Source organism: Artibeus jamaicensis, unplaced genomic scaffold, assembly GCF_021234435.1.
Source record: "Artibeus jamaicensis isolate MK-2021 breed Jamaican fruit bat unplaced genomic scaffold, CSHL_Jam_final contig_332, whole genome shotgun sequence".
Lineage (NCBI taxonomy): Eukaryota > Metazoa > Chordata > Mammalia > Chiroptera > Phyllostomidae > Artibeus > Artibeus jamaicensis.
The window spans coordinates 130601-233510 of NW_026521788.1; the positions used below are offsets into that span (position 1 = coordinate 130601).

At 37.8% G+C, this 102910-nt stretch overlaps 1 protein-coding gene across 3 annotated transcripts; it reads right to left on the reverse strand.

Moving 5' to 3' along the window:
* Positions 1–15087: 15087 nt before the first annotated feature.
* TBC1D12 (TBC1 domain family member 12) lies at positions 15088–101693 on the reverse strand. 3 transcript variants are annotated; one of them, XM_037143009.2, is made up of 13 exons: positions 100590–101693; positions 73195–73318; positions 47094–47209; positions 38376–38458; positions 36052–36169; positions 34676–34782; positions 31273–31353; positions 28112–28200; positions 23850–23921; positions 21502–21630; positions 21133–21242; positions 18599–18857; positions 15088–17450 (listed from the first exon to the last, which is right to left on the reverse strand). In XM_037143009.2, the coding sequence occupies exons 1-13, from the start codon at positions 101531–101533 to the stop codon at positions 17382–17384; spliced, it is 2301 nt and encodes a 766-aa protein (XP_036998904.2). In that variant the 5' UTR covers positions 101534–101693; the 3' UTR covers positions 15088–17381. The 3 variants fall into 3 exon arrangements, with proteins under 3 accessions (XP_036998904.2, XP_036998906.1, XP_036998907.1); XM_037143011.2 differs by lacking the exon at positions 100590–101693 and adding an exon at positions 69608–69644 and having other exon boundaries at positions 73195–73302; XM_037143012.2 differs by lacking the exons at positions 73195–73318; positions 100590–101693 and adding an exon at positions 71358–71411.
* Positions 101694–102910: the final 1217 nt, after the last annotated feature.

Sequence of the window (102910 nt, forward strand, 5' to 3'; positions counted from 1 at the left end):
GAGATGATTGGCTCCACGCCAGGGGGCCTTGCCTGCCCAGACTCACTGTGGCAGCCCAGTACAGCTGGGAGGATGTGGGAGTCCTGGCAGGTGTAGCCAATTGTGGGAGGAGTGGGAAATGGGACTGCAGAGGAAGTGTGTGTGTGTGTGTGTGTGTGTGTGTGTGTGTGTGTGTGTGTGTGTGTGTGTTGGGGGGGTGGGTATTTAAAGGCAGGCGCAGCAGCCATTGAAGAGAGAACAAGTGTTTTGGGGCAGAATGGGGACTCTCGCAGCCATGTGAGAGATAATCACCATGTAGCTTTATCAAAGAGAACCATGTGGCTTTGGCCAGAGTTGGGGGGGACCCCCCCATACACAGCCATGAGAAGAATCATCATGCAGCTTTAGCGGAGAACCACCATGTGGCTTTCTATTTCTTTTCCTGAGATACGATACCTTGGACTGGGCAAAGGGTGAAAGGACTGTATGTGTTTGTGGGTGTTTTAAGGGACTTTGGGATTTTGATGAAGACATTAAGTCATTACTCTTAAGTCTGAATAATTTGAATAAATAATTCCTTTCCTTTTTACCAGTTTCTAAGGGAAAGATGAACCTAGTACAGGGGGACCCCAGGAGAAGGAGGGGTCAACTAGGTAACATTGTGGGACCCCCTTCCCTGGCGGCCAATCTGGGAAAACCATGGGAGACCACATGTACAGTAGCTTTGCTACTACTTGTCACAGTAAAAGTCTGCCAAAACTACCCAGGAAGGATCCGCCCTATAAGAATAGAGTCCCTTCAGCCCATGAGGTCAATCTCTGCTTGAAGTAGGCCTGCTCCCATGTTCTCTGCTATAAAGTCTGGGTGTTCGGTTCAAGTCTTTGTGCCAATCACCAAGAACCTGGTTACATGTGCCCACCTGTGACACTTTGAACAAGTTCTTGTTTTCCCCTTTCCCCTACCTCAGAATTTATGGTATCCTGCCACGTAACTACCTGTTTCCTTCATTTCTGACTCCCAGAACTTTAATAATTGAATTTGTACAAAATCTATGGAGTTACAATGCACATCTGTCATAACCCTCTTCAGCAACCTTCATCACAGATTAGCAGAGATTATTTTTATTCTACACTATAGTGAAAAAAACCTGATGTTTAGAGAAAAATTGCCTTCTCCAGAAGACTGCAATCACTTAGCAATAAAACAGAGGAGTCAAACCCAGGTCTTTTAACTCCTCTTTCAGTACTTTTTAAAAAATTTTATTGCATTTATTTGAACAACATTGGTTAATAAAATTATGTTTCAAGTGTACAGTTCAATAATACATCATCTGTATATTTTATTGTGTTCACCATCCAAAATTAAGTCTTTCCCATAATTCAGTATTATTTTAAAGTAAAATGTTGCTTCAATTAATAATCACTCTTAAATCCTACTTCATTCTAATCAAATACAATAGCTACCAGTCTTACTTTACAGAAGATTTTTGACCTTCATCAAACCACCCTCCAAAATTTCCTTCCTTCCTGACTTTTGAAATACTTCTTTGTTTTTCCCTAATGTATTGAAAAATGTTTCCTTGTTTCTTCTTTTGAATTCAAATGTGGCCCACTTTCCAAATTTTTTCCGTGGTCTGCTCTTTTTTTTTTTACTTTGTTCATTGTAGCAACCACTGTACAGGCTTTATGCTCACACCAAGTCTGACAATCTCCCTTCTAATTCATCGGAGAGAGAGTGGGGAAGATTTGCCCCAACACCCACGAGCTAGGTAGAATTCAAGGCAATTTCATCTGATTCTCAAAGGACAGACATCTCATGTAACATCTGGCCCTACACTTGTCAATGTGAAGTACACTGTTGCATTTCCTGACCTTGGTTTGCCATTGTGCAGACCTTCAACCTTTGTTCATTCACTTTTATTTAAAGGCCTATATTTAAATGTCTTCTGGACACTAGGAACTTTTCTAACTGAATAGCAATGAACAAGACAGACAATATTCCTGTAGCTATGGAATTTACCTAAATGTGTGTTGGAGGGAGTGTGTGAGACATACTCTGCAAAATAATTGGGTGGCCATTCAGCCTAACTGGGTACTTACTTGAGACTGGGTAATCCAGTTATTTGAGGAAGTGACAGACATTCGAGGTGAGAACCAATGTCCAGCAGTCAGCTATCCCAGGGATAGTCCAAGAGTAGTCAAAGAATCTACAGCTAGTACAAAGGGACTAAGGCAGGAATAAGATTATTAGAAGGCCAGTATGATTGAAGCAGAATTGGCAAGGGGGAGTGCCACAAAAAGAGGAGGACCATCCAGACGAGGCATTGATATTTTCTTCTTAGATATTATATGTCATTATTTTTCCCTACCCATACTAAATGTCTTCCTCTTCTAGAATCCTTTCCATATTAATGGCTTCACAATTCATCCCATCATAAAAGTAGAAAAAAAATCCAAAAAACAAAATGACTGCTCCCTCTTACTTAAATCAGATGACCCCACTTTCTGCCTACCTCACACACTAAGCAAGAGCTAAAAGAACTCTCCTTTCAGATTCCTAACACCAAATTTACAACCTATCTGCATCTTAAAACCTTTTCCATTTTCCCTCCATTTATGCTCTGGATCCATCCCCCTATAGCTTATTCAGGAATCTTAAGATTACACATTATCCATTCTATTTCTTAAACCTTTACTTAACACTTTCCATTCATATTTAAATATTCAAATCTTTCCATCTTAAAAAATGTTAAGAGGCAATCTCTATTCCCATCTATTATCTGCTCTTTTCCTTTTACAGCGAACTTTAGATTCATCTACATTAGCAATCTTTAATTTTCCTGCCTCCCACTGATTCTTCGACCACTTGTCTGGCTGGCCCAGTCAAAACACACCAAAGTAACTAAGGAAATCAATAACCTACATGATGTGAAATTTAATGAACATCTCTTTTTTAAAAATCTATTTACTGATTTGAGAGAGAGAGAGAGAGAGAGAGAGAGAAATGAAGGGAGAGAGTGAGAGAGAAACATCCGTTTGTTGTTCCACCCATCCATGCATTCACTGGTTGATCCCTGACCAGGGATCGTCACACAGCCCTGGTGTATCATGTTGCAACAGGGCGCAGCCAAGACAGGGAGTCCCCAAAAGGATCTGGAATGGGGTCCAGAACTCAAGGTGTCCAGGAAATATTAGAAAGACATATAAGATGCTCTCACCCCTTACCCCCCAACAGGTGTCAGTTGGGGGAAGGGACAAATGGAGCAGGGCCATTGAGAGTTGTTTTGCATAGCAACAGTTTTGCAGATAACCTCTAGAACGGTCATTTAACATATCTATAACCTTTAACTGGTTTCACAGATATGTTAAATAGCTGTGGCCATGCTTTGAGCCAGGGAGAAGAAAGTGACTTCCACCCAGGATGTAACTGGGAGGCAACACCCCCTGGTTACAGTGCCTGCTTGAGAGCTTGGAGCTGATTGGCTCCACGAAATGGGGCCGTGCCTGCCCAGACTCACTATGGCAGCCCAGTAAAGCTGGGAGGATATGGGAGTCCTGGCAGGTGTAACTGATTGTAGGAGGAGTTGGAAATGGGGCTGCAAAGGAGGACTGGCGCAGGGATTTAAACAGAGACACGGCAGCCATTGGGGAGAGAGCCACACGGTTTTGGCAGAGTGAGGACCCCCTCTTGCCCAGGTTAAAGGGAGAGCCACACTATTCCGGCAGAGTGGGGGACCCTCGCAGCTGTGTGAAGGAGAGAGCCACGCGGTTTTGGCCAGAGTGAAGACACCTGCAGCTCTGGTAGAAGAGGCCCACGTGGCTTTGAGGTGCTCCCTTTCGCTTCATGGCCTGGGAAGCGGGAGAGACTTTGCCTGGAAGAATGGGTACAAAGAACTCTTTGCCAGTAGACCATGAGAAGGTGCCACATGGCTTTGGAGTCATTAGATATCCTGCCTGGACAGTGATACAGCTGATGGTGCCAGCAGCCTCAAACACAGATGTGTGCTTCTTTTCCTGAGATACGGTACGCCATATTAGGGCAGGGGGAAAGGAAGCGCTGTGGGTGTCTGTGGTTATCCTAAAGGACTTTGATATATTAATGGGGACATTGGGTCACTACTTTAAGTCTGTATAGCTTTAAATAAACCTTTCCTTTCCTTTTCACAAATCTCTGGTAATGAGAGATGTCTTTCCAATTGGCAGTGGACAGACTAGCCCAGTGGGTATTAGAATACCGTCCTTGGGAGGGGTCCCTGTTTTCTGTAACAGTTTTTGGCATCCCTGGGTGGGCCAAATATTGCCGCCCCCCAGACCTCTGTTCGGTAACAGTATGGTGCTCCAACCAACTGAGATACCCAGCCAGCACTTAATGGACATCGCAGTCCTAATATCAACCTCACTTCGATGACATAACACTATCAAACACTCCTTTAGGGAAGGACTCTTGCCCATTGTTTTTTCTGACCCTCCCCTTTCATTTTCCAGATATTCCTATTTCATTCTCTTCTACCCAACCTTTAAAAATGTTTGAGTTTCTAGTTAAATGAATAATCTCTCTAATAGAAACATTCTAAATAAAATTTTACTGAAGAACATGGTCAAAATAAAAACAAACTATTTACCTAGGTCCATCACGGGTAGTGCCAAGCACTCTTTGGGGCACTAGCAATTCAATGGTTAAAAAAAAAAAGAAAGAAAATGACCCTGGCTGGTGTGGCTCAGTGGATTGAGTGCCAGCCTACAAATCAAAGGATTGCTGGATTCATTCCCAGTCGGGGCATGTGCCTGGGTTGTGGGCCAGGTCCCTGGCAAGGAAGGGGCACAAAAGAGGCAACCACACATTGATGTTTCTCTTCTCCCCTTCTTCCCTACCCCATTCTCTAAAAAAAAATAAAGTATTTTTTAAAAAAGAAAAAGAGCCCTGGCTGGTGTGGCTTGGTTGGTTGACATGTTCTACAGTAGACCAACAGGTCATTGATTCTATTCCCAGTCAGGAAACAGGCCCAGGTTGCAGGTTTGATCCCCAGTTGGGATGAAAAGAAGGAAGCAACCAATTGAGCAACCAATTGGTGTTTCTCTTCCCCTTTCTGTTTGTCTCTCTCTAAAAGCAATAAAAAACATGTCCTTGGGTAAAAATTTTTTTAAAAAATTTAAATATATTTTATTAATAATGCCATTACAGTTGTTCTATTTCCCCCCTTCATTCACCTCCACCCTGAACACCTCCTCCCCCACCATTCCCCCCTTTAGTTTATGACCATGTGTCTCAAGTTCTTTAGATTCTATATTTCCCATACTATTCTTGCCCTCCCCCCTATCTATTTTCTACCTACCATCTATGCTACTTATTTTCTGTACCTTCTGCACCCTTCTCCTTCTCCCACTCCCCTGTTGCTAACCCTCCATGTGATCTTCATTTCTATGGTTCTGCTCCTCATCTAGCTGTCCTCTTAGTTTGCTAAAAAAACATTTTTTAAATGACACAGTATTTCTGACCTCAGATTTTACACTGTATTGAAAGCAATAGACAAACAACTATAGAAAACAGGGTCAGCTAGTGATAATAGATACTGTGAGGAAATATGAAGCAGAGTAAGATCATGAGAATGATAAAGATATTTACAGAAAACCCGACTCTGAAAAAGTGACATTAAGCAGGAGTCTGAATGAAAGAGAATATAAGTCATACAAAGTCCTAAGCAAAAACATTACAGAGGAAACAGTGGGGTTGGCAGATTTAGAAATTACAAGAAATCCATCAGGCCTAGAGCTAAGTTAACGAAGTTTAGTAGTAGTTGAAATTGTAGAGACAGGCAGAGGCCATAATAGCTAGGACCTTGTAGAGCAGGGTAAAGAATGGATTTTTCTTATGAGGAATGCCACGAGAAGGTCTTGGTAAGGAAATGATAGAATTTATGTTCTTTCAAAAGATCATAAATCATGTGTAATTAAAAGTTTGATGAGAGACTGCCTGCCAAGATGGAGGCATAGGTAGACACACTGTGCCTCCTCCCACAACCAAAAGGACAACAACAAATTTAAAACCAAAAACACAACCAGAACTGCCAGAAAATCCAAACTGTATGGAAGGCTGACAAACAAGGAGTTAAAGAAGAAACATTCATCCACATTGGTAGGAAGGGCAGAGATGGGCAGCCCAGCAGGGAGGACTCCAGGCAAGGTAGCAGCTAGCAGGCAAGTCAGGCACTGGTGGACCCAGCAAAGGTGGTGGACTGTGGACTGGGCGGTCCCACATGCACGTGCAGTTAAACTGGAAGGAACAACTGGGGAGTGAGACAGACTCCGCAAACCAAGGTTCCAGCCCAGGGAAATAAAGCCTCAAACCTCTGATTGCAAACACCTGTGGGTCTTGAGGTAGCACCAGGAGAAACTCCAGGCCTCATAGGAGAGTTCATTGGAGAGTTCACTGGAGAGACCCACAGGGTCCTAGAATGTACACAAACCCACTCATCCAGGAATCAGCCCCAGAAGGTTCCAGTTTGCTTGTGGAAAGCGAGGAAAGTGACTGAAAATCTGCAGAGGGCACAGCAGAGGGTATTGTTCCCACACACACAGCATCACAACACAGTGAAAATTGGTGAATACCTAAGGCTCTGACCCTTATTACATAATTGGTGAGTAGAGACCAAAAAAAAATTTTTGGCCCAAATGAAATAACAAATCAAAGCTCCAGAAAAAATACAACTAAGCAAAAAGAGATAGCTGACCTATCAGATGCGCAATTCAAAACACTGGTAATCAGGATGCTCACAGAATTGGTTGAATTTGGTCATAAATTAGATGAAAAAGTAAAAAGGTTATGCTAAGTGAAATAAAGAAAAATGTACAGGGAACCAACAGTAGTGACAGGAAGGAAACAGGAACTCAAATCAATGGTGGCAACCAGAAGAAAGAAAGAAACATTCAACCAGAACAGAATGAAGGAACAAGAATTCAAAAAAGTGAGGAGAGGATTAGGAACCTCTAGGACACCTTTAAATGCTCCAACATCCAAATCATAGGGATGCCAGAAGGATAAGAGGAAGACCAAGAAATTGAACACTTATTTGAACAAATAATGAAGGAGAGCTTCCCCAATATGGCAAAGGAAATGGACTTTCAGGAAGTCCAGGAGGCTCGGATAGTCCCAAAGAAGTTGGACCCAAGGAGGAACATACCAAGGCACATCATAATTACATTAGCCAAGATTAAAATGAAGGAGAGAATTCTAGAATCAGCAAGAGAAAAGGAGACAGTTACCTACAAAGAAGTGCCCATAAAACAGTCAGCTGATTTCTCAAAAGAAAACTTGCAGGCAAAAAGGGACTGGAAAGCAGTATTTAAGTTATGAAAGGCAAGAACCTACATCCAAGGCTACCCTATCCAGCAAAGCTTTCATTTAGAATGGAAGGGCAGATAAAGTGCTTCTCAGATAAGGTCAAGTTCAAGGAGTTCCTCATCACCAAGCCCTTATTTTACGAAATGTTAAAGAGACTTATCTAAGAAAAAGAAGATAAAAATGTATATACACTAAAATGACAACAAATTCACAGTTATTAACAACCACGACTAAAACAAAAACAAACTAAGAAAACAACTACAACAGGAACAGAACCACAGAAATGGAGATCACATGGAGGGTTATCAGCATGGGAATGAGAGTGAAAAGGTACAGAGAATAAGTAGCATAAATGGTAGGTAAAAAATAGACAGGGGAACGTTAAGAATAGTATAGGAAATGTAGAAGCCAAAGAACTTATACATAGACCCATGGACATGAACTGAAGCGGGGGTATGTGGGTCGGAGGGGGTGTGCAGGACAGAGAGGAATATGGGGGGGGGGAGATGGGACAACTGTAATAGCATAATCAATAAAATATATTTTTAAAAGTTTGAAGAGAATTGCTTAGTTTTTAAGTGCTTCCATAAGTGGCTTCAAAAATCAAATCACAAGAAATATTACCACAAAGTAATGAAAAATTACCTTATTGCAGCACAATTTATTTAAAAATTACTTAGTATTAATAATAGAGCAAACACTTCACTTTCCAGTTTATCTTCTCAGGTTAAAGTCTAAACACAGCATTCAAAGCTTTTTATAATCTACAGAAGTTTTAATCAAATAAATTAATTCCTTTTCAAAGTATCTTAAGAATACAGATGCTAAAATTAAAAGCCATGAGATTTAGGTGTGTGTTGCCACCCTTCAAGGCCAGGCAGGTTCATGGTATTTGTGCAGATGGAAAAATATTCATGGAGCCATTGAGATGTCTGGAGTGCCTTTCTTCACAGGTGGGCCAGCCACGCACACTGCAAGCTGTGTGTCTATATGCATGTCTCATGTCATGGCCCCTGCTCCACAGCATGGCACCCATTGTGGCACATGTCCCCTTTCATGTTTTTCATCATCATTCCCCCAGCAGCAGGGAGCCCCTCCCTACCTGTTTAAGTACTAGAGGGGAACAAAGCCAGAAAACTGCCAAAACATTATGTAACGTAACAGAATTCTGTACATGCGAGCTCACTTCATGTTATGGAAAGTTTATAAGACCCAGTTTCAAGGCTATGAGAACACTAGTTATCAGGCCCCTCCAAGATTATGGGAACACTGTTTCCCTTAGCTACCCAGACACCTGGGCCAGATTGCCTCCACTTACTCTACTATTCACCCCTTCTGGGTTCCTCACCTTACAATCTACTCAAGGATGTCTTTTGCAAGGTCCCTTGGTGAGGAAGGCAGAGCCTGCACCCATAACCCATAACAACAGTACAGGCTACAGCAGCAAGCAAGCAAAGCACAAGTGCTACAGCAGCAGCAGTACAAGTTACAACTGCATACAGCCAAAGCACAGGTAATCAGGCCACCTCTAGGTACAATGGCCAGTCCAATTCCCATACAAGTAAGGCCACTCATGTGGGCCACTCACTCAGAGGGTCTCAGGGAACTGTAGCCCACACACATTCTTCACCTCCCAGCAATGTCCAAGAATACGGGTCTGACACAGACTTATTGGAGGCCAGCCTACCTGGGCTTATCCTTTGGAGTTCTCAATACAAAAGGGCACTGGTCCAGCCAGCTTCCATGGCCTCAGCTATGAGCCACCCCAAGCCATCTCATACAAAGTGGCCACTTAATGGCTGGGCCAGTCATACTGCTGCTTCACCCCAGCACAGATGTCAGTCCAGGTAACATTTCACAAGGGATGTTAGCTGTTCCACTGGTTCTGAAGCCAAGTCCAATTTGAGACAGAAGCAGGAGAGATGCACCATGGGAGGCCAGTCAACATACTCAGGGGAATTCAGTGCAGACCCAACACACTGATTGGTTAGCCACTGAGGCATAGGTATGAACCCAGTCCACTAAGGTGTTACCTTGCACTCTAAGGGCAAAAAGACAGAGTAATTATAGGCACCAGTAAAGGCAAGTCATGTCCCTCTGGCAATATACAAGCCAGTTTCTGGTCAGTTGATAAGATAGCGGCCGGCAGAGGGGGTGTTCCTGGGCATGATGAACACCAGACCTCTTGTGCCACAACTGGGGGTTCAGCATCTACTTGCAATAACAGGGGAGAATTCATAAAGGGTCATAGGGGAATCACAAAGGTGCCGCAAAGAAGCATTTCATGGTCTGCTGGCCATGGATTATTGGGAACTGCCCTGTCTGGTTTTAGAAGCTGTAACCCCTCCCCCCCCCCCACCCCATGGCTAGGGCTTAGTGAGTGACCTTGGGACCAAAAGCCACTAAGGAGACAAAGCTTATCTCCCTGGCAGGGGTGCTGCCTCTGCCCCTTTTACTTCACTCTGCCTGGCCCCCAGTGCATGATTAGTTAGCCAATGACGGGTTAAGATTCCTCAAGGGAGGGATGACCTAAGACAGGCATAGTCATGGGGAGCCCTCAGGGAAGGACTTGGGGGGTTATAGAAAAAGGGGGTAATGGACCCTCGCCCCTCGACTTTGACAGCCTGAGTCCTCATTCTGTCTGCAAGAAGTCTCCTAATCTCTTGGCTGCCTTACTTCCCCTGCCTGACCTAAGCCTGAAACAATGTGGTACAGCCCTGGGTAGGAACGGGAGGTTCCCCAGGGCAATCAGGACTAAGAAAGAATGCATAAAAATCCTGTGAAACCTGCTTTTCTAAGAATGTTCTCCATTTTCTGATAAGGGTCTGAACAGGATATGAGTTTGTTTCCCAAAGTTTTGTAGCCCTTTAGCTAACAGACCCTGACTCAGAATAAGCCCTTGTAGTTCTTTGTATGTTATTGTTTGATCCTTACTGTCTGACAGTGATTGATGAGCTTTACTTGTATTCCTGTGCAAATTGAACCCAATAAAAGCCCACTGAGGAAAAGGCTTAGCCTTTCTCCTTTGAGAGATCGCCATCGCCACCTTTCCTGCCCAAGCAGATCATGTCTTGGTAGACTTATCCTCATCCATGGTGGGTGGAGCCCGCCCACACTAGATATGTCACCTTTAAGAGTGGGGGCCATGTCCCAATCATCCAGGGCACTATTTGTAAATCTCTCTCCACCCCTTGACCTCAAGGGGTAACAAGAGCTACCCAGTGCATGTTGCCCTCGCTTTAAGCCCTCCAGAGCAGGCAGGAGAATATTCCCATTTTCCCATGCCTAGTTTTCAGCAAGATATCCTTAGTCTGTACCTGCAGCTGACTTGGAGCAGATGTCCTGTGGAGTAAGTAATGCTTCCACCAGAGTTGGGCCCCACTTCTGACTCCTGTCATTTCGACTCTGGAGCACAGACCACAAGCATTTTGTCCAACCTCTCAGTGTAGGGGTGGCAGCTGCAGCTCACAGGCCCTGCTTTCAGAGACCATTGTTCCATTCCAGCAGCTTGGGCTACATGAAATTTCCAGTTAATCCACAAGTCCTGAGCCCACTATTGTACCAATGCCCCGGTAAAATGTGTTCCCTTATCACTTTCAATGATTAGAGGTCACCCATAAGCAGCACGTAACTGCTCCGGTGCAGCAATCACTGCTTTCTGATCTGGGTTCTGTGCAGGATAAGCAGCTAAAAGTCCTGTGGCCGTCTCCACACCTGTAACAGCATACTTATATCCCTTTGAACTAGTTAGGGGCCCAATTACATCCACCTGCCACTGGGTTAGTGCTACCCATCCCCGCACTACCCATCCAGAAGTTTCCACAGCCCTTTGAGGATGCTCTCGTGAGCAGACAACACAGGTCTCAAGTTTCCTGGACCTCTGCGAAGGTGACAGGTAACCCCCAAGTTTTGATAGTGGACCACACGGTCTTCTGCCTAGCATATAAGAGGCGACAGTGTAGCCACTGGACTACTTCCCTTCCTGAGGGACTGGCAGGTACCATTTCTAGCCACCACACCTTGACTAGAGTATCAGGCCCATCATTCCCAGGGGAAGCAAGAGATGCACGTCCAGTAACATGATTTAAAGTGATTTGTTACTGGTGGCCTAACTCCCAAAAGTCTTGCCACAAAGCCTGTCCCCACAATGGTCTATGCATAACCATCCATTTATTTGCATGCCATGTAGAGATCCATAATGTTAGCCCCCGTACACCGCCCAACTCTCAGTGCAAATAGTCAGGGATGGGGCTTCCTTGACCACCACTATCCAAACAACGTGGAGTTCAGCCCATTGACTGCTTTGCGCCATAACTATGTCAAACCAGATCGTACCTGTTTCTGGTTGGACAGCCACAGCAGTCTACACAGCAGGCTGGCCCTGCCTGGACCCACCAGTGTACCATGCATCTGAGGGAACAGATGCCTGCCCCTTCTGGAAGGGGCTAGTTTCTACCTTCTCTACAGGGGCAGGAAGATTTCTCATCTATATAAATAACTGGACCTAACACTTCCTGTAGCTCAGCCCACAAAGGGCTAGTGGACAGAGTACTCCTTTGCTGCAGATAGGCCCCCCACTTAGCCAACACGGGCATGTGAACCATTCCACTACGAGGCTTGGCCATCCAGTCCTGGGCCCACTCTGCAATGGGATACATGGTCCTATCACAGGGGCAGTTCCTATTACAGCCTCTGTGGCCAACAGGGAAGCATAACTACAGCCAACCGCTTTTCAGTCAAGGAGTCCCGTACCTCTACTCCTCCCCTCCACAGTTGGGTTCAGAAACCCAAGGGTCGATGAAGCCATTCCAATTACTGCCACAAACTCCAGCCAAAGCCTTTCTGTGTTACATGCACATTTAGCTCACAGGATTTAACAGGATATTTCCTTCCTCTCCTTGGGAGGTTGGAACAGCCAAATGGCCCTTAGACACACAGGATGGGCCTCCTCGGATCACACCCCTAGGGTTTGGACAAGATAATTTAGTCCTGCACCAGATGCCAGTGTGCGGGCACCAGGAGCTGCACTTGTGCAGCAGCAGTGCACACTGCCCGGGTGGGCACCAGTTGTTGGCACTGCCACTGCATCCCTCCGGTCACTGGGCCCCTGTTTCTGCAACTCCAGTGACTCCTGTCCCTGTGACACCTGGAGCCACTGTCATCTTCCAGGACCTCTCTGACAGGCGCTGAGCTCAGGTGGCAGCCTGCCGCTACCACCACCATGGCTCTCTGGCTGCTCATCAGTGAGCTTTCTGGGTGCCAGCACCTGCTTCCCTATCTCATGCCAGCTCCAGCCCACTTCCTCACATCCTCCCAAGTCACATCGCCAGCTCGAACAGCTCCCACAGTCACCCCTCTTTCTGTAACACCGCAAAGCTCAGTCCAGAGCACTTGGCCTTGACCCACAGGCACAGCAGCCCACACTACTCGCCTGCGGGGGTCCCCACCTCTTATGATCAGTGTGCTAGGAGCAGAGCTTTCCAGGTGCTGGCACTGCTGCTGCCAGAGCACCCAGCCTGGGCCAGCCCTCTGGCTGATCACTCTCTGTGTTCCACTCTCGTCTGGGCCAGGGGAAGCGCAGGGATTCCCAGACCCAAACTTCTCCCAGGAGCCATAGGCTGCTGCTGTCAGGGAACTCAGTTCCCCTCCCTCCACCCTTTCCTCCTAAATCACTCACTATGAAAGGAAAGGAGGTCGCAGCAGCTCAGCTGCTCAGAGGCTTTTTTACCAGGGCGCAAACTGAAGCCTTCAAGGCTTTTTTTTCTCTACCTTGGAGTTCGGGAGTTCGAGAAACTTCGCAGCGTCAAGAAGTGCAGTCTCCTCTTCGGCCTTCAGGGCTTCTGCTCCAATTTGGGGCTCTTGAAATTTCGCCGTCTTAAAGTGTAGTCTCCACCTCAGCTTGCAACGCTGAAACACCCAGCCCACGGCCCCCACAGCTGCAGAGGCACTGGGCTTTTCTAGGGTCTTCCCCCCCACCCACAGGGCTTTCTCCACTGTGTCGGGTGTGCCAGTGACAGGGTGGGAGGCCAAGCTTCCAGGAACCCTGCCACCAAATACTACTTGCTGGTGATCGGTGATCAGCCACTCCAAGCCCCCCTCCAGGGGTGCCTGCTGCATAGCATTCTGTGATAAATTCTGCCAACTATGCCAATTGTGTTGCCACCCTTCAAGGCCAGGCAGGTTTGTGGTATCTGTGCAGATGGAAAAATATTCATGGAGCTGCTGAGATGTTTGGCATGCCTTTATTCACGGGTGGGCGAGCCACGCACACTGCAAGCTGTGTGTCTATATGCATGTCTCATGTCATGGCCCCCACTCCACAGTGTGGCACCCATTGTGGCACATGTCCCCTTGCATGTCTTTCATCATCATCCCCCCGGCAGCAGGGAGTCCCTACCTGTTTAAGTACGAGAGGGGAACAAAGCTGGAAAACTGCCAGGACATTACATGACATAACGTAATTCTGCGCATGCAAGCTCACTTCGTTATGGGAACAGTTTATCAGACCCAGTCTCAAGGCCATGTGAACACTGGTTATCAGGCCCCTCCAAGGCTATGGGAACACTGCTCCCCTTAGTTACATAGACACCTGGGTGAGGAAGCCAGACTGCCTCCACTTACCCTACAAGATGATAATCAAAATAAACCATCTACTTACAATACTGATTATCAATACTACCTAGCTGTATTAAAAGTTTTACTTTCTGCTTTTATAATACCAATTGCATAGTATTATGCCTGAAGATGAAAAATAAGAACAAATGTATATATGCCACTGTTGTCCATTTTATATAGTCTGTATTTATTATTTACAATTTTATTACAAAAGTGACTTTCCAAATACATTGCATATGTACAAAAGTCATTTTACCTTAAATAAAATCATGAGAGTACTGTTTACTTAAATGTTCAGCAAATGAAACACTTCTGCAAATCAATTTTTTAAATTCAGACTTCCTTCCTGGTGTTTATTAGAAAATAAACCCAATCCACAGAATGAAATACATGTAGTAAAACCTCATTAATCGGAATCAAAGGAAGATCAACACAAATGGTGGAATGTTCAGAAAGATGCAATTTTGCTAACTTTTCAAGCCTGTTAACTTATATTTAGCCTATTAAAATATTAAGATTCAGTGCTTGGCACACAATCAGATCTTAACAAATATTTGTGCATTCATCAAAGTACAAAGTAACTAATTTCTATTACAATTAACCCACTAGTAAGCAAAAAAATATTTTTAAAGGCCAAGGCTTTCCTCTCTCTAGAAAGTGGCTAGTTTCCTTGAAATCTTTTTAAAAACTATTTATTTTTTTTGCTTGTTTTTACATGTTATGAAGCAGTGATGTTCTAATTAATGAAGTTTGACTATATTTGGGAATTCATATTTTTTGGATACTGCTTTCCCTCAAAATATGAATTCAATACAAAAATCACTCCCCCCCACCAGAGTCAAGACTTTGTTCTTTGTTTTCTGACACTATGTCAACTAGTCATAGCAAATTAAAATCTAATTTTCCAATACTACCTCACATTTTCCCCTTCTTTTATGTCAATCTCTGCTGTTTGAATGTACTAATGGAATACAAAATAATTTTATCTTTTCCAAACAAAAATATATGAATAATCAAAATAAGCCATATGGCATTATGAAGTAAGATAAGTTATTCTATGATTGCATGCTTTAGAATTATACCCTCCAACAGTGTAGACTCTAAAAAAGTTGACTTTTCTAGATAAACACAGCATCAGTTCCTCAGTTACATTTTGAAATCAGAGGCTTTGAAAACTTCAATGCCCTTTTGCAAATGCTAACTAACTTTTGTAAAGTCAAATTTACTCAATCATTAACATTATATGAAGGTCATCAATATAAAAGAAACCAGCAAAAACTATGATTACGTTCTGTGCCTTTAAAAAGCTATGCTAGTTATTGGAATTTTCTAGTAGCACTTAAGTAACACAACACAGACCAGGGCTAAAAGAACAATGAAGTAACAAATATATATATGTTAAAGAGACAAATGAAACATCATATTAAATTTGACACCACCTTGAGGACTGTAGAAAAAGTTAGTATACTGTGTGACTCATCCCATATTGCCTGTATGGAAGGTTCAAGGGAAGATACAGTATAGTATTTTAGCTGCCAGTACTGTCAGTCTCAAGAGGCTTCAGCCCAGTACAACCCTTGTCAGAGAAATTTGGCAATAAAAAAGTTTGTTCCTTTTTTTCACCAAATGTGGTAAAATAAACCGACAGCCCCAAAGTAATGAAGACTCATTTCAAGTAATTACGCTGCTTATAAGTTTTATTTACACAGTAATTGTTAATAGTGGTTTTTAGTGAATTCCTTGTATTTACATTTATATACACATTTATACTTGAAAGGTAAAGAAACTGTACAATAATAAAAATGAGAAAAAGAAATACAGTAATTTAGGTCCAACTCAGGAAGAAAATACACAAAACAAAGATTAAATTCAGGCAGGCAGTATAACCTCAATGAGATTACTGCCAGGGCTTACAGTCCCTCTATCAGGGTCAGAAACACGAAGGAAGTAGTTACCAGAGTCAAAATGGTACTGTAAAACCTACTAAGACCCTGGGCACTCCCTCAATATTTCATTACACTACTAGTTTCCATTAAGCAAGCTCCTATGACAGGAGTTAACTTCTGAGGGTTCCAATAGTGGTCCCTAGGCTAGAATGACCCATGGGGTAAAAATATATGGGCACATCTGGTCCCATACTCCTAAAGAGGCAGTCACTATACTAACAAGGTACTCAGGCTTGTTAGATTGAAGACAATATACCACTCACAGAAAGAGTGTGCTTAAGTGTTGTTTCAAACAAAACTGCAACACAGAAGCACACTACAAATCTAATTATTAACCAAACAGCATGTTATATAGACATCACTCATAATACTAAAGTGATTTATTTTAGGTTTAAAAATGAAACATATTATAATAAATTTAATGTCAATTTACCAATAATTAATAATCTCTTTATCTACTATACCATCAAGATTAGACTCATTACAAAAAAAGTTCATTGTATCCTTTTCTCTTACTCTTATTTTCATTGATTAGAAAATTATGCACAGTATTTTACAAGTCATGGACTTGGCTACATATTAAGATTTCAAATTTCAAACTGAAATTAACAAATTTTATTTCTACAAACAGTGAAAGAAATTCCAAGTCTTGCCAAGTAGCATGCTATTTAAGAACTGTCAGAATTCATACTTTTTAATCTTACCAATGAAAAACCTAATTTACATTTGTAGACATACTCCTAAAATCAAGTCTTCAGTCCTCTAAAGTGCAAAGAACTTTCCTTCAAATAGTTAGCTTTTTAAATTAATAGATGAACAATTTTTAGACTAGAAACAGAAAGTCTAAAATTCTTCGAGTACTAGGAATTCCTTAAGATAAAAAAAACAATTTCCCTTCAAAAACAAATAGACAGATACTTGTAGAAAAACATCTAAACATATGCAAATCAATTTCCCAAGTATTTCCAGTTCCCGGATAACCAAAATTTGCCCCAATCAGTGTATGAAGATAAACAACTTCAGTAACATATAATTTATACCAAAGTTGCTTACTTTTGGTCTATAATATCTTAAAAAGTTCAGAACTAGAGATAGACAATATCTGTACTAAGGTATTTTTCCAAATAGTTTTTTGGAAGTTAAAGAGTAATATTTAACAATCCTGCTCTGACCTCCAAAGTGCCTTTATGGTAACTGTTAAAAAAGAAAAGATGCTATAAAAATTTGAAGTATCTCCAAAGCTGTTAAAAAATTTTATTGCATTACTGTTCACTCCAAATCACTTAAACTTTTTCCTTTGTAAATGACTCTGCCTACAAAATACTATCTTATTAAAATACTGTCAATAGGTTACTTATTTCATTTACTTCAGCCATGAACTTCCAAATCAGCAGTTTTCCATGTCTTGATTCTTTTAGATTTCTCCATCCTTTTTACATAGGAAACAAAAAACTTGCATCAAAAAACACATTTATATTCCAATTAGTCTGTTAATTTTGAAGATTAGCTTTTCAGAGCAGGACTACTATTCTTGTCTCCTTCTTTAATATCCTTCATTACAGATGCAAAGACCTGAAATTATACAGAGTAAAGATGAATCCTCAAAAAACTATTATGTAGATTAAAAAGGTTGAAATAACTACATTGTATTACTATGAAAAAGCTTGCTCTGGCTGGTGTGGCTCAGTGGACTGAGTGCAGGCCTGTGAACTGAAGGGTTGGCAGTTCGATTCTCAGTCAGGGTACATGCCTGGGTTGTGGGTCAAGTCCCCAACTGGGGGCATGTGAGAGGCAACCAATCAATATATGTCTGACATATCGATGCTTCTCTCCCTCTCTTTCTCCCTCCTGTCCCCTCTAAACACAAACAAATAAATAACCCCTCTCTCTAAAAATAAATAAAATCTTAACAAAAAAGAAAATAAAAACCTTTAGTATATGTTAACTCTGTCCTCAGAGCTTGAGGGGGACAAGTTTCAGACAGCCATTCTCAAATCCTTTTGTTTCAACCCAATTTTATGGTATATAATTAGATTCCAGTTTATATCACTTGTTAAAAACAAGGTGGGGCAAAAGTAGGTTTACAGTTGTCTATATGGAAAATTTTACAATAATTAATAAATAATAATAAGAGAAGAAACTCTGGGTATTGTGTACTCATGGCTTTACATGTAATTTTGCTCTATCCTTTATTCTTAAACATGTTCTGGACCAATACTCCTACATTTTATTTTCACAAGCAATAAAACTGTGAGATTTTTTTTATAATGCCTACTGTCTATCATTCATGGAGCTTAACCTAAGTTATTTAACTTATATGGCCAGTATTTGCTTCCTGAACAAGAGTAAGGATCTAAAAAGCCAGGATCATACATTATTTTCTTTCTATTGCAAACCCTTAGTATACAGCAGGTGTTTACAAAATTGCTGTCTGTTTGAAATACCAAAGTAATAATATATTTTACCTGGCAAAGACATGATTACTATAGGTTGTACTTCATTGAACTCATAAGATATTACTGAACTTACAGAAAAATAAATCCACGGGTTTGGAGAAGTCAAAGAGGTGCTGTTTTAAACTTGCTCTTTCAAAGTCGAGAATTATTTTTAATAAAAGACTATTTTTATTTTAAGCACTAACATTTGAGAAATACCTTTGTTATATAAAGTTAACTGATGGTTTTAATACATCTATGAGCAGGATGAAAACGTCACTCTACCTGAGTCCATTTTTTGGTGCTATTTTGCATCTGAATGGCAGCAATACAGCTGAACAGCTTTTCTGATGTGATATCTTCTGGTAATTTAGTTAGAAATTGTGCTATATGAATAAAATCCATCTGTAGGAGGATATCTTCATATAATCGGAGGATTCCTAATCCAGTCCTAAATAAAAATTCCTCCCCATCTCTGCAAAATACATCCCAGACTCGACATGCCAGATCAAGTGGTAGTGATTTGCTATATAGAGTGAAGATCCTAAAATTAGAAGAAAAAATAATCACTGAACTTTTTCATTTATTTATTCATTCACTTATTAAGCATCTCTCTATAAAAAGTACAGTGCTGCTCTGGCTGGTGTAGCTCAGTGGATTGAGTGTGGGCCTGCGAACCAAACAACCGCAGTTCGATTCCCAGTCAGGGCACATGGCTGGGATGCAGGCCAGTTCCTAGCAGGGGACGCACAAGAGGCAACCATACATTGATATTTCTCTCCCTTTCTCCTTCCCTTCCCCTCCAAAGATAAATAAATTAAATTAAAAAAAAGAAAGAAAGAAAAAGTACAGTGCTTAATTAGAAATAAAAAGGCAAATAAAATATGGCTCCTTCCCTCAAAGAACTTTAATAATACAAAATTAAGTAATAAACAATGAAATTATGTGAGTTTACCTTACGTAGAGACATGGCCCAATATAAATTAGAGGGCAGAACAGCCTAGTTGTCAAGGGTTTGGCTCTGAAACCAGAATGCCAGAGTTTGAATCTTAGGTATGCAACTTATTAGTTGTGTTACCTTGAGCAAGATTATTTATTCTTGTCTCTCGGTTTCCCCATTAGTAAACAAAAGATAATGCCAGAATTGGTTTGAGAATTAAAGGAGTTTAATAAACTCCTGCCAGAACTGGTTTGAGAATTAAAGTAGTTAATAAATGTAGTGTTTTTAGAACAGTGACTGGCACATAAAAAATGCTCAATAGAAGTTAGTTATTAATATTATTATATAAGAAACCCAAGTATCATCTTATAATAACCTACATATGAAATTATAAAATCTTACTTCTCTCTTTTCTCCTGGTTTTTCCTCCAGTGTTTTTTTTTTTGCCCTTAACCAAACTTGACCTTCTATTTCTTTTGGAGCATGTAGTGCTCCAATAGAATCACCAAAATGGTTTTTCCCCATCCTTGCTGACAACGTCTGATCATATAATTCATTACCCAGTGGTGCTTCAGGGTGGCATTCTGGTTGGAGAAGAAGAGGTGCTAGAGAACTTCTCCTTAAAGTTGCATTGGCAAAGAAAGTACAGTTTTTACACAGACTTTGTTTTTGGGGGGTGAGGGCTAAGGAAAACTGAGGAAGGGAACTAAAAACTCTCCAACCAAACCAAACAAAATTCTTTTGCACTGCTACTTATTTTCAGCATTTGTATGTAGTAAGTTCAATAGAGGCAGTGAAACAAAAATACATGTCTACTTCTTAAAACAGAGAAACACATATTTGATTGCATAACCAAAAAAATACTCTTGGTGGTAGAGAGAATACTAACTCACTATTCAAAAGGGAAAGGATACTAGCAGGGCCCAGGCAGTTTCTAATACATAGTACTCCCTCATTGTTTCCATCCTGCTCCCTGTATCAGTTGTGATCCTGACTGCTTCATGTTCACATTCTGCAAGACTGACAGCCGAGTTATTTTTCCCCTTCTTTAGAGATGTAGTATCTGATCTAGGCCCTCTGGGTCCCATGATATAATTACCCATTACCTTGGGCTCTTCCCACAGGAACTCAAATGATCTTAGTGAGAATAAAAGAGAATATATTAAAAAATAACTTGGTTTCTTAGAAGTCTAAATAAAAGAAGCCCAAACACTTGGGAAGATATCATATTTGATGAATGAGATTAATTATTTTTCTATATTAAAACTTACTATGATGAAACCCACTGATTTCAAATGATTGGGATTTCAACTTTAAATCCTAATCATTTGAAATGTACTCTTAACCTATCTTCAGATCAACTCTTCCATCTCTTTGGCTCACCAGAGTCTAGGCAAACCCTGCAAGTTAAAACAAAAGAGCTGGAATTGTAAAGTTGAAAAAAGGTATTAGCACCTAAATAAGGCATCATTCTTCTGCCAGAAAGCTGGACAAAGCCTTGAAAAATAAAGCCTTAAGTTAAAGAAAAATGCACACTATCACAAAACCCTTATGTGTTAACTAAATTAAAGCACAGCAGTTAACTTTCTGAAAGCTTAATATGTATTAAACTTTGAATGAGATAATCCATGTAAAACAAAATATTATTATTCTTATTTCACAGATAAGAAATTAAAACACAAATGGAAAAATTCTGATTTCAACCCCAGAGTCCACGCTCTTAATCAAATGCCTCCCCACAAAAAATTGAGAGTTTCTGTATCGGTAAAGAGTTTTCTTTATTTGTATGATCCTGTGCATGGCATTTACTCTAGTTCCTAAAACACACAGAAAGTTATAGTTTGTTTCCTTTTAATTATTTAGGTACATTATGACTTACCAGTCTATCAAATATATGTCGGGTGTAAGACTGTAAGATTTGAAATGAAGAAATAGTTTGGAGAGATTTTCTTCAAAAAATACTTCAAATGTTGCAAAATATTTCAACATCTAAAGACAGAAACATCAATAAAATTATTTGAATGTGCTCTAGAAATAGAGAGAAATTAAATCCTCAATCATAAAGTAACAGCAAATCTTTCTTAGCACCTCTGAGTCTTTTCATCAAGCATGCATAAAACTATACTTCAATGAAAAGTTTATTTTAGATCAGATTATTTGAGTCTTCTATTGTTTTCACTCTAAAAGGGCATTCAGACTACTGACACTGACAGTCAGCAAAAAAACGATTCATTCCAAACGTCCATACCATGTTGTGATCCACACGGAAGAAGGCCAACTGGCATGGCTTATTCAGGAGATTTGCAAATGCAATGAAGGCATCTGCCTCTTCCAAATTGAGAATGAGAACTGCTGCTATGAAGGACATCCCTTGGACCTCCAAAGGGAAAAGAACTTAATGAAAATGGGCTTATAATAATAATTCTACACAGTTTATTTTATTGCATTCCTGAAAAATTACAGTAATACAAGGTAAAACTAACCAAGATTTCTTTTTTTCTCCTATAAAAGGTAAATGCAGACAACTCAATAATTACAAAATCTCCCTAATTTTAAATTTCTTGATCATGGTGTGGTTCAAAAAGTGCTATGGAAAATTTCAGGAAAAAGTATCAAATTTTATTTTTACTAAAAAAGCCTATCTCAGTGTACTACCTAGTTTATTTCCTCTTTGAAGTCTTTTCAGCGTATAGAATCACAAAATTTAATAAAAAATCAGGTGATTGTCTTCACTGTTATAACACATCTGTCTGAAGTAGGAAGTAAGGAATTAAGAATCAAAGAGATCTATGAGAAGTGCTGTTGAAATTCTAAGAAAGAAGAGGTTATGGAGATTGAGATAATGAGGCTGGATTCCTGGGAAAAGCAGGAGGAGAAAATAAGAAAAAAACATTTCAAGATGAGAAAGACGTATGAGTAAAGACATACAGAACCCACCCAGTTGCAGCACAAGATTTATAATGAAATAACAGAAGAAAGTAGAAAAAGTAGGATATATTTACAAATTGGAAAAGGCCTTGAGTAAAAGGTTAGGTTAACCAGATGCTTGCTTGTGGCTTATGACGAGCTACTATACATTTTTGAGCAGACAGATGGTATGAAACAGCTACTGTAAAAACACTCATTCTTTCATTAAATAAAACTTTATGAAGCACTTACTTCTGGTAGAGATATGTATATAGACTTACACAGAGAGGCCACTAAGAATATTTGCAATAATACCTTGGTCTCTTTCAACTTTCTTAGCAACCTTTAAACTCTTAAGCACACTTCAATCTGGATTCCCACTCATAACTCTACTATTTTGAAACTTCTTTTACTAGAGTGACCGATGACATTTATTGTAAAACCCAACAGACACTTTCTTACACATTAAGCAGAATTCCCTTTGCTTCTGTAACCCAAAATTTCTTTGCTCTTCTACTTCCCTGGCTTCTTCTATGACCATTCAATTTGCAATGTTTAACCAGAAGTCATAAAACCATCATCTTCTGACCTTTGTCTTAAAATAGAATTTTAGAGACCTCCCAATAAGATGGCTACACTGTACAACTTACTCCATTTTGTTGCATGTTCATTTGTACATTTGTTCACTCAACAACTATTTATTATGTGCTTACTGCTATAGGACAGGCATTGTTCTGGGTACTTGAGATACTGTACTCAGTGAATAAAAGATTCTTACAGTTTAGAAGGAGGAGACAGACCATAAACAAACAAGTAAATCATATGTTAAAAGGTGCTAAGTGCTTTGGAAAACATGTGGCAGCTAAGGAGGAATGTGCCAGATTTGGGAGTGGAAAGATTTTATTGTGCCTTAATCTTTGTTCCTTTATTCACCCACAGACCCCATCTTTCCCTCTACTCTCATCGATTTTTTCCTAATCATTTTGGAGAAAACAGGAACACTTTTTCTTTTTTATTATCATAGTTTATTAAATTTATGTACATGTGTTCAACCAGCTTTTGTTCTTTGAATGGGAAGCTATTTGTCTGTTAGTCACTTTTCTTTCTGTATTTGTTCTGCTTCCTAGAAAGTAAATCCTCTTCTCTGGCTTATAAGTAAAACTCTAAAAATAAACACAGCATTTAGAAATTTTAATTTAACTGAACAGAGAATGTCAAAACTAAAATATCCACAGAGGAAAAAGCCAATAAACAGCAAGCCCATCGACTGCAAAATTTAGAAGGCTCAGGAACTGAAGTTACCAGGTATCTCTGAAATTGAGAGGTAGGGCTACAAGTAGGATTGGCTGAAAATGTGCAAAAGAGGCAAGTCCCCTCCCATCCTTCCCTCAACCTAGACGCACAGTCAGGAAAAGGAAGGTTGGGGAGAAGGAGAGAAGGCACCATACTAACAACAGTTACAAATAAAACTACAAATTGAATGGTGAAATCCCCAGCTGCTCCCCCAAAAAGCTAGCAACCAGTCATAAACTACTGGTAGGAAACAGAAAGGTTCCTCTCTGGGTAGGTTGACAGGCCTGAAGAAAAAAAGACACAGAAATACACACACTTGGGAGCTAATCTAATATATACTTGGATAAGACAAGTTAAATGTTTATACTCAAAAACCAGAGTGAAACAAATACTTACATAACCAACATCAGGTCTGTAACATGTATATGCCCCTAGGATACTATGTAAGACATCATGATATGGGCCACCCTTTGGAGAGAAAATGAAATGTCAAACTATACAAATAATTGTTTCCAAGTTAATTCTCAAATAACATGTTAATAACTTTGGCATTTCCTAAATGACTAGTTTTAGTATATTTAATCATCAGAAATATTCTAAATGCACTCAGCCAAGATGTTTTTTAAAAAGTTGATGAAATATATAATTTATCCTCAACAAAAACATCAAACTCACTTGAGGAATACAAGCTATGTGGTTCATGAACCATTTTAAAGACTTCTGGGTTTGGTACAAGAAGATTATGAAGAAAACAGATTGTTTCATATTATGTAACACAATTTTAGGAGAAAAAACAATTAAGCTACACCAAATTAAGTTTACTAATAATTTTATCTTAATAATAAAAATTTTAATCTCACTTTAACAGTGTAAAGATAGAGAAATTCAATTGTGCTCGTAGCCATCCCGGCTCTCTAATGCCAGCACCTCCTCTAGCTTCCCAAGTGCAGCCAAGGAGAAGGGGGCTAAGTAAAGAGGTCTCCATACCATGACTCCTACAAAGCAGACTGCCCACAAATGGCTACCAAAGCCACTTGCAAGCATGCATCCTGTACTAGAGGGAATGCAGAACGCTTGTTACAGGCCTGGTACTGTGGCATTTGGTGAAATGAGATATTCTCAGTACAATGAATTTCTTTATTTTTAAAGTATATTTTACTGATTATGCTATTACAACTGTTCTAATTTTTTCCCTTTTGCTCCCCTCCGCCTGGTACTCCCTTTCTCTTCAGCAATACCCCCCTTAGTTCCTGTCCACTTTCTACATATAATTAAGTTCTTTGGCTTCTCTATTTCCTATATTATTCTTAATACCCCCTGTCTATTTTGTACTCATCAATTATGCTTTTTAATCCCTGTACCTTTCTCCCCATTCTCCCCTTTCACCCTCCCCACTGAAAATCCTCCATGGGATCTCCATTTCTATTATTTTGTTCCTATTCTAGTTGTTTGCTTAGTTGGTTTTTGTTTTTTTAGATTCAGTTGTTGACAGTTTAAGTTTGCATTTTATTATTCATAGTTTTTGATCATCTTTTTCTTAAGTCCCTTTAACACTTCTTATAATAAGGACTTGGTGATGATGAACTCCTTTAGCTTTACCTTGTCTGGGAAGCACTCTATCTCCCCTTCATTTCTAAATGATAGCTTTACTAGATAGAGTAATCTTGGTTGTAGGCCCTTGCTTTTCATCACTTTGAATACTTCTTGCCTGCAAAGCTTCTTTTGAGAAATCAGTTCATAGTCCTATGGGAACTCCTTTGTAGGTAACTCTCTGCTTTTCTCTTGCTGCTTTTAAGATTCTCTATCTTTAAACCTTGGCATTTTATTCATTATAATGTGTTTTGGTGTGGCCCTCTTTGATTTGGGACTCTTAGTGCTTTCTGAACCTGTATGTCCATTTCCTTCACCAAATTAAACAAGTTTTCTTTCATTATTTCTTCAAGTAAGTTTTCAATTTCTTGTTCTTCCTCCTCTCCCTGTAATTCCTGATTCAGATGTTGACATGTTTGGAGATGTCCCAGAGTCTTATTATCTTCTCGTTTTTTGAATTCTTGTTTCTTCATTCTGTACTTCATTCATTCTTGATTGTTTATTTCTTCCTCATGTTCCAAATCATTGATTTGAACCCCAGAATCCTTTCCTTCACTGTTGGTTCCCTGTGGATTTTTCTGTAGTCTTCATTTCTTCCCTATACATCTGCCACACTCAGTGAATTCTCTGAGTATCCTATCACCAGTGTTTTGAACTCTGCATCTGATAGGTTGGCTATCTCCACTTAGTTCTTTTTCTGCAGTTTTGATCTGCTCTTTCATTGGGCCGTATTTCTTTGTCTCCTCAATTTGGCAGCCTCCCTGTGTTTCTGCATATTAGGTAGAACTGCTTTAACTCTGTTTTGACACAAGTGTCACATTGCAAGGGGCAGAGCCTTAGGTACTGGCCAGGATGGGACAACCCACTTTGCCACTTTGTGGTGCTGTTAAGTGTGGGAGGGATCGGAGAGGGGACAATGCAACTTGCTGAGCTCTTGTCCCATCTCCAGTCATTTCCCATATGTGCCTAGTGCCCTTCTAGCTGCTGCCCTAGTGCTGAATCCCAGAGTGGGTGATTTTACATATGTTCTAGGACCTCGATGATCCTTTAGACAGACTCTCCGAGAAACCAGTAGTTTCTTTCACTGTCCCAATTGCCACTGGTTTTTACAGTCTAAAGTTAGGCTTTATTTCCTGATGCTATAACACTGGGCTGCACAGTCTAGCCTGGAGCTGGGATCACTTGATCCCCAGGTGTGCCTCCTGGTTTTTATCCACCATACCTGAATGTGGGACCATCTGTTCCACCCACCACTGCTGCCACTGCCACACTGTATCCTCTCTGCCCTGGCTCCCCATCTCTGCCCCTCTTACCAATCTAGATGAATATTTCTTCTTTAAATCTTTGGTTGTAGGACTTCCATACAGTTCCATTTTCTGGCAGTTCTGGTTGTTTTTTGATTTGAGGTTAGCTGTGATCCTCCCTATAGTTGTGTGAGGAAGTGAAGCGTGTCTACCTTTGCCTCCATCTTGGCCAGAAGTCCCAGTACACTGAATTTCTGATTCACAAACTTCTCTTCCATCATTTGGTATGAGAAATTGCTCAGGACTTCAAAACAGATCTGTGCTTCCAAAGTGCAACTACTGGTGCTTTGCAGGAGGCAAGTGAAGCCTATTAGGTTGGTCTTTTTGAAGACACCAACCTGTGTGCTATTCATGCAAAATCTGTAACAGTTATACCAAAAGATATCCAGCTAGCATGCCACATACGTGGAGAGCATGCTTAGGAATCCACTATGGCCCTGGCTGGTGTGGCTCAGTGGATTGAGTGCTGGCCTGTAAACCAAAGGGTCGACAGTTTGATTCCTAGTCAAGGCACATGCCTGGGTTGCAGGCCAGGTCCCCAGTAGGGGGAGCACGAGAATCAACCACACATTGATGTTTCTCTTCCTCCCTTCTCCTCTCTAAAAAGAAACAAAATGAAATCTTTAAGAAGAAAAAAAAGAATCTACTATGATGGGAAACATTTCACTCTTTCAAAAAAAATTCTCTTCTTCCTGTTATTGGTAATTCTGAACATTAGGTATTTTTTCCCATGGGGTCACAAGGTACCTATGTACATGATTCCCAGTGGAAAATACATGACAGAAATCAGGTATTGTCGATTTTCCCATTTTCATTTGTGTATGAATTTTTAAAATATAAATGTGGGGACATAAAGCATTAATGCAAGTCAAAATGTTTCAGTGAATAAGTTTCAGCAGTTCAATTTTATAACAATATAAATAAACCTATTAAATTTTTATAGACAATGCCAGCATTTTGATTTTTAAAAAACAAGTAAATTTCTCATTGATGGCAACTCAGTGGTGTTTATAGCACTTTTATCATACAGTAGATTCCATCCATTCCCTTTACTCTTCTGACTGAGTTGTTCCATGTGCAAGTACATGTTTTTAATGTTGTCTGTCTTCTGTGCTGTTCTTTAAGTTTACTAATACATTAAACTATAAAAAATATAGAGAAATTCCACATATAAAGATTTGAGTCATATATTAAGTACACATAAAATGTAATCACTTCTCATAAAGTGTAAGAAAGTTTTAAGAGTTTTTTCTTTTCAATTACAGCTGACGTTAAATATTATACTAGTTTCTGGTATATATATAGTATAGTGGTTAGACTTTTTTATACCTTACAAAGTAACTCCCCCCAATAGGTCTAGCATCCACCTGGCACCATACATAATTGTTACTATATCACTGGCTACATTCCCTATGCAGCACTTTATATACCTGTATGAAACTTCTTAACAGCCTTTGCATACAAAAAAACCCTTTTTTTTCTATTTCAGTAGTAATTCTGAAGTTGATATTATTAAGAAATTGATCTTAATAATAATTCATCAAGTACCTAAAATTATTACATGCTATGTTATCTGCAACACGTTCAACAAGTGGAATAAAGTAATAAATTTTCCTTGAAAATTTTCTTTTAAGTTTCACATTTTTATATCTAGTTCTCCAATTTTTATAGTTTTGCCTTTTAAATAATAATAGTTACAAATTTAAAGAATTTGTTCACTTGAAATTTTTAAAAAGTAGTTAAAAACTGATTAGAAACCCTCACCTTCTGAAAGATGTAGAGAGATGGAAATGTACGAGATATGTCCAACTTAATTAATTCCAGGCTGGCCTCGCGATCAGCAACAGATACACCTGTTTTTGCCAGGTAAATAAAATTAAAATTATTACTTGGCTATCCCCCAGTTCAATCTTGTAAACACACAATGACACATAGCATACTTGTTACTCATGGGAAGTTAAAAGTTGAATAATCAAGAAATTTAAAAGAAATGCCACATAGCTTTTGCTGGGACTTAGACCCTCTTCTGTGAAGAAAAATATCTATACATTTTAGCAGAAAATTATATGATAAAGAATTTCTACTTCCAGTTATTTTAGACTGTAGGTACGTTTTTTAGAGAGGGTAGGTAGTTGATTACTCCCACAATAACAAAAGGGAAAAAATACATTGCAAATATCCCATTAAAAAAAAAACATATAACAAAGTCGTATACACAGAGAGGTCTAGAGAATTTAAATCCCAGAAAGTGCAGACTCTTTCCTAGGCAACTGGATACCAGTGGTGGTTTTTCCCTCTAGGGTCATCTGCCAAGTCTGGGCACGGGTTCAGGATTGAGTAAACCACAGACAAAAAAGTATGTTGCTTGGGGAAAAAAGAAACCAGAAGAGCCTTTCAGAGACAAAGACTAATGTGATAAAGCCTGAATGTGTATCTGGTTTTCCTCTATGGATTTTTGCTGAGTGCTAACCTAACATATAGTGTTAGAAAGTTGGGCTAAAAAGGCAAATTGAAATCACCCAAAATCACATGGTCCTTGGTGAGTATCTCAAAGAGGGAGGAGCCTATAATCAAAATAGGCCAGTTCTTTCCAGTAAGATGAACTAAGTCTATCTAAAGCTGCAACCTTGGCCCAACTGCCTAACAAAAAAAAGAACAGATGTTTCTCCCTCTGTAGGAGAAACATCAGCTTTAGTTTATATATTCTTTTTACATATGCCTTTTGAGATATAGTTTAAATTTTAAGTTATGGAAAGAAGCAGGAAAATATAACTTATATTAAGGGGGAAACCAGCCAATAGAAGCAGACCTGCAGATGCTCCAGTACTGGAATGAACAAACAAGAAGATTAATTGTTACATGTTAAAGAAAATGGAGAAAAGATGGGAAGACATGTATGAAATGGAAGGATAAAGAATTTCAACAGAAACAGAATCTACAAAAAAAAGAAGTGAACATTCCAGAATTACGAAGCATAGTATCTGTATTTAAAGACTCATTGAATAGGTTTAATAGACTAGATATAGAAAAAGAGAAGATTAGTGAACTTAATTACATAGGTCAGTAAAAATAATCTAAAAGAAAAAAAATTTTTTTTAGGTATAAGATACTTGTGGGACATTATTAAATGTTCTGACATTTAATTGAAGTCTCAGAAGGAGAGACGAGATGGGTAGAAATAATATTTGACAAGATAATGGACAAAAAAGTTTAATGACAACTGAAAATTCTAAACACCAGGAAATAAGAAATTAGAAATTTAAATAAACCATTGCTTCTCAGTAGAACAATTCTTCATTTACATTCAATTAATTTCTACTGAAGTACAACTTTTACCACGTAATCATGACAAAATATCTCAGAAGCAAATGCTTAACATTTTAATTCTTCTACTTTTAATACTTCATACAATGAGTGTAAAAAGAATGATGAAACACCTACATCTTGAACCTTTAGTTTCCCACAAGAAGCTGATAGAGTTAACAGGTCTCAGGATGATACTTAAATGAACCTTTCTTAAAATCAAGTCTTCTTTCTAACCTTACTTAGCGGATTTTCCCCTCCCTACTGCTCATTTTTTTATCTTTTATTTTTCAATTACAGTTTACATTCAATATGATTCTGTATTAGTTTTGGGTGTACTGTTCACTTTTCTAAAACATAAAAAAGAGTGAAAGAGTGTTCAAGAAATTTAAGAGTTGTTTACATACTCATAGAAAGCCACTGCAAGATATGCACCATTTCTGTATTCTAAGTCATGTTCATTTTATAAAGTTTAACTTACAGGCAAGAGAAGGTTTGCTTTCTACCAAGTAAATATAGAAAGAAAAGTGACGGGCAAACAAATGGTTCCTCATTATTAAAAGACAAGAGATGTTTGAATAAATGTACCTAAATTTAATTAGCCATGATAATAGAAAAAATGATATTCTCCAAAATGATTAGGAAAAAAATTGGTGAGAGTGGAGGAGAGGGTATATGAGTGAATTAAATGAACAAAGATTAGGCATGATAAGAATTATAAATGATATATTAGGGAGTGAGTAAAAGTCAGTGAAGAGGAGGTACAGGAGGTTTCAAACATGACATGAACTTCATCTATCTGCAAGTTAAAAGTTAGCCTAAAAATACTTCACACAATTAGTCTCGCTGTGTGATTAAATCCTGGGCTCTGGAATCCAACAACCTGGGTTTATATCATGGCTTCATTACTTACAAGTTAACTATTTTGGGTTTCCTCTTCTACCATCCAGGACAATACTACCTACTTAAATGATTATTAACATTAAAGGAGATAATATACACAAATCAATTACTATAGTTCCTGCCACACAGTAAAAAAAAAAAAAATCACAGTTTCAGTGACTGAATTTTCATCTAGAAATTTTTGTTACAAAATAACCACACCTTTTCTCTTCAGCAAGGTGGCAGAGCAGCCTTCTCAGCAGATAAGAGATGCGGATCTCTGTGAAGATCCTGACTGGCAAGACCATCACCCTTGGAGTTGAGCCCAGTGACACCAGTGAGAATGTCAAAACAACAATCCAAGACAAGGAGGGCACCCTGCCTGATCAGCAGTGTCTGATATTTGCGGGCAAAACAGCTGCAGGATGGCCGCACTCTCTCAGACTACAACAGTCAGAAACAGTCCACCCTGCATTCGGTGCTTAGTCTGCAGGGCGGCACCATCAAGCCCTCCTTCCCCCAGCTCGCCCAAACACACAACTATAACAAGACAATCTGCTGCAAGTGTTACACCCACCTGAACCCTCTGCACGGTCAACTGGCACAAGAAGTGCCCCGAGAAGATTAAATAAAGCTCCTCTACCACTTCCTGGGGCCACGGGGTGGTCTTTCGCCTGAACCCATGGCCCTGGGGCCTCAAAAAATTTACTCTTTCATTGAAAAAATAGTAATAATCATACCTTCTGTATCATTCTCTGAACTTGTTTCACTAAAGCTTTTCCACCGTTCTTTTGCTCTTGATAAGAAGATTTCATAAAGTTCTGGGGACAAAAAGAACAAAAAATTCATAAATAGGAAAGAAATATATTCACACATTTTTATTTTTCCTCTTAAAAAAAAGATCTCACATAGGTCAGGTCTCCCTTATGTTGCTGACATTAAAAAAATGTAGCAAACTGAAGTACTTGATTCTACCAAACTACTTATTACACAACCATGAAAACAGCAAATGAAAATACTCCAGAGCAGTCATTCATATAGCTACAATATAGAATATATGTATGAGGCAGGTAGAGGTGCTTCTGCTAAAGAAGTATCCTTGTGGAATGGCAGAAACATGATTTTCGGAGTCAGACTTAGATTCAGATTCCAGCTCTGTCACTTACTACCTGTGGGACTTAAGAAAGTTACTTTGTAACTCTGGAACTTGGCTTTCTTCATCTGTAAACTGAAGAAAAATAATACCTACTCATAGGGTTACTGATGATTAAACAAGATCATTTATGTAAAGCTCCCCACACCTTATTTGCCCTTAATAAATGCTAATTCGTGCTTCCTTATTCCTTGAAACTGGTTTCTTCATTATGATACTGCTATCTAAAGCTATGTAAACTTTGATCAAAGGGTCACATACAAAAATCTCTACCCCTATCTTTACTTTAAGTGCCCAATTACTTTTTGAAACCATACTCTACATTTTCATATGCAGGATCTCATTCAAGCTTCAAGAACAGAAAAACTCTTTTTCTCAACTCTCAAATTTTAATTCTTTATTTTCTAACTAACCATTACATATATTTTAAATCATACAAAAATTTCATAGCAAATTTCAATGACAGAGGAACAGTAAAAAATATTTCTTGCCCACATACCAACAATTATATATTGACCCAAATACCAAGAAATTTTGCCTCAATTAATCCTGTTACAACATTTATGTGTTTTTAAAGATAATATAGACAAAGGAGGTTTTTAAAAAATTTATAAAGGTAATAAAAATACAGGATTTAAAAAAAAACTCAAGCAGTACAAAACACTATAGAATGAAAAATAAATTAACTTTCTTCAGATACAACTATGCTTACCAAGCGGTAAAGATGAGAATATGCAGTATAAGCACATATATATGTATCTTCATTCAAAAATAACACAAAAAAACAAAGTCGCACCATATTAATTATAGCACTGATCTGCAACTTGCTTTATTATACTGGAACTTGTTCCAGACTAGTGGAATAAGAGTGCTTTATTTGTTTAACAACTGCACAATATTCCAATATATGACTATACCATAAGTATTCTTACATTGCCAAGAATTGTATCATTATAAAATAACTTACTTATAGATTCTTATTATTCTTATTATTAAATAGATTCTTATTATTCTGATCTCATCTCCCTTCTGTTCACTTTTCATTATTACTAATTGTTTGGAAAGAAGAAATTTAAAAAACCAAACTCAAAATTTCTATTATTTATGCCTCATTCCATTTAGTGTAAGAGCTGGATGTAAGTTTTAAATGTAGATATATCATTTTTGCTGTTATCAGAAACCAAATCGAAGTTCACACTTTTTATTTCAAACTTCCTCCAAGCCAAGTCTAGTTTCATGATTGTACTCAAATTTAAAACTTTCTTGGAAGAAGAAAGGCCCAGCAAACAAATCCATCACCTCTGGGACCTACAAAATTGATCCAACAGTAAAAATGTGGTCATGCTTTTCAGAACATCAACGACATCTCACCAGGGAAGATTTACAATGCTCATCTATAATAAGAAGACCTGCATCTCAGTTCAACTTCTTGCTTGACTCTGCATGTTATTTTATTTTAAATCTCGAAATAGGTTGAAACAGACTTAAAGATGTATCTTAGGAACAGAAAATACTTTGAGATCAGTATATATTTCACTTTCCGATTTTTTGTCAAAGATGACATTGTACATACTCTCAGTAAATTTCACTTTCACTCTGATCTTACACTCATCACCAAAAAAAGAGCAAGAACAATTTTTTGAGATAGTGAACGATCTTACCCCTATTTTAGAAATGAAGAAAACTAAGACTTCTAGATGTAAGTAATTTGCCCAAGGTCACAAACCTAACAGATTGTAGAACCAAGATTTGAATCACATTTGACTGACATTAGAACCCTTATTCTTAATTACTATTCCATAATGGTTATGAATTTCATAATAAAACAAATAAAATAGGTAAGGAGTCAAACTACTATAGTCATTGAAAGTAAAGAAGGTTATCAAAAGTAAATTCACTTTGATCAAAATTTAGCTTCCTTTCCACCACTAATGAAAAAGAGAACGAGTTACTCATTCCATTCCTGAATACATAACTGTTTTCTTTTGAGAGAAAAACCAAAATTACTTTGAAAATAAACAGCCCAGTTATTTCAAGCTTAAAAAAAACTACTTGAGTACAGTATCACAAAAGATTAATGCCAACTTAGCCAATATTTCATTATCTACATTATCAGGATTTCTGACATGACACCTTTTCTAAAGCCGCAAAAGAAAAAAAAGTAAGTGATGAGTTTTTTAAACATTTGTTCAATTGAAGTTTCTTTCTTTTTTTAATTGAATTTATTGGGGTGACAATGGTTAATAAAATTATATAGGTTTTAGCTACACAAATCTATAATTCATCATCTGTATATTGTATGTCCGCCACCCCAATTTCCCTAAGTCCTTCCAAGGTGCTGTGGTCTAGCATTATCATTATCATTCAGACCTAGTCAGCACCTTTTGTTATTAACTCTTACACTTCCCCCACTTGGTGTTATTGTAATTTTATTTAATTTTTTTAACTTCATCAAAGCTACTCTACATTTTACTCCTGTCCTTTAAGTTTTAAGTTAAAAATAATAATTCCTTGAGAATCTTTTGTTTTTTTAACTTTAAAATTTTCAAACAAGAAAGAATCCAAAGACTGCTTTGAGTAAAGATGTAGAGAAAGACATTTCTAGCCTTCCCCAAATATTTGTGTTTTTTTAAACAAAGGGGAAACCTTTTCACAATTAAGACTATTTATTTTTCCATATATATCCACTGTTACATAAAATCCCAGAGGTTTTTGCAGTTACCTATAGTTAAGCTATTTGGATGTCAGAAAGATTATTGATGGCTGTAAACTAAAGGAAAACCCACAAATCTTATTTTGATAATATGAAATATAGTAAACTTATTAAATCATACCAGTTTTTAGAGGGAGATGGGAAATGAAGCATGCTCTAAAAATGACATTATACATACATGGTAATGCCTTTTAAAATGGCCAATCTACTAATCTACTTTGTAACTCTGGAGATGGCTATTTGTATGTGTGGGAGTAACTGAATATAGAATACAAACCAGGAGTGATATTTAGTTCATTTCCTACAGCTAGACTCCAAACTCTCCCACGAACACTAGGGGGCAATCCCTGCCACCACAATTCTCGAACTCTTCTCGTACTACGCCTAGAATTAAAAGGGGAGAAAAAAGGAGAAAGTTACTTTTTATACCAAAAATACTAGTTGCATGATGGTTTACCTTAGTCTATGGCCAAATGACTGAATGGTTTTTAAAAACACAGCAAGTTAAGTACATGATGCATTCTTTCTATTGTGTTCATGCCTGCAGGCCAGGAAAAAAGAGAACATGGCCCAAAAGTATAGCCCTGTACCCTAAAGAGAGACGACAGTAATTTAAAGGGAACTGCCTTCTATAATTGCCATTTATACTAATAAAAGAGCTAGAAATACATAGATAACTATGAAAAAAACCAGACAGGATAAAAGGAACAAAAATTTGTTGTGTATTTAGTACCCAAAAGAAAATAACAAAGTATTCAATGTGGGTAAGGCCCTAGTCTTTGAGAGGCAGTGTAGTCTGCTTACAGAGTATGGGCTTCAGAGTCAGATAGATCTGAGTTCAAATCTGGTTTAATCACTCATTAATTATATAACCTTGGGCAAATCACTTAACCTGTCTGACCTTGAGCTTCCCTATAAAATAAGTGGAAGTAAAGGTTGTAAGAATTAAATGTGATTACTTATGTAGAGCCTAATATAGTATCAGTCACAATGTCCAATGCTTAACTAATTCCAAATGCATTTCCTATACTAGGCATTGCAGAAGACAGCTCTTACCCTCCAGACTAGAGGAAAGATAAGGCGTGTACAAAAATATAAAAAATAAGAGACAAAGTAAAGAAGTATATTAGTCTCAAAGTACAATGGAACAATACAGAAGGGAAACATCATATATATAAATAATATATGTACCACATTCTTTTGATTATGAGAGAAGCATATTAAAAATCACTTTCATATTTAACATTTAATAAATGCATCTTATAATAAATGTACATACTTTAGTATTTTCTTTGCAAAAACCCACTATGACATCAATAGTACATTTTGCAACAAATGGTATATTAGAAGAAAGAAAATATGGTAACTAAGGAAAAAGTAAAGTTTCATGGATCAACTAGCATTTCAAATGGGACTCAAAGGATAAGTAAGATTCTGACAGGCATAGAGGATGGTCAGTAAGGAAAGCAGGTATTAGAAATTGAGGGATTTATGAAAGCAAGGGCACATATATAAGCATGAAATTTTCAAACATTGGTTAACAGTATAATTTAGCCAAAGCATAAGATTCATGGTGGAAGTAATAAAAATAGAGAATTGGAAACACGAGCTCTTTGGAGAAAGACTGAATTCAGGAAAAGTCTGCTTACTTACATTACTTCCCAATTGGGCAGTATTTCATTGATCCAAATTACCATTGCATTTGCAATATTTTCTTCCTGTTTAAATCGTTCTTTCATTATTTTTTTCCTTTTGTGTGCTTCTTTAATTTCTGTTTTAAACAAGTAAGAGTTATTTCAATACAAAAGAGCTAGATCAAAACCCCCTTCTCCTTCTACCTAAGCCTACAAAAAAGAGGCTTTCTCAAAAAAAGTATTCTGATAACAGGAAGGAAGGAAAAAGGGGAGAAAGAAGAAAACAGGAAAAAGCAGGGAAGAGGGAAAGGAGGTTAAAAGAGAAAGAAAATAAATTTGATTAACATAATTTTATTTAAAGATTTTATTTATTTATTTTTAGAAAGAGGGGAAGAGGACAGAGAGAAATATCGTGGTGTGAGAGAAACAGTTGCCTCCCACATGCCCCCCACTAGGAACCTGGCCTGCAACCCAGGCATGTGCCTTGACTGGGAATCAAACCAGCAGCCTTTCAGTTTGCAGGCCAGCGATCAACCCACTGAGCCATACCAGCCAGGGCTAATTTACATACTTTTAAAATAAACCTCCTATACTACAAAATGGAATAAAGACCAGAAAAATCACTTAAGAAGATTATAGTATCACATATGCTATTTATACTTAATCAATGAACTGAAATTTATCATAAATTAACTGTGTACAAAGTAACAACTGTGAGCAACTAAAGAATACTTTTTTTTCATATCAGGGGTCTATGAACTTCCTCACATAAAACCACATGACATTAAAAACAAAGTATGTTTCACTTTACTAATTAAAATTTTAAAATCCCCCAATATACTTCTAAAAATCAGAAGTCACAGTTTCAGAAGAAATGCCTCAAAAAATAGAGAAGTGAAATATATACACATTAACTATACATACATAGCTTTATATACATAGTTATATAATTATATATAATTTTAGAACTAACCAGTGGGGGTTTCAGATATTAGGGAGCTAAAGTGTTTTCTAAACTGTTTCACATATGCCTCAGGAATTGTCTTAAGGGGCACATAGGAGGCCAAGTAGGAAACTCCACTTTTTAAAATTTGTTTTATATATTCAGATTTGATGTGAGATTTCTTTGGAGAGGGTTCTATGACCTTAAAAGAAAGTGTTGACAGAGGACTTGGAAGCCCGCATCTAGTGTGTCCCACACACTTGACAGACGAGGATACTAACACTGGGTCTATTTAGAGTGTCACATCCAAGTAGTGCCAAACAGGATTAACGATGTGATCTTTTGATTTCCCAATTCAATGCTATTTCTTTCACAACAAGTTCTTAGGATTATCTACTTATCAGTAACTATCTTTTTTTTAATCCTTATCCAAGACAAGTCTATTGATTTAGAGAGAGAGTAAGAGAGGTGGAGAGAGAGATGGAAAGATCAATATGAGAGAGAAACATCGACTGGTTGCCTCCTGTAGGTACTCTGACCAGAGATCAAACCTGCAACCTAGGTATGTACCCTGACTGGGAATCACACCCACAACCTTTTGGTGTACCAGACAATGCTTCAACCCACTGAGCCACCCCGCCGGGGCTTAATAATGACCTTAAATATTTATTAAATAGTAAAGTCAGTGTTGAGAGTCAATTAAAATGCGTTGGATATGTTAGAAACATTTCAAAATCTATATAGAAAAATAAACTCAACTAATGTTTAAATGATTAGGCCTTTTAGAAAGAGATAATTGGCCTTATAGGTTTACTACATTAAATAATTAACTTCATTTCCAAAACAGTGCCACAAAATAGAACTATATACCATTATAATATTCCATTCACTTAAGTCAAGGAAAAATGATCAGTTGTTTAAATAGCATATGTTGAAAAGTGCACACACACACACTCACACACATGACAGCACACATTTAGGTGACACTCTGGGACTCTAGGGACTCCATTAAGTCACAAAAGCATATTTTAATATCAAACCAGATTCTCACAGCCATAAAGAAAGTCATCTTAAAGGGTTAAAATTATTAAATTATATCAAAAATCATGAGAAATATCTTCATTTACAAGATAATAACAGTCCACGGTTTATGACTGTAGTTGCAAGACCCCTCATATAGTTTGCTGCCTTTCCCCTCCCTACTAGTTTTGTAAAAGTACTTGCAGAAAAACTATGATCCTGGTATGACATTTTATTTCTCCCAAAGAGCAAACAGTTGTAAAAATAAATCACCATCCTCATAAAGACAGACTTTGTCAATTTCACCATCCACCTTCCTGTTGAAATTAACCTGTTGTAATCAGTAAATTAAATTTATAAACTGGAGTTAAATTTTATACCTCGTTTTTTAGCCTCAGCCACCATCTCATCATATTCTTGTCGGTGACGTAAAGCTTCTTCCACAGATTTGGCAGGAAGATTTCTGGGGGGAAAAATTTTTTAAATCACTTTTTAAAAAACTAACATTTAAATGTATTAACTTCTTTCTTTGTATAGATAGATACACAGAATTTCTAACCTGACCTCATTTCATACATTAAGAAAGTAAAAGGTTGAAAAGAACTCTGCATTTTATAAAAGAATCAGAATCCAGGTTGCTCATATCTGTTATTTTTACATATTTATATATCAAATGTATATGTTTATGTATTTTTTTGCATGTCAAGTTTCAGCCAATATTTCTAGGTTATTTGTTAAAACCACTTACTGAAGTTTTTAAAGTCAACCTTTGTAGGTATAATTCATATGTGATAAAATGAACATATTGTAAAAGTACAATTTGGTAAGTTTTGACAGTTTTACATATCTTTGTCACTAACATACTAATCAAGATACAGAACATTTCCATTATTCCACAAAGTTTCCGTATGACCCTTTGCATACAATGCTTACCCAACTTCTACCTTAGGCAATCACATCTGTAATTTCTATCCCTACACATTAGTTGGCTGCCTAGTTGGCTGCCTTTTAAAGAGTTTCACATAGATTCTTTTTTGTCTAACTTCTTTTGCTCAGCATATTTTAAAAATCATCCACGCTGTTCTGATTATTACCATGTATTCCTTTTAATTGGTGAGCAGTGTTCTATTTACATTCTTTGAATATTTAGATTGTTTCCAGTTTGGGGCCACTATGAATAAAACCACAATAAATATTCATTTATCCAAACTCTTGTGTGGATATCAGCTTTCATTTATCTATAGGTAAATACCTGAGAGGAGAATTCTTGGGTCACATGGTAAGTGCAGGTATACTTTTATAACAAACTCCTTTGTAGTTTTAGAGTTTCAAGATAATGTTAATCACTTATATATACTATATTCTGGTTTATAAAATTAAGAGCTTCACAGAGCCAGTGATTTAGATATATGAGTATGCAAAAAGATATTTTGAAAGTATTATCACATATCCAAATGTATTATAATAATGTCTGATTTGGGGAGTCGGTTTTAAAAATTCTTTTCAATAGGCTAGGGTGAAGAAAGGTTTGTGATAAACTTTCAAATTTACATTGGACTTCTTCCTCTCTTCTCAAGTTATAAATTATAGTCAGATTCCTTAAGTATGTTGTAGCAGGGATGAATAATGGTTAATGGTTAAGACTTCTGCTTCATAATGATGCAAGAGAGACCAGGTTTATCCTCTTACCTTAATTAATTAGAAAATCAAACAAAATATATTAAACTACAGTGTTTAGACACTGGACAACAGGCAGTACAAGGTAGTGATGTTATGAGAAAGGAAACACAGTAATCCTCCAAGTGCCTGAGCTTACAGCCAGTAGTTTCCGAGTCTCAGTGCTAGAAGGGAGTACATAAATAGAGCCCACCAGTTTTGCTGAATTAAGGAAACAGTATGGAGTTGGAAAGCCCGAGATGGCTAGACTATACAGATTAGACTACCCGAGAGGAGAAAAGCACGGAGAATTCCCCTCAAGTCTTTGGCAGAGTACTGATCTATGGGTGCATGTGATTAAACCAGGGTAGCCAGGGAAAGAAAGACCAGAAAGGAATAGGTAGAGCATTCTCAAAGGTCACACTGGACCAGCCAAAGTTGAAAGACCATCTAATAGAGTGGGTATCAAGTGGAATCCTTAGGGTACTGCCGCAGGAGTAAGGATAAATTAGCTACTAGCCACAAGAGGCTACTACTGGGCACTTGACTTGAAATGTGGCTAGTGTGCATAAGGAACTGAATTTTTTATTTTATTTAACTTTAATTAATTAAATTTAATTTTAGGTAGCCACACATGGCTAGTTGCTACCATAATGGATAGTACAGGCCTAGACTCTAGAGAAACAGGAAGCACTCACTGCCATCCTGGTCATTTACATAAGGGAATGGAACTAAATTATGAATAAGCACAAAGATCACAGATTTTAAGCAAATAATAGAACTATGTCTCAAAACCATGGTTGTAAAGGCCTTGTTAATAAATTCTTTTATACACATGTATTTCACTGACAATTAGCACCTTCATATTTCCAGACAGTTCCTCAAACTGTGTGACCTAGTCCTGAAAGATTAAAAAAAAAAAAAGAGGCTAGCATGTACCTTTTATATCTTAGTATTAAATGATTTGCATAAAGGAATTAAACACTGTTCAGGGTACAGAAATTTTCAGATCATCCTACACCAGGTTTTGTTTTATTGCAATTTCATTTCTTCAAAAATGAATACTTATGAACACATTCTAAAACAAAATAGTACATAAACAATAATTATAAATTCTATGTCTTGGTATCCCCTTTTTGAATCATCATAAATGCAAAAACCTTGGTAAATAGTGGGTGTTGAATAATTATGGTCCAAATTTGAATGATCCATATGGTAAATATCCTACCAATCTTTGACAGTCTGAGGAACAGCAAAGCTTCAATACCATAATTGCTAAGAAACTATATGCTGTACAGAAAATAAAGCATAAAAACAATGTATACAGACTTGTTTTGTGGGGGTCTTTTCAAATCATTAATTTTGCAGTCATCTGTCTGGAGAAGTAAATAAAAAAATCAAATTTTTCAGTCTTTGTTGGGAACCACCCTGCTTGGTTTCAAAAGCTATAAACCCCCATGGCTAAGGCTGAGTGGGAGTGAGTTAAGATGTCCAAGCTTTCTTGCCTGCTTCAAATTAGGACCATAAGTCACTAAGGAGACAAAGCTTACTTCCCTTGCAGGAGCACTGTCTCTGCCCACTTTACTTCACCCTGCCTGGCCCCCAGTGCATGACTCGTTAGCCAATAATGGGTTAAGATTCCTCAAAGGAGGGATGACCTAAGACAGGTGTAGTCATGGGGAGCCCTGAGGGAAGGACTTGGGGGGGCTATAGAAAAAGGGGGTGATGGACCCTTACCCCTCAGCTTTGACATAGCCTGAGTCCTCATTCTGTCTGCAAGAAGTCTCCTAATCTCTTGGCTGCCTTACTTCCCCTGCCTGACCTAAGCCTGAAACAATGTGGTACAGCCCTGGGCAGGAACAGGAAGTTCCCCAGGGCATGATTGCTAGGGAACATGATTCCTGATGGACCAAGAAAGAAATGCATAAAATCCTGTGAAACCTGCTTTGCCAATACCCTCAATTTAAGTGATAAGGATCCAAGCATGAAATAAGTTTGTTTCACCAAAGTTTTATGGCCTTTTAGCTATCTGACTCTGATTCAAAATAAGTCCTCATAGTTCTTTTTTTTCCTTTAATTTTTTTATTGATTATGCTGTTACAGTTGTTCTATTCCCCCCTTCATTCCCCTCCACCCTACCCCCATCCCCACCATTACCCCCCCTTTAGTTTATGACCATGTGTCTCAAGTTCTTTAGATTCTATATTTCTCATACTATTCTTGCCCCCCCATCTATTTTCTATCTTCTGTTTATGCTACTTATTTTCTGTACCTTCTCCCCCCTTCTTCTCCTCCCACTCCCCTGTTGCTAACCCTCCATGAGATCTTCATTTCTATGTTTCCACTCCTGATCTAGCTGTCCTCTTGGTTTGCTTTTGTTTTAGGTGTGGTTGTTAACTGTGAGTTTGTTGTCCTTTCACTGTTCATGTTTTTTTTAACTTCTTTTTCTTAGATAAGTCCCTTTAACATTTCATATAATAAGGGCTTGGTGATGATGAACTCCTTGAATTTGATCTTATCTGAGAAGCACTTTATCTGTCCTTCCATTCTAAATGAAAGCTTGGCTGGATAGAGCAATCTTGGTTGTAGGTCTTTGGATTTCATGACTTGGAATACCTCTTTCCAGCCCCTTCTTGCCTGTAAGGTCTCTTTTGAGAAATCCGCTGACATTCTGATGGGAACTGCTTTGTAGGTGACAGTCCCCTTATCTCTTGCTGCTTCTAGGATTCTCTCCTTCATTTTAATTTTGGCTAATGTAATTATGATGTGCCTTGGTGTGTTCCTTCTTGGGTCCAACTTCTTTGGTACTCTCTGAGCTTCCTGGATTTCCTGGAAGTCTATTTCCTTTGCCAGATTGGGGAAGTTCTCCTTTATTATTTGTTCAAATAAGTTTTCCACTGGTGGCTGTTCCTTTCCCCCTTCTGGTACCCCTACAATTAGGATGTTGGAGCGTTTAAAGATGTCCTGAAGGTTCCTAAGGCTCTCCTCATTTTTTTGAATTCTTGCTTCTTCACTCTTTTCTGTTTGGCCATTATTTGGTTTCTTCTGGTCCACTCCATTGATTTGAGTCCCAGTTTCCTTTTCATTGCTATTGGTTTCCTGTGCAATTCCATTCATTTCAATTAGTTTCGCCTTCATATGTTTGTCTAATTTGTGGCTATAATCAACCAGTTCTGTGAGCATCCTGATCACCATTGTTTTAAACTGTGTGTCTGAAAGTTTTGCTATTTCTTCATTGCTTAGATTTATAGGCTCTGGGGCTTTGAGATCTTCTTGAGCCATTTTTGGTCTGTTTGTGCTCATTAAGTATGAGGAGCGGAGCCTTGGACTCCCAGGTCGCTGGGTTGTGACGCTGTATGTGGAGGCGGGGTCAGAGCAGGGAAATGGCAGCCCCCTCTGCCGTTTCACGCAGCTGGGTGAAGAGCAGAGCCTTTGGTTGTTCACTGGGGCAGGGCCACTTAGGTCGCTGGATTATGACGCTGTATGTGGAGGCGGGGTTAGAGCGGGGAAATGGCAGCACCCTCCTCCGCCGCTTGACGCTGGGGCTGCTGGCTCTCGTCCAATGGACCACTCCCTCGCTTGTCTATCCACACACCAATGCGCGACCACAGTCAACCCGCAGCCCTGCTCCTTCACTGTTTCCCCACGATTGCTTGCTGAGATGCCCACCAGGTCCAACCCTGCGCCTGGATTCCGCGCGCCTGAGTCCATCTGACCGAGTTTTCCTGTGCTACCCCGCTCTGCCAGCTTCTGGTTTCGTCCCTCTTACCAGTCAGGCTGAAGAATTTGTTGTTATCAGACTTCCGAAAAGTTCAATTTTCTGTGTTCTGGCTGTGTTTTCTGTTGCTATTATTTAGTTGTCTCTAAACTTGGTTGTGTGAGGAAGCACGGCGTCTCCACCTATGCCTCCATCTTGGCGGAAGTCCCCTCATAGTTCTTTGAATGTTATCTTTTGTTTGATCCTTACTGCCTGACGATATTTGATGAGCTTTACGTATATACACCCTGTATTTCTATGCAAATAAACCCAACAAATGCCCATTGAGGAACAGGCTCCTGGCTCTTCTCCTTTGAGAGACTATCTTTCCTCCCCTGGCAGATTATGTCTTGGTACACTTACTCTCATGTGTGGCAGCCAGGGCTGTGGATGGAAACCGCCCCCCGCGCCCCCACCTCCAGGTCTTGAAAATCAAAGACTGAGTAAATAAAATATTATCAATCAAGAAATGTTAAACACCTTACTCAGCACTTAAATACTCTAAGGAAAAGATATGGCTTATTCCTATCTCTCATAAAAGTGTCAACCAGTTATGTGGTCAAGAGAGAAACCATTAATGAATATCTAAGATAGCATATCATGCTAAAAATCACGGTATGAACATTTGCTACTACTCAAAGGCATTACATAAAAAACCTGCACTTCACTTTTTGTCACCTTTCACTTGTATCTTTAAGTGTTTCTATCATTTCATTTGACACTAGTGTGAATAATAATTCACTGAGAAAGCTAAAAGAGAAAAAAGGTAGCTCTATCCACTGGTGGTTTAAAAAACATAGTTCCATAAGTATAAGTGATTTTTTAAAAAATGTATGAGGCTGGTATCAACACGATCAGCTAGTAAGAATTTTCTTATCTTCTCATCCAAGGCTGCCTTTATTGTGATCTGGACTGGTAAGATGGGAACAGGGAGACAAAATTAACAAAAGGATGAAATTACAGAAATTCCTATATTTGAAGTCCTCTGATACTTCAGATTAATAATCTGTAATACTGTAATTGCATCATATATGAAAATGTTTTGACTATAAAAACCTATGCTGTCAATGATTTTGGGTGCTACTGAAAATTAGAGGTTAAAAAAGGAAAAGTAACATCAATTCACAAATTCCTTTTGCAATGGGAAACTACTTCTCTATTATCACTTTGACCTATGGAAAAGGACATTTTCAACATCAGTTCCAAGATGAGGAAAAACTTCTGCCTTTTCCTCTACCTCCTCATAGATGCCACCTCATAACTGAAGTAGTAAAAGGAGTGTTAACCAAACCAAGCTGCATCCACAAACAGAAGAAACAAAATTGTGCAAGTCTCTCCTCCAGTTTCTCAGCCTGTGAAAGGATGAATGTTAGCTGGTCCCAATCTGTTAGGAGAGTATTCTGGGGGAGATAAAAGGAGGTGCCACTTAACACTCAGTTGCACCCCTGTATTCACATCTGGTTTTATCCTCAATAAAACTGAAGTTTTCACTCTCATCTGTTCTCTATATGTTTCAATTGTTGTAGCAGAGGAAGGATAAGTGATTAGATATTCCATATTCAACACCATGGAAAGCCTTTGTTTGTTGGTTTAAGTTACTTAAATGTAAGTCATATAAATCACTTCCCCCATAAATATCACTTCAAATGTAAAGAGGTGAACAAATTTTTAAATTAATTCACAGCATCTCAGAGCTGAGCGAAACAGTAGCTACCAAGGTGAATCTCAATATTACATACAAACAGCATAAAAGCTACAATATTTAAACTTAATATATTAATTTCAGACAGTCAATAGTACAGTGAAAAACAAAGCACTTTTTCCAATTGCTTATTTGGTACACTGAGATTTTATAATGTTATTGTGTTGGATGTATTTTTTTTCAAGTTCCAAGTCCATGGAACTGCTTGTATAAGTTACAAGAAAAATTTAAGAGAAGCAGATATCACTGAAGGTTGAAGACGTCAACAAAAACTTGACTTGATAAAAAATAAATAAAGCTTAATCTCTACAGGATTGGGTATGTGAGTAGTAAAAATAAGGTAACTGTATTCTGAAGGCAGTAACATGAGCAAAGGCATGAAGGCAAGGAGACTTACACAGATCCGATTGTAAAATAGAGGATGGTGACAAGAAAAATTTGTTCAAAAGACTGTCTAGCACAGAACTTTTTGCATAGTATTTTTACAAACTCCTTCTGGGAAGAAATTAGCATTTCTCCTTAAAAAAGTTAATCCATTTTGGATGAATTTTAACAAGTTTAAGCTCTTCTGGGACCTTAGTTATCTTCCTCCTCAGTCAACTGTCAGTCAAGATTCGAAAGATCTTTAGCTAGGTATTCTTTTCTTGATTATCTAACCACTCTTTTAATTGGCCTAGTTCATTCTCCTCCTTGTCAACAAGACAAAACTGTGACACTTTTCATAACTAAATTTCTAAAGATCTTTTTCTTACCAACAGAAAAATATAACATTCACCAAATCCTTAAAAAAAAGGAGCAATGTGATCACAATTCTTTAGCGTAAAAATATGAAAAAAGAATTCAAAAATAAATGTACTTATGTCCAGATTTCTTCTCTCACAATGAAAAAATATTCAACCTGTCTGTTTGGTTCCAGGTTCTTTTATTATGCGCCTCGGGATAATGGGTGGAAAAAGCTGCAGACCAGGAAAATGACAAAAAAAGTTAGAAATTACTACCCTGGAAGGACAGAGAAGTCTAGAAGAAGAAAAAACAATACATCCAGAGGCCTAAGAAGGGTGTGCTTTGTTTGACAACAAGTCAGAGACAATATTTTGAAGAATAGCAACTTTGCGGACCACTGAGATGGGAAGATCAGGAATGGGAAAGGGAGAATTTAAGATGGTTTTCTGGGTTTTAATAATGTATTCTTAGTAACAGTAAACTAAGAGGTGGACAGTCATTTCGATTTTCCAGCAGGCAAGACAAATACCCTTAAGTACATGTTAAATGTTAAGAAAGAAAAAATAACTGCCGAATCATGTTAAGGTAAGGTATAAGAAGGCTGAAATAGAAACAAATACAGAAAGCTGAAATGTTATGTCTTACACATTGGTTCTTAGAGACTTCTAAAAAATATGCCTAAGGCTTGAACATCAACTGTATATTCCTTCCCATTAGTTTTAGGATATGTAACTGGTATTTAACTTTTTTTAAATTTTAATTGTTGCTCAAGTACAGTTTTCTGTCGTTTACCCCCATCCCAGTCCAACCCCCACCCTCCCCACCTTCCATCCATTTCCACCCCTCCTTGTTATTGTCCGTGTGTCCTCTATATTTGTTCCTGCAAACCCCTTCCCTTTCCCCCTGAAATTCCCTCCTCTCTCCACTTTGGTCACTGTGAGCCTGTTTTCAATTTCAGTGTCTTTGGTTATATTTTGCTTGTTTGTTTTGTTGATTAGCTTCCTGTTAAAGGTGAGATCATGTGGTATTTGTCTTTCACCACCTGGCTTATTTCACTTAGCATAATGCTTTCCAGTTCCATCCATGCTGTTGCAAAGGGTAGGAGCTCCTTCTTTCTTTCTGCTGGGGATTTAAATTAAAAAAAACAATAAAGCCATTTTTATATCTATTTTCTTGGTATTTTTTGTGTGAAATGGTAAGCAAAATTATACTTAAGTTTAAAACATAAACAGCGAGCCAGATGAGCATTAGATTACTTACGATGGTCGGTCCTCAAGAATCAGGGCAGTGGTAGAAAGCGGCTCAAATTCAAAATTCTTACGTCTTGATGACTGAGGTGGTGGTTTACAGGTCCTCCCTGTTCGTGCTTCGTATTCCTAGAGTAGATAAAAATATACTTTATGCAGAGACTTCCCCAATTTTCATCATATCCTAAATCTGTATCATTAAGGATATTATACTATAAAAGGGATACATATAATTCACACATTAATCTGGAAAAATATCAGGCAGACCAAAAAAGAGTCACCTTTTACCCTGAAGCAAACTAATTTAGGGATTTATATTGCATATAAAGTATCAAAGTGTGGTAGAAGAGGGGAAAACAGAAATAGATTAATGAGGTAAGGTTTTTAGGGAGATGTTCCTGATTGGCATCTAAGGTATCAGCTATCCAAGTCTAGCTTTGAAACTACTTTCTAAACCTTCAACCAAATCAATGATGGAAATGCTGGCACAAAATAATCCTGCCGAAATGCTCTTAAGATCTTTTTTCAAGGGTGACCCTGAACCTCTAATCAAATGCTGGTTTTGAATTCCAACCTACTTTGAATCTAACTACTATAAATCTACCTACTTACTCTAAATTTAAACAATTCACCAATATATCTTATCCAATAATATGTCCAAAGACTTAAATACTTCACTAAAATTAATGAACTGCTACTACAGTAGTCTGCCCTTATCTGCATTTTCACTTTCAGTGGTTGCATTTACCCACTGCCAACCACAGACCAAAAATGTTAAATGAAAAATTCCAAAAATAAACAATTTATAAGTTTTAAATTGCATGAATCTTGAGTAGCCTAATGAAACCTCAAGCCATTCCAGTGGGACATGGATCATCCCCTTTAGTCTCTCAGTGGTTCTTAAGCTATCAAATTAAGACTACTGCAGTCCCTTCACAGTATTCTAGGTTATCATGCAACAATGCTTGTGTTCACACAACCTGTCAGAAAGGTCAACAACAAGCTTAACTGTTTGTTATTTCTAGAACCCACATTTTCCCTTTCTAAAAAAAATAATAATTAAGCTAGTGCTTGCTCATCACTGGGTAATACATACAGTGTGGAGCAAAAGTGGATCTGCAGTTGTTCCTATGGAAAATATCGTAATTAATAAATAATAATACAAGAATAAACTCTGTGTTTTGCATACTCACAATAATAAACCTACTTTTGCCCTACCCTGCATACTTTTCATGAAATTCTCAAAGACTATTCAATGAGACTTCCGCCAAGATGGAGGCATAGGTGGAAACACTTTGCTTCCTCGCACAACCAAATCTAAAAACAACAAAGCTTTAACAACAATAAATGCAACCAAACCACAGAAAATCGAACAATATGGAGTCCGAAAACAACGAACTGCTCAGCTAAACCAGTGAGAGGGGCGAAGCCAGCAGTGGAGCAGGTCGGGCAATAACGATACCCACCCCCCAGACCCAGGCGGTAAGCAAGCAGTCTAGGGCGCGGACCCCAGGTGCGGGGTAGCTACGGGAAGGTGGGAAGGCGCAGCGCGGCTGGCTGTCTGAGGTCGGGCATTTGCACGCAGATAAACCAGTGAAGAGACCTGCATTAAGACAGACAGCAAAGGCCCCAGTGCAGGGCACTGGCATCGCACATTTGCACTCAGATAAACAGGCGGGGGCAAGCGATGAAGTGGACCCGGCGAGCTGAGAGGACCACCATTGCTCCCTCTCTGACCCCGCCTCCACATACAGAGTCATAAACCAGCGACCTGGGGGGCCTCGCTCTGGTAAACAACTAAGGCTCTGCTCCTCATACGTAACAGGCACAAACAGATCAAAACATGGCTCAAGAACAACTCAGAGCCCCAGAGCCAATAAATCTAAGCAACAAAGAAACAGCCAAACTTTCAGATGCAAAGTTCAAAACACTGGTGATCAGGATGCTGACAGAACTCGTTGATTTTAGTCACAAATTAGAGGAACATATGGAAACTAAACTAATTGAAATGAAGGGAAATACACAGGAAACCAATAGTAATGGAAAGGAAACTGGGACTCAAATCAAAGGAGTGGACCAGAAGGAGGAAAAAAAATAACCAAACAGAAAAGGATGAAGAAACAAGAATTCAAAAAAATGAGGAGAGCCTTAGGAACCTTCAGGACATCTTTAAACGCTCCAATATCCGAATTATAGGGCCACCAGAAAGGGAAGGGGAACAGCCACAAGTGGAAAACTTATTTGAACAAGTAATAAAGGAGAACTTCCCCAATCTGGCAAAGGAAATAGACTTCCAGGAAATTCAGGAAGCACAGAGAGTCCCAAAGAAGTTGGATCCAAGAAGGAACACACCAAGGCACATCATCATTACATTAGCCAAGATTAAAATGAAGGAGAGAATCTTAGAAGCAGCAAGAGGTAAGGGGACAGTCACCTACAGAGGAGTTCCCATCAGACTGTCAGCTGATTTCTCAAAAGAGACCTTACAGGTAAGAAGGGGCTGGAAAGAAGTATTCCAAGTCATGAAAACCAAAGACCTACATCCAACATTGCTCTGTCCAGCAAAGCTTTCATTTAGAATGGAAGGGCAGATGAAGTGCTTCTCAGATAAGATCAGATTCAAGGAGTTCATTATCACCAAGCCCTTATTATATGAAATGTTAAAGGGACTTATCTAAGAAAAAGAAGATTAAAAAGATGAACAGTGAAAGGACAGCAAACTCACAGTTATTAACAACCACACCTAAAACAAAAGCAAACTAAGAGGACAGCTAGATCAGGAGCAGAACCATAGAAATGAAGATCACATGGAGGGTTAGCAACAGGGGAGTGGGAGGAGGAGAAGTGGGGAGAAGGTACAGAAAATAAGTAGCATAGACAGTAGATAGAAAATATAGGGGGAGGGCAAGAATAGTAGGGGAAATATAGAATCTAAAGAACTTGAGACACATGGTCATAAACTAAAGGGGGGAATGGTGGGGGAGGGAGTGTGCAGGGTGGAGGGGAATGAAGGGGGGAAATAGAACAAATGTAATGGCATAATCAATAAAATAAAAAAGATTATTCAATGATTTCATGAGTACATCTACAAGCTCACTGGCAGCTACAGAAGACATTAATTTAAATGAAGAAAATTCAATGCACTTAGAGTAGTCAACTGTTTTACTTGCAACGGCTTTCCTATCATGGCCTCTTTCTTTTTATATTATCATTTGCTTTGCTAACTCACACACTGCTTCTCCCTACTAAATCAGACATTTGCAAAATATGAACAATGGTTCCATCCCTCTTAAAATTTGATGATCTTGTTGAACCTTAATCTTAAGATATTACCTTAAAAAAATTTGTCGTCTTAAACATTTTCTTTTTTTTTTTTTTTTTTTTTAATTAATTAAATTTATTTATTTTTTTGAATTGATTATGCTGTTACAGTTGTTCTATTCCCCCTCCATTTCCCTCCACCCTGCCCCCCAACCCCACCATTACCCCCCTTTAGTTTATGTCCATGTGTCTCAAGTCCTTTAGGTTCTATATTTCCCAAACTATTCTTGCCCCCCCCCATCTATTTTCTATCTACTGTCTATGCTACCTGTTTTCTGTACCTTCTCCCCCCCCTCTCCTCCTCCCATTCCCCTGTTGCTAACCCTCCTTGAGATCTTCATTTCTGTTTCCACTCCTGCTCTAGCTGTCCTTTTAGTTTGCTTTCGTTTTAGGTGTGGTTGTTAATAACTGTGGGTTTGTTGTCCTTTCACTGTTCATGTTTCTTTATCTTCTTTTTCTTAGATAAGTCCCTTTAACATTTCATATAATAAGGGCTTGGTGATGATGAACTCCTTGAATTTGGTCTTATCTGAGAAGCACCTTATCTGTCCTTCCGTTCTAAATGAAAGTTTTGCTGGGTAGAGCAATCTTGGTTGTAGGTTTTTAGATTTCATGACTTGGAATATTTCTTTCCAGCCCCTTCTTGCCTGTAAGGTCTCTTTTGAGAAATCTGCTGACAGCCTGATGGGGACTCCTTTGTAGGTGACTGTCCCCTTAGCTCTTGCTGCTTCCAGGATTCTTTCCTTCATTTTAATTTTGGCTAATGTAATTATAATATGCCTTGGTGTGTTTCTTCTTGAGTCCAACTTTTTTGGTACTCTCTGGGCTTCTTGGATTTCTTGGAAGTCTATTTCCTTTGCCAGATTGGGGAAATTTTCTTTTATTATTTGTTCAAATAGTTTTTCCACTGGTGGTTGTGTCTTTCCCCCTTCTGGTACCCCTATAATTCGGATATTGGAGCGTTTAAAGATGTCCTGGAGGTTCCTAAGACTCTCCTCATTTCTTTGAATTCTTGCTCCTTGACTCTTTTCTGCTTGTCCATTATTTGCTTTCTTCTGGACCCTTGCATTGATTTGAGTCCCAGTTTCCTTTTCATCTCTATGGGATTCCTGTGGAATTCCATTCATTTCCCTTAATTTAGCCTCCATATGTTTCTCTAATTTGTGGCTGTAATCCACCAAATCTGTGAGAAAGGTGATGACCAGTGTTTTAAACTGTGCATCTGAGAGTTTTGCTATTTCTTCGTCATTTAGATTTATCTCTGGGGCTTTGAGTTCTGCCTGCGACATTTTTGGTCTGTTCTGGCCCTTTAAGTGGGACAAGCGGCGCCTTGGAGTCCCAGGTCGCTGGGTTGTGACGCTGTATGTGGGGGTGTGGTCAGAGCAGGAAATGGCCGCCGCCGCCGCCGCCGCCGCCGCTGCTGCCGCCGCCGCGCTGGTCCAACCGCTTACTCCCTCACTCGCGCGCAACCAGAGTTAATTCGTTGCCACCGCCTCCCCACTGTGTCGCTCCCCCGGTGGGCTGCTCGGCGGCTCACCAGGTCCAATCCTGGGTTTGGAACCCGCGTAACTGGATTCGCGCGCCGATTCCGCGCCGGTCCGACCGAGCCCTCCTTTGTAAGTCCTCACCGGACACTGGTTTCGCACCTTACCGGTCAGGCTGAAGAATTTGTTGTTAGCGGACTTCCGAAAAGTTCAGTTTTCCGTGTTCTGGTTGTGTTTTGTGATGCTAATATTTAGTTGTCCCTAAACTTGGTTGTGTGAGGAGGCAGGCACATCCAGCTAAACCTCCATCTTGGCGGAAGTCAACATTTTCTATAAACTTCAGTTTACTTTATGATTTCTGCTACTGTTTATAAAAGTCTGTAATTTTATAATTATCTTTAGTTCTTCATCTTCCCCTCCATCAACATCTCTGTTGACCTGAGAATTCTTTTGTTTGCATAACTGCATTAGATTTTTAAAAACTTCTTTCTCAAATTAAGTAGTACTGTGTATGCTCATTTTCAAATTCCATCCCAAGGAACTAAACAGCCTATCAGAGTCAAGTCACTGAAGGGGTCACTCATTTCTTTTTCTTTTGCAATTTTCTTCCCTAATAACTACACATATTATATATATTACATAGTAACATACAGTTTTATATACAATATATAGTAACTATGTATAGTTTTATATACAGTATATAATAATGTATTATAAATATATTATAGTTCTATACATATGTTTGTTATCATTTAAATGGCACTGTTTTCCTAAAATGTGACCTTGACTCACTGCCAGACAGAATACAATGAGATTTATCCAATAAAGCATTTTCCATGCAAATAAATACCAGTGCAAAAACAGCAAAATAAAATTTCTAAATCAATATATTAGTAACTAGTATTTACTGATTTTTTAGAAGGTACCATGTGCACTGGTTTAAACACTTCAAACATTCAAACATGGTTGTTTCTTGAAACAACCATGTGAGATACCTAATTCACCATGGGAAAACCAGGCATAAAGATGATTTGTTGAAGGTCATAAATGACAGGCAGTATAGCTCTAGGGCCTGACCTTTCACCATCTACATGTTATCCTACTATGGTAACAGTCCTGTAGCTATCTATGACAATTTAAAACAATGGTACAGATAAAATCACTCAGTGAGAGGCTGATGGGTAGATCAGACTGACAATACCCCAATCCCTGATCCATCTAAATACCACACAGACCACCAGATAGTATGTTTCCTGTTATGTTGCAATATGAAGCATATATACCAGAAATAGTTTTGCCAAAAGAAAAATCAACCTTAAATAGGATTAAACCTCTAGAACTGTGCTTTCCAATATAGTAGTCAAAAGAAGTGATAACCAAGTAAGTCATGTATGTTTAAATATATATGTATATATATATATAAAGTATCAAGAATATATATACTTTATATATATGTATGTTTATATATATATGTATATATATATAAAGTATCAAGAATCAGTACTATTAAGAGGTTCTCTTCTGGAGGGCTGGATTAAGAATGAAGAGCATTTGTTTTACTTTAAATTATTCAGTATTGCTGACTTTTCTTACAAGAAATAGAGTAGTTTCTGAGGTAACTTATGGTCATGATGGGTAATTGACAAAGATCTTAGGGAAGAGGCTGAATCAGAACTGGGACAAGATTAATCACATAGGCAGAAAGCATTGGAAAGAACAAGCTATGGGGAGGAAGCAAAGGCCTGGGAAACACATTCATCTCACTGAATGTGAAAAAGGGAAATAAGGTTTGAAAGTTGTAGGCTAAATTATGGGGCCTTTCATTGGCAAAAAGAGCATCTGGAATTCACAATGAACAAAACGGAGAGTCAATAAAAGTATGAATAAAGTCTAGCTTTGATGAAAGTAGTCTTTCATTAAAAATTAATTGAAAAGCCCTGGCTGGTGTAGCTCAGTGGATTGAGTGCAGGCCTGTAAACCAGAGGATCACGGTTTGATTCCCAGTCAGGGCACATGCCTGGATTGCAGGCCAGTTCCCAGCAGGGGACAAACAAGAGGATACCATACATTGATATTTTTCTCCCTCTCTCCTTCCCTTCCCCTCTAAAGATTAATGAATAAAATATTTTAAAAAATTAACTGAAAAGTACACATTCAATATAAAAAGCTATACAAAATGAGGTATCTATATGTCATTTATCTACCTTACAAATAAGCTTTATACAGAACTGCCACTCAAATATTTTTCACATGAGAAAAAAGTTGTATTCTAGCATTGCCTATCACAGACCCTTAGCATAAAATGCTTTTCAGTTTCTAGAGGCTAGTATTTTAAAAAGCTTAAAAACATGGTATCGATCTATTGTTATCTGTAATTACTTTGAACTTATATGTCCTTAATGACTCAAATACTTGCTGAATAAATTAAAGATGCTATTCCAATGTGATTAAAATTGCAAATATTATTAAAAACAGTAAAATTTGATCACAAGTTGATATGCTAATTATTAGTTAGGATGTTCATTATACGCAAAAAAAAAAACAAACAAAAAAAACTCAACAAAGGTTAGGCACATTTATCAGATCACCGAACTGACTACTGCATGCACAGAGCTGTGGAATAGTTGTGACCAAGAGACTCAAACCTTAGTCAGACACTCCACCTCTCTGCTATTCTCTCGGCCATGCCCTCCTCCATGTGTGGGCTTCTCCTGGAGGCTAGCTTGCTTCTCAGAGAAATGACTGCAGCAATGCCAGTTGTCACATGTTGATAATCACATGTTATGTTGATAACATAATTTTCAAAGATCCTCCAGCATCTTTTCTAGTAACTCCCACAAAAAAAGAAAATATTCTTCCAGGAAGTTCCCAGTAAATATCCATTCCACAAGCAATCACAATGACCTAAGAAATTAGTTTTATAGATGAGTTTAAGTCAATGAGGTCCTATTTCTGCAGCTGAGGCAAACCACATGACCCTTAACTCTTGAGTTGAGGGAAGTAGAGAGCGATAGCAGTGCTCAAGTTATTGAGAAGTAGTTGAAATATATAACATTTCACTTAAAAATATAACCAAACACTATCCCATGGGTGGAATGCCTAAAGTCAATCTCACTTTAAATCCATATGTATCAAGTCATTAAAAAAAACCCAGTATGTTTCTTCTATAGGAGTTTATAATGAACTAAATATTGATAATTGCATAGGTTATAAAAAAACTACAATATGCAAAAGTGACAAAAATCATAGTCCAAGGAAATCAGTAAATAACACTAACTACAGTGCATTCACTGTTTGAAAATACCTTATCAATATGCCTTATTTTCTGCCAACAAAGCTCAATTTTAACTGACCTATTTTAGCAGTACTTGGAAGCTAACTACCTCCCAACTGTAAAAAGCATTTAGCTTCTCTTTTAACATACATAACAAAGGATTGTATTTCTATGGGATGTTGTAACAAGGCCTGTTAATTTTTTAAATTTAATTTATTCTTCAGTTTCCACTTGAAATATTCTATCCTGTGAAATATGTTTACTTTAATTGGGGTAACTAGAACAGTAGATGAAACCAATGCTAGGAGCAGGGTGGCAATTATCTGTAGGATTATTTATTCCAGCTACTATAAGAAAATTTGAATCAATAGGCAATTAATTCTAATGCTTATCAAAAGATGGTAGGCAACTGTTGTCATCTTCATGAGCATAAAGTAGAGAAATCACTTACAATTCCAAGGCAAAAAACCCCCACTGTATACTTATAATTGAGAAAAAATGTTTTTCCTCAAAATAATCTCTCAGAAAAGAGGAAGGGCATTTGCTTAACATCACTCATATTACAGGTGCATTTTTCTCTATTGATTTTGAACAGGAAAGCACTATCTGGAGAAAATGCATTATCCTGACATTATCTCAATCAGTGTTAGTTTGGAAGGTCACCTTTTGATCAGTGGGGTTTTTGTTGTTGTTTGTTTACTGTTTAACTGGAGTAGAAGAAACTGACCAAAAGGAAGGATTCTCAGAAGTATAAGCATCCAATTGCAAACTCATTAAAAAACACTAAACATTTCCTTAAGAAGCAACATAGCACTGTAATATAGTCAACAATATAGTGATAAGTATGTATGGTGCCAGGTGGGCAGGGACAACACTTCGTACAGTATATGACCGCCTAACCAATATGCCTAAAACCAATACAAAGTAATGTTGAAAGTAAACTGTAGTTGAGAAATTTTAAAAAAACATAGTATGATACTGGGTTGTAGAGATGATAATTTTATAACTAAAGACAAATGAAAGAAAAAAACTGTAATGCATCTGAAAATTTGTGGCTTGAGATAAAATTTCTGGTAATAAGACTACACAGAATCAAAAAGCACTGTATCTCTTACAACTTGGACAAAAGTGAAAATAATGTACTCTGGGGTTAAAGACTACAAAACTGGTAACAGTGATAATGAACATATTGATGTCAAAAACGTTTGCACCCTGGCCGGTGTGGCTCAGTGGATTGAGCAATGGCCTGTAAGCTGGAAGGTTGCAGGTTTGATTTCCAGTCAGAGCACATGCCTGGGTTGAGGGGCCAGTCCCCAGTTCTGGATATGTAAGAGGCAACTGATCAATGTTTGTCTTGCACATGTTTCTCTCCCTCTCTTTCTCTTTCCCTCTGTCTAAAAATAAATAAAATCTTTTTTAAAAAATACATTTTATTAATTATGCCATTATAGTTGTTCTATTTCCCCCCTTAATTCCCCTCCACCCTGTACACCCCTCTCCCACCATTCCCCCCCTTTAGTTTATGACCACGTCTCAAGTTCTTTAGATTCTATATTTCCCATACTATTCCTGCCCCCCCATCTATTTTCTATCTACCATCTATGCTTCTTATTTTCTGTATCTTCTCTCCCCTTCTCCTTCTCCCACTTCCCTGTTTGCTAACCCTCCATGTGATCTTCATTTCTATGGTTCTGCTCCTGATCTAGCTGTCCTCTTAGTTTGCTTTTGTTTTAGGTGTGGTTCTTAATAACTGTGAGTTTGCTGTCCTTTCACTATTCATCTTTTTAATCTTCTTTTTCTTAGGTAAGTCCCTTTAACATTTCATATAATAAGGGCTTGGTGATGATGAACTCCTTGAATCTGATCTTATCTGAGAAGAACTTTATCTGCCCTTCCATTCTAAATGAAAGCTTCGCTGGATAGAGCAATCTTGGATGTAGGTCTTTGGTTTTCATGACTTGGAATACTTCTTTCCAGTCCCTTCTTGCCTGTAAGGTCTCTTTTGAGAAATCAGCTGACAGTCTGATGGGAACTCCTTTGTAGGTGACTGTCCCCTTATCTCTTGCTGCTTCTAGGATTCTCCCCTTCATTTTAATCTTGGCTAATGTAATTATGATGTGCTTTGGTGTGTTCCTTCTTGGGTGCAACTTCTTTGGGACTCTCTGTGCTTCCTGGATTTCCTGGAAGTCTATTTCCTTTGTCAGATTGGGGAAGTTCTCCTTTATTATTTATTCAAATAAGTTTTCCACTGGTGGCTGTCCCCCTTCCCCTTCTGGTGGCCCTATAATTCGGATGTTGGAATGTTTAAAGATGTCCTGAAGGTTCCTAAGGCTCTCCTCATTTTTTTGAATTCTTGTTTCTTCATCCTTTTCTGTTTGGTTATTTTTTTCCTCCTTCTGGTCCACTCCTTTGATTTGAGCCCCAGTTTCCTTTCCATTACTATTGGTTTCCTGTGTATTTCCCTTCATTTCAATTAGTTTAGTTTCCATATGTTCCTCTAATTTGTGACTAAAATCAACGAGTTCTGTCAGCATCCTGATCACCAGAGTTTTGAACTTTGCATCTGAAAGTTTGGCTATTTCTTCATTGCTTAGATTTATTGGCTCTGGGGCTCTGAGTTGTTCTTGAGTCATGTTTTGATCTGTTTGTGCCTGTTACATATGAGGAGCAGAGCCTTAGTTATTTACCAGGGCGAGGCCCCCCAGGTTGCTGTTTTATGACTCTGTATGTGGGGGCGGGTCAGAGAGGGACAATGGCAGTTCCCTCTGTTGCTTCCTGCCACTGGGGCCTGCGCAGTCTTTCTCACTGTTAGCTCTTTCACTGGTTTATCTGCACGTGAATGTGTGACCGAGATCAACCCTCAGTGGACCCAACGCCTTGTGCCCTCAGTGGGTCCGCCTACAACTGCTGGAGGATCTGGGTTGCGCGCCCAGGTCGGTCCAGTGGATCTTTCCTGCCTGACCCTGCTCTGCTGCTGGCTCTGCCCCTCTTACTGGTTTGGCTGAAGGGTTCATTGTTGTCAGACTTCCGTGTAGTTCAATTTTCTGTGGTTTGGCTGCGTTTTTGTTGCTAAAACTTTTTTGTTTTTAAACTTAGTTGTGCACAAAGGCACAGTGCTTCTACCTATGCCTCCATCTTGACGGAAGTCTCTTAAAAATAAATAAATAAAATCTTTTAAAATATATGCAAACAGTACTGAATAAAAAGGTACTATTTCTGAATATATTACTTTATAAAAGATATTATTTGAGTATGTGATTATAAATTCAAATCTTTATCTATATTCCTAAAATTATATATACGTGCTGGTAAAATTTTTTCAAAATAATTAAGTACATTTGTACTTGATGGACTGGGTAATTCATCCAACTTTCTTCCTGAAAACAGACTCTGTGATCCCTAGAAAAAGGGAAACAAACGAGGTGAGCCTAATGACCACCCAGTGTTGTACGTGGAGGCAATTGTGGACGTCAGTACAGGAAGGGGGAACTCAAAGAAAGCCTAGCAGTTAGTTTGGAAAGGCCAAGAAAGGCCAGAATTTGTGTGCCAGAGAGTAACAGAAAGCACTCCTTTGAGAAAGAGCTCCAAAAATCTGCAGAGGAGTCCTCTTGTTCTTTAGCTGAATACTGATCTGCACATGTGCAAGGCAGAACGCCTCGAAGCTGGGCAGAAAACAACTTCTGGGGAATGAAACAGTTTCCAGAATTCACTCAGGCCTGAGAAGAACTCACATTCCCACCAACTGGAATGGAAAGTCATCATGGAATACATGGGACATTCAGAAGAGACCTGTTTAGATTCATCTGAAACTGTGCGAGTCAGAGATATGGAAAAATCTTTAATATACTGAAAGAAAAAAATGGTGGGAAAAACCCTGTTGACTTAGAATGCTATATCAAGAGAAAATATCTTTCAAAAGTACAATACATTTTTTTTTCAGAAAAACAAAAGCTGAATCTATTGCCAGTAGGCCTGCAGTATAAGCTATTTTAAAGAAAAATTTTCAGGCAGAAAGAATATAACATATGAAAGCATGATTATACAGGATGGGGCAAAAGTAGGTTTACAGTTGTGAGTACAGAAACAGAATTTATTCATGTATTATTTATTGACATATTATTTTCATATGAACAACTATAAATCTACTTTGCTCTACCCTGTATACAAAAAAATGATAAGCAACAAAAATAGTAAATATAGATAACTATAAAAACACTTAAGACATAAATAAAAACAAAAAGTAAATTATGATAAGTTAAAGGTACTGTATTTTTAAGACTATAAGACACACCTAGGTTTTAGAGGAGGAAAATAGAAAAAAAAATTTGAAGCAAAAAATGTGGTAAAATATTTAATAACCTGTGACCCCGCTCCACTGCCCCCCACCACAGCAAGCCAGGTCAGCCACATTCAGACTGTAAGATGTACCCCCATTTTCCCCAAATTGGGGGAGTGCGTCTTACAGTCCCAAAAATAAGGTAGTTATCATAAGCCCTATCACAGCTGTTCTCAACAGTGACTCAGAAATGCTCTCAGGGGCTCTGCGAAGTCAAAACTATTTACATAATAGTGCTAATAGTTTGCCTTTGTCAATGTCCTGAGAACAGCACTAATGGTGCTAAAGCAAGGGTAAGATTAGTGCCCTAGCACAAATTAGAGCAATGACACCAAATTATAAAAAAGGTTCACTTAAGAATGTCTATGATCGAACATTAAAAAGTATTAATTATATTAAATATTGGCCTATGGGTAAACACCTCTAATATTCTATGTGACAAAAGGAGACATACACATAAGGAACTTCTGCTGCACACCAAGTACATTGGTTGTCTAGAGGAAAGGTATCTATGCAATCACTTGAGTGGTGACCTGGACAAACCTTCTGATCATGAACACTATTTTTACTTACTAGAAAAACTGACAGCAAGCCACAGTTATTCTGACATGGCTATCCGGCAGACATTTTCTCAAATTTGGACAAAGTGGACACTTCACTTCCATAGTATTTCTCCCCCCAAAATATTATCCTAGTCAATTCATAGGTAAGTCATCAGACAAACCCAAATTGAAGATCTGACAAAATAAAAAATATGTATATATATTTGGTCTCTACCTTGAAGTGTACAAAATGACAAGTGTCTTGACCGGTGGCACAGACTACCAGATATCCTCAGGACAGGAAATGGTGGCTAGGGGGACCAATCACGTGATTAAGTCCCACCCCCCGAGCTCTGAAGAGGTGAGATGTGCTAAAGGTTGAGGTACTCACTGATAAATCAATCAGTTATGCCTACTTAGTGAAGCACTCCTGTGTTGGGGAGGGTGACGTACCCAGAGGGTCACACAAGCTGCATGCCCGTTCCCATATAGCTTGCCCTAGGTATCTCTTCCATCTGGTTGTTCATAAATTTCATCTTTATTTTATAATAAACTGTTAATTTGTAAGTAAAATGCTTTCCTGAGATCTGTGAGCCATTCTAGCAAATTATCAAATCCAAGGAGAAAGTGGTGGGAGTCTCTGATTTAGCTGGTTGGACATCTTACTAAAAACCGAGACTTGTGATTGGCATCTCAAGCTGGGGGCAGGGAATGCAGTCTTCTAGGACTGAACTCCCTTAATCTGTGGCAACTGATGCTAACTCTAAGTAAATAGTGCCACAATTGAACCGAATTATAGGACACCCAGTTGGTGTCAAAGAATTGGTTGGTGTGGGTAAAAAAAGAACCCCTACACAGTTAGTGTCAGATTGATTTACTGAAGTTAGACAAGAAATAATAGGCTCTGGCCGGGTGGCTAAGTTGGTTGAAGCATCATCCCGATATGCCAAGGTTGTAGGTTCAATCCCCAGTCAGAGCACATACAAGAATCAACCAATCAATGTATATATAAGTGAAACAATAAATCAATGTTTCTGTTTCTCTCTCTCTTCCCCCTCTTCCTCTCTCTCTAAAATCAATACATAAATTTAAAATAATTTGAAAAGAAATCACAGAACTTTTGTTTCAAGGAACATTCTGAAAAATACCTGTACAGTATTCCTTGAAAGTATCAAGGTCATAAATCAAGAGAAACTGTCAAAGGCCACAGAGACAAAGAAACACAATAATGAAACACAATATGGTATTCTGGATTGGATCCTGAAACTAAAAAAAGAACATTAGCATAAACTGGTAAAATCCAAATTAAGTCTGAAGTTTACTTAATAGTAATGTACCAATGTTGGTTTCTTAGTTTTGTTAACGGCCCAGAGTAGTGAAAGAAGTTAACATTAGGGAAAACTGAATGAGGAATATACAGGACTGCCCTATATTTTCTTTTCAACCTTTCTGTAAATCTAAAGTTATAACAACATAAAACGTTTATTAAAACAAAAACCTGAGTCAGTAATTTCAAATAAAGCAACTGAAAGCAATCATTGCCAATAATAAAAGTCAACTTTTAAAGTGAAAAATAAATTCTGTAAAACTTGTAAAAGGCACCATATGTTTGAGAGTGCCCAATACTTACTATATTGCTATATTTTATTGTTATTACTATAGCAGATATTACTATAATTTATTGTTATTGTATAATAAAATGTTATAACATTTGAATGATCTGTATAACACGGTGAACCAGTATTTTCTAAATGATCAATGCAAAACCATGTGCAGGTAAGAATCACCCATTCAAAGTACAAAAGAGATCAATGGATTTTAATATAACAAAGTTATATGATTTCAGATTCCACAGTAAAACTTACCTTTATGAGTTTTGAGTGATGTCAAAGAATATCCATAATTATCTGAAAAGGCTATATTTTAATAGTCTTCCCTCTACTACCCACATATCTTTGTGAGACTAGATTTTTTTCACATACTTAAACTAACACAAGATGTTAAAGAAGTCAATTCATCAAGAAGATACAAAAACAAAGCTTCAAAACACATGGAACAAAAGGAGAAAAAGCCAAGTAGCTTGAGGTGGATACTATATTACTTCTCTCTCAGAAATTAATAGAACAAGTAAAGTGAAAATCAGCAAAATTACACAAGACTTGAACAACATCATCATCTAACATATCTGAGATTTATAAAACATTCACCCAACATCTGCAGGATACATATTCTTTTCAAGAGTACCTGGTTCAAATGAGTTCACTGGCCAATTCTACCAAACAGGGAAGAAATGATACCACTTCTCTAAAATCTCTTCCAGAAGACTCAAGCAGAGGGAATACTTCCTAACTTAATCTTTCAGGCCAGCATTACCCTAACGTCGAAACAAGCAAAGACATTACAAGAAAAGCAAGCCACAGAACAGCATCTCACATGAACATAGACACAAATAACCTCAACAAAGTACTATTAGCAAGTTGAATTGAACAATGTACAAAAAGGATTACACACCATGACCAAAGGGGATTTATCATGCAAGGCTAGCTCAACATTTGAAAGTAAATCAATGTAATGCATCACATTAAGATGCTAAAGGAGAAAAAACAGATTATCATATTAATAAACACAGAAAAAGCTTTTGATAAAATCCACACCCATTCATGACAAAAATTCTAATTTTGCATAGAAGAGTACTTTCTCAACCTGACAAAGAACGTCTACAAAAAAATTAAAACCCACCTGTAGCTATCTCACATTTAATAGTGAACACCTTAAATCTTTCTTGCTAAGCCAAGAATAAGGCAAGGATGGCCCCTCCCACCACTGCTTGTCAACATCGTATAGGAAATCTTAACCAATACAATAAGAAAAGAAAGGGAAATAAAAGGTACACTGATTGGGCAGGAAGAAATAAAACTGTCTTTGATCACAGATTACATGATTGTCTATCTAGAAAATCCAAAAGTATAGACAAAAATAAAACAACTCCTGGAATGAATAAGCAATTATAGCAAGGTTGCAGATACAAGGAAAGTCATTTTCCTATGTACCAGCAATGAACAAGCAGATATTTAAAACAAATTAGTATTTACTTTAGCACTTAGGTATAAATCTAATAAAGTATGCACAAGATCTACATGAGAAAAACTACAAAACTCTAACAAAAGATATCAAAGAACAAAATAAATGGAGAAATAATTCACACTGGTGTAGAATCAGTCCTGTCAAGATATCAGCTCTTCTCAACTTTATCTACAGATTCAACATAATCCCAATCAAATTCCCAGCAAGTTATTTTGTGCATACTGAGAAAATGATTCTAAAATTTCTATGTAGAGGCAAAAGACCCAGAATAATAAACTCAGCATTAAAGGAGAACACAGTTGGAAGATGAACACTACCTGATTTCAAGATTTACTAAAGCTACAGTAATCACCACAGTATTTTATTTAGAAATAAATGTGTGGTACTGACAAAATAAATAAATAGATCAATAGAAAAGAAGAGACAGCCCATAAACAGACCAACATAAATACAGTCAGCTGATCTTTGACAAAAGAACAAAGGCAATATAATGGATCGAAGATAGTCTATTGACTATCAGAATCCTGGACATCTACATGCAAAAAAAAAAAAAGAATCTAAACACAAACCTTACACTCTTCATAAAAAATAATAGATCAGAATGTAAAATAAAAAACTGTAAGGGTATGATAATCAATATCTTTATTTATTATTATTGTTATCCTTTTACAGTTGCTCCAATTTTTCCCCCTTTGCCCCTCTCCACCCAACCCACCCACCTGTCCCCACCCCGACTCCAGCTCTGAGAGTCAATCCCCATGCCATTGTCCACGTCCGTGGGTCACTCAGGCATGTTCTTTGATCCCTTCCCCTTCTTTTCCACCATTATCCCCTCTCCCTTCCCTCTGGCAGCTGTCAGTCTGCTCTACTTTTCTTTGCCTCTGGTTCTATTTTGCTTGTTAGTTTGTTTTCTTGTTAGATTTGTCTTATAAATGAGATCATAGGTATATGTCTTTCACCAAATGGATTATTTCACTTAGCATAAAGGTCTCAGTAAAAAGAAAAATTTTAATTTATTTACTTACTGAGAGAAAGAATGATTTAATGTTTCACTTATTTATGCATTCATTGGTTGCTCCTTGTATGTGCTCTGACTAGAGATCAAACCTGCAACCTTGGTGCATCAGGACAACACTCTAACCAACTGAGCTACCTGGCCAGGGTAGATAATGTAATTAGATATAACACCAAAGGCATGACCCATCAAAGAAATAACTGAGAAGCAGGACTTCATTAAAATTGAAAACTTTGGCTCTGGGAAAGATACCGTCAAGAAAATGAAAAGACAAGGAAGACAAAGGGGAAGGAAATATCTGCAAAAGATACACTTAATAAAGGAGTACTATATAACTAGTATTAAAAAAGACTCCTGAAATTCTGTTGAGTTCTGTCTTTATTGTTATAGGAAAGTGAACAATCCAATTAAAAAACGGAGCCCTGGCTGGTATGGCTCAGTGAATTGCAGGCCAGACTGCGAACCAAAGGGTCACCAGTTCAATTCCCAGTCAGGGCACATGCCTGGGTTGCAGATCAGGTCCCTGGTAGGGGGCACGCAAGAGGCAATGTGTAGTTACACAATGATGTTTCTCTCTCCCTCTCTTTCCCCTTCTCTAAAAATAAATAAATAAAATATTTTTTAATGGCAAAAGATCTGAAGAGACATTTCACTAAAGACATACAGATGGCAAGTAAACACGTGAAATATATAAAAAGATGTTCTAAACTTCCTATGTTAACAGGGCATTGCAAATTAAAACAATAAGATCCTACTACATATCAATTAGAATGGCCAAAATCCCAAACACTGACAACACCAAATGCTGGTGAGGATGTGGAACAATAGAACTCTCATGCATTGCTGGTGGGAATACAAAATGATACAGCCACTTTGGAAAACAGTTTGGCTGTTTCCTACAAAAATAAACATCCACTGACCATATGATCTAGCAATCAAACTCCTTGGTATTTACCCAAATGAAATAAAAACATATCAAAAGAAAATCTGCACACAAATGTTTACTACAGCTTTATTCATTATTGCCAAACTCGGAAGCAACCAAGATGTACCTCAAGATGTAAATAGATAAATGAACTGAGGTACCATCCAAACATTAAAATATTATTCAACACTAAGAAAAGTGAGCTTTCAGGCCACGAAAAGACATAAAGTGAATAAATGCATATTACTAAGTGAAAGAAGGCAATATAAAAAGGCTGCATACTTTATTATTCCAACTGTTTAACATTAAGGAAAAACAAAAATATGGAACCACTAAAAAGTTAATTGGTTGCCAGGGATTAAGAGAGTAGGGAAAGATAAAGAGACAGAGCAGAAAGGATTTTTAGGGCAAAGAAATTATCCTGTATGATGCTATAATGGTGAATACATCTCATCATACATTCGTCAAAACCCACAGAACATACACACACAGGGTGAACCCTGACGTAAACCACAGACTTTGGCGGATAGCAGTGCATCAGTGCGGGTTCACTGTAACAAGTGTACCACACTGTGTGGAGGAGGTTGTGGGTGTGTGGGGACAGAGGGTATACAGAAGCTCTCTGTACTTTCTGCTCAAATTTTGCTGTGAATCCAGAGCTGCTAAAAAAAATAAAGCATGTCAATTTAAAAACATACACATATACTCAAATTGAATCCATCAACCTACAGAATGGATAATAATTATATGACTACCTGGAGTTTATCTCAGAAATGCAAAGTTGGTTTAACAATAGTAAACTTTTACGGCTTAATAAGAAAAATGGCCAAAACAGACTTTATCTGAACTTTGCCTCATCTGGATAGATGAAAAAACTATACAAACTTGTGCCAATCAGGCACCTAAGACACACAAATGTAAATTTCTAAAGGAATAGTTTTATACATATTATGTTTCAAATAAATATTATACCTAACACCCGATCAAAGGTAACTAGGCACATACAAAGATAAAAATAGCATCTGCTAACAAAAACTGTCAGGAACAACATTCAATACAAACAGACCTACAGAATTTCCAGACATTGGAATTATCAAACACTGGCAACGAAACAACTGTATTTACTATGTTTTAAGGAGATAAAGGACAAGCTTGAAATTTCAGTAAGGAACTGTAAACTGTAAAAAGTGATACAGCAGATCTGAAAAAGAACCAACTAAAAATATAAGAATTGAGAAAACAAAACTGACATTAAAACCTAATGTATATGGCCAACGGACCTGTATCCTTAACATGTTCCCTAGGTTAGCCACTGTGTTTGGGAACAGGATCACAGAAAACTATAATAAATTTTAATGTCCTCATTTGCAAACCCACCCTTTGTAATATAACTTGTAAAATGCCCCCAGAGTTACTTTTCTGATATATGAATTTGTAGTATCAGTGCCTTATTTTACAGCATTTTTGATAAATCCCAGCTCTCTAACCCTTGTGGCTAATGACCCTTGACCATCTACTCCACATCCCTGATATACTGGCCTACTAACTAAGAAGTCTTGTGAATTCCTGGTGCGCCCATTCAACTTCCTCTTTCCGGGATGGTTTTCCCTACCTTGTCTGCTTGGTGAACTACTACTAGTATACCCACAACATAATCATTCATCTGTATTCTCAGACTTTGTTCACAACTAAACTACAGCACTCACCATACAAAACGGTATATGAACCTCTCCACCTCCCCTCCACATATAGTTATACTGGAATAATTCAAAAGCTAGAACTCATTTATTTATATCCCAAGAACCTGACTCAAGACTATTGTATTTAAGCACAGTAAATGTATGTTGAATAAATTATGCACTCATCGAAATAAAATGAAAGCCAGATAATCCTAGAGAAGAATCCAGGATCAAGTCAAGAATTTTGCCCTTCAATTTCTGCTAGAGAAAGGGTTTAGAGTTTCTGAACCTTTCAGAGTCCAAGGCTATACCACACTCTGATGCCTTGGGCTCTACGGCTAAAGAGATCTACCAGAAAGGTGTACTAGGTGGGAAAGGGGAAAAGAGACCAAACTATGGGTTCAGAAGGAGGGTGGCAGGAGTCTTTGAATAATGCCTTAAAGAAATCAAGTGCAGGAGCTGGGGAGAATATGGAGCTTCTCTTTCCAAGACAATATGAAAACCAAAGCAGTCTGATACATATACAGGATGGGGCAAAAGTAGGTTTACAATTGTGAGTATATGAAACAGAGAGTTTATTGTTATTATTATTTAATTACTGTATTGTTTCCCATACCGACACCTGTAAACCAACTTTTGCCCCACCATATACATTAACTCAATGTTTAGTTTCAGTGGACATTAATTCTCTCCTAAAGGGGTTAATGTTAAACTCACAATTAGTAAGTAAACTCTCACATTTCAAAAGTTGTGAACAGTTTATATAGAGAATCAGAGCAACATTTCAGAAATAGAAGAAATTCCCCATGGGGACATTTCTACCCCATCAAGACCATGTCTGCTCACAATAAAACAGTTCTCTCCCTGAACTTGATCCAAGAGCCAGGGAAACCTTCATGCTTGCAGTAGAGGGGGTTAAGCCAATTAATATGTCTTTACAAATTCTAAATTTTCTTCCAGAATCTATCAATTAGTAGAGATAAAAACTCATCCCAGCCCTCGCTGGTGTGGCTCAATAGACTGAGTGTGGGCCTGTGAACCAAAGGGTTGCTGGTTCAATTCCCAATCAGGGCACATGCCTGGGTTGCCATCTAAGTCCCTAATGGGTGGTGTGCAAGAGGCCACCACACACTGATGTTTCTTTCCCTCTCTTTCACTTTCCTTTCCCCTCTCTCTAAAAATAAATAAATAAAATATTTTTTTAAAAAACCCATCCGATAATTCAAACTTGACAGAAACCTTGAAGCAAAGTATTTCATAACCCTCTGGCATACAGGAGTGCTTTAGTAAACTTTATTTTTGCAACGTTAGTCTAATTTTGTTTAGTCTAATTTGAAGCCTAACGTAATATATAAACCCAACATAAATATAAAGTAAATACAACTTTTACCATAACTCCGATATTCAACTGTATTTATGGAATCATACAACAAGCAATCAAGAGCATTTCCAAGTCTGTCTCTGACAACAGGAAAAAAATTTCTCCCAAATCCTACCCTACTGATTTTGAGAATTTGTTGTTCTTACTCTCTTAGTTTAACTCACTTAAGCTTCTCTCTTGTGGTTCATACTCCTCCCTATCCTGGTTGCTCAGATCCAGAGCTGTTATAAATTCCTCCCTCAATCTTTAGAGCACACAAATTAACTTTTATAAAATCAATTTATTCTCACACAATAATTTATCTTGAACTATAAATAAAGTACACAAATGCAGCTGCAAAGGTAGTTATTCACTACCTTTTCAAGGTAACAATATATTAGGTAAATAAAGGTGAAAATAAACATGCAAGGGTGTAACATTTTTAAACTTCTCAAAAATAGTGAACATAGTTCAGTCACTCCACAACTGAACAAAAATGAAAGAAGTAATTATTTTTTGTGGTATTCAGTATTACACCAAAGATATCAATATTTAATCATAATTAAAGCCAATAAACTCTTTTCAAATATTCTAATGCTACACAGACTAATAAAGTTAGTAACCAGAAAATCAAGCTCTAACACTCATGAAATGGTTATATATTTAGCTACTGCTCACAAAGCACATGTATTCAAGTCCTTTCTATGTTACTGTTCCTACAGTATAAAAATTCCAAAAGCAAAGGTTTAAATGATGAGTGACCTATCCTACTTTTACACAATTTAAAGTGTTCAGATTAAACCCTGGTCACAGTGGCTCAGTTGGTTGAGTGTCGTCCTGCAGAGTCAAAGGTTGCTGGTCTGATTCCTGGTCAGGGCACATATGTGGGTTGTGGGCCTGGCCAACCCCCCCCCCCGTTTGGGATGCATGGGAGAGGCAACCAATCAATGTTTCTCTCCCTCTCTTTCCCCTTACCTTCCTCCCTCTCTAAAATACATAAATAAAACCTTTTAAAAATTAATTAATTAATAAATAAAGTGCTCAGTTTAAGAAATCAGTCTACTGTCTTAAAACTTTTTTCCTTGTCTGTAAAAAGTTACATGAGGTATTCAATCACTGAACTAAAACTTCACTAAAAAAAAATGCATGAATGATGAAAATTCTGAAACATCACCTAAGTACTACAATCTCATTTTCTCATTAAAGGTGCCAATATAAAAACAGTGCTTAGCAAAAAAAGAAAAGATTACTTTCCACTGAAAGATGGTCAATCTGATGTCAAAAGGGTTATACACATTCAATCTCGTATGCAATCATGTTCAAGTACACATAATGTGGCTCATCTGTACTCATTTTCACTTGCAGTTTGGAGGTCATAAGATAAACTATGCAGCTGTATTCAAATTTTAGCCTATTAATTTTTAGAAAAAAACAACAGGTCAATTGAACTACAGTATAACTGAAGTACTATTTATAATTAATAGATGCAATTTTTAACATGGCTCACCAACTGGTTCAAAAGGCCACAAGCAGGAATTTCACACCTGCAAGAGAACACACGTGATAATCCTCATAAAATAATATTATGGATATTCATGTGATTTGGGAAGTGACTAAGTTAAATGCCAAACTTGAATCAGTTTGACTTTGGTCTTATCCTAAAATGATTTTTATGTTTCTTCACTGTTAATGAATATGAAGAGCTAAAATTGATTAGATCTTTAATATAATTTACTATAAGAATACAGTTTAAAAATATTTAATCTACAACTACCTTTCACTTATAAACTTTATGCATCTCTGAAAAGCTATACAACATGTAAATTAAGCAAAATAAAAATATATATACATAGACATTTCGTTTTTGAAATGTTACAAAAAAATTTATGTAACACCATATATACACACATGAAAAAATAATTATGTTTTCCATGTGAAAAATAAATTTTAAAAAGCCTAAAAATGTGAAGGGAAAGTGAAATGAAATGTATCTTCTATAATGTTTTATATTTTATTGAGAATATAGTCGTGTTATTTGTGTAATCAAACAATCAGAGAAAAAGTTTATAAATCAAACCTTACTTTCCTATACAATTAGTTTATAACCATATATCTTTCCACTAAAGAAAAAAAGTCTGACCCAACAACATAACTACACTTACACTTTAAAATATGGCAAACATATCCCAAATATCTGCTTTCAAAAATTATACTATAAAATAATACTAGTATTCTAATCTCCAATATATTTTCTATTTTGTCACTTAAAAGCAAGTAAGGCATCTTTAGAAAGCTCAAAGGAATTGATTATAGTACTTTTAGCACTGCTCAATTTTTCAGGCAGATTTACACTTGAATTACTAACTACATTCATTTTCTACAGCCTTAATTAATAACTTAACAACCTACCCCAAAACATGACAGATGTGTCCTAACATTCTTCATGGCTTTACTGGCAATATCTTCATTTTTAATTTCTGATTCCAAACATATAACATCCATTTGAAAGGAGTACATGGTAAAGGAGCTAAAATATAGTTTTACATTCATAATGTTTTACAAAGTTTAAAAGTCAGGGCTGTTAAAAAATGTTTCATAGACATTTGTGTCTCAGACACAAAGCTGTAAATATATTATTACTAATAAGAGAAAATTATGTCCTCCTGGAGAATGACAATGGCAAGGAAGAGGACAGCAAAGAGATGAATGGGGAGCAGAGGACACATGGAAGTACAGAGAGAGAGAGGCAGAAACATGTCTCATTACACGCTGAAAGAGATACATCTTCGAGGGTGGAAAAGGGTCAAAAGAACAATTTCACCATCATCACATCTCCCCAAAACAAAGAGACCCATGAAAAAGGCACCAAAATACATACTAGTACCTACACACAACTGTAAAGTTCAAAAATTAAAAGAAGTAGCTGGGAGAAATGACCATTTACCAAGCCAGAGAAGGTGCTGTAGAGGACAGCAACTGCATTTTAATTCCACTCCTTCCTATATGAAAATAAAAGTTCTTTTCCTAACCAGTCATCAAATTTTCATACAATATACATAAAAAAGAGAGAATGTGGCTTTCCAAAATTAAAAACAGATTAAAGGCATAGGGAGTGTCAATGAACAAACAATTATCCACCCAGTAATTTATTTAGGTACCTAGTATAAGATAGTATATAATGTCAGTCTACATAAAGATATAAAAAAATACTGCACATGCATATTCAAGATAAACTACCATAAAATAAGAATACAAACCTTCAATAGCAAGACCACTGTTTTGCCTCTAGAGGGCGAACTTGGTCTTCTGGAAAACTCTAAACAAGAGAAGTTACTTTCAGACTTAACAAAAAAAAGTTAAAATTTAAGATGCTGAGATAGCAAAGATTCCCAAACTTTTTTGGTTATCAGTACCCTTAAAGTCTCCATAGTTTTTCATAGTGTCCCCCAAACCAACAAAGCTATCTAATTGTTCTGTTTAATAACTACAGTGGTTATGTCCAATAATTTAATAGCATTTATGTACTAAACTTAGTAGCCATTTGAAAAAATAATATACATAAGTTAAAGACAAAAAGTTCTATTTCACTCTTAAACAACTACAGTTAATGACTAATTGGGCATCTATACCTTTTATGCACTATATAATTTCACAGAACTTGAAATCAAACTGGACACCATCGCCCTCATTTCCTGTTCCACAATGATGTTTGCACAGTATCTGATTTTTATCAAAACAACCTCAGAAACAGATTCACAAAAATATAATGCCACAGAAAAGAACACAGTGCCATTTAATACTGAAATTTTATGTTACCTCAAGCTGACAGTCTGTATCGTATCTGACAGATGTGGAATATCACTGACCTACATTAGCTGCAGCACATGGGGTGCCTGAGCACACACCTTGGGAATCAGCATCGTTTTAAGTCCCAGCAGCTACTTAAACTAGTCAATATTTTAATTAATTGTGTATAAAATTAACTATAACAAATGTTTTTAAAGATCTAAAAATTATTTTCTTATATTACTTGCGAAACCACTTTTTCTTCTGAGCATAAAAAAAAACCACTATTAAAATCTTAAAGGAAGATATTTTTTTCCAATTTGAATGATGGTTATTGCCTCATTCAAATTATGGTAATTATTTTTTATAAGGCTGGTTTTGTTAATTTCATAAACTGCACTGGGAAGCAGAGAAATAGAAAATTTATTATATAACTCTTTCTAAGCAATAAGTTCTCCTATCTTAAAAATGCTACAAAGCGATCCGCTCCTGCTGCTTTCCAGTCTTGATCTCCTAGCTCTGTTAAGGCAGGGGTGTCAAACTCATTTTCACCACGAGGTTGCCTCACGGTTGCCTTCAAAGGGCCAAAGGTAATTTGAGGACTGTATAAATGTAACTACTCCTTAACCGTTAAGCGAGAGCTCGGTGCTGCCACTGGGTAGAAACAAGGTGCAGGGCAGGATAAAACAAGGTGGAAGACCATATTTTGCCTGTAGGCCTTGTGTTTGCCACCTGTGTATTAAGGAGTCAAATAAAATCTGAAATTCTTAAAAGTGCAAGAATATGAATAGTAATACAGATATTAGAAGAATTAGTTCCTAAATTACTAAAACAGATTATGTACCCACCCATCCCACAAAGTCCTTGGTTTAGGCAGACCACCAGAAAAGTAACCAAGAAAAGAGTTCAATTTCAAAATCTACTCAGTCTTTACTTTTTACTGTTTTGTAAGTTCACAACTAACTATATCCATAAAATTTGTGCAGTTGGCAAATGCCACCATGTTCAATTAGAAGTCAAAGTCTGTGGTGAGAGTAGTGAGCTAACTGCCGCCAAAGCAAAACAACAAAAAGCTATCCAAGGAGCAACTAAGGAACAAAATCAATGCCCAATAAAAAAATTTCACAACCACAAAAGATAACTGAAAAATTGTAATGTTTTTAAAAATAAGTATTAATGTTACTACATATACCCATAATCCCAAAATTTTATATGTGCATAAGGATAAATGAAAGCAGAGTATGATTTAATTACCAAGAAAAGAATTTTGAAAAGCTAAGACAAACACATGGTCATGTTAGTACTTACCTGCTGAATAATTTTAGAAGTTTTCTGAAGATTCTCTCTGGGGGGTACTTTACCAAATAATTTCCAGCCAGGAGCACTATGGACAACTGATTTGAGGTCCTTTGTCCTTTTTAGAAAAAGGTTTCTGAAACACATAAAAGTTACATGAATTGTGTTTTTTATAACCAGGGAACTACTTACTAATAATTTTTAAACTGTGTTTATTCCCAAGACAAACACAAAATAATTTTTAAAAGACTTTATTTATTTATTTTTAGAGAATGGAAGGGAGAAAGAGATGGAGAGAAACATCTATGTGTGGTTGCTTCTCACATGCCCCCAAATGGGGGACCTGGACCGCAATCTAGGCATGTGCCCTGACTGGGAATTGAACCAGTAACCTTTTGGTTCACAGGCCGGCACTCAATCCACTAAGCCACACCAGCCGGTGCACAAAATAATTTTAAATAAAATTATTTCTACTACTTATAACACTATTAGACTAACAAGACTCAAGAATACCTGGCTAACAAATATTAAAAGAATCATCAAAAGAGACATTAGAGAAATAAATTGAAAAGAAAACGACAGCTATAAATAAAATGTAAATATTTACTTTGAATCAGCAAATATTTGTCACTCTGAATCAGCTACAAAGTGACAAATTAACTATACATGCACTTGACAATAAAAGCCAAGAAACTGAGAACAAAAAAGTTTGAGAACCTGTATAAAATATGTAAAAGATTAAGTAAAAATCTTTTGGGAACATATTATTTAATGATTTTCAGTAGTAATTTGTTATTGTTTATAACAAAAGGGTATCAACTGATCCTCCATTGTCATAAAACAGGTTTATGTAAATTATACATTTTTTTTCTAGGACAGGTATATACAAGAAAGTTTACTGCAACTAAAAGAAGAAAAAGTTCTCACTGAAAAGGATAAAAGGAGAAAAATGAAATAAATAAATAACCTCCACAATAAAAAAAAAATCTAGTTCCAATATGTATTATAGTACCATTACAGTCACAGTAAGATCAGAATGAAGTTTAAATCCTCATTAAATCACTTTTAAAAAGCCAAATACTTTAAATTTACATAATCCAAAAACTTTAGCTACCATAATAAATTCCCCAAAAAGAAATGAGCCACAGGTATCCAATTGCTAAGAAAGGCCATCAAATAATGTTCCACATTAATTTCTTATGCCATTAAGAGATTTTGGATTGGGTTTTCAGTTTACCTCCTGCCACAAAAACTACTTCCAATGCAGCTAACTGGCATATATCAGCAATAAAAAGTAATTTTAAATTATTGTTACAAATGCATGGAATTGTATTAAAACGACATTACAGGCCTGACCAAGTAGTTCAGTTGCTTAGAGCATCAACTCAATATGGCAAGGTTGTAATTTCCATCCCTGGTCAGAAACATACAATAATCAACCAATCAATTAGTAGAATAACAAATTATTGTTTCTCTCTGTCTCTCTCAATTCAATAAATAACAATAAAACAGCATTACAGATCAAATGGGCTTCTACCTAAAGTTAGCCTATGAAGATAATTACCACTGCACTAAATTTCAAGGGGAAAACCCCAATGAAAAGGTACATAAATAAGCCAGAAATGTGTAATACTCTGTTGTTGCTCTCATCCACCATCCTGAATCTACCCAATCCACTGGTAGGAACTGGTGAAATACAGGTCCCAATGCAAATAAATGTGTAGGACTAGGTTCCTCATCACCTTTTCAAACCACGGGTAGGCAGACACACCCATTCTCTCTCTCTCTCTCTCATACACACACACACGCACACATGCACATACACACATACACACGCTCTTCCTTTTTTCCTATCTCCCAAGATATTCCAATTTCTTACATGTAAATCAACAATAAAGGCTTCTTAGCAAAACAAAGTAAATGTGTCCAAGCAGCCCTGACCAGTGCAGCTCAGTGGGTCAGGCACCATCCTACAGAGCAAAAGGTCTCCCAATTCCACTCCTGGTCAGGACACATGCCTAGGCTGCAGGTTGATCCCCAGTTGGTAGGAGGGGCAAGAAGCAACTGATCCATGTTTCTCTTCTTCTCTTTCTCTCTCCCTTCCTCTCTCTCTCTCTCTCTCTCTCTCAATAATAATAAAATAAACATTTAAATGTGTCCAAGCACTCATACACGAAAGATACAACAATTGTTTCTCTCTGGACTCCAGGAGTAGAGCTTGACTGTACACATGAGATTTATATGACAGTGCTGGGGGAAAGGATCACTCTTTATATTCTTCTAATTTGGGGGGGGAGGAGCAGAAGGGAGGGACACTTCTAGGTCCTCTGTGCCCCCTTACTCATCTCCACCTGTGGAGCTGAAATCTAGAGAAAGACACTGCTGCCTAACAGCAGGGAGGGTCAATTTGTTCAGCTTTCCTAGTATGAGGCGAAATTAGTTTCTTCTGTACCCGTCTGTCCCTGATCCCCACAGGAAAGGCTATGCTGTGCTAGTAACCAGCTAGATAAATTTAAATCAGGTGAAGTATTAGGAGGCCCACTGCAACCAAGGGCATGCCTTTTGAGCCATATTTCATCAGCATTAAAGCTGGTGTTTTGCGGTTTCATTTGTTTGTGTCCTATGTCTTTTTTTCCTACTGATTCCAAACACAGAGGGGCTGATAAAGAAGTGCTATTTACTGGTTCTGCCTAAACCCCAATCAAGTTTTTATAAGTTGTAAAGTACCTTACTTTTCAGATATGCTGGAAATATTTAAAATTATGTGTTTTCTAGTTTGGGTTTGTTTTTTCTTTCTCATTCTGTGACACATCTTATCAATGTATATAGAAAACAGGGAATAGCAACGGTAATCCACCTTTCTCCCCCATTAATTCATTCTCCACCCCAACCAACACTATGTTGACATACACAACTATCTACACACACAGAAAGACAAAAATACACCATCTTCTGTTCTCTCTACTACTTTGTGCTCACTCTTTTTAGCAAAAAGAAATTAAGAAAATATGTTGTACCAGTTGAGAATAGCAGTTCAATATTCCCATACTGCTGAAACATAAAAAAGAAAAAAATAAGAACTACACCAAGAAAAAACTGATGTGGGGATTAGAAGAGAAAGATGGAGGGGAAATAAAGCTCTAGCCTTCTCCGTTAGTGGCTTTTATAATAAAGGTTGATGAATGAATGACTATTGCTTGTTAATACCTATTAATATTTGCTTCATAATCTGTCTCTGTTTCATTTTTCCAAGATTTCTTTTACCACACAAAGAGTTACAAATGATCTAAGAGTCCAACCACTTGCTTACTACACCTTACTAAAAGATAAAGCTAACCTAAAGGGGCAAAATATATTTACACCATGTAAGCTCTCTGCTCATGATTTCTAACATAGCAGAATCTCCAGTGCTTGGGTCATTAAGAATTGGCAAACCACTTATAAACTGAGACAAAGCCATTTAAATTCCAGTTTCTCAGACTGGACTTTGACACTACAGGAAACTGGCTAATTCTGAATGTTGTTACTGCCAATAATGTCAGCTCTAGCCTAAAAAAAATTCACTGTTTTTACCTAATGTTTACATCTATAACTATTTTAACTTTTTAGGGTCATTAGATAAATTCAGATCATCATTTAAACGGAGCTGAACACTAAAAAGGGGTCACAATACTTTTCCAAACAGGAAAATAAACATACTTCAATCAAAAGAGTGAAATCAGCTTGAAAAATTAGAAAGCATGACCTACTCTTCAAACTGCCTCAGTAGAAGTTGGACTAATGAAAACACATCAACTTCCTGGACTTTGTACTAAGTTTCCCCAAAGTATAATACAAAGTCGAATAGAAAACACTATCTAGTGATCATGGAATGCCACAGTTGACTACATAATTAACTCAAAGAAATGTAAGTACTGTCTCTTTAAAATGCAGTACTTTGGCTACCCTTGAGTATTTTGGATTAAAGATCTGGCATGAAGATTACTTACATTCTTTCCAAACCTCGATCATTTTTCAGTCTTGGAAAAGACTTTCAGCTGACTACACACAAAAAAAGTACTTTTTCTGTTTTTGTTTTTCGACAGATAACTAAAGCTTTTTTAATTTTAAGAATTTTCCTTTTCAGGCTGCTTCTAGCTCTTGTCTTTTTCATTATTACATATCCTAAAAATTAAAAAACAATACAGATTTTTATTTAATACACACTGCTTATAACCTATTTCCATAGATCAGACTATCACACATAAAAAAGACAAACTTCAGTATCATTTACTATTAAAAAATAGAATTTCAAGGCTGAAAGTTACAATTTTTTAAAATATGTTAGAACTGTCATGGACTTCAGAGAGCAACCAGGCCAAAGGTTCTTCATCAAGAATCAATAAACCTACATGAATGGGCCAGAGGAGGTCCATAAGCCTTCTCAAAGTATATATGCACAATTTGAAGTAAATAGTGTGTTTATGAATATTTTTCTTGGGCAGCTGTCTAAATCTTTCATCAAAATTCTCCAAGGACTGAATATACCACCCACCACCCCCAAGAAAGGTTGATGAGCTACTTGCCAAGGTCACACCACTAACTAGTACTGGAGCCAGGTCTCTTGCAGGTACTTTTCTTCCTAATCTTGTTCACGTCCTCACAAAACGATCAAGCTGTAACAGTTTCACACCATCTCTGTTTTCTTTCATACTACATATTGCCAAAAGGCCTCCTCCTAACATTAATTTAAACAGTTCAAAAATATAAATTATTTTCTTCTTTTGCTTGTGTTCATGTCAGCAAGTCGCCTTATGGTATGTCTTATTTGTTATAGCAAATAAGTTTCAGGCGCTATCTTACTGATTGAGATATTTTATTCTTTTGTTGCAGGGAGAGAACAAAACTGAATATAATTAAGGAAAAAGAAAAAGCAATATAAGAATATTCTTGCTTCTGTGCTGGATACTATTTATATTCTCTATCAAATGCTTCATTAAGAGAATCTCCATTGCTTTAAGCCCAATGTAGAATCTAAGACATTCAGAGGGAAGATAGAAACCACCAGAAGAAGAGGAAAAGTATAGGAATGATGCTTCAGACAAGAATATAAACAGTAACAAGGGACAACATGCAAAACATTCCAGTCACCAGGATGTAAGCTATCTTTTAATCCTAAGAGAAAGTTAAGAAACAAAGGCAACATGGTGACTGATGATGATGAATAAAACTAACCGCATGTGTGAATACTTTTCCACTTTTGCCTCTTGTATATAAATAAAACAGAAATTATGTGAGTGTTTTTATTTACAATTAGAGTAAGCAAATATTTAATCTTCAGAATGGGGATAGGATTTTCTTCTGAGATAATAAAAATGTTCTAAAACTGATTGTGGTGATGGTTACACAACTCTGAATATACTAAAAACTACTGAATTGTACACTTTAAATATATGAGTTGTATGGTATGTGAATTATAATATCTCAATAAAGCTGTCATTTTTTAAGTAAAAAAATCAAGTGACAATATGTAAAAAGAAAAACAAGACCAAGTAGGGTTTATCCCAGAAATGCAAGGCTCATTCAATGCTCAAAAGTCAGTCAATGTAATTCACTCTACTAACAGTCTAAAGAAGAGATCCCACATGCTCATATCAACTGATACATCTGACAATATCATAAATTCATTCCTGATTTACAAATACTCAGAAAACTGGAAAAGAATACAAGTTCCTAGTTAAGGGCATCTACAAAACAAAAAACAAATTAAAAAAACCCCTCTCCCTCTAAAACCAATTTTTTAAATAAAAAAAAAAATCCTATAGCTATTATCATTAAATCATGAAAGACCAAATGTTTTGGAGATTGGAAACAAAGTAAGGATATCCATCCATACTCATCACTTCCATTCAAAATCATTCAGAAAATCCTAGCCAGTGCAATGAGGCAAGAAAAATAGGCCTTACAGATTTAGAAAAAAAATTTTTAATTTTCTCTTTGCAGACATTACTACTTACATAAACAATCCCATAGGATCCACAAAAAAGTTTCTAGAACTAAGTTTATCACAAGGCTATTAGATATGAGGCAAACAAAAATCAATCATATTTCTATATATGGTATTAGCAATGAATAATTAGAAATTAAAATTTTGTTAAATGCATCATTTATAATAGCTCCAAAAAATATGAAATCTAACAAAACATGAGTAGGATGTGTATGATAAAAACTACATAAGATTGATGAAGGAAATGTAAAATGAACCCAAATAATTGGAGAGAGACATTGTGTTCAAGAAATGGAAGATAATAAAACAAAGTAAAGATGTCAATTCTCCCCTAATTAACAAGGATTATCTGTAGATACAGACAAGCTGATTCTAAAAATAGTATGAAAAGGCAAAGGAGGCTCTGAAGCTGCCCCAGGCGCTGGAGCTGTCATAACCCCTACTTTTCTACTTCCCACTGCAACCAATAAAGGTTGTTAGTACTATTGTTAAAAAAAAAAAGTAGGCAAAAGAGTAGAACAGCCAGAACAATTTTGCAAACTTATTTACATTATCTTCTGCATTAGAATGTGAGCTCTGTTCATTATTGTACCCCTGGTGCTGTACTTGCACACACAAATGAAAGTCTGCCAACTTGGGGAGGGGGCACTACACAGAAAAAAATCACACTTAGTCGGTGTGATTAGGGGGCACACTTTGTCCTCACACTTAGTCGTTTTAGTCCATTCTGGCTGCTGTAACAAAATACCCCAGACTCTGTGGCTTATCAATAACAGAAACTTATTTCTTACAGTCTGGAAGCTAGGAAGTCCAAGATGCAGAATCTGGCGAGAGACCAGTCCACTTCCTGGTCCGCAGACCACCACCTTTTTTCCCTGTGCTCCCACAGGGCAGAAGGGGTGAGAGCACTCTCTGGGGCTTCTTTCACCAAGGTACTAATCCTATTCACGAAGACTCCACCCTCATGACCTAAGTACTTGCCAAAGGCTCCACCTCCAAATACTATCTATCACACAGGGGATTAGGTTTCAACACAGGAATTTTAGGGTGACACATTCAGCCTACAGCATTAGTTTAATGGGGGAGCGCAATCTGGTGAGCCACTATTTCTATGAAACTTTCTCCTCTATAACCTATTTCTTCTAGGAACCATTCTCTTCTGATACTTTTCACTTTCTGCTTCATATAACTGATCTTAATGCTACAATGATTCTATAAATGCATGAAAACAAAATCTGTGTAACCTTTACAATGCTCTGCATATAAGGTATTTAAACACTCAGAAAATATTTTATTTTTTAAACGAACGTGGAATAAAAATTGGCTGTCTTTTTGCCATACATATAAATATGTGTAACTACCACAAAAATTGAGGTACAGAACATTTTATCACCCCCAAAAAACTCCATCGTACTAACTCTCTGTAGTTACTCTCTCTCCCCTGGCCCCTGAAAAGCACTGGAAATGAGCCTGAAGATGAACTTAAAGGTAAATTCAGTGCCAGAGGGGTAAATCTTGCTTCTCCCATCGTGCGCATGCTCCCTGCTAGCATCACATCATAGCACTTCAACTTATGTTCGCAATATGATTGCCATGTCTTTACCAGTAAAGCTATACACTAGTTCCTTCTTTTCCTGCTATATAGTCAGTGCTCAAATATGCTTGCTGAATATACAAGGGAAGATTCAGACAAACCGAAATTAAGGGAAAAGGAATAACAGATGTTTCATTCTGGCTAGTATAAATGACAAAGTACAAGCAGAAAAGAATAGAGCACTTAATTTCCTTGCCCCCAAATCCTCAAATTCCTAATATCTATGGAAAAGTTTTAATTCCTTATCTTTTTTAGATTTACTTTTAGAGAGAGGGGAAGGGAAGGAGAAAGAGAGGGAGAAAAATATCAATGTGTGGTTGCCTCTCACGTGCCCCCCCCCCCCCACTGGGGACCTGGCCCACAACCCAGGCTTGTGCCCTGACTGGAAATCAAACTGGTGGCCCTTCGGTTCACAGGCCAGCACTCAATGCACTGAGCCACACCAGCGAGGGCTAATTCTTAATCTTTTTGGAAAAGATTTTACTTATTTATGTTTAGAGAGAGGTAAAGGGAGAGAGAGAAACATCAATGGGTAGCCTCTCGCACCCACTGAGACCAGGGATCAAACCTACAACCCAGGTATGTGCCCTGACCAAGAATCAAACCAGTGACCTTTCACTTTGTGGTACGATGTCCAACCAACTGAGCCATACCAGTCAGGACTTTAATTCTTTCCCTTAACATTAAAGACTCTTTGCAAACTGGATCCAAATTATCTTTCAAACATCATTTCTTACTACTCTTTCTAAGTAGGATAAATACAGGGCCCCCCACAAATAACTGCCCTTTTAACTACAAAATCTGTATTAAGCAGAAAACTAAATACCACTGGTTCAGGCTTTTAAAACAAAATACGAAGATATTGTTCATGCCCTGGCCAGTATGACTCAGGGGGTTGGGCATCATCCTGCAAACCAAAAGTTCGCCAGTTCAATTCCCAATCAGGGCACAAGCCTGGGTTGCAGGCCAGATCCCCAATTGCGAGGAGTATGAGAGACAACCAATCAATGTTTCTCTCTTTCTCCCTCCCTTCCTCTCTCTAAAACAAACAAACAAACAAACAAACAAATAAATAAAATAGAGTGCAAGAAAAAGCTAGATGCATTTTAGCTCTACTAAAATTGACAGTAATCTGTTTTGCTAATTAGAAAAGCTATCTAAGGCCATACCACCCTGAACACACCCAATCTTGTCTGATCTTGGAAGCTAAGCAGGGTTGGACCTGCTTAGGTTAGTACTGCCCTGGCTGGTGTGGCTCATTTGGTTGGACCGTCGTCCTACAAACTGGAAGGTTGTGGATTCAATTCCCAGTAAGGGCACATACCTAGGTTGAGGGTTTGGTACCTGGTTAGGGCAATGGATCAATGTTTCTCTCCCTCCCTTTCCCTCTCTCTAAAATCAATAAGCATGTCTTCAGGTGAGTATCAAAAAAAAAAAAAAAAAGAAAAGCTAAAGAATTTACTTCACAAGTGGAAAAATATAAAGGATACTTCAAAATTAGCAATAGCATTAAGGCAATATTTGTAATACAAAGTTGAACACGTCTTTCACATTTTAATATTGCCAGTTACAGATGCTGTATTAAGGATTTTACCACAATCTATATGTTAGTCCTTTAAATATGGACTGTATTGCAAACACACTAGTAACAACAGTTTTAGGCTTCACCAAAATTAAATTGATACAACTACATCTACCCAAGATGATCAAATATAAGGATGGCAGACCCCAAGTCATTGAAAAGAGTACCAGAGGTGAGATCGTTCATTCATGCCTATTTGTACAAACCTCAACTATTTAATATTATGTCTATTTGCCTGAGGATGACTCTTTTATACCTAGGATATTGCTTACAGTTAATATACAACTGAATGTGTTTAGTTGGCTTTTTAATGTATTTCAGCTGTGATTCCCCTCCAACATTCAATTCTTCAGTTCCATCTTACATTGGCACAACTGATTTCTCTCCTACAGAAATATCTCCCCAAAACAGATACCGAACATACTTTGAGAAATGGTACCATTAAAGTAACAAGTGGAGAGCCTCCCAAAGTGAACCACTACAAAAGTTCCAATCATTTGACTATATAAATTCTGGTACCTTCTACAAAGTTTTTAATCCAATAAATCTCCATGTTCCTATTATATTAGGCTCTATGTTTCTATGCAGAGACAAAAACAATATGTTCCATATCTCCAGGGAGTGTGCATCACAGTAGAACAAACACATAAACATGTAAGTAATTATGGAAGTCTCAATACTTTGTTTTTACCCCATTCAATCCTCAGAAATGGCAGATGTGTACATTGCCACCATCCACTTTTATGAAGCAATGTGTAGAATTTGTGCATTGAACATAAAGTCTTGATTTTACAACTTTACACTCTCAGGGTTTTCCCTGCAGTTTTTCCTTTCTGAGACAGGACAGCAAAACAAGTAGCCTAACAGCCATTCTGGCTCTTTTCCCCCTCACCAAATTCCTTACAAAACATGGTACACATAATTTTTCACATGACTCTACCATTTTCATACCAGCCCATTTCCCTCAAAACAAAAATCAGATTCGAAGTTTACCTTTATTAAAGCTTCACAAAAAGCCTACCGGTATAAGAATATGGAGGTCTGTCCAGAAAGTATCCAGCCATGTGCTATGAAAAATAGAGACATTTATTGAGAAAGATACAAGATACAAGAAACAGTCTATGGCCATACCACCCTGAATGCACCTGATCTTGTCTGATCTCAGAAGCTAAGCAGGGTTGGGCCTGTTAGTACTTGGATCAGAGATGAGATACAAGAAACATTGTACAAAGGACAATGACATCTCTTCAATGTTGGCACCTTGAGACCTCACACAGTTCTCCCAATTGCTATCAGCTGTCCTGTCATATTTTCCTGAACCTCATCAACAGTCTGAAATCTCTTCATTTCAAAGGTGATTTTAGTTTTGGGAAAAGTCAGAAGTCCCAGGTCACCAAATCTGGGCCACAGTGGGGCTGAGTCACCTGTGGATGATTTGATGTTTTGCCAAAAAACTCTGCATGAGATGTGATAAGCGAGCAGGCACATTGTCATGATGAAGCTGCCAATCACCAGGTGCTCATAGCTGCAGCCTTCTGAATCATCTGAATAGTTTCCACAGAAGAATGTTCAAGCTTAACAAATTTTGATGCAGATTTGTTTCTCTATTCGCTCAGTCATTTTTAATTCGATAGCTACAGTGCACATGCCCACTCCATGGTGTCTACCACCCCCACTGACTAGTACAGTGAGGTCATCACTGTTCATGCATGTGCATTCCAGTCCACTCTCCTTGGCTGCCAGGTTACATAAATGTCACACAAACTGTTCTCATTATATTAATAATGGCTGGACTTTTTCTGAACAGACTTTTTATGTCACTCAAACTGTCAGCTACCCCTCCTACCAAGGAATGAATTTAATGTTATTTAAATCAATTATCTGGATAGTACATTCTAATAAACTTCTAAGCACCCATAAACTACCACAAAGGCATTCAAGCCCCAGTTTCTTACGTCCCGAATCACGTGCCACCCTGCTACAAGAGTGACTGTTCTCATGCACAATTCAAACCATATTACTAATGTTCTAAAAATCCATTGGTGGTCCTATGCCCTTCAGGTAATCAATTTAAATTGCTTAGTTCTGTTACACAAACTTCAAAATTTAGCCCTAACCATTTGCCTTGGTTTTTGACACTATACCTCACCTGCCTCAGGACAGTCACACTAATGAGCATCTGCAGCCCCCAAAGCACTGGGCTGTTTCATGTATAAATTCTGCACGTGCCGTTTGTTGTGTGCCTGTACTGTCCTCAGTCTCATTCCAACCTAAACCCTCATTATTAAAAGACCAGAGTGCCCTAACTTCCCATCCCAAAGTTAATCACTCTCCTTCAGTGCTATTGCTGCATCCTTGTAGCTTCCTTTACCACACTCATCGGGTAATACTGTAAGTATTGATTTATATGACTCCCCTATCTTAAGTTTATTAATATCCTGTTTATCTAATTTCCTTAGTGCCTCACTTAAGTAATAAGGCTCAATAGCATTGTGAATAAATAAACAATAAGAAAACTGCAAACTAGTAAGAACTGTCTATGGTTAGCTAAGAGGATTTGTAAACAAAAACAAAGTTAGGTAGCAATAGTTAAGTTGCTGAAGGGAAATTCTGTAAAAGAACTGACTTTTTCTTTGTGGCTTTAAAGGGCAAATTAGGACCAGGAACATTACAAAGAAAAACACTGTGCTTCCACATAAAGAACCTTCTAACAACTAATAACCTCAATAGGCTGCCTTGAGGAAATTGAGCTCCTTATTAGTGAAAGAATTCAAGCAGAGGCTAAACAACACCCATCAGCTGCCTAAAAACTATCTAAGAATAAAAAAGCAGAAACTTAGCTCCAGGGTTGTTGTTGTTTTGCTTTGTTTTGTGGACATTTTGCACATGTCTAACCTAGAAGTACTTTCTGAACTGATTATAGAACTTGTGATATAACCTATGAGAGATCTTACATTCCAGTGGTAAAGTTGCAATCTTCCTCCTGACAAGAATAATTGTCTTTTTCCCCCTACAGATGTTATAATATTTCATCAAATGGGCAATTAAACCAAAAAAAAAGTATTTTAGTGCTATCATACAAGAGCAAAACAAACTTATCTCCTCATTAAAAGATGTACCTAGTTACTATTTTACTCAATAAAGTTTTGTAGTGGTTATTTTCTAAATGTTTTTCCTTCTGGTAGTATAATTCTCAGCAGTTTTATTAGTATGCCCAATATTGAAAGTTAATCACTGTTCTATTCTCCACTGTGTTAATGTGCTTCTGGGCGTATATCACAAAGATAGATATCATCCTTTGGTTATATGTTCAACTGCTGGGCTGGATATGTTATATAATAATTATCCACCAAAAGTTTTATTTTATCAGTCTTTAGTTAACACATGTTAGTGCTCAACACCCAATTCTGAATCACAACAAATCCTATGTTTTCCAAACAACATCCAAGGATTATCAATGTCTTTAATTGTAGGTAGCACCAATGAAGTTAAAAAGTCAGTCAGCCCTAGCCAGTGTGGCTCAGTTGGTGGGGTGTTATCCCACAAACCAAAAGGTCATGCATTCAATCTGATTCCGATTCCTCGTCAGGGGGCACAGGCCTGGGTTGAGGGTTTAGTCCCCAGTAGGTGGTATGCAAGGCGCAACCGATGTTTCTCTCTCACACTGATGTTTCTCTCCCACTCTTTCTCCCTCTCTTCCCTTCTCTCTGAAATCAATAAAACAAAAAAAAATTTTTTTAAAGGTCTAACAGGGGGTGGGAGGAGGAGTATCGCCAAGTAAGCAAAAAAAAAAAAAAATCACCTTAAATTTTATCACTCTTCAAAAACACAGAAACTGCTTACTCCATTGAGATTTTCTTTTACTAATTTAAAACTTCAATAGCAGCTGCAATTTTGAGAAAGAAGAAGAAAGTAGGAAGGATCACAATACCTGACACCAAACTATATTACAAGGCCACTGTAATCTAAACAGTCTGGTACTGGCATAAAAACAGGCACATAGACCAATGCAACAGAACAGAGAGCCCAGAAATCAACCCAACTCTCTACAGTCAATTAATATTTGACAAAGGGGGCAGCAACATAAAATGAACTAATGATAGCCTCTTCAACAAATGGTGTTGGGAGAACTAACAGCTATGTGCAAAAAAAATGAAACTCAAGCACCAACTTACACCATACGCCAAAATAAATTCAAGATGGATAAAAGACATATATAACCCATGACACCATTAAAGTCCTAGAGGAGAACATTGGCAAGAAAATCTCAGATATTCCACGCAGCAACATTTTTACGGATATGTCCCCTAGAGCAAGGAATATAAAGGAAAGAATAAACAAATGGGATCTCATCAAAATAAAAAGCTTCTGCGTGGCTAAAGAAAACAGTACTAAATTAAAAAGATAACCAACTGTATGGGAAAACATATTTGCCAATGATACCTCACACAAGGGTTTAATCTCCAAAATATACAAAGAACTTACAAGACTCCACTCTAGGAAGACATCTAACCCAATAAAAAAATGAGAAAAGGACTTAACAGACACTTCTCCAAGGAGGACATACAGAATATCCAGAGACACATGAAGAGGTGCTCAATATCGTTAGCTATCAGAGAGATGCAAATTAAAACCACAATGAGATACCACTTTACACCAGTCAGAATGGCCATCATAAACAAAGCAACAAACAACAAATGTTGGAGAGGGTGTGGGGAAAAGGGGTCTTTAGTTCACTGTTGGTGGGATTGCAGACGGGTACAACCATTATGGAAAACATTATGGAATTTTCTCAGAAAAATAAAAATCGACCTGCTTTTTGACCCAGCAATTCCACTGCTAGGGTTATATCCCAAGAATCCTAAAACATCAATTTCAAAGAACCTATGCACCGCAATGTTCATAGCAGCACAATTTACAATAGCCAAGAGTTGGAAGCAACCTAGGTGCCTGTCAGTGAATGAATGGATCAAAAAATTGTGGTAAATATACACAATGGAATTCTATGCAGCAGAGAGAAAGAAGGACCTACTACCCTTTGCAACAACATGGATGGAACTGGAAAGCATTATGCTGAGTGAAATAGGCCAGGCATTGAAAGACAAATACCATATAATCTCACCTTTAACAGGAAGCTAAACAACAAAACAAACAAGCAAACAGAATAAAAACAAAGACACTGAAATAGAGAACAAGTGGGCAGTGACCAGAGGGGAGAGGGAAGGGAATTTAAGGGGAAAAAAGGGGAGGGATTTTGAGGAACAAGTATGAAAGACACAGGGATGAGGACTGGTGGGGGGGGGGAGGAAATGGGAGGGAGGTGGGGAGCACGAGGCAGGGGGGCTGGAATGGGAGAAACAGACAAAAAACTGTACTTGAAAAATAACTAAATAAAATTTTTTTAAAAATCACCTTAAATCTTATCACTTTTCAAAAACACAGAAACTGCTTACTCCATTGAGATTTTCTTTTACTAATTTAAAACTTCAATAGCAGCTGCAATTTTGAGAAAGAAGAAGAAAGTAGGAGGGATCACAGTACCTGACACCAAACTGTATTACAAGGCCACTGTAATCTAAACAGTCTGGTACTGGCATAAAAACAGGCACATAGCCCAATTGAACAGAATAGAGTCCAGAAATAAACCCAAATCTCTATGGCCAATTAATTATTGACAAAGGGGGCAGCAACATAAAATGGACTAATAATAGCCTCTTCAACAAATGGTGTTGGGAGAACTAACAGCTATGTGCAAAAAAAAAAAAACTCGAGCTCCAACTTACACCATACACCAAAATAAATTCAAGGTGGATAAAAGACTTAAATATAAGCCGTGACACCGTTAAAGTCCTAGAGGAGAACATTGGCAAAAAAATCTCAGATATTTCATGCAGCGACTTTTTTTTACTGATACGTCCCCCAGAGCAAAGGACATAAAGGAAAGAACAAACAAATGGGATCTCATCAAAATTAAAAGCTTTTGCACAGCTAAAGAAAACAGTATTAAAATAAAAAGAGATCTAACTGTATGGGAAAACATATTTGCCAATGATACCTCACACAAGGGTTTAATCTCCAAAATATACAAAGAACTTACACGACTCCACTCTAAGAAGACAAGCAGCCCAATTAAAAAGTGGGCAAAGGACTTGAATAGACATGTCTCCAAGTAGAACATACAGAAGATTCAGGGACACATGAAAAGATGCTCAATATCACTAGCTATCAGAGAGATGCAAATTAAAACCACAATGAGATAGCACTTTACACCAGTCAGAATGGCTATCATAAACAAAGCAACAAACAACAAGTGTTAGAGAGGTTGTGGAGAAGAGGAGACCCTAATCCATTGTTGGTGGGATTGCAGACTGGTACAACCACTGTGGAAAACAGTATGGAATTTTCTAAAAACACTAAAAATGGACCTGCCTTTTGATCTAGCAATTCCACTGCTGGGATTATATCCTGAAAACCCTAAAACACCAATCCAAAAGAACCTATGCACCCCAATGTTCATAGTAGCATAATTTACAATAGCCAAGAGCTGGAAGCAACCTAGGTGCCCATCTGTAAATGAATGGATAAAAAAACTATGGTACATATACACAATGGAATTCTATGCAGCAGAAAGAAAAAAGGAGCTCCTACCCTTTGCAACAGCATGGATGGAACTGGAAAGTATTATGCTGAGTGAAATAAGCCAGGTGGTGAAAGACAAATACCATATGATCTCACCTTTAACAGGAAGCTAAACAACAAAACAAACCAGCAAAATATAACCAGAGACATCAAAATTAAGAACAAATAGATAGTAACCAGAGGGGAGATGGGAGGGAATTTCAGGGGAAAAAGGGGAAGGATTTGCAGGAACTAGTATAAAGGACACATGGACAACAACTAAGGGGGGTGGAAATGGGGGGGGGGGCACTGGGGAGGAGGGGTAGGTTGGGATGGGAGTAAAAAACAGAAAACTGTACTTGAACAATAATTAAATAAATTTTAAAAAACCCTTCAGTAACTTACTTCAGAACTTAAATTTTTACAAAATATAGCTTCCTGGTAATGAATAATTACTTTTTTCTCTCATGCATGAGAGAGACTTTAATTCTGTTTGCTGGATTTACCATGGTATTTGTAAGAATACCTTTTAGCATTGCAACTCAAGTAAGAAAACATTGTGTAAAACTGTATGTTGCATTTATTTTACTCTTTCATACAATGTACTTTTTACTAATACCTTAATCTATCATACTAACAACGTAAACTTTTAATGCCTAAATTAAACCTTATATATACAACCTCTCATTAAATTTTTTTTTTCACTTGCACAATAAAGCCTATAAGAGTCCATGAGGGGATGAGGACACTAAGGAAGTTAAGAAGGAGAGACAAAGCAGGTATCTTTAAGGAAAGAAGTTGCCAGAAACATTCACAAAGGCACTGAGGTAAACAGAGCAGAAAAATATATATGGAGATGATCTGTAGTAATACTCTGAAGCCCACAGGCCAAAGTACAGAGCTAACTTAACTTCCAGCTAACAATTACTCTCAAGCAATCTTTTCTGTACGAACCTCTTCACATCATTCTCTAAGTTTCTTCAGTCTCTAATCATACCTCCCTTACCCTCCGATTTTTTGTCTTCTTTCTCACCACCTTAAATGGAAAAATATGGAAACAAAGTATTTATCTTTAGTTTTGTATTTCCTATCCTGCTTTTTAAAAGCAGATTATATGAGCACTTGGGGTTTTTTTTAACATTTTTAAAAGATGTTATTTATTTTTAGAGAGGGAAAGGGAAGGAGAAAGAGAGGGAGAGAAACATCAACGTATGATTGCCTCTCGTGTGCCACCTACCAGGGATCTGGCCTGCAACTCAAGCATGCACCCTAGACTGGGAATTGAACTGGCGACCCTTTGGTTTGCAGACTGGTACTCAATCCACTGAGCCACACCAGCCCGGGCACATTTTGTGTTTCTTAAACACAAAAAAATTAAACTGTTGTAGTCTTTGAATAACTTTTTCCTGAGATAACACAAAAGTATTTCCCCTACTTAACTAGAAGACTACCAATGGATTAGATGAAAAACAGATTTGGAAATTCTAAATAATGCCCAATGTATGATGGGTAATTGTACATTACAGTATTCAGAAAAATATGAGAGAATAGCACATAATTTGATATCAAAACTATCATGTTCAGTTCCAAACAAAATATTTTAATCTGTGTGGCAATGAAGACAGGCAGATGGAAATATTTTTTAACCAAAAAATTTATCCCAAAATAAAATTCAAATTAAAAAGAAATAAAGAGCAAAATTCAAAGATAAACTGAACACATTATCAAGCTCACTGTCCAACTAGCTCTCTGTAGGTGCATAAATTGTAGCTTGGTTTCCTAAGGTAAACTTCTCTTAATTGCAGGAAACAGCCTGCTGAAAACCCAGTCACATGGGTTTCCCTCTTTCTTCTTTTGGCCATGGAAGTGTAAGAAAGGCTGAAGCAGCAAATTCTAAAGAGGAATAAGCTGTGTGTAACATTGCAGGAGTTTTTCTTAAAGTCGTGGAAAAGAATTATAACTATCAGCAGAAAGAAGGAAAATTAACACCTTTCTGATAAGCTATAAATAAAGGGAGGTAAAGTTATGACTGCACATTAAAGAGAGCTGAGTAAAGGTTTATGAGCTAAAGCTTAAGAACAGGCAAGCATAGCTATCTAAACAGCATAAAATCAAAGTTAAAGACCCTTCTCACTAATAAAAATGAAGCTAACATTTAATTAAGCAAAGATAATTTTTCAACTAGTGGAAGTTAAAAACAGAGTTCTACATTTGTATTTATATCTGTTCTTTGTTGTATCTCTGTTTATACTCATGAATTACACTGTACATAAATATGATCTAACTTTAAATAAATAAGGCAATCTGAGCTGTAAATATATGCTGTAATGTATCTATCAACAATTATTTCAGTGATTAACTATAGTCTTGGAACCATCTGTATTAGAATCATCTATGAGATTTACTTGGTAAATATGTGGATTCCTGCTGGATACCACCACCCAAGATCTACTCCATCATAGGGCAGGGGGGGGGGAGTAATTCAAGGAATCTGCATTCCTAACACCACCGCACCCCCCCCTTTAAAACACCAAACTTTAAGAACTGATGTAGTAGGATGCAAGCAACTATCAACCAAAACTACCTGGGGACAACTCTTAGTGTAGCTAAGAGTTCCTAGGAAGAAATATGCTGCCTCGACTGACTTTCCCTTTCTGAATAATACATTGAGAGATGCATAACAGATGTATCACCTCAAAAGCTCCAAATGTTTCCACTCTTCCCCAAAGCTTTCCTACCACAACATACTAAGTATAAAATGTTTGAGTAAGCCAAGTTAAACATTTCAAGAACTTAAACTTAAAAATTGGCTTTACCTGTCTACAAGAAGTCCTTAAAACAATAAAAGACACAAATACTTTAATATTTCTTACATTCCCTCCTTTCAGTTCCTTCTTGGATTTGTTTTAGTCAAAGTTTCAAGACTTCTGGAAATTTTATATCACTACACTAGAGTTCATTTTAATACTCATCCAATCCCAAATACAAATTATGTTTAAAAATCTATTACCCAAATTGTGTAATGTTTCTTCAGGTAGTATAGATAAAATTTACTCCAGTCTCTTCCTTTCTTTAAACCAGTGGATTTCACTGATGAAATCAGAAAAGGGACTGTGGTGGTCTTGCTATAGTTTGAATGACACTTGAACCCTCCCTATATGCCACATAATAAAAACAAAGCACTTAGAATATTATCTCAATTAACCCTTGTTACAATCTTATGAGGTAGATATCACTATTAACCCTATTTTATGGATGAGTTGCTTAAGGTCCAGAAAGATCAAGTAACTTGTCCATAACTTTATAACTAGGAAGCTCCTCTAAACCGAGGCACGTATGTAACTTCAGAACTAGCAATTTTTAACCACTGCAATATCCTGCAGTTCAAAGATGCCACCTGCCTAAAGCAAATGTCCCGAATGCGGTGAGGCAGAGGTTGTGGATTCTGATGAATCTCATTCTTTAAAATGCTATTCTTAGGAGATTATGAAGTTTAACAAAAGCTAGAAACTATTGCACTGGGCTATTAGTTCTCCAAAGTGGAACACTGGCAACCTTTGAGAAATAACTCATGGTCAGAAAGTTAATGTCTCAAATTCCAGTTCACTGATTAACTAGAATTTATTTATTACCTTACCCTCCCCACTCCAAAGAATAATGAGGGAAAAAACCTAGCATTGTCTAAAGGAAAAAAAATTGGAACTCCTGATCTGTACTGTCCATACCTAAGAAACCACACAAAAATCACTAATGTTTTGCAATAATTACTCTTGAGACAGAGCTGGATCTTTACTGAAAGAAATGTTCAAGTTAGAATTTAGAGTTGAGGGGGATATATCTATCTCTGGCAACCTTACCATTTTACAGATGATAAAATACCCTGTTTTTTTAAGTATCCTCTTTAACTCAGTTCACATTTGTAACATTTAGCCAGCAAATATTTTGAGTCTACAACAGTGTATGCAGGAGAATTGGATCATATTTACGTATAGTGAACCAGAGAATTGTATAATATATCACAGTATACTGGGTCTGGAAGGAACTCTGAACCTCCTAATTTCACAGATAAGGAAAATGAAGTCTAGAAATTTAGTGATTTGCCCAAGGTCACATAATTATTTAATGGCAAAAGAAGCTTCCCAGGACTAAAGCCAAGTTTCTTATCTCTCAGGCCAATAGTATTTTCACTACACCAAACTATGCTTTTCTTCATAAACTTCTTATATTGACTTATTCACAAAAATCAGCACAATAGCTTCAAACCCTAGGAATCAGACTTATAGTCTAGTTCTGATTTTTTTAATTAATTAATTATCTGACTGGGCAAATAACTGTAAAATAAAAACACATGCTACCTTTCCTAGGTCACAAGTATATTTCAAGAATAAAAAGAAGCCCTGGCTGGTGTAGCTCAGTGGATTGAGCACAGGCCTGCGAACCAGAGGATCGCGGTTCAATTCCCAGTCAGGGCACATGCCTGGGTTGCAAGCCAGTTCCCTCCAGGCCAGTTCCCAGCGAGGGACGCACTAGAGGCAACCATACATTGATGTTTCTCTCCCTCTCTCCTTCCCCTCTAAAGATAAATAAGTAAATAAATATTACAAAAAAAAAGAAAAATAGATAAACTGACTTTGTAAAAATTAAAAAAAAAAAGAATAAAAAAGAAACTTACAAGAGTATATATATATAATTTTGGAGCCCTGGCTGGTGTAGCTCAGTGGCTTGAGTGCCAGCCTGTGAACCAAAGGGTCGCTGGCTCAATTCCCAGGAAGGGCGCATGCCTGGGTTGTAGGCCAGGTCCCCAGTGGAGGACACGTGAGAGGCAACCACACACTGATGTTTCTCTTCCTCTCTTTCTCCTTCCCTTCCCCTCTAAAAATGAATAAAATCTTTTAATAAATAATAATTTTGGAAATATATATGATGTAAATATAAGATATATTTTCATATTTTTTCTACAGGTCAATGGATACTGGTTAAATCATGTAAATACTACCCCAAATAGTCGGAACTTAAAAGCTTCAAAAATCATTCCTCTATGTTCCCCTAAATAACAACTTATTACCATGTGTAACTCATTTCCAGTATCTAATTCATAACACCTTACTAGGTGATGTCTAGCAAATAAAAGACTTATGACAAGGGAGCACTGTGGTTTTCCATGGGATATTAAACAATTAATAAAAGGATCCCTGAATTTCCTCTACTTTAAACATTTCTAACTTTACAGTAAAACAAAACTGCTCCCCAAATAAAAAATCTTTTAGTTAATACCTCTATGACAAATAAACTGTAAGGTTTAAGTAAGAGAACATACAGCAGATTCTTGAATATAGTCATTTCATTAGAACATAGATGACATGCCAAGATACTGTAGACGGTACCTCTGTTAATATCAATTAGCCTGTGGTAGAATTGGTTTGGTTATGCATCCTTTCACTTAAAGTTGCACAACCTAGCAACAATGTTAAGTGAGGACTTAATATACAAATGTTGCTTTCTAAGTTGTGACAAATGTACCTGAGTAATATGATGTTGACAATATGGGAACAAAGTGAATGGTACGGGGCAATTTTCTCTATGTAGTTATCTGTGTAACTTTTCTTCAAATCTAAAACTTTTCTAAAATAAAAAGTATTAACAACTAAAAAAAGTAAGTATCTCTGCCCATTTTGAATAATTCAGAAAATTTCTACCGCACAGGTAACTCCAAGTTAATATTGGATTAATAGTCTGCTTTGCTCACTAGGGTATAGCATTAAAATATTAACTTAGTTTAACATTTCAAAATGATCTTTGAGCCCTTAAAATTATCTTAGTCCCACAAAAACGGAAGTTTCCCAATACTATTCTACCAAATTTAGATTCACATTATCGTATCTCTAACCACCCACCTTAAATCCATGATCAATAAAGGAAAGATAAACCAATGGGATCTCATCAAAATAAAAAGCTTCTGCATGGCTAAAGAAAATAGCATTACAATGAAAAGAGAACCAACCGTATAAGAAAACATATTTGCCAATGACACCTCAGATAAGGATTTGATCTCCAAATTATATAAAGAACTTACATGCCTCCACTCCAGGAAGACAAACCACCCAATTAAAAAAATGGGCAAAGGACCTAAACAGACACTTTTCCAAGGAGAACAATACAGAGGGCTCAGAGACATATGAAAAGATGCTCAGCATCACCAGCCATCAGGACATGCAAATTAAAACCGCAATGAGATACCACTTCACACCCATGAGAATGGCCATCATAAATCATCAAACAAGTGTTGGAGAGGTTGTGGAGAAAAGGGAACCCCAGTGTACTGTTGGTGGGAATGCAGACCGGTGCAGCCACTATGGAAAACAGTGTGGAATTTCCTCAGAAAACTAAAAATGGAACTGTCTTTTGACCCAGCAATTCCCCTGCTAGGATTATATCCTAAGAACCCTGAAACACCAATGCAAAAGAAGCTATGCACCCCAATGTTCCCTGCAGCACAATTTGTAACAGCCAAGTGCTGAAAGAAACCTAAGTGCCCATCAGTAAATGAATGAATCAAAAAACTATGGTACATTTACACAATGGAATACTACATAGCAGAAAGAAAGAAGGAGCTCCTACCGTCTGTGACAGCATGGATGGAACTGGAGAGCATTATGCTAAGTAAAATAAGCTTAGCGATGGTGAGGGACAAATACATACGATCTCACCATTAACAGGAACCTAATCAACAAAACAAACAAGCAAAATATAACCAGAGACATCAAAATTAAGAACAATTAGATAGTAACCAGAGGGGAGATGGGAGGGGATAATGGGGGGAAAGGGTGAGGGGTTTTCGGAAATAACCATAAAGGACTCATGGACGAAACCAAGTGGGGAGGGAATCGGGGAAGGGAAAGAAGGGAGGTGGGGATGGCCAGGGTGGTGGGGAGAGGTGGAGGCAAAAGGCAGAAAACTGTACTTGAACAACAATAAATTTTTTACAAAAATTCAGAAAAACCAAAACCATTAGCAAATTCCTTGAACCAATGCTGGACTTCCAATGGTTTTGTGTAGATATCTATTTCCTACACTGTGTGTGTGTTTGTGTTTGTGTGCATGTGTGTGTTTAAGAAAATACTGAATCTTGCCCCAGCCAGTGTAGCTCAGTTGGTTGGATTTTGTCCCACAAATCAAAAGGTCACAGGTTCAATCCTTGGTCCTGGTCCCAGTATATGCCTGGGTTGCTCCCCCATCTAATATTATAACAATAAGCTCCACAATACCCTAAAATATTCAGACTCCTATTTTTAGTCTAGAACAAGTCATTATATTCTTTTCAGCTTTTCTAAAATTTTAATTGTTTTCCATCCTCACCTCAGGCTACCTACACTCACTAATTTCAGAGAGAAGGGAAGGGGGAAGAGAAAAAAGGAAAGAAACATTAATTCGAGAGAGAAATATATCTATCAGCAGCCTTGACATGGCAGCCTCCCTATGTACCCAACAGGGGGCTGAACCACAACCTACACATGTGACCTGACAGGGAACTGAATCCAACTGAACCTCGACCTTTCAGTCCACAGGACAACACTCCAACCAACTGAGCCACATCAGCTGGCGCTTCTAAAATTTTTAACATTCTTATTATATTAATATATAAGTAACATATAAAAATAGTGTCCGGTAGAATTCCATTAGTGACACAGATATGAATATTTCTGCATTTTTATATCTTGCAACAAAAATTTGATATTTGGATAAAAATAATCATTCTCCTTTTCATTATATACCACACCTGTATTTAAAAACTGCTTGCTTCAGGTAACTACAAATTTTTTTTTTTAATTTATGAGGTTGATATGTTGCTTTTATTTCACCAAGATGTTGAAAAGGAATTATTTTTAAGAAACTGATTTTAAAACTGTAGTTTGTATTTTAGCTGGCTGGGAGGAATACACACTGAGAAACAAAACCTTATCTGACACAGGTGTGTGATGGCTCATTCAAGCGAATTATCATTTTGTCAACTAGTATAAATTCTAGAGGAAAAAAGGATGTGCTGATTCTGATGTTTCTGAGAACCTTAAATTAGGAAAATTTATAACTGGAGGAATTCTAAATTCTCAGTATCATACATAATTAACAGAAAATGTATTCTCAACAACTTTCATACTGGAGAGAATGAAGACCACCTAGATGTGAAAAGAAATCACTAAAAACACTTGTAGTCTTCCCTATTCAGCCTAACTAATAAAAAGAGCTCTGCGAAAGGTTTTTTGGGGTTTTTTTTTTTGCCACAACATCTAGAAAGTTCAGAAGTCAATAATTACAGAGAAAACTATATTAACCTGTATGTTCTAGAATCTAGAAAGCCAATTTTCTTTTCAGATAGGAGGGGAAAAAAACAATCTTAAAACTTTATTCCCTACCTTAGTCATGTTATTTAAAGCCACCAAATTCTTGCAATTCATCATGAAGACTCTGTAAAAAAAATTATCAACACTACCGGGAAACACAGATAGATAGTGTGGGTTCCTAAATAACAGTAACTATGACAGTTCAGTCTGAATAATGCTCAAAGTAATAAATGGCACCCTGGCTGGTGTGGCTCAGTGGACTGAACACCGGCTTGTGAACCAAAAGATCACTGGTTCAATTCCCAGTCAGGACACATGCCTGGGTTTCGGACCAGGTCCCTAGTAGGGGACACACGAGAGGCAACCACACATTGATTCCCTCTCTCTCCCTCCTCCTCTGTCTAAAAATAAAGAAATAAAATCTTTTTTAAAAAGCAATAAATGGCTTTAAAAAAATATGCCCCGGTTGGGTAGCTCAGCTGATCAGAGCATTGTCCCAATATGCCAAAGTTGCAGTTATAAACACAGAGATGCCCTTGTGAAGCTGAGGCAAGCCCCCAACAAGGACAGAACTACAATTCACCTCATCAGGGAGAGAAAGCAGGAGATCATGACAGTGGTCCCATCCTGGACCACATTCCTTTCTCTCCTGTAATATTTCTACCCCAGTCAATGAAGCTCCTGTCAATGATGTATCTTAACTGAACATAAATTTACAGTAATAGATATAATGCTGTGAACTGCTTCCCTCTCTTTACCTAAGTTAAAACAAACCTGAAGCTATTCTTTAGAAGTATTTCTGTTAAAAGATTTTTGCCCAAGGAAGGGAAAGAAAGAAAGCAGGAAGGAGAAAGAAAAGATGGAAGATAATCAGGTGGGAAAGAAAAGAGCCACCTGTAAACAGCCCTTGTGATGGAATATAAACCTCGGCTGGAAATTAGGGATCCTGGTTCCTAATCCCAACTCTGCCATCAACTAACTAAACTACTTCTTTAGACAATAAGTTTCCTCATCAAAAAATGAAATGGGTATAGGGGGTGGCACCCAAGAACAAGAACACAAACTAAAACGAGATATCCCCAAAGGGAGCCCTGGCCCAGAGCTTCAGAGTTGAAAATAAGTGTACATAGGAAGAAAACAAAAAACCTCTTAAGTTGCAGAAGCAAGGGAAATTTCTGATTATTCTGCCTGGGGATGGAAGATTGTTCAAAATTACAATGTACAAATTACTACCTAGAGTGGGAGAGTCCATGCGAGTTGCCAGTTCAACACCTGAGTGGGGTTATTTATACCAGTGCTAGGCATTATAGATTCAGAGACGAATGCCACAGTCTCTGCCTTTAAGGTGTTTGGAATTCAGGTAAGGCTTTGGCTAAATGCTGAGAGAAAAATTGTTCCTCTGTCTGACTCTGCCCTCTCCCACCAATGTTACATAAAGGAAACAATGACACCTAGAATGTTAACATTCAGATCTCAACAAAGAAAAATGAGGTTTAAAGAAATTAACTTCAGGGTACCTAAGGTTTCTAATTTCAAACCCAATGCTCTGAGATATATGACTAGTGTGGCCATATGAATACCAACTAGCTACATTAATTAAACTATTAACCTACAGGATAAATTTTTTTAATTATATCAAAATTCCTGCCTAAAGTTAATATTAAAGCCTCTTATAATAGAATTGCCTTATTAGTCATAAATTACAGTGCATACATATATGTGTCTATGTGTGTGTATATGTGTATGTGTGTGTGTGTATATATATATATATTTAATTTCCAACTTAACCCCCACTAGCCTGTACTCCACCCCCAAGTTAGGAACCATTACTATTGCCCAAACCATCTCAATGGCTCCTGTTCCCAATGGGTAGTGCAGAGCAAGTACTCTGGGTACACTGTTTGAATTAGTGATCTCCAGAGCCCCTTCCAGGTCTAAAATTGCCTGACACTAGACATCAAAACATGACCAATAAACACCTACGGTCCACACAAGGTCACAAATATATACACTTAACTCACCTTGAGATCTTTTAAAAACACTGCCACCACAAACTTTAAGTATATTTTGCAACCACAGGCAAAAATGCAGATCTTACTACTCTATATTTTGCCCTATGAGTAACACAAAATTAGTATTTCCCAATCTTGATCTAAACACATTACAATTTCCTTGTAAGTTTATACAAGTAGGAAAAATAAGTGATAATAAAGTAGAAAAAAGAATAAGAAATATTATTTACAATCAGAAAATTGTGACTGTGTGTCTACAACATACACTAACTACAGTCCTCTGAAATTTGAGCTGTAGAATTTGTGTGTGAGAGAGACAGAGAGAGAAATAGGAACAAAAACACAGGAGAGAGAACTCTGAAAGGGAGGGTTTTACAAGTTGGGAATACTTTCGTATTTGCCTACAGATCTTTTTTTAAGCGGGTCAAAATCTGACTCAAGGGAGATTGCTTTTACTTTTCATTGATGTGCATTAAAATGAGTATTTTCTGACTACTTACTTATCCCTGACAAATCAACAAAGCCCCATTCTGAAATATGCAATGTCCAGCACCATAATTTAATTTTAAGAATAGCAGGTCAAATAATATAAATACCACAAAAAATTAAAAATAAGTTCTTGAAAAAAGTGGAAGCCTATCTGTCAGAATTAGAGAAGAGAGATTTTCCAGATAAACCACCATAGTAATTTGGCTTTACAGACTGGGATCAAATGCTAAATACCAAACTGCATTTGAATAAAGGCCACTGGGAAAAAAACGGTTAAACGCTGTGAAACATAGCCTCCTCTATTTTCAAGAATTCCCAAATTATTTAAATGTATTGACTCCAAGCAGACAGCTCTGCAAAATGACTTCCCTCTTTCACAAACACAACCCCACACATACTGCCATCCCCTTCCCCCAATCCTTTTAGTACAAGTAAAAAACAAACAAATAAATAAAAATGGGGACCGAGAAGGCTGTCTGCTTTTCCAGAAGGGGCAAAACTGCAGGCAGGGCACTACCAGGCTGGCAGGACCTGAATACACAGAAACCAGGTGTGAAAGGGAGGTATAGCCTCCATCCGACAAGGAACAGAAAGAGTTGCTCCCCTTGGAGCTCACAACTTCCACAGGCAGCACAATGCAGACCAGTTCCTCTTCCTCGGGTGACAAATCAAAGCTAAGTCTGGACGCTAGTGAGAGCTGGCACCGAGGCGACCCCCAAGCCACTCTTGGCCAGCACCGGGCCTTAGCCCAAACCCAACCCGAACCCCAGCTCTGCCTGCGCTGTACCTGGCGAAGAAGTCCACGAAGCCGCCACTCCGTCGAACCCGGGCTGCGGTCCCCGCTGGGCCCTGCTCCGAGGTGGACGAGGGCACCAGTGGCCCCACTGGGGGCAGGTGGTCGCTGTCGTTCTGGCAGCGGCTCACCTCGAACGTGTTCCGAGAATTCAAGTGAACGTCGGAGAAGCCGAGGAGCCGCTCGGCGTCTGCGCCCCTACTAGTCCTCTCGCTGGAGGTGGCGGGGGACACACCTTCCTCGGGACCTCCAGCTCCAGGATGCTCCAAGTCCTCGCTTCTGCGGCCACCAAGGACTGTGCTGCCCCCTGCGCTGCAGCCCGAGCCCTCAATCTCCTCCGCATCTGCCGCGGCCAAGCAGCAGCTGCGCAGCGGGTCCTCCAGCGGAGCGGCCCAGTCAGAACGGCCGCCCGCGCCGTCAGCACCCTCGTCGCCAGGCCCCTCCAAGTGGAGGTGGCGGTGGCGTGGATTCCAGAGGCCAGCTCGGGCCAGCCCGTGAGACTCCTCCACGTCGCGAGAGTCCTGGCCCAGCAGAAAGCCCGAGTCACCGTTGGTCATACCTCCGTGCCGAGGAGCAGTGACATCTGCCACCTCCGCACCTCGGTGCTTGGCGCCTAGATCCCGCGGGCAGGCGTCCGAGCGCTGGGCTGCTGAGGACGGAGGAGAGCAGTGCTGGCCGGCAGGGAGCGGACAGTAGCCAAGCCCGGGCTCCAGCTGCCCCCCGGCTGCCGCGAGGTAATGCCGAAGGAGCTGCTGAGGCGGCGTCTCCTCTTCCTCCCCCTCCTCCTCCTCCGGCGGCTCCGGAACGCTGATGCCTCCGCCAAAGCCGCCCGTGGCCCGGATCGTCTTCCCGTCCTGGCCCGCCGACTCGGGCGCCGGCACAGGGAGCAACTTGCGATTTCTTCCCGAGCAGGCTCCGGCATCCTCCGGACCCACCATCTGGGCCGGGTGAGCGCCTCCCGAGGAGGCGGCCGAAGACTCCCTGGAGCAGGCTTGGTCTGGGTATAGCCCTAGGTGCTGAAGCCGCGGCGGCAGGCGCCGCAATCCTTCCAGACCCACTCCCAACCCGGGTTCCAGCAGTTGCGGGAGGGCGGGCCAGTGCCTGGGTTTGCGCACGCGCAAAAGCCGGACCGGTCAAGCCCCGACCTGGAGATCCCGAGAACCATAGAGACGCCAGCTAGAGAGCCCTGCTCCTTAATACTCAACCGGCCAATCTGGGATCAGCCGTCTGGGTGGTGGAGGTTGGTTGGTCCACTCCAAGTATGACAGTTCTCTCAGAAGCACGGCAATGGCTCGCTTAGCAAAAATTCACTTGACGTAGTTAATTTATAGGAGTAGCATACAGGATGTTAGATGTAAATCCTTTCAGCTCTAATTGGTCACCAGTGGACTTTACCCATTTACATCCATCTTCTCCATCACCACAGTCACAATTTAGGGCTTCATCTCATGTCAACACCCTGTCAAGTTCTCCCCTTCACCTTTCACAATACTACTTAGGTTATCTTTCTTGTCTAGCAACACACTTCATCCCCATTGCTCTTCTTACAGATTTTCTTTATTGCTCAAGGAGGGAGAGGAAGTAGAGTCAGGCAGAGAAAGGCTATTGAAATAATTCCAGCATGCTGTGAATATAGATTTAAATGGAGTGATAACCATTGAGTGGAGATGAAGTGTATTTCAAGTAAAAATCACAAGACTTGATAACACTGGTTATAAGGAGCGATCGAAGAGGGAGGACCCAGCAATTACTACAAAACTCTTGAGATGGAAACCAATGTAGTTTGAAGAAATAGGGGCTGGAAAAACTTGACTAATCAAGGAAATCTATCTGGTAAAGTAAAAGAATGGTACTATCAAGCATATAGTTACAGGTGTAAAACTTGTGTTAAAACTTAGGTCAGGATGCAAGTCGAAGAGTCATCTGCATAAAACTGCTATGTGAGTCATGAGTGACAACTAGGAAGATAGAATACAGATGGAGTTGGGGCATAGACTTAATAGCGTCATTATTTCAGGATGGACAAAGAATTGTATTACAAGGTATTAAAGAGGCACCGCTTGTGGATAAAATGAAGCAACAAATACAGGCTACTCATTCTAGAAGTATGTTAGTGAAAGAGAGCAGAAATAGGAGAATGCAGTAGTAGAGAAAGCAGCATTGTCAAACTTCAAATTTTTTTCTTACAAATATACATCCATACACACAAAAGAGTGAATATAACCTATATGGTGATAATATATATTAAATATGTATATTATATTTATATATTTAATATATATTTAACATATATATTAAAAAATGGATATCCATGT

Bases quoted from the DNA above. Each gene is read 5' to 3' on its own strand.
- TBC1D12 (XM_037143009.2), bottom strand. From the start codon at position 101,533: ATGGTGGGTCCGGAGGATGCCGGAGCCTGCTCGGGAAGAAATCGCAAG. The intron at 36,170-38,375 runs GTATAAAATTTA...TGTTTAAAACAG, and splicing joins GGCTGAGGCTAAAAAACGAG to AAATTAAAGAAGCACACAAA. The intron at 34,783-36,051 runs GTAAGTAAGCAG...TTTTAATTCTAG, and splicing joins CTGCCCAATTGGGAAGTAAT to GCGTAGTACGAGAAGAGTTC.